At 33.4% G+C, this 142,020-nt stretch overlaps 13 protein-coding genes, 2 long non-coding RNA genes and 3 pseudogenes across 34 annotated transcripts; 10 read left to right on the top strand and 8 right to left on the bottom strand.

The window, feature by feature from the left end:
* Nucleotides 1-16,134: 16,134 nt before the first annotated feature.
* Nucleotides 16,135-17,578, top strand: LOC107639824 (Thioesterase superfamily protein). Its single transcript, XM_016343438.3, has 3 exons — nt 16,135-16,488; nt 16,875-17,021; nt 17,293-17,578. Exons 1-3 carry the CDS (start codon nt 16,225-16,227, stop codon nt 17,434-17,436), a joined length of 555 nt encoding a protein of 184 aa, XP_016198924.1. The 5' UTR covers nt 16,135-16,224; the 3' UTR covers nt 17,437-17,578.
* Nucleotides 17,579-28,465: 10,887 nt separating this feature from the next.
* LOC107637049 (F-box/FBD/LRR-repeat protein At4g26340-like) lies at nt 28,466-29,551 on the top strand. Its single transcript, XM_088485840.1, has 2 exons — nt 28,466-29,176; nt 29,270-29,551. Exons 1-2 carry the CDS (start codon nt 28,466-28,468, stop codon nt 29,549-29,551), a joined length of 993 nt encoding a protein of 330 aa, XP_088341966.1.
* A 7,496-nt stretch (nt 29,552-37,047) lies between these two features.
* LOC107639818 (uncharacterized) lies at nt 37,048-44,769 on the bottom strand. 11 transcript variants are annotated; one of them, XM_088485381.1, is made up of 9 exons: nt 44,425-44,769; nt 41,031-43,300; nt 40,821-40,857; nt 40,626-40,664; nt 40,480-40,524; nt 39,590-40,052; nt 39,059-39,185; nt 37,995-38,102; nt 37,048-37,830 (listed from the first exon to the last, which is right to left on the bottom strand). In XM_088485381.1, exons 6-9 carry the CDS (start codon nt 39,826-39,828, stop codon nt 37,576-37,578), a joined length of 729 nt encoding a protein of 242 aa, XP_088341507.1. In that variant the 5' UTR covers nt 39,829-40,052; nt 40,480-40,524; nt 40,626-40,664; nt 40,821-40,857; nt 41,031-43,300; nt 44,425-44,769; the 3' UTR covers nt 37,048-37,575. The 11 variants fall into 11 exon arrangements, with proteins under 11 accessions (XP_088341507.1, XP_020977356.1, XP_088341510.1 ...); XM_021121697.2 differs by having other exon boundaries at nt 43,168-43,300; XM_088485384.1 differs by lacking the exon at nt 40,821-40,857 and having other exon boundaries at nt 42,855-43,300.
* Nucleotides 44,770-52,376: 7,607 nt separating this feature from the next.
* On the bottom strand, nt 52,377-53,513 carry LOC148569213 (uncharacterized). Its single transcript, XM_088484938.1, has 3 exons — nt 53,178-53,513; nt 52,868-52,970; nt 52,377-52,801 (listed from the first exon to the last, which is right to left on the bottom strand). The coding sequence occupies exons 1-3, from the start codon at nt 53,511-53,513 to the stop codon at nt 52,377-52,379; spliced, it is 864 nt and encodes a 287-aa protein (XP_088341064.1).
* A 390-nt stretch (nt 53,514-53,903) lies between these two features.
* Nucleotides 53,904-57,464, bottom strand: LOC148569212 (uncharacterized). The gene is made up of 2 exons (XM_088484937.1): nt 55,230-57,464; nt 53,904-55,064 (listed from the first exon to the last, which is right to left on the bottom strand). Exons 1-2 carry the CDS (start codon nt 57,462-57,464, stop codon nt 53,904-53,906), a joined length of 3,396 nt encoding a protein of 1,131 aa, XP_088341063.1.
* A 10,036-nt stretch (nt 57,465-67,500) lies between these two features.
* Nucleotides 67,501-69,192, top strand: LOC148569211 (uncharacterized; annotated as a pseudogene).
* Nucleotides 69,193-74,900: 5,708 nt separating this feature from the next.
* Nucleotides 74,901-80,655, top strand: LOC107637046 (wax ester synthase/diacylglycerol acyltransferase 4-like). Its single transcript, XM_088485387.1, has 7 exons — nt 74,901-75,086; nt 75,780-75,902; nt 76,004; nt 76,659-77,110; nt 78,014-78,367; nt 78,834-78,971; nt 80,475-80,655. Exons 1-7 carry the CDS (start codon nt 74,916-74,918, stop codon nt 80,616-80,618), a joined length of 1,383 nt encoding a protein of 460 aa, XP_088341513.1. The 5' UTR covers nt 74,901-74,915; the 3' UTR covers nt 80,619-80,655.
* On the bottom strand, nt 79,407-79,950 carry LOC110271227 (protein SHORT INTERNODES-like). The gene is made up of 2 exons (XM_088483567.1): nt 79,764-79,950; nt 79,407-79,708 (listed from the first exon to the last, which is right to left on the bottom strand). The coding sequence occupies exons 1-2, from the start codon at nt 79,948-79,950 to the stop codon at nt 79,407-79,409; spliced, it is 489 nt and encodes a 162-aa protein (XP_088339693.1).
* A 1,130-nt stretch (nt 80,656-81,785) lies between the features above and the next one.
* On the top strand, nt 81,786-88,873 carry LOC107639822 (uncharacterized). 3 transcript variants are annotated; one of them, XR_015881157.1, is made up of 13 exons: nt 81,786-82,110; nt 82,374-82,618; nt 83,520-83,562; nt 83,699-83,803; nt 84,821-84,901; nt 85,348-85,433; nt 85,591-85,651; nt 85,834-85,951; nt 86,287-86,357; nt 86,790-86,937; nt 87,589-87,683; nt 88,225-88,358; nt 88,465-88,873. It is a non-coding gene; the product is annotated as an uncharacterized LOC107639822 (long non-coding RNA). The 3 variants fall into 3 exon arrangements; XR_015881156.1 differs by lacking the exon at nt 87,589-87,683 and adding an exon at nt 83,131-83,426; XR_015881155.1 differs by lacking the exons at nt 81,786-82,110; nt 82,374-82,618 and adding an exon at nt 82,966-83,426.
* Nucleotides 88,874-96,091: 7,218 nt separating this feature from the next.
* On the top strand, nt 96,092-97,348 carry LOC107637045 (F-box protein At5g07610-like). The gene has a single exon (XM_016340497.2). It carries the CDS (start codon nt 96,092-96,094, stop codon nt 97,346-97,348), a length of 1,257 nt encoding a protein of 418 aa, XP_016195983.2.
* A 2,157-nt stretch (nt 97,349-99,505) lies between these two features.
* LOC148569210 (uncharacterized) lies at nt 99,506-101,775 on the top strand. Its single transcript, XM_088485399.1, has 3 exons — nt 99,506-99,911; nt 100,967-101,095; nt 101,368-101,775. Exons 1-3 carry the CDS (start codon nt 99,621-99,623, stop codon nt 101,545-101,547), a joined length of 600 nt encoding a protein of 199 aa, XP_088341525.1. The 5' UTR covers nt 99,506-99,620; the 3' UTR covers nt 101,548-101,775.
* A 314-nt stretch (nt 101,776-102,089) lies between these two features.
* LOC107639819 (uncharacterized) lies at nt 102,090-104,792 on the bottom strand. Of its 2 annotated transcripts, none has more exons than XR_015881140.1 (9): nt 104,634-104,792; nt 104,317-104,397; nt 103,858-103,947; nt 103,493-103,659; nt 103,179-103,248; nt 103,002-103,081; nt 102,780-102,861; nt 102,619-102,695; nt 102,090-102,357 (listed from the first exon to the last, which is right to left on the bottom strand). XR_015881140.1 is itself a non-coding variant. In XM_088485398.1 (9 exons), the coding sequence occupies exons 1-9, from the start codon at nt 104,709-104,711 to the stop codon at nt 102,257-102,259; spliced, it is 807 nt and encodes a 268-aa protein (XP_088341524.1). In that variant the 5' UTR covers nt 104,712-104,792; the 3' UTR covers nt 102,090-102,256. The 2 variants fall into 2 exon arrangements, 1 of the variants encoding a protein (XP_088341524.1); XM_088485398.1 differs by having other exon boundaries at nt 102,799-102,861.
* A 1,507-nt stretch (nt 104,793-106,299) lies between these two features.
* LOC107637044 (uncharacterized) lies at nt 106,300-108,925 on the bottom strand. 3 transcript variants are annotated; one of them, XM_088485906.1, is made up of 9 exons: nt 108,748-108,925; nt 108,585-108,665; nt 107,878-107,967; nt 107,625-107,791; nt 107,459-107,528; nt 107,062-107,141; nt 106,869-106,931; nt 106,690-106,766; nt 106,300-106,574 (listed from the first exon to the last, which is right to left on the bottom strand). In XM_088485906.1, the coding sequence occupies exons 1-9, from the start codon at nt 108,835-108,837 to the stop codon at nt 106,474-106,476; spliced, it is 819 nt and encodes a 272-aa protein (XP_088342032.1). In that variant the 5' UTR covers nt 108,838-108,925; the 3' UTR covers nt 106,300-106,473. The 3 variants fall into 3 exon arrangements, with proteins under 3 accessions (XP_088342032.1, XP_088342033.1, XP_088342034.1); XM_088485907.1 differs by lacking the exon at nt 107,062-107,141 and having other exon boundaries at nt 106,869-106,972; nt 108,748-108,907; XM_088485908.1 differs by lacking the exon at nt 107,878-107,967 and having other exon boundaries at nt 108,748-108,907.
* A 707-nt stretch (nt 108,926-109,632) lies between these two features.
* Nucleotides 109,633-113,657, top strand: LOC107639821 (origin of replication complex subunit 5-like; annotated as a pseudogene). The gene is made up of 6 exons (XR_015881204.1): nt 109,633-109,758; nt 110,215-111,008; nt 111,089-111,522; nt 111,664-111,947; nt 112,050-112,141; nt 113,602-113,657. The product of XR_015881204.1 is annotated as an origin of replication complex subunit 5-like (transcript).
* A 273-nt stretch (nt 113,658-113,930) lies between these two features.
* LOC107639820 (SKP1-like protein 21) lies at nt 113,931-116,459 on the top strand (annotated as a pseudogene). The gene is made up of 7 exons (XR_015881203.1): nt 113,931-113,966; nt 114,117-114,309; nt 114,419-114,610; nt 114,693-114,803; nt 114,963-115,041; nt 115,771-115,874; nt 115,984-116,459. The product of XR_015881203.1 is annotated as an SKP1-like protein 21 (transcript).
* A 2,586-nt stretch (nt 116,460-119,045) lies between these two features.
* Nucleotides 119,046-122,365, bottom strand: LOC110271226 (uncharacterized). Of its 3 annotated transcripts, none has more exons than XR_015881206.1 (3): nt 121,895-122,365; nt 121,365-121,758; nt 119,046-119,303 (listed from the first exon to the last, which is right to left on the bottom strand). It is a non-coding gene; the product is annotated as an uncharacterized LOC110271226 (long non-coding RNA). The 3 variants fall into 3 exon arrangements; XR_015881205.1 differs by having other exon boundaries at nt 121,968-122,358; XR_002361708.2 differs by having other exon boundaries at nt 121,365-121,691; nt 121,968-122,355.
* Nucleotides 119,444-121,358, bottom strand: LOC148569209 (aspartyl protease family protein 2-like). The gene has a single exon (XM_088485578.1). It carries the CDS (start codon nt 120,903-120,905, stop codon nt 119,598-119,600), a length of 1,308 nt encoding a protein of 435 aa, XP_088341704.1. The 5' UTR covers nt 120,906-121,358; the 3' UTR covers nt 119,444-119,597.
* A 5,355-nt stretch (nt 122,366-127,720) lies between the features above and the next one.
* Nucleotides 127,721-128,998, top strand: LOC107637042 (F-box/FBD/LRR-repeat protein At1g16930-like). The gene is made up of 2 exons (XM_021121692.2): nt 127,721-128,536; nt 128,633-128,998. Exons 1-2 carry the CDS (start codon nt 127,820-127,822, stop codon nt 128,657-128,659), a joined length of 744 nt encoding a protein of 247 aa, XP_020977351.1. The 5' UTR covers nt 127,721-127,819; the 3' UTR covers nt 128,660-128,998.
* The last annotated feature ends 13,022 nt before the right edge of the window (nt 128,999-142,020 follow it).

Here is a 142,020-nt window from a genome sequence, read left to right as displayed (position 1 = left end):
TTCTTTTTTTTTTCATTTAAAATCATCTTCAACACTAAATTTTGTTTTAAAATAAGGATTTAACTAACTTTTGTTTTATAAGGATATATTTTAAAAATATAATAATAATAAAATTTTAATATTTTTTATGTATTCAATGTATTAAAAAAATTTTATAATAATTTTTATAAAATATTTTTTTATGATATGTTTAATCTATATTCTTAAAATACAAGTTAGCAAAACTCTTAAAATAATTCTTTTCTAAATTTATGAAAAAAATGCCCTTCTTTTTCTCACTCACCATCGTCTTCATATCTTCAATTTCTCTTAAATTTTTCAATTCCTTATCTTTCTTCCCACTCTTCTCACCAACATACACCTTTTATCTTTTAACTCTATCTCCATCATCACAGCTCCTCCTTCATTTCTTCATGTGTGAATATCTTTTGAAAATGAGGAAATGAAGGAGTTTATTATTTATATATTTACAGAAGAATCTTATATTTTAACTACATTAAAAAAACGATCTTTCATCAAGAAATTTTACTGTCATCTTCGATAAGAAAAAGATAATACAAGAAAAACAAATAATAATGAGAATCTAAACGAGTTCTAAAATTATTTCGTACTCTCACTAGACTTGTTTTCTCCTCCCATTTGACCTCTAAACTCTTCTAATTATACTTCGACATTATGGGTAATCCCTCAAGGATCTAACCATTCTTAGATAAACAGAAGTACAAGTAAGTTTATGCAAATAATGGTTATTTCGAGTTTATTTATTTGCATTGTACTATGTACGTAGGAAGCATAATGGCCACGGTTTTCATCACTCTATTTGACTTTTCTTTTTTTCAGTTGAGGGAGGTGTTGAGTGATGACCACAACTATGGAAAACTAAAACTAATTATTTGAAAGAGATTTTAAGGAAATTTTTTTTTCTAAGTTGGAGGAGATGATGAATGAATAGAGGTAGAGGTGAAGGATGAAAGGTGTTGGTCAAAAGAGTGGAAAAGATAAAGGATTGGAGAAACGGGGAGAAATTAAAGATATGAGGACAATGGTTAATAGGAAGAAGAAGGTTATTTTTGTCTAAAATTAAAAAAAGAAAGTTGATTTTAAAATAAAATTTAACATTAAGGACAAGGTTAAACCCAAAAAGATAGGGTTATGCTGCGTATAGATCAAAATCAGCCACAAAAATCAGTTATCCAGCTATCAGTATAAAATATATGTTGGAATATAAATATACATTAAAAATAAAATTAAACTATACATATATTTTTTATACACAAATACATTGGTAACTAATTTTAGTATACAAATAGTATTTTTTAAAAAAATTTTAAAAAATTTTGATTTTTAACAAAAATTATGGAAACCAAAATCATATTCAATCTTTAATGTTATTTATATATGTTTCTAAGTCTTACTAAAATTTTTGTTTTTTATTTAAATATATTATTTTGTGTATCTAATTGTATTTTTTAATAAAAAAATAAAAATTAATAAGTGCATTTTTACATACATAAACCGCAAAAACGAGATAAAATTATTAACCATTTTTCATATTTAATTTTATACCAACAAAGATTAAAAAAAAAATAATAGTCTCTCCGACTTTTATAATCTACGCCAGCGAAAAAAGGACATGTAATGTGTATATCAAAAGTATTTCAGTAAATGCTGCTCATAATGGCCACTAGTATATATAGTCAAAATCATTATTCAAATGTGAAATAATTCAAAGCCGTATTCTATGAACAAATATTTCTTACCAATATATTCATCATAAATAATATTGATAAGAGGTTTTAATACATCATTTCAATTATATTTCTACTACTTAAATGAATAAAAACTTAAATATATATGTTATTTTTTGAAAAAATAAAAAATATGAAAAACTTCAAAAAAATTTTATTTAAAAATCAAGATAATTAAAAAATTAATAATTATATAAAAAAAACTATGTAAATACAAAAAATTCGTCATCAAATCAATTATATTATATATTTATGTATATAAATATATGTGTTATTTTACGTATTATATTATAATATATAACTTTGTATTTAAATATATATTTTATATGAATAATGACTGATTTGGTAATTTTTTTTTTCTGTATACACATATATATAACATATATAGTTGATAAAAATATATTTTATACGACTCTTCATATGAAAATATATTTTTGAAATTGAAATGTAAACTTTTTTGTATAGACCTTTTAATGTTTTATTTTTTTATGTCTTACATGCATTAACATTTTTTTAAGTTGAAAACTTTAGACATTTTAATTATATAAATTTTGATAATTATTATAAAATCAATTTTTAAAATATCAAAATAATAAATAAAAATATATAAATAATTATATCTAATAATATTAATATGAAATTGTATTTTTATTTCTATAATAATAATTATAATAATAACTGTGGTTATTACTTTTTAATATAGTATCGATGATAATTATTATGTAATTTAATAGATATAAGATGGAATAAATATTTGTTGTTTAGATGACCTCAAACTTGGATTCTGTCTTGAATATACTGGCGTAGCGCTTACGGAAATACTTTTGAATATGGGCCTGCTACACATATAAGTAAAAAGGCCGTACAAGTTTTACAAGTTATCAGCCCAAACTTCATTAACACGCGCATTAACTCATTTTGAATGGAGCGTAACTACACGCGTCCCACTCAAACGGTTCCTCTTCGTCGTCTTCTTCTTCTTCTTCTTCTCTTCTTCGTCTTCTTCTTCTTCCTCTTCCTCTTCCTCTTCGTCTTCTTCTTCTTCGTTTTTTTTTCGATTTTCATGGTTTCTGAAATTCTTCTTCTTCTTGCTACACGTTCTTCTTCCTCTTACTCTTCTTCTTCTCCTTTTCTTTCGTTTCTGCACGTTCTTCTTCTTCGTTTTCCTCCTCTTCTTCTTCTTCTTCATTTACGTCTTTTCTCTCTGTTTTCTCTTTTTTTTTTTTTTTCATGGTAAAATCATTTTTGAAGAAGAAGAAGCAGCAGAAGATGAGGAGGAGAAAGAGAAAGAGTTCTGAATTATGTATAAAATGTACTTCAACGAATTTTGGGTGTATTTTCTTAAATCCTTTGGGTGTATTCCTATAATCGTTTGGGTGAATTCTTGTAACCGTTTGGGTGTATTTTCTGTAATCCTTTGGGTGTATTCTGTAATCATTTGGGTGTATTTGAGTGATATCTGACTGATATCTATGGGTGTATCTGACTCATATCTATGGGTGTATCTTACTGATATCTATGGGTGTATTTTTCATTTCAGAAAAAATGACAAGCATTACAGAAATACACCCAAACGATTACATAAAATACACCCAAGAGATTACAGAAATACACCCAAACGATTACATAAAATACACCCAAGAGATTACAGAAATACACCCAAACGGTTACAGGAATTCACCCAAATGATTAAAGAAATACACCCAAAAGATTACAGAAAATACACCCAAAGGATTTAAGAAATACACCCAAAATCATGCATAATTCAGAACTCTTTCTCTTTCTCCTCCTCATCTTCTGCTACTTCTTCTTCTTCAAAAACGATTTCAAAGCTTGATGTCAAAAAACAATAGAAATCGAGAATAACGAAAAAAGAAGAAGAAGAAGAAGAAGAAGAAGAAGAAGAAGGTGCAGCAAGAAGAAGAACGTGCAGCAAGAAGAAGAACGTGCAGAAGAAGAAGAAAAAGAAAAGAAGGTGCAATGAAGAAGAAGAAGAAGAAGAAAAGAAGAAGAAGAAGAGGAAGAGGAAGAGGAAGAAGAAGAGGAAGAGGAAGAAGAACGTGCAGCAAGAAGAAGAAGAAGGTGCAATGAAAACGTGCCGTAACAGTATGTGGAGGAACTAACGTCAACGACGAAGAACAAACCAGTGAGAAAGGAGGAGAAAAGAACGATCGAAAAAGAAAGAGAAGAAGAAGGGATGTAGCGCGTGTAAGGAATGTAGCACTTGCAGCAAATTTTAGGGATTAGAGTTTAATAGACTTGTAATACTTACAAGTCCTAATCGCTTGTACGCAGAGTTTTTTTCTCTCTCTCTATATATATATATTAAAAATATTATTTATGCATTAAAATCAGTTACTAAAATCAGCTATTAATGTATTTGTATATATCCAAATCAATATTTCAAGTAACTTTAGCACAGTAATCATATGATAGAATTCCGTATCTAAAAAAAAAAATCATAGAATAAAATCATGAAAAATTATTGTTATATATGATTTTATTCATCCTCAAATTTCATGAAAGCCTATAAAAATCTTCTATTTTCAATATGCTCATAAAAAATTATTAATTTAAATAATTTTTTTGTGTGTATAGTACGAGTTACTAATTTGTTTTTTTTTTAATTTTGATTTTATAGTTAAAATTTTTCTGAGACGCTAATATTAAATTTTTTTTCACAACTTTTATTATAGAATTATTAATTTTCATTAAATTATTTTGTTTACAAATTTTATTTTATATACTCTTATATTCTTTAAAAAAGTAAAATTATATATCTTTATTCTTATGATCTAATTTAATATAAAAAGTCTATATTAAATACTTAATCTAATAAAAATAATTCTCCCCATACAAGCGTTTTTTTATACAAGTTTTTACAAGTTATTTATATTAACGCGCTTCGAACCGTTATTGCACGTTTTCACTGCACCTTCTTCTTCTTCTTACTACACGTTCTTCTTCCTCTTCCTCTTCTTCTTCTTCTTTTCTTTCGTTTCTTACCTTCTCTTTCTCCTTCTTCATTTACGTGCTTTTCTCTCTGTTTTCTTTCTTCGTTATTCTCGATTTCTATTGTTTTTTGACATCAAGTTCTGAAATCGTTTTCGAATAAGAAGAAGTAGCAGAAGATGAGGAGGAGAAAGAGAAAGAATTCTGGATTATACATAAGGTGTACTTCAACGAATTTTAGGAGTATTTCTTAAATCCTGAGTGTATTTCTGTAATCCTTTGGGTGTATTTCTATTAATCGTTTGAGTGAATTCCTGTAACTATTTGGGTGTATTTCTGTAATTGTTTGAAGTTCCATTATCTTTAAATTTGGCAAGAAACTCATTTTCATAGAGAAAGAAGAAGAAGAGCCATTAATAATGCATGGTATGTAGCACGTTTTGGAAAGAGAAAATAGTTGAATAACGTGTATTTATTTACTCTTGAATGTAGAAATATAATGCATGTATATTGTTGGACTTATATGTGTAACAGATGTTATCTAATAATATCTTAATATTAAATATTTTTTATTAAATTTATCATACCCACACGCGCATCGCACCGGCTCTTCATTAGTTAAGTAATATATTGGTGTTTTAAAATAACACTACAATGGTGTGTTTATTCTCATCATAGAGATCGTCATTAAACATGGGTGTTTATCTATTTGGAGATAAGTTACACCTATTTTTTTTTTCTTCTTTTTAAAACCTGAAATATATAAATATTCTCATGCGATATTCTAGAAAATAAGTTAAAATAATTTGATACAAACGCCCTCTTATCAGTAATGCATCCAAAAAATTTATGTAAAGAAAAAAAAATAATATATATTACTATCAAAAGATATATTAATTTAAATTCAAACAAATAAAAATATATATTAATTATTCGAATAAAAAATAACCAAAAATTACATATAATAAAATAAAATAAAAAATATTTTTTGAAATATTTTATTATTATTTTTATAAATAAAAAATATATATTCTAAATTAGTAAATTGATCATTTAATTTTAGAAATTTATATGCAATATAATTACATATAATAAAATAAAACGAAAGATAAACAAATAAATAATAAGGATTACTAAATTGAGAATAAAATAAAATATATAAATTTATAAAGAGAATAAAAATTAGATTAATACCTAAACTATAATTGCTTGAATTATAATTTATAATTGAAAATATCAAAAAGATAAAAAATAAAATTAAAAGATACATAGAGTCATAAAGAATTAAAAAATAGAAAACTTAAAATTTATCTTTTGATGAAAAAAGATGACCACTAGAAAAAAAATTAAAAAAAAAGGTTGAAACTAAGAGAAGGATTTAAGAGAATAAAGGAGTGATGACGGCTGAGATTTAAAAACGAGAAAAAACTAAATTTAATTAGGTTAACTAATAGTCAAAATAATAGAAAGATAAAGTGAATTTGAGATTTTAAATAATTGGACTAAATTTATTTATAATAAGATCATTTAAAATTTAAAATAAAAACATATTATATATGTATATATTTAAAAAAAAAAAAATGGGGACAAATGCCCCCTATCTCACTACCTCGATCCGTCCCTGCCTCTTATTGAGATGTGTATTTTTTTCCCTTCTTTCTTTTTGTATTGGTAACTTTCTAGTTTCTACAAGTGCGTTTAGTTTGTTGCAGGATATGTATATTGAAGCAAATTTTGGAAAGATGTGATGTCAAAATTATTTCGATTCACTTATTTTATAATTATTTTTTTATTTAATTGATTATGCAAAAATAATTTATGTTTGGCTGCTATATAGTTCAAAAGTAGTCACATTAAGATCATTTATTTTTTTGAAAAGTATATATAATTTATTTTGTATAGTAAAATTACAAAAAAAAATATAAAATAATTATTTATATTATTTAATATATTAATTAGATTCATTTGGTAAAGAAAAAATATAGGTAGACAATGAAAATATTAAATAATATAAACAATGGATACATCGGATGTTCAATTCACTAGGTGCGCGGATTGGTTATTCTAATATTAGAATTTAGGTGAATAATTTGGGAGTGTAGTGTATTTTACTTAAATTGGGCTAATTTTAGGACCGGTTATTCATGTTGTTCAAGAAAGTCACTTTTTTTAACAACATGAACAATGAGTTCTAAAATTGGTCCAATTCAAATAAAATACATTACACTCCAAATTACTCACCTAAATCTAATATTAGAATAACCATCCACATATCTAATGAATTGAACATCCAATATATCTATTGTTCACATTGTTTAATATTTTCATTGTTTATCTATATTTTTTCAATTAATTTTTACTCACAATTGTCAACTTTAAATCAAAATTCACGTAAAAGAGAATTAGAAAAGACAATGCCAGAATGTACTCTCGTTTGGTAGAATGTACTCTCGTTTGGTGCGTGAGTGGGTGGAAGAATGACCGAGGACGCGAATCTCCTAAATCTCTACTACTCTCTTCTCATTCCATTACTACACTGAATTTGTTATTTGTTATGATGAGGGCGTCACTATATATATTGGCTATGATATCTATTTTCTCTTCGTTCCTTCGGTTTCTCTTCTTCTTTGGAAATGGCTGAAATTTTACTAGGACGAGGACCAGCATATCTACTGGAGGTGTTGGAGCTGCAGTTGGCAGTGAAGTCGGAGGAGCAAGTGGAGGCGGTGGATCAAGCGGCTGCGGAGCCGAAGACAGTGGAGGTGGCGGTGGAAGAGCTGGAGGGTATAAATGTGCTAAAAAATCCAAATGTAAAAGTTCCATAAGAAAGGAGGCCAGCTCTATGAAAAAAATTGTCATTGCTCTTATTATCTAGATTATTTTTTATCAATAGACAATAGTAAATGTAAGTTTATTTATTGTAATTGTTAGTGGGAGTACATAAAGAGTACATACTATATAAAGTGTAATAACTCACCAAAAATTTTTAAGAGATTTTTCATTTTCTTTAATAATGAGAAAAATTTATTTTTTTTCTCTCTCTTAATCCTTTCTTCATGGTGTGGTGAGGTGGAGAGCAACAAAGTTGTGATGTTGATAGTTTGATTAACCAAAAAGATTAAGAGAGAGAAAAATAAGTTCTTCTTATTATTGAAGAGAAAAATATCTATTGAGTTACTACACTTTATATACTATGTACTCTTTATGTACTTTCATTAAAAAAATTACAACAAATAAATCTACATTTACTATTAATAAAAAATAATATAAATAATAACTCTAGTTCAATATGTGAAAATAAAAAATATCCAATTGGGAGAACCATTTTCTATCGGTGTCTTTATAGAAACTATACATGCCTCTGCCTTACTGCAGAAAATTGAAAGGTAAATGCTTTGTAATCACAATAACACTGCCAAACAAAGGATAGTCATACTATAATATTAGCCAGCTGGTTCTTCATCAACATGCTGCAATCCATTGATAGCTATCCTACACAATACACACATCGTCATCCCATTAATTCCTTATTTTAACATGCACTAAAACAAAGAAACAAATAAATAAAAAAAATTACCATTAACGTAAAAGATGAAGTGTTTTTTTAGGCTGTTTGTTATCCTTCTTATTATTGCGATAGAATATACGAAGATAAGGATATTTCCGATTTTCACATATTGAAGCAGAGTTGTTATCTATCAATAGTAGATATAGGCTTATTTGTTATAATTTTTTTAGTGGGAGTACATAAAAAGTACATAATATATAAAGTGTAATAACTCATTAGATATTTTTAAGAGATTTTTCATTCTCTTCAACAGTGGAAGAACTTATTTTTCACTCTCCTAATCTCTGAAATTATTTTAATATTGGACTTTGGACATATCATAGTTCCGAATCGAATCTCTTTAGAAAGAAGATCTTTTGTCTCATGGTAGTTACCCTTACAAAACTTTCGTTATTAGGTTAGCCATACACTTCACATGTTTCTAGCATTTCACATGGCATTATCAAATGATACAAGTCTTGAATAAGAATCTACAACGCACTAGAACGACCTTGTTGACGATCCTTTACTCCGACAGCATCTAGGGTTCCTCGAACAATGTGATATCTCACACCACAGTTTGAACAGTTTAGGACATGAAATTTTCTTTAAAAATGACTTCAAGCATTTCGCAAAGCATCTCTCTTGACACACACTTCTCTCTCTTTGTAGAGTTGTTGAAATGTTACACAAATAACCAAACCTCTCTCAGCAATTTATAGCTAAATTTTTTGTTTCTGCTATTAATTATCTTAAGTAATGCTCTTATATTTTTTAACTAAATCATAAGAATTTAAGTGTATACTAAGAGCAATTGTTAATAATTTAAATTTGGAATTATTTTATGGAGAAAATGAATTTAATTATATGCATTTTCTTTGGTATATGAACTTTTATATGCATTTAATTTCATTGAATATTTCAATATTTTGTTTTTCTATAAGACTCATCAGAATTAAGAACTCACCTAAAATTGCTAGGAATATACCTTTTATTCTTATTTTGTTTGGGTAATATTGAATTATTGATGATGATACATTAGATGTTTTTTATATTAGGAATTACCATAAAGGGCTTGGGTACGACAAGATAAAGGAATGCTGGTGACTTGTTCTGAGTAGGAGTCTAGAGATTGGATTGAGGAGATTAAACAATGATGGGGAGTTAAAGGATATGTGTTTCTTTGTTAAGAAAAATAATGGTTTTGTGGATGTTTTCATTAAGCATGAAGTGTCAACACCTGAGATTTTAGAAGAAAAACATGTTGTGGTATATCTTGATGATCAAGTAGGAGATATTAGTAAGGAATCCAGGGTCATTCCAAACCCTTCTACCCACCTTACTCTTAATATGTTCCCTCCAGCTGCTAATCATAAGCCCTATGCTGATCCGAAACCAATTATGGAGCCCAACTTTAAGTCCAAGAGCATACCTTCTGTTCCTAAGAAACAAGAACCTATCAAAGCAAAACCTAAGCCTAAGCCTAAGACACTCCCGAAACCTACTCCTAAATCAATACAATTCAAAACCAATATGTCCAAAAAGTATTATCTGAGGTCTACTACCATGAGGCACTGCACAAGATCTGTTGCAAAGGGTAAGTTAGTAAAGGTTCCTAAAATTGTGCTATCTTCTAATGAAGACTCTTCTGATAGTTATGAGAGTGCTAAAGATGAAGTGTACAAGCCAGTAGGGGATGACAGCTCTTCTGATTCGGTTTATTTGATTAATATTTTTTCCTCAAGAAGGAAGGCTGTGAAATTGAAGAATGGTCCTACAGGTGCAATTGATAAGGATAAAGAGAAGATAACAGTTGATGATGATGCATTTATGGAAGATTTTTTATATCAATAAGTTAATCTTGGATTTGTAGGGGATGTAAGGGTTGAAGACTATGATGCTTATGATTCGGGGACTAATCTGATGGTACAAATTCATGGAATTCATTAGAGATCAAAACTTCAGTAAACTCTGAAGATGAGCAGAATGAAGACAACGATTCTGATGAAATTTTTCTAGTGTTTAGGAAGGTGAAAGGTTTGGTGAATTGCACTTAGAAGTGGAAATGAAGTTCAAAACCAAATGGGACTTCAAAGAGCCTGTGAGGGAGTACACCAACAAAGAGGAAAGGCGTATGAGGTTCACGAAAAATGATAGAAAAAAGGGTAAGAAAAATGTGTAAGGTGAAAGAATGCAGATGGGTGATTTATGCGTCCAGGGACTATGATGACAGCTGTTGGTAGGTGAAAATTTTTATGGATGATCATACTTATCCTAGAGAGGATAAGAATAGGGATGCAAACAGAAATTGAATTGTAAGTAAGTTGGTGAAGAAAGTGTGGAAGTATCCTAACTTTAGGCATGCATTGTGATGCTACAACATTCTTCAAGACAAAGTACGATCTATCCCTCAATAGGAATTCAATCTCAAGGGGATTGAGTGATGCTAGAAATGTGGTATATGTGGATGAGAAGGCACAATATGCTATGGTTAGAGACTATGACCTTACTTTACTCAAGACCAATTCAGAATCAATTGTTCAAATTGGCACAATTCCACAGCCATATGAGGACCCAATCTTCGAGAGGATGTACAAGTGCTTATCTGGTTGCAAGAACGGTTTTAAAGCTGGATATCATCTACTCATTGTGTCTCGATGGTGCTTTCTTGAAGACTGTATTTGGAGGCCAAATACTGTCAGTCATCGGACAAGATGCTAATCACCACATTTACGTGATTGCATGGGCAATTGTGAACGTTGAGAACAAAGATAATTGGAAGTGGTTCCTGAAATTGTTGCATCAGGATCTTAGAGGCTAGACCCACGAGTGGTGCTTTATTTTTTATATGCAAAAGGTATGTTTGAATATTTGGTTGCTGATTTTATTTTTTGTTGTTATTGGTATATGAGTTTGGTGACTTTTATTTGGTTTAACTCTGAACTGATTCTGCGACATTGGTATATGTAAATGTTAGGGCTTTTTATGGTGAAAATTTGTGAAAGACATGGACTATTATGGTGCATGGGATTGAACGTTAGGGGTTATTATGTGTTATTTCGGTCTTGACGTATCTGTTGCATTTTATTCTCGCCATGCGGGAGGTGATGTCTGATGTGCATCACTGTTTTTCTGTGTGGAATTTGTGGCTTAATTTCAACAAACATTGGAATGACTTGGAGCTAAGGAGATTATTGTGGGATTGTGCACGAGACACTACGTACCAAGAGTTCAATGAGTTAATGGATAAGATTAAAAGGCTTAGTGAGGATGCCTGGGCATATATGGACAAATGGCTGGGGAATGCATGGACAAGGTCAAAGTTCAGCCATAGGTCAAAGTTGGACTCTATTTGCAAGAACGCATGTGAAGTATTTAACTCAAAGATAAAGGAAGCATGGGGCAAGCCAATCATTATACTGTTCGAGGAAGTCAGAATGTTTGTAATGCGCATAATGACTAAGAATAAGGTGAAGCTAAAAAATCATGTGAAAATGCTACCACCAGTTATCAAAAGTAAGGTTGATAAGGTTAGGAAGGAGGCTAAAAGCTAGTATCCAATTTGGGCTGGTGATATATAATAGTTATGAGAAGTTCGAGGTGCATGATCATCTTACAAACCATGTTGTTGATTTGGAAAAAAGAGTCTGCACTTGTCAGTTCTGGATGCTAATATGTTATAATTTATTTAAAATGCACTTGATTTATTTATTAATCGATGCTGATTTTGAGTGTGTTTGTATTATTTTCTTTTATTTATTGCTTTTTTTTATTTATTATTTTTAGAATCATTTGTTTAATAATAAAAAAAATACTTGTACAGTATGCTCAGCAACATTAAATTATATATTTGTCTATGTTGATTATTATTATTTAGTTATTAAATTGTTGCATTAAATTCAGGCATTCTCTGTGTACACGCAAGTGCTGTCCTTGCAAGATGATGCGGATTTTACAATCCACAAAACACCGACAAATGCACCGGGTCGAATCAAGTAATACCTCAGGTGAGTGAGGGTCGATCCCACGAGGATTAACGGACTAAGTAAGCAAAATCAACTGATTAATCTAGTCAGACTAGCAAATTAGGGTTTTGAAAGCTTTTGAACATAACCGAAATTAACAAAGCAAAACAAAAGCAAACAGTGAGTGTGAAAAAAGATGTATAATTGGGAAAGTTAAGGTTTCAGAGATGTTAGTCATCCGAGTCAACGCTTTTCACTTGCTACTCTAATCATGCAACGATTCTTTTATGGCAAATCATTAGTAATTAAATCCCAATTCCTTGGTGATTCAATTTCTCTTTAACCTAATCAAATGCTAATCCCTTAGTCACTTAATTAAGAAAAGAGTTAAGTACGTCTTTGATTCATAAAATCACACAATTCATAAGAACTTAACCTAGTTGATTTTATGTCACTTATCAATCCAGTTTCAAAACTTAAGAATTATGAGAATCGGTTTTCAAACTTAAGCCAATTAATCACTTTTCCAAGAGATTAGGAAAATTCAAGTCAAAGAAGAATTGTTTCCCAACATATTCAAACCCTTTGAGATGAAGTATGAAAACCGTTTCTTAAAGAGGAATCAATTGCATCAATTAGAAGTAGAAAAGTTATTGCATTAATCCATAGAACTAACAGAGCTCCTAACCTTAACCGAGGAGAATTAGAAACTCATGCTCGTCCTTGAAATCTTTAAGAAAATAAAACTCAAAAGTGCCGAAGAAGAGAGACTTGAACAAAGTGTCCCCCTTTCCCTTAAATACTAACCTTAATTTAGATTTAAATTCAAATTAAAACAGAATCAAAATCAAAACAGAATCAAATCTATCTAATTAATGATTGTCTCTAGCAGAACTTCCAATCTTTATCTATTTTCAATCTTCAATTAATGCTGAGATTAGTGGACTTCGATTCAAGCCTTGAATTGATGAAGAATTGGATAATTGGATGGCTTGAATTGAGGCCCTGGGAAGTGTATGAAATCCCACATGTCTTGCGCACCAAGGGAAGCATTCTTTTGGCCTGGAACGTATTCTGTTGGGCTCACATACAACGTGAAATAGGCTACGTTGTACGTGAGCCAATTTTCTTCAATTTGGCCTTCTTTTCTTCTTCACGTTGTACGTGGGATATTTCACGTTATATGCGAAAATCAACTTGTGCATACGCACACATGTGTTCGTACGCACACTTGTCAAAATTTTCCTTGTTGTGCGTACGTACACCTATGTGCGTACGTACATCTGCTGCGTAGTACGTGAAATTGCCCACGTACTACGTGAAATGGTAAATGATAGTCTTTTATGCATATGCACAGATCCCTTTTTTTCTTTCACGTAGTACGCCGTATTGTTCACGTACAATTCCATGGCTTCTTCTATTTCTAAGAGCTTTCTGTTTCTAGGAGCTTTCTGTTTATTGCTCTCCATCCTCCTTTTTGTTCTGTTTCTTTCTGTCTTTCTTCTAAAATTTTCTGTAGGTAATGAAATAAAACTAATCAAAGTAATGTTCATTCTAACCTCAAATTCATTGATTATTTAACAGAAATTCTTAATAAATCAATTGAAATCAAGAAGGAAAAATACTAAAGATGCACACGCATCACAAGATCACTTATAAGATCACTTAAAGCCACCATATAAACCCTATTATGGCCAACCTTTATGGGAACATTCTGAATATAACAGGCCATTGGCATCCATGGTGAAAAGGAAGTTAGGGAAGCATCAAACAAAAAGAAGGAAGGATGCGGATGAAAGCAGTGGTTCTAACAAGAAGTCTAAGGCAAGCACTACAATAAAAAGATAATTAAAACCATTTACTTGCAAATACTGTCTGCAAAAAAATCATATGAAGGGAGGATGTGAAAAGAAGAGAGCTGCAAATGTAGTTGTTATTGCTGCAGCAAAAGCAGCACATGATGCCAAAGATGCTATGGGTGCTGAAGCAAACTCTACTAATGCCACTAATAATCATCCTGCTACTAATTCCAAAGATGCTAACCCTTAGAATGATGGTGCTAATCCTACTCCTATTGTCGAAGATCCTCAAGCCCATGTAGCTACTGGCATAGTTGAAATCAAAGTCCAACCTGCTGAGATTGATCTCTCTCAGCCAACATACTTTGAACCTGAAGACACTGAAAAGTGGAACCACATATTCTCCAACTATCTTGATTACTTTATTTAACATTCATGTGTATCATTATTTATTTATTTACTTTTTGCTTACAATGCTGCAATTACCTGAATCAGATTAGATGCTTTTAACAAGATCTATAAAACTAGCAACTAGAACAAGACCATCTCTTCCAGCAAATTTTGCAAACTTGGATCCAATGCAGAGAGCCAGTTCACCTACAACTTTAAAATTGGCAAACTTCATGAAGTTTGTACCAATTCCAGGATTCAAGCTACCAAGAAAAAATGATGATGTTTCTTATAAATATATAAGGGATGATGTTAGCTAGTTATTAGTAAATTTGAGTTTGTTTTTATTTTGGAAAACTATTATGACAATGGTCATAGACAAGGGTGATGCTCCACTTTTGATGTTTGCTTTGTCAATTTGGTAATGTGAAAAACATTCAAGACCTTAAATATATGCATACTATGGTATTTTGATAAATTATATATGACAGTGTTTTAATTATTGACTATATAGTTGTTCTGTCTTCAATTTTTGTTTTCTAAGCATTCAAATCAAATGCTAGAATACAACAAGCCAAATTCATGTCATGCTCAAACCTTGAACAACAACATTACCACAAAAATAAGAACTAACAATAATACTAAACCCATATCTTATATTAAAACTTTTTGAGTTCTCACAACTGCTTTCAGTTTTTCTAGCCTCCAAGTCAAGTTCATTTTCAGTTCACCGTCCTGATTATCAGCTTTCAAGCCACATCTTCTTGCCTAGAATCTGCCCAAACAAATAACCCGTACCATCTCTTTTCACTAGTCTGCAATAATCCAAAAATAATTACCAATTTGGAACACAATAATAGCAACCATACATATATGAATTTAACCCACTTATATTATAATTAGGACATCCAAGAAAGGGCTTGTTAAGATGCTTTTCAGTCCCTGATCACCTAAGGACAAGGCAACATCCACACCATTTCGAAATTTTTCCAGACTTGGTCTGCACTGATGTTCTTGTCCAGTTCCCAATTAAAGAGGAGCAGCTCAAATTTCCTACTGTATGACTAGCATCACCTATCATTTGGCACAAATTTTGTTGCGATCAGTAATACACTTGGAAGAAGAAGAAGAAGGGGATCAGGATGGAAAAAAGAAGTAGAAGAAGCAGAAGTGGAAGAAAAAGAAGAAGATTGGTTTCAGATTGGGTTTAGGGTTTATAAATGGGGATAGGGAAGTCACCACATATCCAAGTCATATAGTCGTTAATAACGCCACTGGGTCAGTGACTTGCCAGATCAGCATTTCAATTTGCTTATTCATGTCGAAAACAGGCTTGAAAACGTTTACGGAGCTCGGAGTTCAATCTCAAAGACTAAAATAGTGCAATTGAAAACCCAAGGTAAAATTGGTGAACGGATCCAATCTGAAAACCACTTTAAAAATTTAGGGTCAATTTAGATTGACTTTTGAAAAAAGTATTTATTTATTTTTTATCTTTTAAAATTTCTTTTACTTATAAACAAGAATTATTTTACATTTGAATAGAATTTTAAAAAAAAAATTAAATATTAAAAAACATCTTTTACTTCTATTTTTTTGGCAAGATATTGTTAAATTTTTAAAAAATAATAATTTATTTTTTTTAATGAAAATATTTTTTTTAAAATACATTCAAGTAAATTTTAAATTGAATAAAAATATTTTTTTTTCGTTTAAAAAAGACTGATCTAAACCAACTAACACACACTTATCGAGATTGGAAGCAAGAACTTCCATATTTGTCGGTGACTTAAAGCCAACAAATAAGAAGCTGAGATCCACCGATGGCAGCAGCTAAACCTTCTTCCGCCGCGGAAACCGGACCACCGTCTCCCACCTCCTACACTACCTCCCGTTCCAACAAAACTGACCCTCAACTATTTTCTCGCACCCTGGATTACCTCGCCGACATGGGCATGGCAAAGCCCATTCCTAAGAGCTGCGACACCAATGGCTTCATCTCCCACTTCTATGGCAGCTTCATCGAGGTCCATACTGTTCAGAGAGGGAGCATCCATTGCACCTTTTCCGTCAAACCCTCCATCTCTGTACCCTCTTTTCCCCTTTCTTCTTAATTTCTTTCTTTTTGTTCTCTTTGGTACCTTAGATTATTTTTGAAAAAGAAAAAAAAAAAAGGAAAACAGAACTTGTATCCGGGCACACTTTTAAAGAGAGCAGAGTATTCTTGAGAGAGGATTATTCTTATGCTTTTAAATTGCTTTGTTGATTGAATCAATAACGTGAAGTACTTGTGAATTTTAAGATGGATTTTGGGAACCTAATAAGCTTGATTTGAAACATATGCAGTGGTTGCAGTCAATTGATGAATGGTTGCAATTTCTGCTGAAATGGGAGTATATGACAATATATATTGCAGAATTTTAGATGGGCATTTTCATATTGTTACTTTTCTCCCTTTTAAATGGAATTGCAGAATGTTTATGGAACGTTGCATGGAGGATCCGTTGGATCTTTGACTGAAATGATAGCTACTGCTTGTGCTAGAACTGTTGTTGCTGAGGACAAGGAACTTTTCCTTGGGGAAATGAGTGTTTCTTACCTCTCTGGAGTTCCAACAAATGTGATTTCTCTGCTATGAAATTTGATTCTTTCTGCATCAATATAATTTTCAACTGCATCTGCATAGTTTGTTCTCATGCAATTAGAGGACCTTTATGGATCAGTGCCATTAGGCCTTATTGATTGTGTTAAAGATGACTGATGACTCTAAACTTATACCTTAGTTCATATTAATAAGGATCAATTATCAATTTTTACCAACCACCATGTCCATGGCCCTTTTCACTTGATTTCTTCTATAAAATGGATTTGTATTGATACTGTTGGTGCAGGAAGAAGTGCTAGTTGAAGCGTCAGTAGTGAAGAGTGGAAGAAATTTGACTGTGGTTTCACTAGAATTTAAACTGAAGAAATCTGGGAGTTTGGTGTATCTTGCACATGCTACCTTCTATAACATCCCAATTGCGAGGTTATGACTTATGAACATTTGTGGAGACTCATTTCAATTGTAGATCCAAAGTATATATTGATAATTGTCATAGTTATATCAATTTTTTGGTTGACAATCATAATAGTGCATATTGTCAGCTCAATTGTTCAAATATGAAACAAACTTCATAGAATTCAAGGATAGTTGTTAAGCATTGGATTCATTCTGGCTATATAAATCTCCCTGAACGATATTTTCCTATATATATGTATATTCAGTCTCAAATAATTCGCACATTTTGAATCATACCATACAGAACGACTAAATTCCCATTTTGGTCCTTGAGATTCACGCGATTATTCATTTTGGTCCCTGAAATTTTAAATTACCTATGTTGGTCCTCCAGATTAAGTCCGGGCACCAATATAGTCCCTCAATTCTTTCCGACGATGACTAGGCAAACGAAGTGCTGAGATTGCACCCTCCCTGCCACGCTATATGATGAGTAAACGACATCGTTTACCTTTGGCGTCCAAACAAGTTAGAAATGAAGAATAGTAGACGTAGAGAAGAAGACGAATACTTTATTTTAGGTTTCCATCGTTTCTTCTCCCTTCATATACAAAACGACGACATTTCTGACTTGTTTGGGTGCCAAGGATAAACGACGTCGTTTATCCATCATCCAATGTGGTAGGAAGGGTGTCATTTGAGCACTCTGTTTGCCTAGTCATCACCGTAAAAAGTCGAGGGACCACATTGGTGCCTAAACTTGAATCTGAAGGACCAGTATAGGTAATTTTGAATTTCAGGGACTAAAATAGATAATCGCATGAATCTCAACGACCAAAATGGGGATTTAGTCCATACAGAACTATATTCATGAAAATCATAAATAGCAAAGCTATATATGCAGTAATACAGTATTTAAAAAGTCACTGAGAAGTTGCAAAATTCGTTGTAAAATCACGAGTATCTACCTAAATTGGTCTCTAAGGAATTTCACGTTGGACATTTTTGTCCCTAAGAAAAGTTTATTATATTGATGTTCCTAAACTTTATAAAAGTAAGACATATAGGTCTCTACTTTCATCAAATCCGTTGTTTTTATTTGGACAAATAAGTCTTTAAAAGTGTGACAAAAGGACATATATGTCTTATTTTTATAAAGTTCAAGGAGCTCAACGTAATAAAATTTTCTTGGGAACAAAAATATCTGATGTAAAAGTCCTTAGGAACCTATTTAGGTATATTAAAGGGAAATGAAAATACTGATGAATTGAAGAACAAAAAAGTAGCTCTTTAGAAACAGAAAATGTGAACTGAATTGATGCAGTAATTGAACAAAATTGTGCTTATCTTGGAAGCTTATCAGAACTGAAAGTAAAAACCAAGAGAGAGCTTCTACCAACTAGTGGAGCTCCTTTTATACACCCAACTACCTAACTGAATCTGTTATTAATTCAACAGAATCTGTTTTGACCTCTTCAACCTTTTCATGACCTCTTCACATTGATTTGCAATAAAATTAAAAATGAATTGGCTGGAAAAGGAGATAACGACCACAACCTTATTAAAGAGGAGGAGAAAAGGCAGTCATTGACAACGACTGAGTTCAATGTAGTGTGACGAGTGGGTATTCTCCAATTATGTTGGAATATGTTCAATGCAATAGGTGTTTGTTGTTCACTGCAATGATAATCTGGTTTAGTTGAAAAAAGTTCATAAGGGGATTTATTTGACAGATTCAATGATGGAAGCCTATTAATGACAGCTTCATCCCAATATGTAAGAGGCATGAAAGCTGTAGAAAGCATAGCTAAGCTTGTTTTATTATATGTCTATGCTTACTCTCATCCAAGCCATTTTGCTCAGGAGTATATGGGCATGAGAATCTGTGATGTATACCTTCTTGACGCAAAAATTCTGTGAAACAGTTTGAGGTATATTCAGTCCCACCATCTGTCTGAAATTCTTTAATTTTACAGTTTATTAGATTTTCAATATATGCTTTATACTGAAGAAAAGCATGAAACACCTGGGATTTATTCACTAATAAGTATGTACAGGTATACTTACTATAAGCATCTATAAATGTAACATAATACATGTAGCCCAAGTGTGAAATTAGTGGTGCAGGGCCCCACACATCAGAGAAAACTGGTTGTAAAGGGTAATTAAACTCAGTAACTGAACTAACAAATGATAGTTTATGCATCTGTGCCTTTGCACAGTTTTCACAAACTCTAGCGGTAAAGTCCACATCTATTTTATTAATATCAATGAAGCAAATACTACATTGTTTTAGTACTAATTGTACAATTTTGAAGGCTGAGTGCCCCAGCCTCTTATGGCACAAATCTAATGAAGAACAATGCAATGAATACAAAGAAGGAGATGTTTGACCAGATGTTGATTGAGGAACACAAATATTCACAAATTTGTATAGTCCTCTATTTCTAAATTCCTGCAACAAAATCTTACGAGTAAATTCACATTTTACAACACAATAAGTGGCATGAAATTGAAAATAGACCTTATTATCTTTTGCAAATTTTCTAACACTAATTAAATTCTTTGTTATTTCAGGTGTGTGTGTATTAGTTTTGTAGTGAAAACCATCTTTTAGAGTCAATAGAGTATAGAATAGAATTACCAACATGTGTAATAGGGATACTTATTTCATTTCCAATTTGGACTTGATCAGAACCAGTGTATTGTGATCCAGAGAGCAAATTTGAAGGATTAGGTGTTATGTGATGTGATGCACCTGAATCTGGATACCATGAGGGGCCTGTAATAGATGAAGGTACAGCTACATATGTTGATGGATTGTGGAAGGATGATGTTGGCGGTGGTAGAGGGGTTGATGTAGGATTGCCTTGTGAACCTGAAGCAGATGATGAATTTGTACCAAAAGGTATCAAATCTTGATTGTTGAGGCTGTGAATGTGGGGGTATTTCTTGGTTGAATCTGTGAAAATAGTGCCATGCAATGTGACCAATTTTTCTACACACTTGGCATTGCGGTTATGGAGATTGGTAGAAAGACCTACCACTTCTTTGAAATCTACTACCATTTCTTCTTCCTCTACGCCTTCCATTGCCTCTATTAAAATTTGGAATTGTTGGATATGAAGACTGAGCAAGATTTGCCTGAACCATTGCAGTTTCTATTTTTCTGAACTTCTCCAGCTGATCCTCATGAGTTAACAGAAGAGTTTCAACCTCACATAGTGTGAATGAATCTGGTTTCGAGTTGATTGTTAGTAGAAGCATTTGATAGTCTTCATTGAGTCCTTCTAGGATGACTTGTATCTGTTTTTCAGTTTTGAGAGGTTTCCCAAGGGCTGCTAGGGAGTCTGCAATGGTCTTGATCTTGGAAATATAATCTGTTGCTGGAAGACCATGTTTCTTGATTCCTTTAATTAAGCTGATTCTTCAATTGTTTAATTCTGAATTTTGTTGATTCTTGAAAATAAGCTTGTATCTTTTTCCAGATTTGATAGCTGTAGATGCACCCCACCATTTTTGGCTTAAAGACAGAATCCATCGATGCTAGCAACCATGATATGAGATTCTGATAATCCTGAATCCGTTGTGTGTATTGATCAGATTCAATACCTGCTCTTTGATTTTCTTGATTTTCGAACTGTTGTGGAATCTTCTCTTTTTGCAGATGATCTTGTAAGTGTTGACCTCTTATGGCTGCAAGAGCTTGTTGCTCCCATGTTTTATGATTGTTCTCTCCAAGTTTGTCTTGAATTGGATTGAATGTTCTTTGAGAAAGAAATTGTGTTGATATCAAATTGTTGATGCTGCTGTTATTCGAATTTGGTGCCATGTTTGCTGAGGATGGAGTCTTATCCATAACAAATTTAACGACGAAGAAACATACAAGAGTATATCAAAATGATCGGAGCCTTGGTTAAAGGTTGAAATAGTGCTGGAGGTGAGACCAAAGAGAAGAACACCTACTCACCTATGACACCAACCGAGATTTTTTTTTATCATTATCGTCATATATGGCCTGACGAGCGAAAATTGAATTTGCTCTTCCGAATACTAGTAAGTGCACCAGAACGTTCAAATAATACCATAGTAAATAAATATTGTTCTTACGAAAATTAATGAATTGAGACGAATAACATTTAATTAAATCTCTAATTAGATCCAATCAAACCTTGGAAATAAAAATTTGAGTCGTAGAGTAAAATTAGAGATGTTTATTTTTCAAAATGATTAATCCTTATATTTATCTAATTTTTTTATAACTATTATAATTATCTATTTTGATGCATGTAAAGGTCTTTTCACGACAAATAATGCATAATTAAATTTTAATTTTTTGACAATTTAATTTATCTTTAATTAATCAATCGCCAATTTTTTGGTCAATTGATTAAAAAAATAAGTTTAACACAATTTTGATTTAGTTTTAAATAAAATTCAAAAGTAATTTTAGGTTGAACTATATGTCACGTATTTAAGTTAGTCCTAAATAATTGAGAATTATAAGAAAAACAATAGCGCACACTTTTTAAAATACTTTTCCTAATCAAATAAAAAAGTTATGAAAAAGAGTTTTTAATTAATTCAGATATTAAATTTTTTAAAATAATAACAGAATTTAAATTATAATATTTTTTAATATCTCCAATCTTTTTAGAATGAATAACAAAAACTCAGTCTTAAAAATAGATCAATGCATAACTCCAAAATAAAATAAAATATTTAGATTAATAAACCATAAAAAAATAAATAGAGCTCCTAACCCTTAACAAAAAAAATTAGTCACTCATGATAACAAGAAAACTAAAGCAAAAGAAGATGAAGGTATGAGATCTTAGATTGGAATCCGAAGATCCTCCGCTCGATCTACTTTGTAAATTTTGTTCACTTATTTATATCCTAAGTTCTATCTAGAATTCAAATTTAAAAATTAAATCTAATCTTATCTTTAGAAGGGTAAGATAACTAAAATAATAATTCAAATCTATTCTAAAATTAATTCTTTTCTTTTAAAAAAAAATAATAACTTTATTCGAATTCTAATCTAATCTAATCCAAACAACTAAATCTTATCTTTCTAATAGAATTGATTGCTAACTAATTATTTAAATTTTGAATTAATCTTAAATCTTTATAAAATTGTATATGACTATATTCTAATTATATATTGAATCGATTTAATTTTAGAATTAATTCAAATTTGTTGTGATAAGATAGCCTAGGTGGATGCCCATTTTCCCACAAGGCTTAAGTTTTCAAGAGAGAAATTTGAAGATCAATCTTTAATAGAGGTTGAATTTGTACAGCTATAAATAAGGTTTCATAGCCTTACGTACAACACACACAAAAGCAATAAACAATTCTCTCTCTCTTTATGTTGCAATACTTCTTTCCTTTTCTTTATATTTTATATTTGTTACCTCTTCCTTATTTATTTATTTAGTTATTTTATAACACGTTATCAGCACGAAGCTCTAACGAAATTTTAGGAAGACTCCAGGTAACAAATTTTCATTATGTCGAAACTCTTTCATCTTGAATATAATGCTTTTGATATATTTGGAAACAATTATTTACCATGGATACTAGATGTTAAAATCCATATTGATTCAATGGATCTTGAAGATACCATTAAGGCTGAAAATAATACATCCTAGAAGGATAAAGCCAAAGCTATGATTTTCCTTCGTCATCATCTTGAAGTATGATTGAAAAATGAATATCCCACATTAAAAGATCCTGTAGATCTGTGGAAAGACCTTGAAGAAAGGTACAATCATGTGATACTTCCTCAAGCCCGATATGTTAGAGAAAACTTTCTCAACCTTCCATACCTCGAATGTGCTCCTGCAGCAACAGTATTGAGAAAAAAAATTAAAAAGTATTTTGAATTAATTTTTTACTTTCTTGTTGCTGAATGCAACAATGAGTTACTTTTGAGAAATCATGAAGCGCGTTCAGTTGGCGCCGTCCCATTTCCTGAAGTAAATGCGGCAAATTATAACCCCAGAAGAGGTAAATGGCAAGATTTTGATAACAAGAAAAATTATGGAAGGAAAATGAATTATGTTCACAAGAAAGGATCTTACCAGAAGTGGGATAAAGAAAGAAATAATGGACAAAGTATATCAATTGAGGATAAATGCTTCCGTTGTGGTGGAAAGGGCCATTGGTCACGTACCTGTCGTACCCCAAGGCACCTAGTTGATCTTTATCAAGTATCCTTGAAAAGGGATGACAAAGAAAATGAAGCAAATTTTGTTTCAAATGATGAAAATTCCACCACTCATTATGATGTATCTAATTTCTTTAAGGATTCTGAAGGAGATATTGGCTATTTGATCAATGATGGAATAATTTAATATGTGTTTGTTAAGCATTCATGTGAATAATTTTTACTGTGCATGTACTTTTGCTCATTTTATTATTATTATTATTATTATTATTATTGAAGAAAAATGGCAAGGACATATTCTGAAGATATTTGCCTTGCGGATAGTGCAAGTTCGCACACTATTCTTAAAAGTACTATATATTTTACCCATCTTGTGCCAAAAGAAGAATATGTTAATACTATTATTGGCTCAGGCAATGTGATAAAAGGCTCCGGAAGAGCTATAATTTTGTTTCCTGAAGGAACAAAATTTATAATAAATAATGCACTATTATCTACCAAGTCCCTGAGGAACTTGTTGAGTTTCAAAGATATTCGCCGAAATGGATATCATATTAAGACAGTGAATGAGGGAAATCATGAGTATTTATGTATTACAACTCATGATTCAAATAAGAAGGTTATATTAGAAAAGTTACCCTCACTTTCATCTGGGTTGTATTATACTAAGATTAGTGCAATTGAATCACATGCCACTGTAAACCAGAAGTTTACTAGCCCAAATGAATTCATAACTTGGCACGACCGTTTGGGTCATTCGGAAACAACCATGATTAGAAGAATTATTGAAAACTTTCATGGACATTCACTAAAGAACCAGGAAATTCTTAAAACTAGTGAATTTTGTTGTGCTGCATGTTCTCGAGGGAAGTTAATTTTAAGGCCATCACCAGTAAAGATTGGATTTGAGTCCCCTGAATTCCTAGAAAGGATTCAAGGTGATATATGTGGACCTATTCATCCACCATGTGGATCTTTTAGATATTTTATGGTCATGATAGACGCATCTTCGAGATGGTCACATGTGTGCTTATTATCTTCTCGTAACCTAGCGTTTGCGAGATTATTGGCTCAAATTATTCAATTAAAAGCACAATTTTCAGAACATCCAATCAAAGCAATTCGTCTTGATAATGCTGGTGAATTTACTTCCCAAGCATTTGATGCTTATTGTATGGCTAATGGAATAAGTGTTGAACATCCAGTAGCTTATGTTCATACACAAAATGGGTTAGCAGAATCACTTATTAAACGCCTCCAATTGATTGCTAGACCCTTACTTATGAGAACAAATCTCCCAACTTCGGTTTGGGGGCATGCTATTTTACATGTCGCAGCACTTATTCGTTTGAGGCCAACGAGTTACCATAAGTTCTCTCCTATGCAATTAGCTTTTGGCTAGCAGCCAAATGTTTCCCATTTAAGAATATTTGGGTGTGCGATATATGTTCCCATTGCACCACCTAATCGCACTAAAATGGGACCTCAAAGAAAGTTGAGGATATATGTTGGATATGATTCTCCCTCTATAGTGAGGTATCTTGAAATACAAACTGGAGATGTGTTTAAAGCCCGGTTTGCGGATTGTCATTTTGATGAATCAAAATTTCCAACATTAGGGGGAGAGAATAAGCTTCCTGAAAAGGAACTTAATTGGAATGCATCATCGTTGATTCATTTAGATCCTCGATCAGGGCAATGTGAACTAGAAGTTCAAAAGATTATACATTTGCAAAGAATAGCAAATGAATTTCCTGATGCATTTTCCGATACAAAGAGGATAACCAAATCTTATATACCAGCGGAAAATGCCTCAATTCGAATTGATGTCCCAGTAGGACAAGTAGCCACTGAAGCAAATTCACGCCAGAAGCGTGGTAGGGCAGAAAATGCCCCAATTCGAATTGATGTCCCAGTAGGACAAATAGCCAATGAAGCAAATACACGCTAGAAGCGTGGCAGGCCTGTCGGTTCCAAAGATAAAAATCCTCGAAAGAGAAAAGAGGTAAATATTCCTGTTGAAAAAGACATAGTAAAGACACCTGCAGTTGTCCAAAATTCTGATATAACGCCAGAAGACATTCAGGTACCTAAAAATTGTGAAAATAATGAGATCTCGATAAATTATGTCTTTACAGGAGAGAAATGGGACCGAAATAAGACAATTGTCAATGAAATATTTGCATATAATGTGGCATTGAATATCATGCATGAAAGTAAGGATCTTGAGCCAAGATCAGTCGAAGAATGTCGACAAAGGAATGATTGGCCAAAATGGAAAGAAGCCATGAAGGCTGAATTAGACTCACTTGCAAAACGTGAAGTCTTCGGACCTGTAGTCTGTACACCAGAAGATGTAAAACCTGTTAGATACCGGTGGATATTTGTGAGAAAACGAAATGAGAAAAATGAAGTTGTGCGCTATAAAGCCCGACTTGTGGCACAAGATTTTTCACAAAGGCCCGGTATAGATTATGAAGAAACATATTCCCCTGTAGTGGATGCGATAACATTGCGTTATTTGGTCAGTTTATGTGCATATCATAAACTGCATATGCATTTAATGGATGTGGTAACAGCCTATTTATACGGCTCATTAGATCGGGATATCTATATGAAAGTCCCTGAAGGACTAAAGATATCTAAACCATCCAATGAATATTCGCAAGGGTTATACTCAGTTAAATTGCAAAGATCTTTGTATGGTCTAAAGCAATCTGGACGAATGTGGTATAATCGTCTTACTGAGTATCTGGCCAAAAACGGATTCAAAAATGATGATATTTGTCCATGTGTTTTCATAAAGAAATTCGCATCTGGATTCATTATAATTGCTGTGTATGTTGATGATTTAAATATCATTGGGACTCCTGAAGAGATTCCAACAATTATAAAAACTCTAAAAGAAGAGTTTGAGATGAAAGATCTTGGAAGGACTAAATTTTGTCTCGGCCTGCAGATCGAGCATATAAAAAATAGGATCTTTATTCATCAAGCGACATACACAGAGAAGATCTTGAAAAGATTTTATATGGATAAGTCACATCCATTAAGTACCCCAATGATCGTAAGATCTTTGGATGTGGAGAAGGATCAATTCCGTCCTAAAGAAGAGAATGAAGATATCCTTGGTCCTGAAGTACCATATCTTAGTGCCATTGGAGCGCTAATGTATCTTGCTAATAATACACGACCCGATATATCATTTGCTGTGAACTTACTAGTAAGGTATAGTTCCTCTCCAACCAGAAGACATTGGAGTGGAATCAAACAAATCTTTCGATATCTTCATGGAACGGTTGATATGGGATTGTTCTATCCTTATGGATCCAAGTCACAACTAATTGGCTATGCAAATGCTGGATACTTGTCTGATCCACCTAAAGGGAGATCTCAAACAGGATACCTATTCACATATGGTGGTACAGCTATATCATGGAGGTCCACGAAACAGACGATAGCAGCAACCTCCTCTAATCATGCTGAAATACTAGCGATACATGAAGCAAGTCGCGAGTGTTTTTGGCTAAGGAGTTTGATCCAATATATCATGTCATCATGTGGACTGATTGATCATAAAATAGCTCCAACTGTCCTGTTTGAAGATAATACAGCATGCATTGCTCAACTTAAAAGCGGATACATCAAAGGTGATAGAACAAAGCATATTTCTCCCAAATTCTTCTTCACTCATGATCTTCAAAATCAAGGGACAATTGATGTCAACAGATCCGTTCAAGTGACAATCTGGCAGATTTATTCACAAAGTCACTCCCAAAATCCTCCTTTGAAAGATTGGTACATGAGATTGGGATGCGCCGATTTCGAGACATTAAATAATGTCGGCAAGAGGGGGAGACTGTACTCTTTTTTCCTTGGTCAGGTTTTTTTCCCATGGGGTTTTTCTTGACAAGGTTTTTAATGAGGCAGTCTCTATCACTAAAGGATATTGTACTCTTTTTCCTTCACTAAGGTTTTTTTCTCACTGAGTTTTTCTTTAGTAAGGTTTTAACGAGGCAATAATCCTAAATGGTCATCCAAGGGGGAGTGTTGTGATAAGATAGCCTAAGTGGATGCCTATTTTCCCACAAGGCTTAAGTTTTCAAGAGAGAAATTTGAAGACCAATCTTTAATAGAGGTTGAATTTGTACAGCTATAAATAAGGCTTCATAGCCTTACGTACAACACACACAAAAGCAATAAACAATTCTCTCTCTCTTTATATTGCAATACTTCTTTCCTTCTCTTTATATTTTATATTTGTTACCTCTTCCTTATTTATTTATTTAGTTATTTTATAACAAAATTCACCATATTCATCTAAGTGGACAGGTAAGTTAGTGATTCGTCCAAATTGATTTTGGACGCTATTTTAAAAAAAAAAAATTTAATGATTAAAATTTTTTTTATAAAAATAAAAATAATTTTATATTTAAATATTTCATATAAAAAAATTTATTTATCAATTATATTTAGATAAAATAAGATAAAAATATTTTTTTATTCATTTATTATGTGAAAAATATTTTTTTAAAAAAAAATATTTTAAAAAAATGTAAATGGTAATTTTTAAAAAATATATTTTTATTTTTTTAATTTTTTTATTTTTATTATTAAAAAATTATTAAACACTCTAAAAAATTAAAAAAATATTTAAAAAATCTTTTTTTATTGATTTAGATCTATCTAATCTAATTTAATTCTGTTTTATTTCAATTTAAAAAAAAAAAATAAAATCCGGTCCCATCCAACCGACCATCAACACCATAATGGCCTAGTCGGAATCACAAAGGACAATATCACTCCCCTATTTGTATGTTTGAGAGTTGAGAAGCAATAGGGTTCGCTAAAGCACAATCTATTTATTGGGTTCTCACTGAATTCAACAATGGCACTAGCCATGTCGGGAGTTGATAGAATTAGTGCATTATCGAATGATATTCTTATTCACATCCTTTTTTTTCTAGAATCTAAAATGGCTGCAACAACAAGCATTCTCTCGAGCAGGTGGAGGGATCTGTGGCACTCAGTTCCTACAGTGAACCTCGATGACGCACTCTTCCGATATGACAAAGAAATGTTTGTTCGCTTCGCGTACGCAGTTATGCTATCGCGAGATGTAACGCAACCCATTCTCAATTTTCGCCTCAAATTTGAGTATCCCTCATGTGATCAATGTGATGTAGAATTGTGGCTCAACACCGCCATACAGCGTCAAGTTGAGAGGATTGAGCTTCATGCTCGGATAATGACGTTGCCGATTGGAATTCTCACATGTGCAAGCCTTGTTGTTCTCAAGTTGGAATTCTTAATAGTGAACCGTATTTTAACAGTACACTTACCGGCTCTTAAAACTTTGTACTTGATGCGGGTTGTATTTGCAGAAGATGAATATCTTGATATGATTCTCTCAGGATGCTCAAATATTGAGGACTTGCAAATCAATTATTATTCTTATTTTGGGCTAGAATCCAGTCCTCTTGCCATCACTTTTCGCAATCTAATTCAGATGAAGCTTTCCGTGTATGATTGTAAATGGGGGTTGCTAGTTGGACTGCTCAAATCCTGTCCCTTGCTTCAAATTCTTGTCATCAGAAAGGTTGGTGGGGAGTAAACGATTTTTGTTCTCCCTTCTGTTTTGTTTGCATTGAAAATTATTTTTTATTGTTTGCTATGCTTGAATTACTTGCAGGAGAAGAAATCGGTAAGTGGATTGGATCCACTAAATCAGTGTTACACACAAACCGTTCCTGGATGCCTTTCATCGCACCTAAGAGTCTGCACTATAAAGAATTTTCATGGTGCTGATGTTGATATTCAATTTGCAATATATATTCTGCAGAATGCAAGTTTGTTAAAGAAGATGACCATATGTTGCTTGAGTTCCTCAAGAAAAGGAGATAGGTTTGAAATTTTAAAAAAGATATCTAAGGTTGCTAGGATCTCAACAACTTGTGAACTGATGTTTGAATGATATTAGGGACATGATTAGATGGTCTCAGAACCTTTGAATCATTAACAAAACATCTTTTTAAATTTTTTAATAATAGTTAAATAGTTTTTATTTAATTTTAGTTACAAATTAATTCTTTATATATTATTTAATTATAAAATTTATTTTTTATTTTATAAATTATTATTTTAATATAACAGATTTGCCTATGTTTACAGATGTAACAGATCAAAAATAAAATTCTAATTAATTAGGATTACTAAAATATTTATTACAATTTGATAAAAATAATAATTTATAAAATATAAAATAAATTTTATAATTAAATAATATATAAAAAATTAATTTATAATTAAAATTAAATAAAAATTATTTAATAATTATTAAAAAATTTAAAAAATATATTTTATTATAAAATTATTTAATAGTCTAAGCATTCAATCTTTTGCCATGATATTATAGTCTCTTCAGCTTGTTAGTGTTTTATTTAGTTTTTACTTGCTGTCTGTGTTCCTGTTTGTTTTGGAAGACATATATAATTAGGGTGGAATAAATGTCATGCTTGTTTCTAAATTTTATTCTAGTTGATGAATGGCTAAATATTTATATAATTATATAATATATAGTTATTTGGGTGGGAGTTTGTAAATTGTGAATGGTGAAGCGCGAAAATTTGTACGTGAGAAATTAAATTAAGGTTATCAATTATCAATAATCAAATCGAAGAATTTAAATTGAAATTATAATTATTAAAAAATTATAGAAGTTTTAATATGATATAAGAGTAAAAAAATTATAAAAATGGTATAATTTAACAAATTAAAATTGATCAAATTACAAAAAAAATATAGTCAAAGTTTGTAGTTAGAATTTATCATAATTATGTTGGTATAATAATCGAGTAGTAAAATAAGTTGTCAATTTATTATGTTAAAATTTTATAGAAATATTAGTTAGAATTGATTAAGAATAACTATATAACTAAAGAAATTAGCATATCCAAATTTGTAAATAGATATCATATGTAGTGATATTATTAAAGTAAAATATCTATCTATACCAATATATAATGGGGATATGAAAGTTTGGTATCCAATTCCTTCTTCCCATTTTATCCTCTTTCTTTTTTTTTCAAGAAAAAGATTTACCCACTTCAAAAACTGTCATTACGTAATTAATTTTTTTATTTTTTTTTTTAAAAATTAACTTTACCCATGACAGAATTTAAAACTGATTCATTTTATTTCAAATAATAACATAATTTGTTGATATTTTATAATAAAATTAATTAAATTACAATACACGGTTTAAATATTTCTGATGTCTATCGTTTATCTTAAAAAAAATTACATATAACTGTGTACTCCTTAATTAAATTTATACCAATTAATTAAATTACAATACACGGTTTATTTATTTTTCTATGTCTATTGTTTATATTTTAAAAAAATTATATATAATGAATTATACCAATATATAATGGGATAGGAAAGTTTGGTATCCAATTTCTTCTTCCTATTTTATCCTTTTTTTTTATGTTTGTTAAACACTGATTCAATATAACAAGAGAATTAAATTACTCTTTCACTTTCAATTTTGGTCTAGCAAACGTTTTTTTTCTCTGCATCTTGCTATCACAAAATCAGCAATCACGTCAACGTCGACCACTTGGACAGAATCTACTAGGCGAAGAAGACAGAACATGACCGAAGAACAAAGACAGCAACACCTAACTATGCAACTTATTGGGAGATGATTCGACAAGAAAACAAGTTGCCATGTCAACTGAAACACAAGTGGAGGTACCACAAACACAGGAGTAACCGATTGACTGCAATTAGAACAAGCAAATGGAAATCTATAACAATATATAATGTGGATACGGAGTTATTTAGATAAAAGAACTTCCACTGTTAACAGCAACACATGTTCTTCTATCTCATTTTTATTCTGTATTTCACTAATAGTTGTAGGAACCGTAACCTCTTCTTCAATTCTTTATTCGAATAATTTATCCTTTTTATTAATTTTATCTGTTTTTTATTTTTTTATTTCTCTTTACATTTCTGAATGTGCTTCTCTGTATGTAACAATTATTTGGATGAGTTTTTGTGATTTTCTGAACTAGATAATGACTATGCTAAATGTTGATTTTCGACGCCATGTATGAAAGGAGGAAAAAAATAATTAGGGATGATAAATAATTTTTTATCGATCTTATCGTTTTATTTTAGGTATATTCTTTATGTGGGTACTTTATACCAATAGTTTGATCTCATTATTCAATTTTTAGTGCTTCTCCTCTCACCGTTAGGTGCACTTTTGTGTATTATCACTATTGCCATCATTCTCCTTCCTTCAACATCGTGATGGTATCGCCTTCATCTTTTCCTCGCTTCCATTAACTACAATTGCAAATTTTATACCGTTTTACTGCAGTTATTAATTTCACGCATAAATTTCACCTTTATTTTTCTTTCTCTTCAGTTTACTTACCAAACTGTATTAATTCTTATATATTTTTAATCTATCTTTTGCATCCAAAGTTTTCTCTCATCAATTTAATTTTAAAAAAATTATTATTTTTTTATTTGATATTTGTTTTTTAATTTTTTTACATGTATATACCTATCAATAATGAATCGAAGAACTCTCATAAATTATTTTGTTAATTCTTTTTTATTTTTTAAACTGTTTTGTACAAGATAAAATTATTTTTAAAATTTTTTAAATTATTGATTATGTAGAATATTTTTTTAAATTTTGAGTGCATCAATATTTACCTTTTAGTTAAATCTCAATTTTTTTAAACTGCTTTGTATTTAATGATATTTTTTTAATTTTCTAAATTATTGATTATGTAAAGTATTGTAATTAAAATTTGAGTATATAAATATTTATTATTAAATTAAATTAAATAAATTATACAACAAAAAAATTAGTAATTTTGTATTCCACAATATTATTTGTTTGGCATATAGCCCTGATGATTTGATGAGTTTAATTTTGATGGTGATTAGATGCACGTGTAAAACTATTTTACACTAATAGGACATTAAAATTAAATTCTTATTTGATTGACATAAAAAAGATGCAAAAAAAAATTTGTAACTACCAATAATTTGTTAAAATATTAATATGTTTATTTCCTAAACTATTAACGATGTAGAGTTCTGACATTTAAGTACATGCAAATTTGTTTATAATTAAATTAAAATAAATAATTTATATTTCAAAAAAATTAATTAATTAAATATTATTTGTTTGGCATGTAGTATTGATTATTTGATTGGCATATAAAAGATGCAAAAAAAAAATATGTATCTATCAATAGTAAAGTGAAAAAAACTCTTATGAATATTTTGTTAATTATTTTTTAAATTTTTAATCAATTCTATGTTGGTTAATATTATTTTTTTATTAAATATTAGATTGACATATAACATTAAAGATATGGTAGGATAATAACATCTATGAATTAGTTTTTTTAAATAACCTGATAACACAATAAATATCTAAATTTTTTGTTATATATTTTTTAACAGTTTCAACCTTCACAATATTATACAGGCTAATTTAGATAGCCAAAATAAAGTAAAATAAGTAACAACAAGAAGATATAGAATTTCACTTTTTGTTATATCGTACAAAAATAATATAATAATATAATAAATTGTAATAAAAATAAAGTAAAATAAGTAACAACAAGAAGATATAGAATTTTATTTTTTATTCTGTAGTACAAAGATAATATAATAATCTGATAAATTGTAATATTCTGGTACAAAAGAACATAAAATTTAATCAAAAATACTATTTGTACACCAAAATCAACCACCAATGTATTTGTGTATAATAAATACATGTGTAGTTTAATTTATTTTCAATGTGTATTTATATTCTAGCATATATTTTATACTGATGACAAACTTTGGTGGCTGATTTTAGTGTACACGTAGTATAACTCAAACTTAATATTATTCTTTTCAGTAGCTTTTTATCTTTTTATTTTAATTTTATTAAAAAATACTAATAAAATTTACTTTTAACTTTTAACTTTTAAGATAAATGTAAGGATGTGACATTTCATGTATTAGATAATGTAAAAAATTTATTATAGAAGAAGTTAACAATATAAGAGAGAGAGAGAGAGAATTTTTTAACCTATTAAATATGAGTTATATCAAGTGAAGTGATGATTAAGAAACATATTAGAACTCTGAATTCAAAAAATTTTTTTTGACTCTTTTTATACCGTGTTTCACTTTAACTAACTATTTTTTATGGATAGTATTTAAGCGACAAACAAAATAGTAAGAAGGTTCGTATTAGATTATGAAAATTAATATCATCCTTATAGTAGGATCGCATTATTTCAAAACATGCAAAATAAAATAATAAAATATAGTTTAATTAATTTACACAATAAAACAAACGTACAACTTATATAATAGTAGTCAAATGTAAGAAGTAATGACAGTCTTTTATTCTAAGGGCCTATATTAAATTGCAACTTAATTTTATAATTATTAGTTAAAGACTTACAATAATGTACTATTTTTATTATATTAGTTATGATATATTTTAATATTATTTTTAAGGATTACTGACATCAAATTTTGATAATTTGAGCAAAAATTTTGAATGTTTTATGTCGTACATTTTTTTAATAGAATAATAAGACAACTTAAAATCCACTTCAAGCAAAAACTATTATTTTTATACATTTAGATATTCAGAAGACACAAAAACCAATTCTTTTAACAACACTTCAACGACTCATAAAAGTTAATATAATAAATGATTATAGATCAAAGTGATAGACAAGATTGAAAGTTGTGATAATAGTACTTGGTGATAATTAATTACGATTGGGTGAAGAGAAGGTGTGAGGAGAAGAAGAAAATGAGAAAGGAGAATAAGGCAATAATAATGTGCGATAGAAATAATAGTAAGAGAAAATAATAGTGTGTGATACAATAAGAAGATATAATAAAAGTATACATTAATAATTTAAAAAAGTCTTAAAATTAAAGATAATTTAATAAATTGAATATAAAATTTAAAAAATAAAATATTTTTTATCTATTAAAATTATGAATATAAAATTAAAAAATAAAATATTTTTTTATTTATTAAAATTATGAATAAAAATAAAAAATACTTTAAATATAAATTTTAATATTTGCTCCAAATTAAATACTGTTAAAAAAAAATAAATAAACTGTATAATATTTATAAATAATTACTTTATAAATATTTATCTTGATTTTATTATACATAATAACAGCATAATAAATTTTTTAATATCTTATTTAATTTAAATTTATAATTTTTGAACGTCCTAAAAGTTAAATAACTTATAAAATTTCTATATTTATTTTTAAATATATATTTTTTTATTTTTAAGTTATTTTATCAAATCTATAATTAATTGAATTAATTGAATTTGTCCCTACTATATTAAGGAATCAATTTAATTGAATAATCTTGAAGTGTTTATATAGTTATTTTTATAGTCAATAAATCTGACAGTTTTTCAAGACTCAAAAAGTTATTAATAAGGATATGTATGATGAATTACGAAAATTTTTTTCAGGTACACAAATTTTATATTCTCCTATTTTGTTTATTAATTATTCTTATAGTTTAATATGTAAAAATAAAAAAAATAAACATTCTCATTTCTTTTTTTTTTTATTAATTATAAGAAAATGAAGACCTCTTCAGATTCATATTTTGACCTACCACTTAAAAAATATGAAGACAAATATAAATATCTATGACATTTAAGTAAAAGTTATCTTTTGTAAATAACTAATATGTATTTTGATTTATATATAATTTTTTTGAATCAGGATAATATTATTATCATTATTTTTTGAAATATATATATATATATACTTTTTTATTATGTGTTTTTATAATTTAATATTTTAAATTTTTTTATAATAGTTTTAATTTTAACAAAATATGATATAAATAAAATCATGACAATATTAAAATAATAAAAAATATTTATTTAATAAATTTAAAAAATAAATAATATATTAACAAAAAATAAAATTAATTTAAAAAAAAAACAATAGAAAAGCGGCTGAATAGGCACGATAGTGCCTGTTGAGCCGCTAGTATGAGTAATGTAGAATTAGTTGAGAATTTTTATTTCTTCTCTACTAAGAGAATTTTTATTTCTACTATATATATATATATATAGGTGAATTCTACTCAACTCCCTCTTAAATAACATGTAAATTATCTTTTATAGACGTGGCACATTTTAATTGAATGTTTACTTTTAACTTGAGTTAATTTAACCTAATAAGAGTTAATATCTTAACTAAAATAGAACCATTTTATAATTAAATAATTTTTAAAATGGGGATGTGACTCTAGTTCGAGAGGATTGGGTTCTGCAACGTCGTTTGCAAAATATTCTCATTGTGTACCCCCTTAATAAACGACCTTGCAGAACTACATGTCTCAATGCCATGCTACCTTCTTCTTTGGAAAGAGGCATGGAAAGCATCCCTCTGCTTTAGAGCATCTTGGATAAGGACATCTCACTCCCGTTCTTGCACCAGCATTGCGTCGACGCAGTGTAGGGAGTGGCGAAAATGGTATAGAAAACTAATGAATTTATAGTTGGGAGTTAAGATGGCTGAGAATTTTAATTCCAAAATTGAATTAACTAACGTACGTATGAATAAGTGATTTTGGGCTTCCTTTTAGGTGGAGGATTGGAGGTGAGCGATGAGGAATAAGGAATGAGGGAGAAGCCATAGCCATTAGAAAGAGTTACGGTACTTTTTCTGGTAGATTGATTTGGAAAAAAAAAAAACTAGAATTCAATTTTTAATATTTTATCAAATTATACATTCACCCCTTTTAAATAATTTTTTAATTACAAAATAGCCTAACTATAGTTAAGATAGTATTCAATCATAAAGTAACACATTACAGAGGATAATTTACATGTTACTTTAGGAAAGGTATAGTAGAATTTACCATATATATATATGAACGATCTCGAGAATATTAGTTTCAAGAGTTGTTGCTGTATATTAGTTCACTACAAGAAACATCGTTAAAATCGACGGTCAAATCGACGGCAAAATGGACGGTGAAGGTGGTCGCTATTAAACTTGTCGATTTTTAAAATTCTAATAAAATCGACAATTCTAGCATCGATAATATGAGGTTAAGTTTTTCCCATATTAAGTAAAAGCGACGCGTCTGTCGTCGATAATATTAAATAAAATCGACAAACCAACTGTCGATTTTGGTTTTATTAAAATAGACAAGGAAACCGTCGATTTTTAACTTATTAAAATGGACAAGCGAGCCATCGATAAAATTATAAAAAGATTGACAAGTTCTATGTCTATTTTTTATTTTCTTTTGTCTATTTTGAATTTAAAAATCGACATTACTGCCGTCAATTTTAATAGCTACAGTTTTTTTTTCATTATTTGAAAAATAATAGTCAATTAAATATTACATAATGAAACAAAAACTTTTAAATACAAAAATAAAATTTACAATAAATATTAAATAGTGAGTTTACATACTTATCAAAACAATAATAAATAATCCTCTAACTTAAAGATTTAAAACAAGATAAATAACTAAACTCTACTAATAATACAAAATATTCAAAACAAAGTAAATAATCCTACTCGTACTCATCTAAATAGTCCTTATCTGAGTCATCGAGATCGTCAGAATTATCCTCCATATGAGCGCCCTGTGACTGTCCTGGGGGCTGCAAGATAGGTGGGAGTTTTCTTCTTGGGACTGCGCTTTTCTGGGAGCTTGGAAAAGTAAAAAGAGGAGGTGGAGGGACACGTGATCCAGAACTACTAGGACCCATGGCCCTCACATACTTAGTCAAGCTGCTAAGTTGATGACTAAACTGATCCATCTGTGAGTTATTGGTGTTGAGATCCTCACGCAAGGATTCAACCGTCTGTTGCCACTCTCTTTTCTCCCTTTGATAGCGGTCTTCAAGCTCTCTATATTTAGCGGCATATTGTTCAACTTCCCTATTTGAGTATTATGATTTGTTCTCTAAGATCCAAAACATCAGTGCTGGTGGTCGTGGTTGGCCCATCAACTCGGGGTCGCATCATGGAAGAGTTCCTTACCTCACCCATGCCATATATCCTACCTCTTCGTTTTCCACCCACTGTCTCAATCCATATGCTTTCCTCAGAGACAGGTGGTGGATCAGTTACACTAGCCTCTATAGCAGCCTGTCGCTCTTGCTCAGCCTGAAACATGCGCTCTTGAAATGTTTTCTACAATGATTGGTAAACTACTTTAAGTATCAATAATAATGCAAAAGTTAAGAAGATGTGACAAAAATAAGTCTAAAATTACAATGAAGGAAAGTATTAAGTCATTTCTTTTTGCACATTCTAAGTTACACAAAAAGCAATTACAATGAAAATAGGTAAGTTACCTTTGCCATTCGGGAGTGTTCATCAACCCATTGAGTCCTATCCTCTTTGCGAGTATGGGTGTGCTCAAAAAACTCATCCATACGCGATGGTCTTCCAAGCGATTGATTCTACATAATATAAGTAATAATCAAAAGAAAGAAGTTGATATTATTGTCAAGGTTTAGAAAAAACTCAATTTTTGCATTATTACTAGTCGAATAAGGTTCTTGCATAATTAGGCAGATTAGAACAATCAGCAAAAGGAAACAATCAAGGGATCTGTATGCATTTGTGTTCATAATAACCAAGATAAATACTATGTATATATAACACAATGATTACCTGAGTATGTTTCCATTTCATGTCACCTAACACAATCTCCACCAAAAATAATATTCAAATCACAAATATCAATGATGTTTCAGTTTACCCTCGGCAACAGAAGCCGTAAGATGCTGCATATGACATGAAGCTTTCTCCATGAGTGTTGACTGGCTCCTAATGTGACAACAAAGTAAAGATAAACACTACAAAGGAGACCTAGTAGAACAAGAGCTGACAAGAGTGATCCCGTGCCTCTCCATGAGTGTTGACCAACTTCCCAGCTCATTCTTAATTAAGAAGGTATCATTTATTACACACAGCAGGTTCATTGCTTTTAAACTAGTCAATTTGATTCTAGATTCCTCGTTAATAGATTTTATTTTGGCATGAATATCTCCGGAACTTCACAAAACAGTGAGACCAGGTAGGCCCATTCATACATATAACATTATTTATAATCTTTAATTGTTAGTATCTCATCCATCATCAGAGTTGTAGATGTCATTATTTCTATCTCTCAAAATCTATCAAAAAATTAAATAGAACAAGAATGTGTCTCTCCAATAAAAATCCTACTTCAGCTAGTTGTTCAAGTTAGGACAAACATACTAAGGAACAATGAGAAAAACAATGCATCAAACCAGATTACATATTTTTTGTAAGAAGTATTCATAAACATCAATAAACCAGATTCTAAATCATTTCAATCTCATTTGTAAGAAGATTGTAAAATACGTAAAATAAAATAGATAAAATTTACCCTCCATTCTGTCCACCATATTTTTCGAGTATCATCATCTGCTTCATCAAAACTCAGCCAAGACTTGTTGTAATTTTCCTTAAAAACCTGAGAAATGCACTTCAAGCCAGGCTTAGGTGGGTGCCAACTACATCAATAATTCCAAGGTATATCTGTTCAGTGTGATAGGCAATTTTCATAATCATAGGAACAGTGTAATTGAAAAAGAAGAATGAAAAACAGCTTTTAAGTTTGGAAGAAGACTCTTGAATTTCTAGTAAAAAAGTGTGAGGTCCCGGCAAGTTCTCACAATAAAATCTCATAATATATAGAAAGGGACATTAGCTGATATCATCAATATCTATATATCTGACCTACCACCAACATTAATTTAAACTAAAAGAGGAGATCAGAGGGATTATTGTGTATATTCCTTGGCCAATGATTAGCAGAAGTTTATATCAGCTAGCCTAGATTCTAACTAATTATAAAGACATATTATTTCATAAAAATGAGGCATGCTATTCATAACATTTAAAGCAAATAACAAACCATTTGACACCATCATATCTAAGCTTAGGAGCACTTGTGGCGGAGTGACCAGTGGCAGTGGATGTTCCTGGACCCTGAGTATCTTGGGTACCAGTAGATGTGGTTTGTTTTTCCCCACAAGATCCTGCTCGACTGGGAGCTACGATAGCTAGATCACTCTGCACACTATGTGAGGCAGTGTTGGGATGCTCATTGGCTTGTTGAGCGCATGATCTTGGTGCACCCGGAGTAGGCATCATGTGTATCTGAGGCTCCTGACGAGGGGGGATAGTAGTAGCAATAGGTGGCGGTCTCCCACTAGTCGGAACAGTCGTGCCTGATGATGACCCAACGAGAGTGTATGGATCTGCATGTAAGTCAAGCGGGCGACCGGTAGAAAGCCTAGGCCTCCCTTTCGGCCTCGGCCACGGCCACGACCACGACCACGACCACGACCGCAATCTCTGTCTCTACCAACCATATCCTGTACACATTGAAATTAGGTTTAAATAGAGTGGAAATTATTTTTTAATTAAAAACTTATCTCTTCAATGAAATTTAACTTTTCACCAAAAGAAAAATTCCCCTATATAATATGGCAGCTTGTATTTTTATGTGTGTGTGTGAAATAGTAGTAATATGGCAGCTTGTAGTAATGGAAGAGATTTTTGGTCAATGTAATTGCATACAGCTATGTGATTATAACTGGCTAGTAAAGGGCACGTTAGTAAATAAATAAATATCAAGTTAAGCACCAAAAAAATAAATAAATATCAAGTTGCATTGGCCACATAAAAAGTTTTTCTTTTTCATTGTTATATGCCCTTCTAGTCTTCATTCTGCTATTTCACACACACATATATATAGTAGTAGCTATAATTATTCTCTTCAATGTACTTTTTATTTTTTACCTTGTATTTTTTTATTCTTCTGACATAACATGGATTGCCGGCAGCCTGTCACACGCATGCACAAACACTAGCTAATACAAAGAGCAAGGGCAAAAAAGAAGGGGAAAAAACCTCTGAAAAGCAATAAGATTGAGAAAGTAATATACCTGGGCAGATGAAGTCCCTGCTGAACCCAATGTTTTACCCTGTAGAGAAGTAAAATGCCACATGAAGGTTAATGGAGGTAACAGATGCCTAAACAAACAAAACATGAAGGTATAACAATAAAATTGAAAGAAATGTTTCTAGCTGACTTCATCAAATTGAAACAGACAGCATAATGGAATAGTGTAAATGGATACCACTGCAACTTTGATAATACTTGTGACTATGTCAACCCTGCCAAAAAAATATATATATGCACTATTATTCATTAAGAGTAACACTCACAGTTAACAATTAATTAGCCATAACTAACTAATTTGAATATGGATGCATGCCAGCTTATATGGCAGAGGCTTCTTAATCACTTAGTAACTTGCATGAATTGAAATGCATGCTTAAGCATTTACTTTTCCTCCAATGCTTGCCTAATTTGTTAGCACAGCAAATAACTATGGAATATGAGGCATGAATCATTCTTTGTTAGGGACATGAAATCTTCATCTCCATCTGATGCTTCATATATAACACCATATTTAGTATTACTACAGAAATCATTGAAACAAACATTGAGGAATATTACTATACTTGCATTGTTAGCATAAACTTTTAAAGACAGAACATTATTATTTATTTTATTTAATGGTTGAAATGAGTATGAATGAAGAGGGTCCGAGTCATAAAGTAGTGAGCTAGGGAATCTTCTTCAGATGAATTAAATAAAGTGCAATGAAGAAACTCAAATTTGGACCGGAGATCAAGGACTCAATTAATTATATATTGTTGTGTTATTAGCTTATTAGGTTATGATGATAATAAAATTATGAAATTTTTTTATTTTATTTTATTTTATTTTTAGGTAAAGTATATTTTTTGTCCCTAATGTTTGTTAAAAATTTCAAAAATATCCCTAAATTTTAATTTGTTTTAATTTTATCCTTCAAGTTTTCGATTTGCATCAATTTTATCCTTATAATTAATTTTTAGATAATTAATATTTTTCTTTCCAATTATACCCCTTGTCTATCCCCCACCATCATCATTATCATCACACTCCCCTCTGTTTTTCTCTCTCTGTGTATCCCTCGTCTATCCCCCCACCATCATCATCATCACACTCCCCTCTCTTTTTCTCTCTTTCTCTTTTCCCCATTCTCACCATCATCTCCCCCATCGTGAATAACCATTATCAACCTCCTTCTCCATCATCGTCGGCCATACCCCTCTTTTTCCTTCTTTCTCCTTTCTCCTCCGACCCTCCATCTCCACCAGCGTCAACATCAACCGCAAGTCCTTCCGCTTTGGAAAATTCGTCCAATACCTCAACGCACTCCAAGTCTTACACAAACCGCACATCTCCTCCGATCTCAACTTCTTTCTCTCCGTCGTCGACTTCGACAGTGAGGGAGTCTATTACTTCATCGAACAACTCGTGTGGCTCGCCAAATCGGGACCCATCGATCTGAAGTGGTCACGTTCGTTCAGATGAGGTTCGAGGAGATGGAGGGAGATGAATTAGGGTTAGGAGCACCGAAGCCAAACGGAGCTTCGAGGAGAATTTTGCGTTCTGTGAGGAGCAATAGGGTTAGGGAAAGTCGTGGAGTTGGTATGATTTTTCAAAATTTCATGTCAATTTTTAGTTCAAATCAATGAAAATTTTTCTTCTGAAATGGTCATTGATGGGTACAAATTTGAGCTTGAACGCTGACAAAGATAAATATTATTGTGGCTTGTGGTGGTGAAATATTACATTTATTTTTGCAGTTTTGTAATTGACACCAGCATAGCCATGAGGACAGAGCATAAATTAGAAAAGAGAAAATAATGCTTATTCCAATTGAATGAGTACTCTTCATATTCTATGGGAACTTGAAAAGAAATGCTCCTTAATGTTAAATACAATTGAATGAGTACTCTTACATGATGGTTGTAATGGAAAAAAGAGAGGTATGGATGGAGAAGGAAGTTGATAATAGTTGTTTGATGATGGTGGTGGTGGAGCTCATGGTGAAGACGGAAGAGAAAGAGATGATGATGATGAAGATGATGGGATAGGAGAGGGGTATAATTGGAAAGAAAAATATTAATTATAAAAAAATTAACTATAAGGATAAAATTGATGCAAATCGAAAACTTAAGGGATAAAATTGAAACAAATTAAAACTTAGGGATATTTTTGAAACTTTTAGCAAACATCAAGGACAAAAAATATACTTTACCCTTTATTTTTTTACCTGAAGAAGCTGCTGGCTTGTCAGTATTCTTAACAGTACTATACATCTGCAGAAGCCAAAATAAGACAAAACAAGATAGTACACATAGGGGGATAAAAAAGTAGAAGTTGTCCTGTTGCCTAATTCAAACAAGAGATTCAACTGTTCATCCCTTTCATTCATTTGCTGCACAGTTAACAATTAAATAGAAGTCTCTGCCCCCTTTTTCCGGTATTCCCAATTTAATAGGTTAAAGACTAATATCTTATGGTTTGAAGTTTTATTTAAGAACTTCTTATTGATTAATGAATACAAAGCTGATTTAATGGATTACTTCTTATGTTGCAGATATCACATAATCTCTTAAATAAAGGGATAGGATGCCAAGAGAGGACCACATTTTGTGACTATATCCCAACTTCTTCTGCACTTGGAGGGCCTGAACTTCTGTTTCATTAGTATATTCTCTACAGAAAGCAAGAACCATGTGAATAGTTTTTTTTTGGTTGAACCTCACTAAAATCACAAAGTCTAAATCCCCTATTAGCCTAATAAATATAAAATTTATCAAGTAAAACTTCTGTTAGCCGACGAAAATAGCACATAAATCAGTAAAGTGCAACACATAACATGCTTTTTGAAAATATTAAGGCATGGATAAAACTTCAATGAAGAAATAAGAGAACAGACATATATAAATAAATGAGCTATACATCCCGTGTAAGAAATTTCTTTTTCCATGCATATTCTTTTATTTAAAATATTATAATTTTATATACTTTGAATTAGTGCAATCTATGAGAACAAATGAACAATGAAGAATGGTTTTTCTTACACCAGGCAGCTTAATACTAGATACTGCATGATGTTCTGTTTGTAGAGAGAAAATGCAAATCATGGAAAGCAAAAAGGAAAAGAGGTTAAGCCTAGCTAAACCTGGACACTAGCGCCCAAAAGGTTAGCTCAATGTTTTTCTTTAAACCAAATTCGGTAACCTATATTTTACAAGGTCACGATTCCACTAGTTCGCACAAAAATGTCACTATTCCAAGTAATTATTCACACATACATCTAAAATAAAACCACCTAAAATCTGTGCCTCAAATATCAAATTGATTTCATGAACCTAAAGTCCTAAACTACACAACCTCTTCGAATCGGTTGCTAACTCTACTAAAACATACTCTGAATTCACCAATAAATTTCTCACAATGTCTTGATCATAATGATAACAAGTCCTTCTTTATCTCCATAATTCTTAACTAACCCTTAACAATCCCTAAATGTGCCTAAATCTTAATGAGCTACCACAAGTGTTAGGCCTTATGGTGTATCATACTTAATAAACTCCCCTTGAACTTTTTCCATCTTATATCACTCAATTGGAACCAACACCAAACAAGATAGAAACAACAACTACTAAACTATCTAATTCTTTTTTCAGTTATACGGAACAATATATACATAAACATAGAATTCAGATGACAATAGAACATAGAACCATGGTCACGAACTTCATATAAATAACTCCAAACAATAAAATTCAAGATAAAACATGAAAGATGCAAAATCAGGCAATTAAAAATGAAACCTCGAAGCATGCCGAAATCGTTTCCGGGAGGAGGATCAGTCCGGGGAGCTGGAGGTGGGCCGGGGGAAGCGGCGCGGCAGCTGAAACGGCGTCGCCGGAGGAGGAAGGTGGTGGAGAGTGGGTGAACAGAAGGAGTGAGTGAAGGAGAGAAGAGAAGGAGGTTCACGGAAGAAGAAGAAGAAGGGGGTAACCGTGACGGAGGAACGACGACAATGGAGAATGACGGCGGCGCAACCGTGAATTTGGGTAGAACAAGGGGAAATTGTGTTTCTGTTGATTGGGAAATTTGGGGATTAAATGGGGAATTGGGTTCTGAACTTTGGATGTCGGAAGGGGACGCGAATAGTTGTGATTTTAGTGATAAAAATAGACAGGTAAATTTGTCGATTTTAATTTAAAAAAAATGATATTTTAGACGTTTATTTTATACTTTGAATCTATTTATATTTATCAATGGTAAGTGTTATTGATATTTTAAATAACAAAATCGATGCCATATTCGTTAATTTTAAAATAAAAGTATTTTTTATTACTCGTTCGTCGACAGTGTAAAGGATAATTTATTATAAAAATATCGATAGTCTGGTTGTCGATTTTAATATTTTATCTTTAGTTATATTTTTTTGACAATATCAACAGCAAGCTGTCAAAAAATATTGACGATAAAAATAATCGTTAATTTTTTACGTCAAAAAAAAAGGACCGTCAATTTTTTACGTCAAAAAAATTTGTTTTTTTTTTTTTTTTAATACAAATTAATTCTTACTTTAACAATATTTCCTTTTAAAGACATAAGACAATGTTTTGTTACCAAATGATAGATAATTCATTCATTAATGAAAGAAAATTACAACTTTTCATATTTGGGACAAAAGAAAGAAAAGTGGGGAGCTCCCAACACTCAAGAGATTAAGAAATCAGGACATAAACATTAAGGAAAAGGAAAGCGAAAGTAGTCGCTTAGCAATTAGCAACCAGGACACTCTTGCTTGGATGATATGTATAGTCTCTTCAGCTTCTTAGTGTCTTATTTAGTTTCTACTTTCTATATGTGTTACTGTTTGTTTTGGAAGACATATATAATATAGTTTAATTTGGAATAAATTGTGTTCATAAGTTTAAGTGATTCTAGTTCTTGCCAGCATCAATGTCATACTTGTTTCTAGTTTCTATTCAATTTAACGAATGACTAAATATAGTAATTTTCAGTGAGAGCTTAGCTTGTAATTTGTAGTTGAAGTGTGACATTTCATATATTCATAGCCACATATAAACACAGAATTGATAGATAGATTAATTAAGTAATTCTTTACCTAAATAATAAGAACCTTTTTGTCTTTTGCATGGATGGAAAAAAAATAACTGTTTGAACTTAATTAAGCAAACTAAACCAAGCCTGAAAAAGAGAAAAAGAAAAGAAAAGAAATCTGTTTGTGCAAGTCTTTCTAAAAAGTAAGAACCTTTGTTCTGCACTAAAAGGCATGCATGCAAAGGAACACAGCTATAAGGGCAAATAAGCGGTGAATTTTTGAAAGTTCTCTGTCATTCTAAAAGAGTAATATTAGTTGTCAATAAATATTATTATTTTTAGTTAGTAATAATTTATATTTATATTTATAAGACGTTTTGTTAGAAATTAATTTGGTTATGGAAAAAATAATGGTGATAACTTTGAATATGGATGCATGGTGAATTTTCCATTAATGTGGACCTGAGTTATTCAGAGACCTGCAAAACGCAGATAACGTTTTGCAATGGCAAAAAAAACAAAAATCTGCATACCTGAAAAAAGCAGGATGCGATTGAACTGGGCAGAAATCAGGGTCCGAAACGTGGCCTGCATGCTGAAAGGCGCAGTGTTAACCAGCATAGGGCTAAACAAAATACAGGTTGCGTTTGTCAGACATGCACAGTTAAACGTGGGTTGCATTTTGCAGCGTTCCTAGTTGTATGCGTGCCACGTGTTGGAGAAGATTGTTGCGGGGTGTTTAAAATACAAAACACAGAGAGAAAAATTACTGAAGAATAAGTGTTATGTGAGGGAGTTACTGAAGAGTGAAGAGTGAAGAGTGTTGTTGTGTAAATAAAGATCATATTATTGAGTACTTGGATCATCTTCAATGGACAAGTTAATTTTTTTTTAAAATTTTATGAGAATAATGTTTAATAAGAATAATGTTTATGAGTACTTGGATCATATAATACAGTTTAATAAAAAGAATGTTTAACGTTATGTTTTTGAAAGAAAAAATAAAAAATATTTAATTATTTGTGGTTACCGTTATTATTATTATTATTATTATTATTATTATTATTATTATTATTATTATTATTATTATTATTATTATTATTATTATTATTATTATTATTATTATTATTATTATTATTATTATTATAAAATACTGTATAGTATTTATAATTAATTTTTAATAATAAAAAATGAATAAATATTTTTTTAATATTTTATAATTAATTTTTAAGATAATAATAGTAATAATATTGGTTAGTTACCGTTTTATTATTATAATTATTATTATAATTATTAGTCATTATAGAGTACTGTATAATGTTTAATTTACTATTATTTTCGAAAAATGAATAATAAATAATTATTTATTTATTATTTTTTATAATTTATTATTATTACTATTATTATTATTATTATTATTATTATTATAGAAATGTATAATATTTATTATTATGTTGTGATAATAAATGGTAAATAAATATTGTTTAGTTGCTGTTTTGATATTATTATTATTATTATTATTATTATTATTATTATTATTATTATAAAATACTGTATAGTATTTATAATTAATTTTTAAGATAATAATAGTAATAATATTGGTTAGTTACCGTTTATTATTATAATTATTATTATAATTGTTAGTCATTATATAGTACTGTATAATATTTAATTTACTATTATTTTCGAAAAATGAATAATAAATAATTATTTATTTATTATTTTTAATAATTTATTATTATTTTTTAAGATAATAATGGCAATAATGTCGTTTAGTTACCGTTGTTATTATTATTATTATTATTATTATTATTATTATTATTATTATTATTATTATTATTAGGTTTATTATTATGATTATTAGTTATTATAGAAATGTATAATATTTATTATTATGTTGTGATAATAAATGGTAAATAAATATTGTTTAGTTGCTGTTTTGATATTATTATTATTATTATTATTATTATTATTATTATTATTATTATTAACTGATATTATTTAGAATTTAATAATTATCATTTTTTTTTTGTAGGCTAATAGGAATTTGTTGCCTAGAAAACTCAATCCGTCCGATACTTTTAACGAGGTAGCTGCAGCGGCACTGGAGTTTACTGGGTTTCAACACGTTTCGCGAGTAGGCGAAATGAGAGGTCATTCTGCACTACTGAGTGCCTTAGTAGAACGCTGGCAGCCGGAGACTCACACATTCCATCTTCCGGTCGGTGAAGTCACGGTGACGCTGGAAGATGTGGCCTACATTCTTGGTCTCCCGATTAATGGGGAGGCCGTTACGGGTAGATCAGACAGCAGTCACCAGTTTTTTGTGGAGAACTGCATTGCGTGTTTTGGTCGGGAGCCCCGGTCCGCGAGATCACGTGTTGGGGAAGGTTAATATTGCATGGGTCTGGCGGTGCAGAGACAGCGAGCCGTGTGATAAATACATAACATCTTCTTCCCAACCTAAATCCCCGAGCTCATCAACATTAACCTCCTCCCCGACTGCGCCCAACTCTAACTGCTGTTCGAACTCAACGTACAGCTCTATCATCGGCATATGAAATCGGATTTGTTGATAAATACATAACATCTGCTGCATACTGGCATCGTCAGTGATGGGCATCATTTGAAACTATATCAGCCCACCAAATACTTGTACAAGATTCCTGTATAAAATGTTGCTCACCTTTTTCGAAATGTGGCTTTGAATGTGAAGGTTGTGGTAGGCTTAGAGAAGGGGGTTGAATCTATGCCTTCCTTTTAAGTTGCTGTTATTATACTTTTAAAACCAATTTGCAGTTTTGATTCTGTTTGACTTCAGCAGCGGAAATTTATGAGACAAATTATTTTTGTCTTATGAATATCAGAAAACAGAACACAACAGAGAAGAGAAAAGCTGACACCAGCATGTATCCTGGTTCGGTTGCCTTGTGCTATGCAACCTACATCCAGTCTCCTCCACAACTATGGAAGAATTTCACTATAGTTAACAGTATTACATACACCAATAACACAGGATTGACCCAATCCTTTCACACTCAAGTTCTAACCTAACTTGACATTGGCTATGCTAATACCTAACTATACCTCTTAGTGCTAACCCAACTAAGAAAGGGATACCTTACAGGTACAAGATACAAGACACAATCATACCTAAAGAAATCAGAAAACAACTCTAGGCTTTTCTCTCAAGTGTATCTCTCAGCCTTTTTCCACTCATGGCTTTTTCTCAAGCTTCCTCACAATGCCTTTTCTCTCAAGAAATTACAGAAAGATAAACTTAGAAAAGTACATTACAATCAGTAAAACATGAAGGAGATTGACTTCATCAGCAGCCTCTTTGCTATGTGCAAACCAGATTCACAAACCTCAGCTTGAGTTCTTCAGTATTGGCCGAATGCTTCTTTGAAAGAAAGCATTATCCAAGTAGATGAACTCCTCTTCAGAACACTGTTCTCACACTCTGGTTTTCTCTCCTTACCACTGAATGAACAGCAAGCTTCTTTTTATCTCCTTGCATGTTCCTTAGTTCTTCTTCCAAGGTCAACACCTTGAGCCTTGAGCTTCACCAACCCACAAGCTCACTTTTCCTTCTCAAACATCAAAGTAGGACCTTTTCTTCTGACTTCTCCAACTTGACCGAAAGCCATGAAGGAGTAACCGAAATTGTCTTCCAATGGTCAACCAAATCTGAACCATAGAGATGCAACTTGGTCCCCAAGAATCTCTTGTGACCGTGGATTTGTAGCAGTGAAGAACAGAGATCAACTTTTCCCTTGAATGTAGGGGTGTTCGCGGTGCGGTTTGGTTCGGTTTTAAGGAAAAAAGTCATCCGATCCGAACGCTTAATTTATGTGCGGTGCGGTTTGGATTGGATGAATTTTTTTTGAAAATCCAATCCGATCCGATCCGATTACAAGCGGTTTGGATCGGTTTGGATTTGCGGTTTTTTAAATAAAAAATTAAATACATATATCAAGTCTCAACATCAAATTTTAAATAATCAACAATGACATAACAAGTCTTAACAATATCTTAAAAAGCCAACGATAACATAACAATAGAAATAAAATTATAGGTTAGTTAAAATAAATAAATAAATAATATTTTGAACATAAAATATTTATTAAATAATAATAATACATAAATAATAAAAAAATGTATAACAAATTGAACATGTTATAAGTATAATTGTAAATATAATATTAAAATATAATATTATAACACATTGTGCGGTTTGGATTGGATTGGATCGGTTATGAAAAGTAGATCCGAAATCCGATCCAATCCAGCGGTTTGTAAAAAATAGAATCCAATCAAATCCGAATTAGTGCGATTTTAATCGGTTTTCGGTTTGGATCGGATTGGATGAGCGGTTTAATTTGGATCGGTTTGGATTTGAACACCCCTACTTGAATGCCATTTTCGGATAGAGCAGAGAGTTGGGAAGAAAGGATGAAGATCTGATTAATGCAAGATGAGATGGATTACCTTTCTTAAGCTTGATTTAGCTTGGAATTTCTGTTTTAGCTTCTGTGCTTCAAGCTTCAACTCTCTCTCTCTTGCTTCTTTGGTTACTAGCTTAGGGAGGAACCTTTTTCTCTCTTTCTCTTTCTTACTTTTCTGATGCCATGATTTGACTTGATTAGAGAGGAGAGGAACGTTGCTTATTTTGGAGGAGTGAAGAATTCAATCTTACAAGAGAAGCTTTGTGGGATGGATACGGGCTTGGATCCGGTTTTTATTAAGCAACCCGTTTGGCCTATTGGATCCTTTGGCTTTGTTTCTTTTGGGCTGTGCTTGTTTATTTACCCATCAGCCTTGCTATATTATTTTCATACCATTTGGGCTGCTTAACTTGAATTATGGCCTGCAACATAACATAAATAATTAGCAATGTATACTTATTAATTAAACAACTCTAATTATTTATTTTGCCAAAAATAATGTTTGTCATCACTAATTAATTTAGTTAATTTCTTAACTCAACAGAATGTTATTACAAAGTCCATTTTGCAACTCTGTAAAACTCATGGTACATGGAATAGCAAATGACAACGGACATTCACAAACAAAAGTTACTCCCTCATGTGTGTTTGGTATAACCTCACCGTTATAATATACTTGCAAATTTGCAATATTTTCCATAACTGCAACCTCACCTAATCCGATTTTTTTTGACACACCTGACTGCCAAAAAAACTCAGAACTACGACATATGTGTGAGAAAGAAGAATATAATGAGTAAAAATGGATTAAGACAAGCTGAATAAGAGTGTTGTTTCGTATTTATAGGTTGGACCCTTGTTTAAAATATTTTTTTTAAAACAAAACACAACCTGTGTTTTTAGTTTCTCCAAAAAAAAAAAAAACTGACAGCCCATAAAACACAACCTGCATTTATGAAAAAGCTACCACCAAAAAATAAAACGCAAGATGCGTTTGGGTTAAAGGAAAATAAAAAAAAATTAAAACATTTTGAAAAAACAAAACGCATTCTCCGTTTGTCTTTTTCTCTCAAGAATAAATAAATAAATAAATAGAAACAAAGCTAAACGTAACCCACGTTTTGATTAACTTCCATAGCAGTGAAAATATTGGTGATACATCTATTTCATTGGACAACACCAATATCAAACCCATAATGAAAAAAATGAGCCACATTTTGTAAACAAAAAAAAAAATATAATTTGTATCTATATTTATCAAAATTTTATACACATGAATTAATATAGTCTGTTTTTATATTTTTAAAAATTTATACATATAAATTAATAAAATTTATTTATTAAAAATAATTTAATATTTGCACGGATTGAATAATAACAAAAAAATACTAAAAGTTGCTTATCCTAAAAAAATTTTGATTTTAAAACTGTCATAATATATAGGTTGTAAAATTTGACTTGGTCTGGGTGCATTTGATATTAATTCCTTGTTTTTTAACTCTGTCATATGTATATAAGGGTAGCAGATAAAAAAGGGCTTTTAGGTTGCTGATCTGGAGAAGTCGTATGCCATGAAGATTGCTGATTTGGAGAGGGCGGTTAAGGGGAAAGAAGATGCTGTTATAAGTGTCGTGGCCAAGGCAAATGAGTATGAGGAGGAGGTTACTCGCTTAAGAGATCAGGTTCGTCTTCTGCAAGCCGAAGTTAAGGAGGGTGATGTCGCTAAAGGTCGTCTTACTTCCCGTGTCCATGAGCTGGAGGAGAATGGTATGGAGATGTTTTCTTATGGATTTGAACGAGCTGTAAGTCAGATCGCTGTATTGGCCCCAGAGTTTAACAGTGATCATCTTGATATGACTAAGATAGTTGTTGGTGGGAAATTGGTTGTAGATGGTACTGTGGAGGAGCATGATGAGAACGCTCCTCCCTCTTAGTATATTTTGGATATGTATGATTGACTATTTTCTTTTGTTTGACCGAGGTTTGGTCTTCTTGTTTTGTTGATATTTTGAACTGTTTTGCTTTGGCCGAGGTTAGGCCAAGTTAATGTTGTCACTTTGTTGTGATTTTGTATATGTAGTTCCCCTTTGTATTTTGTTCGTTAGACTTAGATTCGTTTGAGAGAAACAATTCGGTAATTTGGATATATTGTGCGTCCGGCCTCGTTAAAACCCTTCCTTAGGCAAAACCCTCTTTGTTTTGGGAAAAAAGCTCTAAGGGGAAAAAAGAGTGCCTTCATCCGCTAATTGTACAATTTATGACCTATACATTTTCAATGAGGAAACATTCCAGTTCCCTGACACTGGGCTGCCCTGTAGTGTCTGGAGTTGATAAGCCCCCATTCCAAGTACTTTTGCTATTCGAAAAGGTCCCTCCCAGTTCGCGGCGAGCTTGCCGTGCGAAGGAGGTCGTCTCGCATCTTCAGTTCGCCTGAGGACAAGATCGTCTTCTGAGAAAGCTCTCGGGATGACTTTGCTATTGTGTCTTCTTGCGGCTAATTGTTTCATGGCCCTTTGTTTGATTGCTGCGATATCCTTATCCTCTTCGACGAGGTCAAGCTCGGCGCTTCTTATGAGAGTATTATTCTGTTCGTCATATAGCTCGGACCTAATTGTGGGTGTTCCGACCTCTACTGGAATTAGCGCCTCGGACCCATATACCAGCTTGAAAGGTGTTTCGCCTGTGGTTGTTTGTATTGTTGTGTTGTAGCTCCATAATATCTCTGGGATTAGCTCGGCCTATTCACCCTTTGCATTGTTAAGTTTTCTTTTTATTGCCTGCAATATAACTCGGTTAGCAGCTTCGGCCTGCCCATTGGTCTGTGGGTGCTCGACCGAGCTGAAATAGTGCTGTATATTAAAATTGTTCAAAAATGAGCCGAGCTTATTATCGGTAAATTGCCTACCGTTATTTGATATTATTTCCTTTGGTATTCCAAATCGGCATATTATGTTTTTCCATATAAAAGATCTTACCTTTTCGGCTGTTATCTTTGCTAAGGGTTGTACTTCTATCCATTTTGAGAAGTAGTCAATTGACACTAAAAGAAATTTTACCTGACCTGGTGCTACTAGAAATGGGCCGAGGATATCAAGTCCCCATCTTTGAAAAGGCCAGCTTACCTCCATGCTGTGCAATAGTTCGGCTGGCTTTGTAGAAATGGCTTCATGCTTTTGGCATTTGTCGCATGCCTTGACTTTCGCTATGCAGTCTCTTTTCATGGTCGGCCAAAAGTATCCTATTCGGACGATTTTCGCGGCTAGGGCTCTTCCTCCGATGTGGTTTCCACATACGCCCTCATGTACTTCGTCCATTACCTCTCTCGCCTCCTCGGCGTTCAGGCATTTTAGCAATGGTTGTGAGATGCCGCGCTTGTACAGTTCCCCTGCCATACTTGTATATAGACTTGCTCTTCGTCTGAAGTGTTGTGGATTAAGCTCGTTTTTAGGCACGGTACCTGTATTGATGTACTCAAGAAAAGGTGTTCTCCAGTCATGGAGATGGTCAATGTTTGTTATAGATATAAGTTCAATGCTGGGTTTTTTAAGTGTCAGCTGTGTTAGTGCTGATGTTTGTGTGTCTGCCCTAGTGGCGGCAAGTTTAGATAATACGTCGGCTCTAATGTTCTTTTCTCTATGCACATGTAAAATGGTGAATGAACTAAACTTCGAAATAAGATCCTTTGCTATCAGCCAGTATCGCTCTAGCAAGGGATCTTTTACCTGGTATTCCCCTCGGATTTGTTGGACTACCAAGAGGGAATCACAATATGCTGTCAGGCTTTATATCTGGAGGTTGAGGGCGAGCTTGAGTCCGGCAATGAGGGCTTCGTATTCGGCCTGGTTGTTGCTTGCTGAGAAGTGGAATTGTAGCGACTGCTCGGCCACTACATTTTCTCCTTCTTTCAGAATTACTCCGGCTCCGCTTCCTCCTCGGCTCGATGCTCCGTCTACATGTAACTCCCAGTACTTGTTGTGTTCAGCCGAGGTTAGCTCTGATATGAAGTTGGCTAAGATTTGTGCTTTTAGTGCCGATCTTGGTTGAAACTGGATATCGAATTCTGAGAGCTCTATAGACCATTTGGTCAGTCGTCCAGCTAATTCCGGCTTTGTTAGTATTTGTCGTAATGGTTGGTTTGTTCGTACTATTATTGTGTGGCTTTGAAAGTAATGTCTAAGTCTTCTCGCCGTCGTTACAAGTGCTAAAGCTAGCTGTTCTATCTTTGGATACCTTTGTTCTGTTGGCTGCATGACTCTGCTGACGAAGTATACTGGTTGTTGTGCTTTTCCTGATTCGGTCACTAAGGCCGAGCTTATAGAGTGCTTGGAAACAGATAGGTATAAGTATAAGGGCTTGCCGATTTCAGGTCTTTGCAGTACTGGAGGTGATGATAAAATGACTTTGAGCTCAGCGAATGCCTTTTCGCATACTTCCATCCATAGAAACTTCTTGTTCTTTGTTATTGTCTGGAAGAAATGATATGATCGGCTTGATGCTGATGGTAGGAACCGAGATAGTGCTGCTACCTTTCCTGCCAGCTGTTGTACTTCTTTTACTGTTTTGGGGCTCGCCATGTTGAGTATTGCCTCACATTTTTTCGGGTTTGCCTCTATTCCTCGCGATGTTAGCATGAATCCGAGGAATTTGCCTCCTCGTACCCCAAAAGCACATTTTTCTGGGTTGAGCCTCATTCTGTATGCTCGGACTTGCTCAAATATCTCTTGAAGATCATCGCAATGTGATTTCTCATGAGTGGTCTTGGCGACCATATCACCCACATAGATTTCCATGTTCCGACCTATCTGATGATGGAACACCTTGTCCATTAGCCGTTGGTATGTTGCACCTGCATTCTTTAGGCCAAATGGCATTACTCTATAACAAAAATTTCCGTGTTCGGTTATAAATGCGGTTTTGCTTTGGTCTTCTGGATGCATGAGTATCTGGTTGTACCCAGAGTATGCATCCATGAAGCTCAAGCTTTTGAAACCTGACGCACTGTCTACGAGTTTATCGATGCATGGTAGAGGATAAGCATCCTTAGGGCATGCTTTATTTAAATCTGTGAAGTCGACGCACATGCGCCATTTACCTGAGTTTTTCCTTACCATTACCACATTCGAGAGCCATGTAGTGAATCTGATTTCTTTAATGAAGTTGGCTTTAAGAAGCTTTTCGGTTTCTTCTAGTGCTGCCTTTGATTTTTCTGCTCCGAGATTCCTCTTTTTCTGAGCTATAGGTCGGCTTGCTTTGTTTGTCTCGAGCTTATGGCAGATGATGTTCGGGTCTATTCCTGGCATGTCCGCCGGCGTCCAGGCAAATAGGTCGGCGTTGTCTTGTAATACTTTTACGAGCTCTGACCTTTCCTTTCCTTGCAGTGCCTGTCCGATGTATGTAAACTGTTCAGGCTTCTCTGTCAGTGGGATTTTCTGGAGCTCGTCTGCTGGTTGAGGTCTTTCTTGGGTGTCCTCCCGAGGATCGAGCTCTGCCAAGGACAGTACCTCAGTTGTGTTATGGATTGCTTTGACTTCTTGTTGGAATTCTAGCCTTGGTGCCGACCTTTTTAAGCTTGCGTTGTAGCATTGCCGAGCTTGTTGTCGGTCTGAATGCAGTGTCGCTATCTTTCCGTCACGTGCCTGGAATTTTACACATAGATGAAAGGTTGAAACTACTGCCCTGAACATGTTTAGAGCAGGTCTTCCGAGGATGATATTATAAGGACTAGGGCAGTCAACTATAAGGTATTGTATGTCGACGGTTCGTGACAATGGGTGGTTTCCCATCATTGTCTTCAACCATATGTAGCCCTTAATTGGTACTCTTTCTCCAGAGAATCCGACCAATTCTTCGGATGAAGGTTGTATAAGTTTTTCAGATATTTTCATTTTTAGAAAGGTAGTGTAAAACAGAACATCAGCACTACTACCTGGGTCCAGAAGGACTTTTCTTACCAATAACTCGCCTGTTTGGATGGAAATTACCACTGGGTCGTCTGCGTGTGGCGCGGCCGAGCATATGTCCTTCTGGTTGAAAATGATTTCTAGGTCTGAAGCGTCCTTGTTGCTATGTGGTGTTGTCCCTTCTATTGCGAGCATTGCGCGGTAGCTACGCTTTCTTGCCGAAGTTGTTTCTCCACCCCCGGTGAATCCTCCCGATATGGTGTTTATGATCCCCTTGGGTGGCGTGTTAGTTGACCATTTGTTGGTTTCTTTGCCTCCCGAGGTCTGTTGGCGCTCCTCTCTATCACCCTCTTTATACTTCCTTCCTTCGATGTATTTGTCTAGGAGACCTTGCCGAGCCAACCTTTCTAGTAGGTCTTTGGGTATTACGCATTCATCGGTTGTGTGGCCGTATTTTTGGTGAAAGGCACAGTGCTTGCTCTTGTCGACGAATCTCTGGTCTTGATAGCTCCCAGCTCTTGCTAGCGGTTTTATAATTTTGGCGTTAAGTATTTCTTTGATTATCCTTTCCCTCCTTGTGTTAAACTTGGTATAATTGTCAAATTTCGGGGTTAGCCTGAAGGGCCTTTTGAGGTCCTTGACATTTGCCGATTTTGTGGCCTTTTCGTCATCTCTCTTAGGTTGTCTCTTCTCCATTTTTTCGGTTTCATGGAGCTCTTCGATCTCCATCTGTCCTGCCGCCCTTTCTCGGAATTCTTCCAACGTCTTCGGCTTTGTTACCGCAATTGTTTCCCTGAACTTTCCAGGTCGGAGTCCTGCTTTAATGGCGTGCAGATGGACGGCGGGGTCTAGGTCGGGTATTTCCATTGTTGCTTCTGCGAATCTGGTTAGGTAGTCCTTCAGGCTTTCTTGGGGACCTTGGCAGACGGTGCCGAGGTAGTCTGATCCATGCACGTATATCCGTGCTACTGCGAAGTAGTCTATGAAGGATTTCGCTAACTCCTCGAAAGAAGAGATTGATCCTGCGGGTAGTTTTGAAAACCAAAGTAGGGCTGCGCCGTCGAGATAGGTAGGGAAAGCTCTGCAAAGAACAGGTTCGTTATTAGGGCCATTAAAGAACATCATAGATTGAAATTTCTTAATATGAGCCCGGGGGTCACCAATCCCCTTGTATGGCTCAAGTGAGGAAGGCAGTGTAAAGTGTTTTGGCATCTGGTAATTAGTAATCTCCTCGGAGAAAGGGTTGTCCAAGGTCAGCTTCTCTTTTGGTGGGTTGACACTCAGTAGATCTGCGTTGCCTTTTCCTTTGGGACCATTCTCCTCACACTTGTTAACGCTGTTTTGAGTGGATAGTTCAGTGAGCCTCCTGACTTCAGCTTGTAATTCAGCCATTTGTGCCAAGAGCTCGGCCTGAGTGAGCTGAGGGACTCCGTTATCGGCCATGCTAGAAGGTTGAGAAACCCTGTGTAAAAAAGAAAGGAAAATGGAGTATGGTAGAAAGCAGTGGGGTTAGATTAATTTTCGGGCCCCACGGTGGGCGCCAAATGTTCCGTTCGAGCCAACCGAGGTATGTGTCCCTGACGAGGAAACCTAGCTCCTGGCAGAGTTATACGTCGTCTGAGAGGTAGCTTCCAAGAATAGCCTCGGTACGGTGGAACACGGCGGCGGGAGCACCTGCAAAAAGCACTCCGACGCTCAAGTAAGTATATGAATTATAAGAGATGAGAATAATAAGTTAGAATAGATTCGGTAACCTGTCTTTCTGGGTTATTTGGGATTGGATTTATAGGGAGTGAGGTGGTGTCCGTTGCTTTAGTTGTTCCGATATTAGTGGTTTGAGGGAGTGAGTTCCGTTATTGTTGATAACGGTCAGTGGATAGCCTTTGACTTGCACGTGTGTTTTTAGTCAAGTAGCTCGTTTCTGTTTTGATTATCTATTTCCGTGATCTATGATCGAAAAGATATAAATTATTCATTATATAAATTATTCATTATACTTTATTTGATCTAACCTAATGACTAATTTTTAATCTCATCAGAGTTTAATTATTTTTCAATGGGTAGGAGATTGGTCATGTAACATGTTATACATATACATCACCATTAAATATCAGAATTGGGAGATGAAGTTTAGGGTGTCTTTAATTTAGAATAAAATATTTTTTATTTGATTTTATTTTTATTTGAAATGAATTGAATTGGGCTGTGCCTCACTTGCTCTTATTTTACGTTGTACAATCTATTAATTAATGGACTACCTTTTCTTAATTTGGGGCCTTTGAAGCTTTATTTTTTTTGTCCGTACCATACTTCCATAGTTAAGGGTATTAAATACAAGGAATTAATGGGCTGGATTTTGTTATTCTATACTTTTTATATCTTTTTTCATTAGACCAAAAACAAAATACTATTATACTAGATATAGAGACATTTTTAATTGGCACCTCTAATAAAAAATAAAAAATGAGACAATTATATTCAAACTACTTTAGAAATTCCATAGGAGGGATGAATCTACCAATATATTGATTATTCTATACAAAGAACTCAAATTCTAGATACTTTTGGTTAGGAGTAAAAAAGTATTGATAAATATAACCCATTATATACCAATTCAATTTATTGTGTTTGTAATTTCAGATTTGATTTTCTTTTTCTGGCAAATCTAGACTAAACCAGTCCTGTTAAGATTGAGTTGATTAATGATTTTTTGTTTAGGAAAAAAAAGCTTTTATCATTATTGACAGGGAGAATTCAATCATTCTTAATTCAATCATTCAAGTGTGAAATTATCATTATACTCATGCCCTACCTCTACATTACATAGGGTTCATATTCATTTGAATATACTTTTCCTTCAGTGTTTTCATCTCTATCTATCTTCTTCTTCTCAAATATTCTCAACTTGCATGGATCCAAGTGAACACAATGCAAAGAAGTGGTTTTCGATAATTAGCTGTAGTGTAGTATTGATCATAGATAGTCTCATGCATTGATAAAATACAATCAATCATGCCAAAATGGGATTAATTTTACAGGGAATTGTATGAAGAATTTAGAAAAGACTTCTGTAAGTTCTTGGAAGCTTTGATTCTCAAAGACTTCACTAAAACACACAAGCTTGATGAAAAGACTCAGTGCTTAGAAGTATTCTTGATATCTCCCCATCATTTTCACTGCAACAAACCATTGAAAGGTGATCTTTCTTAACATTTTATTTGATGATGCACATAAATACTTTAAATACTTTAATAAAAAATGTATTAGCTAGTGTTCTGCATACTGCATTTGAAGTTGGGTTGCAAATTAAATATACAAAGTACCAACAAGGTAAGTGTAAAATGCCCCCAATTATATAGCAATTTGTTTGACTTTGTAATCCTAGAAAACAAGAGGGATGTATGTGAAGAGGAATTGTTATGATTTTGGTTGGCAATAATGGTGTGCATGAGCACTACAAAATTAAAACTTGGTGGTTATTATGCTTGTAATAGTGTACTTAGACTTGCTACCTATCTTGCTATTATATGCTAAGTGTTTGCAAACTTATTAAGAGTTATATATATGCACCTTAGCAAAAGCATCTATGAAGTTTTCCTTACATGAATATACATTTTTTCATTTAGGTGATTTAATTTCAAGCTGAGCTTGCTAGGGAGATGGGATATGCTACTCCAGGATTTGGGTTAATGTTCCCTGAAAATGTTCATGAACCAGCCTTAATTAGTTGACTGCAATTTTCGGATAATTTTGTTGAGTTGATGGTTGGTTGCTCTCCTATATATAATATTGTTTTCTAAACTTATTTAAACTTCTGAAATCTTTCAAAGTTTGAATTCTTAATCTCACTGCAGCCTGCTGGTTTAATTTGGAGCTAGTGGATATAATGGTTGTGTATCAAGTAGGAGATTATTTTATTGCTTTGTCGAAGTGATTACTACAATTGCGAGATTATTTTATTGCTAGTATAAATGTGACTATGACTATGATGACCTCAAATAGACTCTTTTTGTACTGAAACACTGTAACTAGATTTTACTAGTAAAGTATTATTTTTATCCATAACATTTCAATCGTTTTATTTATATTCCTAATATTTTAAAATCATGTTGAGTTAAGAAATTAACTAAATTAATTAGTGATGACAAACATTTATTTTTGGGCAAAATAAATAATTAGTGGTGATTAATTATATTTACTTATTAATTAATTATTTATTGTTGCATGCCAAAATCTGTATTACAGCCCAATTTGAATGGAAAATAAAACAAAGCTAATGGGCTGAATGGTAAGTGAGAATAAAGAAAAGCCCAAGTCATTCATCTCAAACAAAATTCATCAAAGAAGCATAGCAAGGCACCAATGGGCTGAAGTAGAAAAGAACCCGATCCAAGCCCGAAATTGTTTTCAATTTCCCACCATCTTGCTCCAACCAAAGCAACGTTCCTCTCCTCTCTAATCAAGTCACATCAAGACTTCAGAAAAGTAAGAAAGAGAAAGAGAGAAAAAGCTTCCTCCATAAGCTAGTAACCAAAGAAGCAAGAGAGAGAGATTTCAAGCTTGGAGTACAGAAGCTATAGCAGAAAATATAATCCAAATCAAGCTTAAGAAAGGTAATCCATCTCATCTTGCATGCATCAGATCTTCATCCCTTCTTCCCAACTCTCTGCTCTGTCCGAAAATGGTATTCAAGGGAAAGTTGATCTCTGTTCTTCACTGCTACAAATCCACGGTCACAAGAGATTCTTGGGGACCAAGTTGCATCTCTATGGTTCAGATTTGGTTGACCATTGGAAGAAAAGTTCGGTTACTCCTATATGGCTTTCTACCAAGTTGGAGAAGTCAGAAGCAAAGTTTCCATTGTGAGGCTTAATGGGAAAAAGTGAGACAGTGGGTTGGTGAAGCTCAAGGCTCAAGGTGTTGACCTTGGAAGAAGAACTCAGCCACATGCAAGGAGATAAAAGAAGCTTGCTGTTCATTCAGAAAGCAAGGAGAAAAAAATCAGAGTGTGAGAATAGTGTTCTGCAAAGAAGTTCCTCTACTTGGATAATGCTTTCTTTCAAAGAAGCATTCGGCCAATACTGAAGAACTGTATCTGAGGTTTGCGAATCTAGTTTTGCACATAGCAAAGAGGCTGCTGATGAAGTCAATCTCCTTCATGTTTTACAGATTGTAATGTACTTTTCTATGTTTATCTTTCTGTAATTTCTTGTGAGAAAAGGCATATTGAGAGAGCTCAAGTAAAAGCCATGAGTTGAAAAAGGCTGAGTGAAACACTTGAGAGAAAAGCCTAGAGTTATTTTCAGATTTCTTTAGGTGTGTTTATGTCTTGTATCCTGTACCTGTGAGGTATCCCTTTCTTAGTTGGGTTAGCACTAAGAGGTATAGTTAGGTATTAGCATAGCCAATGTCAAGTTAGGTTAGAACTTGAGTGTGAAAGGATTGGGTCAATCCTGTGTTATTGGTGTATGTAATACTGTTAACTATAGTGAAATTCTTCCATAGTTGTGGAGGAGACTGGATGTAGGTTGCATAGCACAAGGCAACCGAACCAGGATATATGCTGGTGTTAGCTTTTCTCTTCTCTGCTGTGTTCTGTTTTCTGATATTCATGAGACAAAAATAAATTCTCATAAATTTCCGCTGCTAAGTTAAAACAGAATTAGAATTACAAATCTGTTTTAAAAGGGTAATAACAGCAACAAAAAAGAAGGCATAGATTCAACCCCCCTTCTCTAAGCCTACCACAACCTTCAATTGGTATCAGGAGCTAAGGTCTCAAGAATCAAGCTTAACCGCTTGGAGCAAAGATCCAATGGCAAACAATCTGGGCACAACCACAGTTGCCTACACCCTCACTGAAGGCCAGTCAAACAACCGGCCACCTTTCTTTAACGGAAAGAACTATTCCTACTGGAAAGAAAGGATAAGGATCTTCATCCAATCCATTGACTACAACTTATGGAAGATAGTTGTGAGTGGTCCCAAGATCCCAACAAAAACAAGTGCTGATGGAGTGGTGACTCCGAAAGAAGAAGCTGAATGGAATGAAGATGACAAGAAGAAGATAGAGCTGAACGCTAAAGCAATCAACCTTATTCACTGTGCTATCAGCTTTGAAGAGTACCGGAAGGTGTCTAGATACAAGACAGCCAAAGAAATCTGGGAAAAACTCCAGGTTACACATGAAGGCACCAAACAAGTAAAAGAAACGATGATTGATATGCTGCGAAAAGAGTACGAGATGTTTAGCATGAAGGAAGGAGAAAGCATTGATGAAGCGTTTGAGAGATTCTCAATCATAATCAACAACCTTAATGCTATGGGTACAAACTATACAGAACAAACCTTGGTGAGAAAACTCCTTAGAAGCCTAACAAAAGAATGGGAAAACACTGCCACTGTCCTAACCGAGAGTAACAACATAAGTCCCATAACCTATGATGAGCTGAGAGGAAAACTCCTTGCCTATGAAGCCACACACACAAACACAGACTCAAAGAAAAAGGGAATAGCCCTCAAGTCACAAATAAAACCGAAAGAGAGTGAGTCTAGTGATGGTATTTCAGATGACGAACTTTTGTTTTTTGCTAGGAGATTTAGAAGGATGATGAAGAACAAGGGCAAATACAAGGGTTCAAGTTCAAAAGAGCACAAGATAGACTTGAGCAAAGTGACGTGCCTTCATTGCAAGGAGGCTGGACACTTCAAGTCAAACTGTCCAAAGCTCAAAAAGGAAGACAAAGGCAAGAAAGAAAGGAAGAGAGTACTCATGGCAGCTTGGGAGGATCTTGAGAATGACTCAAATGAAGAAGAAGAATCTGAAGGAGATGACAAAGACTGTTTCATGGCTGGAAACAACAATCTTGATGAGGTAAATTATTATGATTTGACCATTGAGGACTTGCATGTTATTATTGATGATCTCACTTTAAACACCTCAAAACTGCTTGACAAATACAATGAATGCAGATCTGAAAGAGATGTGTTAAGAGCTGAAAATGATTTTTTAAAAGAAAAAGTGAAGGAAACTGAATGTGCTTTGGACATCATTGAAGAAAACAGATTTCTAAAATCTGAACTTGAAAAATTAAAAGGAAAGCACATTGTGGATCCTTCACATGAGTTAATTGCTGAAAATAAAAGATTAAATGATATGATTAAAAGGCTGAATGGTGACTTAGCAAAATTTGCTCAAGGTTCTAGTAACTTGGACAAATTACTTGCAAGTCAAAGACCATTGTTTGAAAAATCTGGTTTAGGCTACATAGCTAAGGAAGATGCATTTTCTAATATTTCCTCTATAAAGTTTGTGGCTTATTCATCAAATACCAAAACCATACCAAACAAATCTGGTATTGAAAATGCTCCAACACTTGAAGAAAAAGTTGATGAAGTATACACAAGTGAAACTGAGCCTTCACCGAGAACTGAACCGAGTTCAAACTGGCCAGGTTTAGGTTATATTTCGAAAAATGAGGCTGTTTTCAAGAAACCACCTTTTTACAATAAAACCTCATTTTTGAAAGGTAAAAATGTTCAAAAAAATTCTGGTAAAAATGCTTTTGCAAGGAGGAATAACTTTAGTAAAAATCAGTTTGTCAAAAGAAATGCATCTCCTCCAAAAACCAGAAAATTTCAAAACTTTAATCATTTCAAGCAATATAACTCACATCAGTTTCAGCAACACACACCAGAAAATCATTGTGTTAATTGCAAGAAATTTGGTCACTCATATGCACAATGCTTCATTGAAAAGAGAGTTGTAGGAAACAAAGTCTACAATGTTGTTTGTGATTTCAATGCACTTGGGCAACCAAGATGGATTAACTTCAAAGGATCCAAATTAATTTGGATACCTAAGGCTACTTAAAACTCATCATGCAGATTTGCCTAGCATCCAAGAACAAAAAGGACATGTGGTACATGGATAGTGGATGTTCAAGGCACATGACTGGAAGGTCAACCTACTTCATCAAACTAAACAAGTATGATGGAGGTTTTGTGACCTTTGGTGATGATGGTAAAGGTAAAATTATTGCTGTTAGAAAAGTAGGTAATGAGCAATCTACTTTCATTGATGATGTTCTTTTGGTATGTGGTTTAAAGCACAATCTTTTGAGTATAAGTCAGCTGTGTGATTTAGGATATTTAGTTGTTTTCAAAAGGCTTGAATGTTGTGTTGTTAATGAAAAGACAAATGAAGTGATGTTTGTTGCCAAGCGTTTCAATAATATGTATGGACTTACTCTTGATGAACTAAAGGATCAAAATGTAGCTTGTCTTCACTCTAAAGAATCTGAAAAGTGGTTATGGCACAAGAGATTGGGCCATGCAAGTATGTTTCAAATAAACAAACTTGTAAAGAAAGAATTAGTGAGAGGTCTTCCTTTGATAAAGTTTGACAAAGACATCACTTGTGATGCTTGCCAAATGGGAAAACAAACAAAAAGTTCTTTTAAACCAAAGGAAGACATCTCTACTAAAAGACCACTTGAGTTGCTACACATTGATTTATTTGGTCCAACAAGAACTCAAAGCCTAGGTGGTAAACATTATGGTTTCGTAATTGTGGATGACTACACTAGGTTTGGTTGGGTTTTATTTCTTGCACACAAAAATGAAGCCTTTTCGGCCTTTGAACCTTTTTGCAAGAAAATTCAAAATGAAAAGGATTTGAAAATCTCTTCTATAAGAAGCGATCATGGAACTGAATTTGAAAATAATTTGTTTGAATCCTTTTGTGAGAAATTTGGAATATCTCACAACTTCTCTTGTCCAAGAACACCACAACAAAATGGTGTTGTGGAAAGAAGAAACAGAAGCATACAAGAAATGACAAGAGCTATGCTTTGTGAGAGTAATGTTCCAAAATTCCTTTCGGCTGAAGCGGTAAACACAGCTTGCCACATTTTAAACAGAACAATCATAAGGAAATTTTTGAAGAAAACCCCTTATGAACTTTGGAAAGGCTACCCACCAAACTTAGACTACTTACACATCTTTGGATGCAAATGTTTTGTCTTAAATAACAAAGAAAACTTGGGTAAATTTGATCCAAAGGCTTATGAGTGTTTGTTTGTAGGATATTCCACAACTAGTAAAGCATATAGGGTTTATCATCAAGATGCTAGGATTATTGAGGAGTCCATACATGTTACATTTTGTGATACTAACTTGGTACAAAGCATTTTGGAAGATTGTGATGTAGGAAATCAAGCTCAAAAGGAAGTTGAAACTGCTCAAAATCAAGGAAAAGAAAATTCTGGACAAGTTGAACCAGAAACTGCTAATGCTGAAAATTCAAGAGACAATTCCATTTTGTCTCATAAATCTGAAGAAAATTCTGCAGCCAGCAGCGCCCAGAATCCCTTGGTGAATGAATCTGCCTCCAAGTCCACCAGACCTCGTGAATGGAGATTCTTGAAGAATTATCCTGAGGAATTTGTCATTGGGGACGTCTCTCATGGAGTGCAAACAAGGTCTTCCACTAGAAAGGCAAATGAAGGATCAAACATTGCCCTTCTTTCACAAATAGAGCCTCAAAACGTCAAGGAATCACTTAGTGACCCTTCTTGGGTTAAAGTTATGGAGGATGAGCTTCTTGAGTTTGAAAAGAACCAAGTATGGACTTTGGTTCCAAGGCCAAGTGGAAAGAAAGTGACCGGCACCAAGTGGATTTTTCGGAACAAGTTAGGAGAAGATGGTAGCATTGCAAGAAACAAGGCAAGGCTAGTGGCTCAAGGATATGACCAAGAAGAAGGAATAGACTTTGATGAATCCTTCGCCCCTGTTGCCCGAATAGAAGCCATAAGACTTCTCTTAGCTTATGCTGCATTTTGTGGTTTTAAATTATACCAAATGGATGTGAAATGTGCATTTTTGAATGGAGTGATAGATAGAGAAGTGTATGTGGAGCAGCCTCCTGGTTTTGAAAATAAAGAGCATTTTGATCATGTTTTCAAACTATCTAAAGCTCTCTATGGTTTAAGACAAGCTCCTAGAGCTTGGTATGAGAGACTTAGCTCTTTTCTTTTGAAAAATGGTTTTCAAAGAGGCACCACTGACACAACTCTGTTCATCAAGAACTCTAATGATTCTTTTATTCTAGTCCAAATATATGTTGATGACATTATTTTTGGATCAGCAAATGAATCCATTTGTTCTGAATTTGAAAAACTCATGACAAGTGAATTTGACATGAGTATGATGGGTGAACTTAATTTCTTCCTTGGGCTGCAAATTAAACAAACTGAAAAAGGTATTTTCATTCATCAAGAGAAGTATGCCAAGGAATTAGTTAAGAAATTTGGTATGGAAAATGCCAAACCCATGGGTACTCCCATGCATCCTAATTCTAAATTAGATAAGGGAGAAACTGAGAAAGATGTTGATGAGACTAGGTATAGAGGAATGATTGGCTCTCTTATGTACTTAACTTCCTCTAGACCCGATATTGTGCAAAGTGTTGGATTGTGTTCTAGGTTCCAATCCAAACCAAAAGAGTCACATCTTTCTGCAGTTAAAAGGATCATTAGATATGTTCATGACACATCCAATTTTGGTCTTTGGTATCCTAAGATTGATGATTTTTCTGCAGTTGGTTATTGTGATGCAGATTTTGCTGGTGATAGAGTTGATAGAAGGAGCACTTCTGGTTTATGTTGCTTCCTTGGGAAGTCCTTAAATGTATGGTCAAGTAAGAAGCAACCAACAGTGGCCCTTTCCACTGCAGAGGCTGAGTATATAGCTGCTTCTTCTTGTTGTTCTCAGCTTTTATGGTTAAAAACGCAGCTTGCTGATTACAAATTAAATGCTGAAAATATTCCCCTGATGTGTGATAATATGAGTGCCATTAATATTTCTAAAAATCCAGTTTTGTACTCTAGGACTAAACATATTGAAGTGAAATTTCACTCAATAAGAGAACATGTCCAAAAGGGGGATATTAGTATTCAATTTGTTAAATCAGAGGAGCAATTAGCAGATATTTTTACAAAATCATTAGCTCAGGATAGATTCTGCATGCTTAGGACTTGTCTAGGAATTTTGAGTTATGATTCTTTGTTTGAAAAATGCTGATGTATTTGCTGGAGCTTTTTGTCTCATAAACAGGCATGAGACAATTTTGGGCAGGTGATGAACGTTTCCATCAAGTCAGCGTGTTCTGGGCTTGTTTCAAATGAACCTCAATCTGGGCCAACCTCAATATTCAGATCATGAGTGGTCCAAATGTGTTTCATTAATTTCATATCACTTCAAGGCCCTAACATGAATGTTACAATCTTGTTTGTTATTTTTGATGACTTGTGTGTTTCATAAAAGATTTTCAATAAATGTTTTGTGGCCCAAAAGGTTTTCAAGTGGATTTAATTTTGGCCCAAAAGGTGTTTCAATTTAATTCTGATTGTCTTTCAAAATTTAAAATTAATTTCCTGATTTAATTTAAAATCCAATAAAATCCCTATTTTATGAGGTCATGTCTTTTCAAGTCTTTTCAAATGGTGATGCAGTTGCATGGTTTTGGAAATCCACTTTTTGGGTACGGTTACCAACACTCCCTCTCTTCCCTCCATAACTTCTCCACACACTCTTCGGTTTCTTCCCACTCACTTTACTGCTTCTCTTCCCTCAAAAGACTGAAACTAACCAAATGAGGAAGAAAACCATTCCTAAAAGGCCTCCTCGTGAAAAGATTTACAAGCTACCCACAAAGTCTTCCACTCGATCTCAAGACCGGACCTTTTCCCCTTCTCCTTCTCCTCCTACCTCTCCTCCTCGCTGTGACCCTATGGCTCAGACCAAGAACACTCCAAGGTTCCCTACCTTTGCCAAGCCGACGCCACCACCGAAAGTCACACCATCCAAGCCAGGGTCATCGAAACCGAGTTCATCCAAAGGGAAGCGACCTGCAGCACCAGAACCTCCACCTGAGTCCACACAACCAAAGTCTAGGTCTGTTCCATCTCGTTCTCAAAGAGGTAAAACTCGAGTTCCTCTCACATCTGTTAGAGAACCAGACATTGATCCTTTTGCTCACAAATCACATTATATGACATCTCACTCAGACTTTAACCCCCATCGTTTCAAATCTGCCATGAACCACGATTTCTATGAGGGAGTTATTAAGTATTGTACTCTATGTCCCTCTTTTCTCGCAGATTTACCTTCTTTGAAAAGAAAATGTTTTCCATTTGTTGATAACTTGATTTTTCTGGACTGGAATCACCTTTTTGACATCAAAAAACCTGTTTATCCCTTGTTGGTCAAAGAATTTTATGCAAACATGACTTACCATGAAGGAAGTGTGCATTCGTATGTAAAGGGCCGAGACATATTTTTAAATAATGAAACTATCAGTGATGCATTGAAGTATACTGATGTTGGGCCTTGTGCTTACACTTCAGTTAAGTGGGATGAAGGTGTTGGAATTTCTTATCATGATGCATTGGCTCACATCTATGAACATGTTTCTCTAATTGATGGTATTACACCCACTCACAAAGCCCTAGGATATGAGCGTGCTCAATTGCACCGAATGGTCAATCATGTTATTCTGCCTCAAAGCAGCTCATATCAAAGGGTTTCCTACACTAATACTCTTGTTTTATATGCCCTTCTCACCAAAACTGAAATTTCTTTTGCATACTTGATGGTTAGATATATGTTTGACTCTGTTAGGAGTGAAAAGGACAAAGCACTTCCTTATGGCATGTTTCTAACTTGCATATTTGAGCATTTTGGTGTTGACTTGACCAATGAGAAATATGAAAATAGACATTCATATCTAAAAGGGGGTGGTTCAGTGAAACAGAACAAAGGACCCACTAGATCTGAAAGAGTCGTCCTAGATGATGAAGATGAGGACTTTGTCCCTGAGGATTCTCCTGCTCCTTCCACCGAGGGTACTTCCATTTCCACTGGGAAGAAATCCACTCTGCTGAATGTGGTCAAGGATGTTGCTCAAGAGTTTGTCTCCCAATCGAATCACTTGATTGAATTGAGCAAAGAGCAAAGGAAGCTGGCTAGCAAGCATGAGAACTTCATGAAGAAATCTAGGGATAGAGTGGCTGTGCTCATGACCTTCATTGATAACCTTCACAATGATGAAGACATTGCCACTGATGTTGAAGAGGATGCTGCTTCAGAGGGGAATAGTTCTGATGCCTAGGATTTGTCTCATAAAAACTGCTGCTGCTACTCATTTTTTGTCTCATAAACTCTGTTTTATTTTGCTACTGTTTGCTCTACTTTTGTTGTCTTGGATGACTGTAATAACTTTGAACACTAATGCACTTATGGTAGTTTAGTTAGTATTTTGGACTGTGCACTAACCTTTCTTGCAGGGTTTATAGTGGTGTTTTTGTTATTCTTGCTTATTATCCACCCTTGATGACAAAAGGGGGAGTAATAGGAGCAATAGCTATTCTGACTAAAGCTACCTTTGTTTACGGTTTTTTTTTTTTTTTGTGGACTTTGTTTGACTGAAGCAGATTTTAAAAGCTTGATTTGCAAATATTGTGAATGAGGTTGGAAACTTGCTTTATATGTTGCTATCTTGACCCTGACCCTGTTGAGTTAAAGCTCTATTTTGGCCATTAAAACTATTACTGTTTGCTATACTTTTGGTTGGTACATAGCATCTGTTTGGTTCCATATAAGCATATGTAAACAAGAAAGAAGAGAAGAGCATAAATCCAGGGAGAGCTACTGTTGAAAAGGAAAGGGGGAGCAACACATTAGCAAGCAACATCATTCAAAGGGAGTTTCTAAAACCTTACTCAGACTCATTTCCTTCTTGACTATTGCTTAAATCATGTTTGTCATCAAGGGGGAGATTGTTGAGTTAAGAAATTAACTAAATTAATTAGTGATGACAAACATTATTTTTGGGCAAAATAAATAATTAGTGGTGATTAATTATATTTACTTATTAACTAATTGTTTATTGTTGCATGCCAAAATCTGTATTACAGCCCAATTTGAATGGAAAATAAAACAAGGCTAATGGGCTGAATGGTAAGTGAGAATAAAGAAAAGCCCAAGTCATTCATCTCAAACAAAATTCATCAAATAAGCATAGCAAGGCACCAACGGGCTGAAGTAGAAAAGAACCCGATCCAAGCCCGAAATTGTTTTCAATTTCCCACCATCTTGCTCCAACCAAAGCAACGTTCCTCTCCTCTCTAATCAAGTCACATCAAGACTTCAGAAAATTAAGAAAGAGAAAGAGAGAAAAAGCTTCCTCCATAAGCTAGTAACCAAAGAAGCAAGAGAGAGAGATTTCAAGCTTGGAGTACAGAAGCTATAGCAGAAAATATAATCCAAATCAAGCTTAAGAAAGGTAATCCATCTCATCTTACATGCATCAGATCTTCATCCCTTCTTCCCAACTCTCTGCTCTGTCTGAAAATGGCATTCAAGGGAAAGTTGATCTCTGTTCTTCACTGCTACAAATTCACGGTCACAAGAGATTCTTGGGGACCAAGTTGTATCTCTATGGTTCAGATTTGGTTGACCATTGGAAGAAAATTTCGGTTACTCCTATATGGTTTTCTACCAAGTTGGAGAAGTCAGAAGCAAAGTTTCCATTGTGAGGCTTAATGGGAAAAAGTGAGACAGTGGGTTGGTGAAGCTCAAGGCTCAAGGTATTGACCTTGGAAGAAGAACTCAGCCACATGCAAGGAGATAAAAGAAGCTTGTTGTTCATTCAGAAAGCAAGGAGAAAAAAACCAGAGTGTGAGAATAGTGTTCTGCAAAGAAGTTCCTCTACTTGGATAATGCTTTCTTTCAAAGAAGCATTCGGCCAATACTGAAGAACTGTATCTGAGGTTTGTGAATCTGGTTTTGCACATAGCAAAGAGGCTACTGATGAAGTCAATCTCCTTCATGTTTTACAGATTGTAATGTACTTTTCTATGTTTATCTTTCTGTAATTTCTTGTGAGAAAAGGCATACTGGGAGAGCTCAAGTAAAAGCCATGAGTTGAAAAAGGCTGAGTAAAACACTTGAGAGAAAAGCCTAGAGTTATTTTCAGATTTCTTTAGGTGTGTTTATGTCTTGTATCCTGTACCTGTGAGGTATCCCTTTCTTAGTTGGGTTAGCACTAAGAGGTATAGTTAGGTATTAGCATAGCCAATATCAAGTTAGGTTAGAACTTGAGTGTGAAAGGATTGGGTCAATCCTGTGTTATTAGTGTATGTAATACTGTTAACTATAGTGAAATTCTTCCATAGTTGTGGAGGAGACTGGATGTAGGTTGCATAGCACAAGGCAGCCGAACCAGGATATATGCTGGTGTTAGCTTTTCTCTTCTCTGCTGTGTTCTGTTTTCTGATATTCATGAGACAAAAATAAATTCTCATAAATTTCCGCTGCTAAGTTAAAACAGAATCAGAATTACAAATCTGTTTTAAAAGGGTAATAACAGCAACAAAAAGGAAGGCATAGATTCAACCCCCCTTCTCTAAGCCTACCACAACCTTCAAATCATATCAATATTATTCTCACACCAATTTTGTAGGGGTGAATGCAGATCGGATCAGATATGGACAAAATCTCAATCCGATCCGCACTAAAATTATCGGATCTAATATCCACAATTTTTAAGCTTTAGATCCGATCGGATCAGATCTCAGATATATTCGCAAAATATATAAATATTTTAAAAAACTTATTTTTATTTTAAAAATATCAATAAATACTATTTTTTTACTCTTTTAAACATGTTTACTCTTAAAATATTATTAAACATACTTTTCTTAAATAATAAAAATAAAATAATACAACATATATGATAATTATTAGTTGAAATAAAACATAAAAAGAATATTTACTTATTTATTTATTTATTTTTGCGGATCCGCGGATATGCGGATACCCACATGAAATCCGCAATCCGATCTGATGACGTTGCATATCCGATCCGATGACCTTGCGGATCGGATCGATATCCGCAATTTTTGGATTGGATTCGGATAAATTCGGTGGATATGCGGATCGGATCCAATCCATGAACACCCTTACGATTTTGTTAAAATTCTTTAATGGAAAATACATGTAGACAAAAATATTCTTTTTTGGGGGACGTTGGGATAGGTCAAAAAAACCTAACCCGACATCCCCAACTAATCCGACCCACCTATCTTTCCTAATCGATGCTACCTGCTGCGCTAAAACACCACCAATACTTCCTCCTTGTTGCTGGAAATGTCCTTCCTTTTCGCAATGAGCTCCGGCGATGCCATTGACTACGATGATCGAAGATAATTCGTTCCGTGTCACTTCAAGAATGCCGAAAAGATCTTTGTCACCACCAAAGAGCTTCGACGTGAATCCTTTGCGTAGCCGTCTTTGTTAATGCCAAAGACAAAGGCGCCATGACATGGATCAAAAGAGGTCGTTACAAGAACATTTGACCATTGTCCAAATACACAACCCTAAGGGACGCTTTTGCCGCATAGCTCCCCAAACCTAAGTCCAACAGCAATTCTCGCCGGCCAAATTGAAGAGTCCCTTGCCCCCCATGACCTCCTTCTTCCAATCCTTTGAAGAGAAAGCTCATCGCCAATGCTTTTGTTGAAAACTTAGTCCCCACTAGATTCTCTAAACCGTTTGTTTTTCTTGTTCCTGATCTTCTTATTATTCTCCTTGATGATGAATTTTTGCATCCTCTGTCACATGGCGGTGTTCGAAAAACTGTTCTCCCAGAAAGGGAGCGGCGACGCCAGTTCCATCGAGTTCTGCAGATAAAAGCACTTTTAGAGAATGCGATTGGAGAATTAGAAGAAGATGAGAGTTTGTGATTTGGGGTTCGTGATATGTGCTGCTTCATCAGTGGGGGTGTATATTTTGTATGGTAATGACATGATGGTAGAATGCGAAAGAGAGGAGAAAGGGGTTTTTTTCTGCTAAGTGTTCAGAACTTCGCAGATAGAATAAAGAGTTGAGAGAGGTTTTTTTATTGTTAAAAGTATTTTTAAAAAGATTTTTAATAGAGTTAATGATAGAATTAACAGTAGGATAACATTGATGCGATTTTAAAACGTTAGGGATACAAATAAGATTATTAAAACGTTAGAGACAAATTTAAGACATACCCCAAACGTTGAGGACAAAAATGATACTTTACTCTACAATCAATTATTGATTATTAATTATGTTATCTTCTTTAACTAGTTAATTTCACAGCATATATATTAATAATATTAAGTCTATTTTCTAATGCAAATATGTTAAATTTGATAAATCATCGGCATGAGAAAAAAAAGGGTGCAAACTACATAATTTTCACATTTTTTTTTAATCAGAAATGGTAGACGCCATTAGAATTTATTATTTTTTATCACTATTTTTAGTCATCATCTCAATTCTTTTAGTTTATTAATGATTCTCTAATATTCTTCCTTTTTAATTTCATGATGGATTGTGACGGTATTAAACTCCTAATTTAAAAAAAATGCACTAAATTGCGACAATTCTAAACCGCTACAAATCAGTTTATTATTTAGTGACAGTTATGCTAATAATTGCTGGTAACCACGGCAAATCCTAATATCCGCAACTTAAAGGTAGCGATCCTTAAGCAGGTGGTAATCATTTTGCTAAAACCGCCACAAAATCCTAAAAAAATCATCATTAATTCCTGCTTCCCATGTAGTGATAGGTAAAAGTGTAAAACCCATATACATGCACATGATTGAAGGCGGAAGCCCATCCCTACGCAATAAAGATTCTGCCACATACTTTGACTATCACAATCCCTAAGTCTCAAGGCAAAATTCCATTCCTATCAGATAATCCATGCACCTCACGAGCTTAGTGTTGTTTTTTAATTTTCTGATATATAAAACATGCATCTAAAATATCAGACATGTATTTATGATTTATTTTTTAATTCATTTTGAATTGCTCTACCCATGATACATATATAATCAGGTTCTGCACCTAATAAATGGGTACAAATCTACTAGCCTACTGCCCAACTACTATAAATTAATCTTGCAAAGGGTTGGAACTTGGAACACATCCATTGGTGCCATTTTTGACAAAATTGTCACATTAATCTAGCTTATGAAAGATTTCAATATAGTTTTGTCCTATAAAATTAAAACAAAATATAATTTAGGAATATTTTTTTAAATTTTTTACAAAATTTTAAAAATAAAAAATATATTTTATCCTAAAAAAATATATAAATTTCGTATATGTAGTCACTATAAGATTAACGTTAGAAATAACGGAGTCCCATTGTTGAATTCTTAAAAGTAAATAATAATCTGGTCACTATTTTGGGACGAGCAATAATAATATAATAAAACCACGTATTCAATTTTGCATGCAAGTATATGAATTATGGAGCATAACCTGCTTCCTCTGAGGTATCTGTGAATATCCACATGCTCATAAATGATCACTAAATAAATTTCAGATTCAACTACAATATTTTAATAGCAATTTTAAATATTCATAAGAAAAAATTTCTAAAACAAATATAATTTGTTATTTTTAGTTAATATTTTAATTATTAATTTAATTTTATTAATTTAATAACATATTTTTAATTTATATTTTTAAATATTATTAATTAATTACTGAATAAAAATAATAAATAATTCTACTAGTCCTGCAGTATTTTTTCTGTTCCTAATATAATACGCCGACGCACCAACTAGTCTGTTACTGTTGCATGCAATTATTCAATTCACAGGGATATATAGGTGTGGAGGATAATAAAGAGATAGCTAGCTAGAGAGCATAAATAAAATATAATAGTCCTTTTTTTATATTGATTAAAAGAAAATCTCATTATATATATACTACTAGTATATATAGAGACTACTCGATCTTCTGAAGAAAGTCATGAGAAGAAGCAAGTAGTAAGAATATTATTATATGGAGGATTTGAAAGAGCCGGTGAGTCCAACGGGACAATTTTTGGAGAGCGATTTTCTGAATTTATACATTATTGGTGTCTTAGAATTTCAAGTTCCAATTCATAATTTGCCAATTGTGTCTCTTGTTAGAGATGCTTTTCATTCCATTCCTCGCTTCACCTCCATAATGGTCAGCTCTCTCTCACACTCAAATATATATACATACATACAACTCTAAGTTTTGTACAATTATTGATGAACATAATTTCAAGTTGATATATATTTTTATGACAAATGTTATATAGGGGCTATTTTTTATTAATATTTTATTTTTGTATTATTAATATTTAATATTTAATATTTAATATAAAAATATTTTTGTTAGTAAAAAATAATAAATTTTATTGATCATATAATATTGTTCATATCTTATGCTTGTCATCTCACAATATTTTTTATGGATTTATAATTATCTTTCAAAATTATTTTTTAAAAAATGTTAGTTTAATTACTATTAATTTTTATAATTTCACTAATTTTTTATTAGATTATTATAATTTAAAAATTTATAATTAAATCTTTATACTAAATAAAAATTTATGATTAGATCTTTAATTTACTGATTGTTTATTTCTTAGAAAAAAATAATAATTTTAGAATATTCTATCATTCATTGTACAAACAAAATTTTAGAATATTTCTTAGATAAATTTTGTTTATATATATATATATATATATATATATATATGAGACCATACCATTATAATAATAATGTAGGTAGAAATTAAAAAATTCTAATATTATTATTGGTATCCAAATTTACATAATTTGCAAGGCTTATTAAACATTTAGTTCTTAATTAACCTTGTTTGAGTACACATAGGTTGTTGACCAAAAAGGAGTGAAGAGATGGAAAAGAGTTGAGGTAAAATTTGAGGAACATATAATTGAGCCAAAGTTTAGTGATGCCATGTCAATGGAGAAGCAATATGGTGAGTACTTATCAGTAGGGGTGCACAAACCCGGTCCGGCCCGAAGGCCCGGCCTGGTCCCGAACACTTTTGGGGCTAATTTGGTGTGATTTCATCGGGTTTAGGGCCGGGTAAGGGTCTCAAAAATAGACCCGGTCATTATTTCGGGTCGGATCCGGGCCATAGCTCGGGTCACCCGAAGTCGGCCCGGTGACCCGGTCATCATACACAATTAATATTTTGTGTTATTAGTGATGGATCATGACTATTCTTATGTGGAATTTAAGTATTATAAATCTTAATATTTTGTGTTATTAGTCATTATAAAACTATAAGTTAATGTTTTATGTTTAGAATGCATAAGACTTTAGACTAATGCATAATATTGTGTTATTTGTATTGATTTAAATATTTGGTATTATTAGACAATATTAGTATTGATTGTGGTTATACTTTAGTATTGATTGTGGTTATGCTTTAATTTTGAAGAATGGTTGGTTCTTGTTATATTTTTCTAAGTGAATTTTACCATGTTAAATAATGGTTGGAGTCTTAGAAATTTGGATTTTTTTACATGCTAGCTTACAAGAAGGTATCAACGTAATGTAATGTTAACGGCCCGGTTTTCACCCGGTTTTCACCCGGTATAATTGTGGCCCGAAAGTGTATTGGTTTCATCGGGTCTAGGGCCAGGTTCGGATCTAATAAATAGACCCGGTGTATATTTCGGGTCGGGTCTGGGTCACATCAAACCCGGCTTCACCCGACCCATGTGCACCCCTACTTCTCAGGCATAGCAATGGAGAAGCTTCCAAAAAACAAGCCATTATGGGAAGCTCATATAATCAAATACCCAACAAAAAATGCTGCCGGAACCCTAATCTTCAAATTCCACCATGCAATTGGAGATGGTTACACTATCATGGGCCTCCTTCTTTCTTCCCTTCAAAGACATGATGATCCTTCACTCCCATTATCATTTCCATCAAAGTCATCATCATCCTCCAATAAAGATTATAATAGTAACAAATTGTTCTTACTTAAGATATTGCCTAAGCTTTTCTCTATCACTTTCAATTCCATTGTTGATTTTGGATGGAGTGTGATGAAAAGCACTTTTTTGGAAGATGATGAGACACCAATAAGGTCTAATGTTGAAGGAGTGGAGTTTCTACCAATTACCATATCACATATCTCATTTTCTATTCATCATATCAAAGAGATTAAATCTAAACTTGGAGTGGTAAGGATGGTTAATTATGTTAATTCCTTTTCCTAATTATTTATTTTGTTTTTCTTAAATATTCAGATTTTCTTTTTTCTTTCTATGAGATCTATATAGGGTTTCTTATTAGCTTCCCTTCTAACATATATAGTAATCTAATGTTTGGGTAGATAGATGGGAATGCAACATATTAGGTAGTTATTAATTAATGCATGCATGGATGATTTATTTTAGAAAATGAATATATAAGAAACAAATATTTTATTGGACAATTTTTCTAGTGTTAATTTTTTTTTTTTACTTTTATTGTTTTAGAAGATTTAGAATTTAAAATTTAAATTATTTTTTGGGTTTGTTTGGACGTTATTTTTGAAAAAATATTTTTTTTAAATGATATTTTTTTTAAATATTTTTTATAAAAGTAAAAGTGATTTTATGTTTGGATATCTCATATAAAAATATCTTTTTATTTATCAATTATATTTGACTAAAACAAAATAAAAATACTTTTTTATTCATTTATTATATAAAAATATCTTTTTTAAAAAAAAGATATAAATTATAGTTTTATAAAAAAATATTTTTTTATTTTTTTATTTTATTTTTATTATTAGAAATTTGTCAAATATACTAAAAAATAAAAGAATATTTTAAAATTTAGGATTTAGAGATGAGAACTGACGAGAAGGAAGATTATAAATATAAGAATGAAAATATAATTTCAAAAAAAGTTGGCTAGAATTGAAATGTTAGTCTATAGAAAGTTATTTTCTAGTAGAATATTATATATATTTATCAACAGAAATACTAGCTAATTTAACATAGTTAAAGGCGGCGGTTTGAAAAATATTTTTATATTTATAACGATTATAAAGAATTTAATTGGTTTTTTTGTTTGACATAATATTATTATTATTGCAGACTATAAATGATGTGATCACTGGAATAATCTTCTACGGGATTCGATTATACATGCAAGATATGGATTATAAATCAAGAAAATTGAAATCAACAGCAATGGCAATAGTGAACACAAGGAATGTTAAAGATTATCACACAGTGCAAGATATGCTAAAGACTAATGCAAAGGGTGTTTGGGGAAACCATATTTCTTATATGCATGTTTCAGTGCCAAAATTACAAGACTACCCAATTTCAAACCCACTCCAATTTGTTAAGAAAGCACACAATTCCATCAAGAGGAAGAAGAATTCTTTTGCTACTATTCTAACTGAAAAGCTTCTTCGGATGGAACATAAATTAAAAGGCTCAGAGGTAAGCTTAACTTTTTTTTTTAAATATATTAAATTTGATGATCCTAAAATCTTATATATTATTATTGAAGTTTATAACTAAGTTATGAAAAAATATAAAGAACTAATTTTTAGCCAATTAATTTTTTTAATTGTAAATTTTTTTTATTTTTTGAAAAAAAATTAGAATTTATAATTTAGAATTTAAAATTTAAGTTAAATATAATAATTAAAAAAATTATTAATATTAACTTAAAAGAAATAATTCTGTAACATTACTTTTAACTTTTAAGTTATTATCTATCACACATTTAGATTGAATCACATGCAATAAAATAAATGTTCTTATTTTTTCTAATGGATTTTATATTTATATATATATACTAGCTAGTTCAATAATAGATTTATGCAATTACGTACCTAACCAAATTAATGACCATGTTGCTCCATCATTTTAATTAATGTGTCGTGATAATATAATGTTACAGGAAGTCTCTAAAAATATACATAGGACACTAAGAAATTCAAGCTTATTGATTTCCAACATGGTTGGACCAATGGAGCAAATGGCTTTGGCTAATCATCCCATAAAGGATTTCTTCTTTACACTCTGTGGTTTGCCTCAGGTAACTTGTATATACTAACTTTCTTCCTCTCTATCAAATAACAATGAAATCTTAATTATATGGAAATTGACAAAATAGAAATTTATATAGTGATGATCTCACCTTAGGTTAAATAATAATATCTAAATATGTCATATAATATTGTTTGATTTAAAAAGAGATATGTCCGTTCACATATTGATTAAGAAAAATTTCAAATATTTTTAAAATATGGATGTTTTAATAGTTTTACTATTGGAAAAACTACCATTTGTACCCATAAATTTTGTGAACGCTGACAAAAGTACTCATCAAATAAGAAAACTAATGTTGTATCCATAAAAGATGGATTCCGTGTGACAATAGTACTCAAATCGTGATTTTTCGTTGACTTTTTAATAAAATTCCCAAATTACTCCTTCTATCTTCTTCCCCAAATTCCAAATTTCACAACCCTCATCCTTCGTCTTTCTCCTCCGCTGCTGCCAGCCACCAGACATGATCTCTTTGGCGCTTGGGAACATTAGTAGTAAGAAGCTGTTGTTGTTGGATAGAGGCGAGTTGTTGCTGCCTCTCGCGGCGCTTGAAAGCGGGAACCCAAGTGCTCTTGACATGGGTTTGGCAATCGAAGCCACGGCTCTTGCAGCATGTCCTGCACCACATGTGAGGGCAATCCTTCTTCGCCTGGTTTTCGCAGTCCTGGCAGCTAATCCCACCTGCTCCACTTGCTGCTCCGCTCCCCACGGCCGACGCCGTCACTAGGAAGGCCGATCTCGAGGGTGACTGATCGTCGGACACGGTGGTTGGACCCACTCCTAGAGCAGCCGGCCGCGGAGCTGTAAAGATCTTGGTGGAAGAGAGGCCTTGCTTGAGGTATGAGGTCGTGTTCCGGTTGGTGATGATGATGATGATGGTTCCACAGCTCCAAGCCACCTCGGTACGAGGAAACGTCTTCATTTTTGTACCAGTAAAAGGTGTCGGAGGGAGGAAACGTCTTCATGCCTGGTGGCTGGCAGCAGTAGAGGAGGAAGACGAAGGATGATGATTGTGAAATTTGGAATTTAGGGAAGAAGATAGAAGGAGTAATTTGGAAATTTTGTTAAAAAGTCAACGAAAAATTACGGTTTGGGTACTATTGTCACACAGAACCCATCTTTCATGGGTACAACGGTAGTTTTCTTATTTGATAGGTACTTTTGTCAGCATTTACAAAATTCATGGATACAAAATAGTAGTTTTTCCTTTACTATTTTAGTCATTCATCTCAGTTATAAAAAATAATATAATATTAATTAAAATTAATGATTAAAATTATTAGAATAATATCGGTATTCTAGGCGCATTTAAAATTTTTTCTATAATTTATTACTTTGGCTAATTATATAACTTATGAAATAATATAATAATGCATCATTGTAATAAAGGAAAACCTTATCCAACCCATTTTACAAATAAATTGTATCAAGATAACAAATAAAATAATCTTATATATGCATGCCCTGAAAAATGTTATTATTTTTGCAGAGTCTTGTAGTGACAATTTTGAGCTATATGGGGATGTTAAGAGTGACACTTGCAACAGAAGAAGGGTTCATAGATGAGCGAAAACTTGTTTGGAACCTCAACAAAGCCTTTGAGGAAATATTTCATGAAGCAGAAAATGTGTAGTATTCCTATAAGAAGCACCATGCCTTAATTAGAGAGACTCAATAATCAATTAATCACACACACATGTGTCTGTGTGTGTGATGCTATATATATGATTATTCACAAAGAGATTTTCTATGTGTCAAAGTACTTTAAGGAAAGAATAAAAAAGATACCTAGGTTTGGACCACAAGGTTATTTTATTAGTGTTTTTTCTTAATATATAAATATTTGATATATAAAAGGAAATTTCACTTCTTTCATCTGTTGCATTCCATCATATATATATATATATATATTCTAGATGAATAATTGATTTTCAGTTCGTTTCATTTTTTCAGCTTGTTGTAACTAGCATTTATCATTAGTTTTCTTTTTTGAGCTTGCAAATCTTAGTGCATCAGCAGTACCAAAATAGAATCTATAGGTATAAAACACAATCACCAATAAACAAGAGTTCAAAAGTCAAAAGAACAATCACGCAAACTTTTTTTCTAAAATCCGAAAATCAAATCTCAGTTGTTTTTGTTTGGTGTATCGAATAGTACGAATATACATGCATCATACCTTAAGATCTTAACATAATTCTGGACAGTACTGACAGATAACTTCTATTAAATCTATACTGTTAGATCATCTTGGTGAATTGAATTCTAAGTTTAACTCGGCACATTTAAGACATTCCCTTAATTGAACTACCTGTTTGCTCCCATCCAACCAGAGAAATCATTCTGCAACCAATCATCTCTGACCTTTCTAAAAAGATCTATCAGTTCATCTCTATTCTCATCCCATTCTTCCATCACAATAGACTTCAATTTGATCTATGTCTTCAATATACCCTCAACTATGAGCCCTTCTATAACCTTTCAAGAAGAACTATGACATAAATCAAGTGATACTACACTTGTCAATTCATAATAAAAATGTTAAATTACACTAATATTTCTTCATTTAAGTTATAAAATGTTTGGTGTAAGCATGATATTATTTAATCGCAGAACAAGTTAGTGTAATTTAAGATGGCAAAAATCAAGATGATCTTAGCCTCCAAATCAAACAATTTAAAAAAAATTAATTTTAAACAAAAAAAATTCAAACTAAATTATATCAATTTTATAGTTTGATTTTTTAATCCAAATTATTTAACCAATATAAATATCCGGATCCGAATTAGGATTTAAAATTGGAAAAACCCTAATTTGAAGTCACAGAACCTCTTCGACTCTTTCCTCTTGGTTTTCTCATCTTCTGACTCTTCTCATCATCTAAACTCAGCTGCCGGCGCTTATTGTCTCCCCGCAGCTGGCACCGGAGCAGGCAGCTGGCACTGCAGTTGCGTATCTTCCGCCGCCACCACAAGCGCGTCGAGTCTCTGGTCGTAGCTTCGCCTCTTTGGATCGTAGTCGCACCGCCGCTCTGTTCCGCCGTCTTTTGTTCTGCCGTCCGCCTTTCCTTGTCGTGACCAGCTCTGTTCTTCTCTGTTCTCTGGGTACCCTCGCCTTTCCTCAAGGTTCTTCTCTGTTCTGCCGTTTTCTGTTCTTTGCATTTCCTTTATGGGTTCTACCGTTCAAAGGGTGTAGAGAATGAGTTTGCATCTGTAATAATAGTTTATGAATCAAGAATCCTAATGTATGGTTCAATAATGCTTAATTGGTTTTGGTTGTCTTGAATTTGAGTTGGATGTTGCATGAATTAGAATTTGCTCCCTTTCCATTTATATGCGTATTATATTTTTCGTTGTTGAGACATGTTAAGTTGTGTAATTTATTACAGCAATGACACAAGGACGAGGCTTACATTTGTCACATTGGGGAAGTTGAAGGGGAGGTTTTCATTGGCCAAGAAGCCAAAACCAAGAAACAAGCATACATGAGTGCAGCAAATGTTGTTTTTTCAATCTTAAAAGGGAACATAGTTCTTTTAAGATTGGAAAATCAACATTTGCTGCACCCAAATCTAAGGGAAGCAAAGGTTTTTTTTCCCAAAGTTAGGAGTGGACTCGAACCCGCGACCTCTAGGTGAGTATAGAGTATGTGGAGCCATTTGAGCTATAGCTCGCTGGCCTGCATCTGAGTTTTTGCTTGGTTAGGGTTTGGTTTATCATTTTTGGGGCAACAATGAATTTTGATACCGAATGAAAAAGAACAAGCACAATCTAATTTGATTTTTATTTTGTTGTTTTGCTGAAATTATTAGATTGATTTGATTTTAATTTTGATTGAAAGATATAATCTAATAATTTTTAAAAAATAAATAAAAATAAATGTTAATAAAAATAAATATATGAGCAATGCTAGGGGGCTAGCAATTTTTGTGATTAGTAGCCATCATATAGCCATCAATGATGATTTAATGGTGTGAGATTGGTGTGAGATTTCATCCAATGGCTCACCTTTCTCTGCTGGCTACATGCTGGCCAACATTCAATAAAATTGCTGGTTCCCTAGACTTTTCTTAAATATAATTCACCTGGCAAAACCGGAGAAGATGAAGATGAGACAGAGCTGTAACTCTTGGTGGGGAGGAGTAGGTGGCGCAGGTAGGGAGAAGACTTCCTCCGGCATCACAAAACCGGAGAGGGTTAAAGGAGAGAAAGACAGTAAGAGACAAAGACGCTAGATCAAGAGAGAGAGGAAGAGGAATGAGGCTACAACGGTGATGGTGGCCATCGCCGCTGTTGGTTCCGCAGTCCTCCGTATAATGGCTTCGTAGTCCTTCCTTCGCGGGCGGCAGCGGGTTCTGCGAATGCGATGACCCAGTTACTTACGACGGTGTACTTCAGTGATCTGGACGTGCTCCTATGGAGTTTTGATTCTGATGAACATAGTAATGCTTAAATATTTTGTCCTATATATTTAACAGAAAATGCCTGTTTTCAGCCAAAATTTGAACTAGACTAATATTTTATTTTTGTTTCAGGCAGCGCTTCCATAGCAATGCTAAGGAAATTGGCTTCATTAAGGTATCTTTGTCCCTAAACTTGATCTTCAGTCAATTTATTTATAACAAGTGGGCTTGGGACTATTGATTGCAAGGAATTTCTGATGACCACTGACTTCTCTACACCTTTTCTCTCAATCTCTCCTCTCTTACACCAGGGTCTCCTCCCACGTTTCCATCAAAACAGAGATGAAGAAAACATGACGGTGAAGAGCGGAAGCACGAGAGAAGAAGGAGAAACATCCTTATTTCAGTAATTGATTGTAGGTTTATTTTTTTCTCTCCTTTCAAATGATCATAGATAAAATCAGCTAAGAAGTGAATTTTTTTAAGGTAGCGTGTTTGGATTGTGTCAAAAAAAATTTCAAGTTACTATCATCGTGTTATCAGTACAAGAATTTATTTTTTCGTTGTTTTCCATTTGTTTTAGTAATCTGATTTATGTGGTGTGTTTTCTAAAATTCTTCGTCATCATGGATGGAACCCATATCCTTCACAATTACTGTCTTATATATAATTTGCTTTGGTTTGATGATTTGTAGATAATGATGACATTCTTTATGCTTACAGTTATGGAATGTCAACTAAAAATGCAAGGAACATTATTGGTATCAGATTATTGACATATAAAATGCCACACTTGCATAAATTTCCACTCCTTAATTTTAGAGGTTTTCAATCATATAAGGAAGCAAAGTTTCTTTTTGACATTTTTTTGGGAATAGCATTACTTATTTGGCATCCCTTTGATCCTGCACATGGTCTGACCAATGGTGTTCTTCTAACTGATATTGAAAGGGATTGAGATGCATTCTTACATGGTTTAACCCTATATATCAAGGCTTTACTCTTCCATATTTGATGGGATATTTTATCCCAATCTAGTTTTTATACTTTTATACATGTCAAAAGTTTTCTCTTCTTTTTTAAACAAAAAGTGCTCTCTTCATTCATGTGATGGTAATGTGTCTTTGTGAGAAAATTCTAGCTCACATATGCTTTTTCTTTCTTTGGATGCATGTAGTATTTTTACTTCTACGTTGAAACGTACTATATATTTAAGTTAAGATGTTATAAGTTTGTTGGTGCAAGCATTATAGGCATAATTTTAAAACAGTATTCTAGGCTTAGAGAAATTTCCAAAGCAATGATGTACTCAATCATGTGCAGGTCCTTGACAATTATGGTAATGAAATGTGATATATATGTTTTTTTTTTTTCTATAATATTCAGTTTCAAAAGTTTGCTAGAAGATGCTACACTTAACTCTCTTTTTGCAGGGACTTCATGCTTTCATGCCTGAGCCAGCTCAAGAGGAGATCTTCTCCCTTTGGGAACAAGTTGTTGTTGCCTGTATGAAGGTATGAAATATGTATCTTAATTTTTTTAACTTCATGAAATTAAATGAATTTATTTGGATGCAGTTTGTTGAAATTTAAAATTAATATAGCTAATCAGTTCTCAATTTTTTGAATTTGTTCTTCATCTGGTTAGAATTATTTTAGAATTCTAAAATATTGGTCGATCTACCATAATTTTTTTTCTTTCAAACGAATGAAGTGGCTTTAGAATTAAAGAAATAACTAATGAGAATTTTAAATAATTTAAGGTGGCTTCTTTAGGAATTTAAATGAGGTGTTACTTTATTTAGTTTCAATATGTGTGTATGTTTGAATTCCTTAAGAGGCTTTGCAGAATAAAAGGACATCTATTTAGTATTTTAGGGGCTTTAAATTACTTTATTGTAAGCTTTAAACTACATATGTGAATTAAGTGATGATTTTGAAGTTTAATTCTGCAAACTAAGATCAAGGAGAAGCTAGTGGAAGGTGAAAACAAGATCAAGTGCAAAATGAGGACTTTAATTGTAAGTTCTGGAGAAAACTTATGCTGGTAAGTGAAAGCTTTTTAGCCATTTTTTAAAAATTTTATAGTACCTATTTTGTTTTTTGGTTTTTCCCACGGTTTAGGTGGATTGTGAAGTGGATTTTCTGTTGAAAATTAAAATGTGAAAGTAAATGTTATGGTGCTGTGCTTTTTTTTGGTTCAGGGGAGGCTTACCCTTTAGAAGCAGTGCAAGGGAGTTATTTTGATCATACTTTCGAGTATTGGTAAGCGGTAACTAAGAGCTATATTTCTCTCTTCTACTTCTGTATCAAAAAAATTAAAGAGAAAAAATAAACAGAGAAGGCTCTATTTTGAACATTCTTTCTAGATTTACTACCTTACCTATTATTCATTTGTTCAGTTTCAAGTCTTTCATGTTTGATAAATATGTGATTCAATTATTTAGGGCTTTTTCTTATTGGAAAAAGGAGAAGTTAATGGATCCATGAAGAAAGTGGGTGAACATTTTTTTTGAATCAGCCAAAATTAAACCCTAAGAATGGAAGAAATTCTGCAACAACAGGGTATTACTTTGGCTTACTATTTCCTATGCTTCCATATATACTATGTGATGATATAAATTATGTATAGAACAATTCTATCATTTCTATGTCTTACATTATCAAGTATGAGGAAATTGAAAATTCTGCATTACTCGAGTGACTATTACTGAAAACCCTTGAGGATTCTGTGATCTTGTTCTTTATTTAAAAAGCAATTAGCATGTATGTTTAGTCACTTAATTTTTTCCAGCAATTCAGCTGTAGGTAACTTGAGAAATCAACATAGAGTCATAGACTTCTACAACTTATCTTTAGTTTCTTATGTTCCAACTTATGATTAAGGTATCATTGTTTAGACAATACTTAGCAACAGATGATTAGAAGGCACTAATCCTATCTAAAGAAGACCATAATGTCATCTGTAAAGGTAATAATTTTAATGTAATTATGATATGAGTTGTGAATGTTGTTGTTCCATTTTATCAGTGAAATTTTTTGTAAATTGTTATAGTTACTTCCATTGCATTCCATTCCATTTTCTCATCAAATACTTCATCCTTACATTTATTGATATGCTATTCATTTCGAATTGGATGATGATGCCAATGGGTCATGTAACAATTCATCTTAGTTCTCTTTTCCTTTAATGTATTTTATTTATTTATTTATTTTGCATTATGTGTTTATCATTGAGTAGAGGAAGATGGTCAGTATTTATTACGTGCTTTCTGTATAAAGCATATGGTTTTCTCTTTGTTTTTAATTTTCTTTCTTAGCACGTATATATGTTTTTTTATTTTTTATTTTTTATTTCTAACAAGTTCTTTATGTTTGCTGTCATAATATTTTAATCTGGCAGTCATTCTTAAAATTCCATTCATTCTTATGATTGGGAGTACCACAATGAGCAGCACTGAAGCATTAAAAGCAGGATTATGTGAAAAGGCATTAATAGTAACTCATTATTATCTTGATTTGCGATGGCCAGCATTAGCACTTTAATTAAGGTGAGGAGATAGATTTGCTGTTAGATAAATGTCTCATACAATGATCTTTGCCTTCCTGAAAGCATTTTATGGTGGCATTAACACTCTTTAAATTGACATTTGTCATTTGAATTTGATGTTTTTCCTTTCCTTTAACAATTCATAAATAATAGATGAGACTATTGGACATCAAGACCAATCTTTGGTCTAACTTTTAATTTCTGACATTAAACGTTTCGTAAATTAATTAATACTTGACCATCTGTAATTCATTGTTCAATCTTATTTGGTAACAAAGGATACAAAGAGTGGCGTGTTCTATTGTTCTAATAATTCCACCACTTTTTTCATGTCATTACATCCATAATTATATTGGCGGCCGTAGAAGATTTGCTTTATTTTTTTCTTAGTAGATAGTCGACATTGTTTATTTCCAGGAACCAATTCTAATTGCTCAAAGTTATTATTTGTTTTAATTTCTTTTTTTTTTGGTGTTAATTGTCTGTTGTGTGATTGTAAGAGATGTGATTTAGTGTTTCAGTGTTACCATTTTTGTGTATATGCAAAATGGCATGAAAATCTATGTTCATTAGTGATGTTTTAACTGGACTGAGTGAGAAAAAAAAAAAGGAAAAGAAAAATAATTAAGCTCTTTCATTTTCTTTTTTGCAGCTTCGATGCTTCTATAGGCAGCCATCACTATGTGGAAACTTAGTGTATAGTGTGCATAATTTAATTATAAGATTTTCTTCCTAAAATTTATGCAGGTAATTTTGGTTTTTTCTATGCTATATATATTTTGGGAAGATGTTCTTTTTTACTTATTTTTTTTAAAAGAAAATAATCTTTTTTGCCCCCTCTTGACTTGTGCTTTATGCATTGTCTCAATTCAAGATTGAATTCCAAATCTAAATGCATATAGTATTAGATTACATTAATTTTGTGATAGTGTGATATTATTGGTATTTTGATTTCTTTTGTCCTTTATTAGTAAAATCAAAATTAGTCTTCTAATATAATTCCTTCTTATGGAGACAATATGTCATCACTTTATGGTTGGGGACAATATTTTTTTTTTTTTGTTTTTTTGTTTTGTTTTGAGTTTATTTTTCTTTTTCCACGATTACTTTTAGATGGGGTGTCATTGGTGCAGTATGAGTACTGCAAATGCACTTGAGTGTGATACTGTGTTTCATTTATATGTTTATATTTATTTCTTAGTAAAGTACCTTGCTTTAGTTAGGGTTTTTCGTGCCATTGTGGAATCATTCCTAAGCTTCACTCTGTCGTATTTTTTTGAAGCTGCAGTTACATTTGGTTTAGACAATTCTTAGGCCTGTTATAGAACTTCAACGAAACTACTTGGATTATTATGCTGAAAATAGAGAAGAGAAAATGCTTATTCCACAGGCTGTTATTTCTTTCCTCAGGAATATCCGCAGGTCAGTTTTCTCTTATATTAAGGAAATATCCTCTTATATTTATGTTGTGTTTATGTTAAACAAACTTTCAGCAAAAAAACGCCACCATGAATCTGTGAATTTTCAGGATCATGTGTTCTCTCTATAGGGAATGGAGTATGTGCTGCATGGAGTCATTGCTTTGGGGATAATGGCTGCTGGTGGTGTGCTCTCCGGAGGGAATCCAGCATCACATGTTTTACAGATTAAGAAGCAAGGTGATTCTGCTGATGCCAAATTAGTTGTCACACTTTAAATTATGACAAGATGATTGTTTTAAGTATAATTATGTAATTCCTTTTTTTGTTAAACAAAATTTTGGCAATTGTCTAAAGCATGATTTTTTTTTTTAAGATTCAATTTCTGTAGAAACTTTTTTCTTTTGGTTTAAAAATATTTTAAGAGTTTAGCTAAAAAAGTGTATTAAAGGTAGTTGTTAAATTTACAAGTACTAAAACTTAATTTTATTTTAATAAATGTATTACAAACTTTAACGCTTTATTTGTCCATAAAGATTATTTTTTGTCACCACCTTAACATTTAATATAAACAAATTAATTGTGGGATCAAAATCAATCTTGAGTTGTTTTTGTATCAAAATCTGAATAAATATGATAAATGACATGAGATCCAAAAAATTTATTAAATATTTTTTGTATTTTGGTTCACTTCAATAAGCGACCATAGAATTTGAAACTTCTTGAGTTTGAAATTTGATTTTAGCAAGCTTAAACTCTAACCTATTATGACTGGAGTTGCTCCAGAAGCACTAGAAGTCTTTTTTTTTAGGTGGTTATTAATGTGTTATTGTCCAAGAGGTAAATATATGATTTTTGGTTCTACAATTTTGCTAATTTATTAAGATGGTTATTAATCTAAAAGTTTTTCCAATAATTTCTGTTGTACTAATGTAAAAATTCTTCTTATTTTTTTAAATTAATTTTTTTGTGCACATTTTCTTAGTGTTATTTATCTGTGACGTGTGTGTGTTTGATATGCAAAGTATTATGGATGACATCAACTACTTTCCCATAGATGCTTATTCTGAACTGTGAAGTCCTTGCTAAATTTTTAAGAATGCAGCCTCATTTGGAATTTCACCGATGTTACTCTTAGGTTCTTCAAATCTTACAAAGCTAGATAAATAAAGCAAAAAAAAAAAAAAAAAACTATGTTAGATAACACATATTATGAAACTAAAGATTTTTTTTAAAAAAATATACCCACCTATTTTTAAATTGGATGACATTTACATCTTCAAGATTGAAGAACATCTTTGTGCCATACATAAAATTTTATAAAATAATCTTTTCTAAAAAATTTAATTTAATACAAAATGAGTAAAAATTCACATAAAAAATAAGTAAAAGCTCACATAAAAATATATTGTTAATAAATTATGGATAAATATTACCGTTATATAACTTCACTCTAACAAATTGTAAGACGACAACAGCTCTATTCTTATTGTCGGATTCTAAAAAAGCATTTAATTCATGTGCATAGTTGCTAAAAAGTGCACACTCCATTATTTTTCTATATCAAAAAGAATGTTTAATGTTAAATATATATTTTTTATAACAAAATAAATAAAAAATAATTATAACTCAAAAAGTAATTACCAATAAAATAACATCAAATAATTAATTATTTTAAATTTGTAAGAAACAAACCACGAAAAGAATGCTTTTTATTAATTTTTTTTTAAATTTGAATACTTTTTTTTTTTCAAAATTAATCCGAAGCGATTTTTTCAAAAAATTTAAATACGTAGACGTTTAAAAACGATGCCTTTGAATCCAAAAAATTATAACGAAGCTTAATGTTAGTTAAAGATACATTTGTTACTTATTAATAATATTAATAAAAATATTTATAATAAAATAAATTAAAATAATAATTTAAAAAGATGAGATTATAAAAAATTTTATATTTATAAAAATAAATATATAATTATCCATCATCAATCTTTAATTCAATAATAGTGTACTTGGTAGATTTGTCATCCTTTTCAAGAGTTCTCTTACTCCCAATTCCAGCAAGATATCCAACAACATCTGAAATGATTTAAAATAAAAAAAATATTGTCAATAAATTTGTTAAAAAAAAAACACAACCGAAATTATCAATAAAACAAATAAATTTATAAATAAATTATACTTTTCTAAAATAACAAACTTACTAACTAAATACATACGTGCAATCATACCCAAGAGCATCGAGAGTGTCAAAACTCACAAACTTAAATCCATATTGTGGGATACTTGACGATTCTGGAAGTCTGTGCACATCAGTACGCCTGGTAATTTCCGTATGGCAATGGAGAATTTTCGTAACTTGGTAGTGTCCATAGCCGTATCACTCTATACGTACACATAAATTGTCGATTGTAGGACTGATGTCTGTAATTTTGTGAATTCCAGCCATTGGAATAAGTAGAGAGATTTTGGATATATGTAAAAAAAGAGATTGATGTACTTTAAATCGTGGTACTTTACATCTCTCATGACTTATACTTTTATAGTTGATTCATAACTTAAAATTAAAAAATAATAATCTAAGAACAACAATCTAAAATTTAAGAAATAACAACTTAAATAAAATAATTTAAAATTTAAAAAATAACAACCTAAGTAAAACAATCCAAACTTAAAATTTGAAAATAACAACCTAAGCAAATAATAATTTATAATTAATAAATATAATTCTAAAAATTTCTAGTGACGACACCTAAGCAAATGAACTCCCAGACTCAACGTATGAGCGCCACGTCAGCATATGAGCTCCCCATTTGTATACTATAAAGATGAGCTCCCCATTTGTATACTATAAAGATTAATTTCCTAAACTATCTAAACTATTAATTGTGTAGAGTATTGAATTTGATATTTAATTATATAGAGTACTTGATTTGATATTTATTAATTTTTTAAATTATATGAAAAAAATTAATTAACTTAGTATTATTCCTTTGTCATATAATTTTATATTACTCAATGTATAAACTGTAGTAGCCAACAGAATTTTATATAAATTAATCTTTTTATAAATAAACTATATAAATACAATAAAATAATTGTGCACACATAACAACATTGGGGTCATTGAATCGGAGTAATAATACAGTATATATAATTCATGTTTTTGTTTTCGCTGCTGCTACGTTACCAACAACATTTCTGTCAACTTCTGCCAACTCTTATTTATAACTGTGTTTAATGGAAGTGTCTTCAGGGATGTGTCTAATAAAAATATCTTTTTTATGGCTGTGTTTAATAAAAGTGTCTTTATAGATATATTTTCTGGATGTGTCTCTTTATATATATATATTTAAAATATAATAATTAATTATTGTTGGCAATAAGTTAGCAGATAATATGTTGGTACTCTATATTTTTCCTTTTGTTTTTCACTCATTAGATTTGATACTTATCTAGTTATTATTATTATAGCAGTTGATGAAGAGCATGTGATGACAATAATATAATGCAATCCTTCAAACATAGCTATATATTATTTTTGAAATTTTATAATAATTAAATAAATTTTCATGGAAAAAAATTTTATCAGAAATTCAGTTTTGCATATAAAATTATAAATGTTAGCAGTTATTAGGTTTGAATCAACTTATTCAGCTGCATCATGCATGTCATCAATGTTGTGGACCTTCCCTTCTAGCTTTTCTACAAAGATTTGATTCCGTTGTCATTTGCGTCACGCAAATTATCTAAACATGACAATACTAACAAGTTTCGGATCTGACTAAAATCAGCCTATGTTACACTTGCGGTACATAGCCGGTCCCAAGCCCGGATAAAGGAGGAGGGTTGTGTTAGGTCTTCGGCAACCAACATAAAAATATAGCCGAACCCCCATGACATGAATCAAAGACATTATTGCGCTAAAGCTAGGTCGTTGCCCGGAAGCAACGCGCCGTATGGCTCGAGTACGGTGTCGAAGCAAGAGCCGCTGCATCGGTGCCCGGATGTAGTGTTAAATGAGCAAGGGTTCTCGCGTTTTCGTGAACGGACGAGGGTAAATAAGCTAGTTCACAAAGGAAAAGGTAAAGGTCGAAGCGACAGAAGGTTGAGATTTGGGACATGGAACATAGGCACTCTAACAGGAAAGTCCATGGAGGTGGTGGACACCATGACAAGGAGGAAGATTAACATTATGTGCCTACAAGAAACGAAATGGGTTGGTGCAAAGGCTAGGGAGTTGGATACTTCTGGTTTCAAACTTTGGTATACAGGAAAGGTGAAGAATAGGAATGGGGTTGGAATAATTGTGGATAAGCAGTGGAAGAAAGACGTAGTGGATGTCAAGAGGGTGGGAGATCGGATCATCTCTATCAAACTTGTGGTGGAGGGAGGTGCTTTCCATGTGATTAGCGCCTATGCACCACAAGTGGGTTCGGACGAACAACACAAGGTAAGGTTTTGGGAGGATCTAGAGAGTTTGGTTCAAGGCATACCTTTGGGAGATAAGATTTTCTTAGGAGGAGATTTAAATGGCCATGTTGGGAGAGAAGTGACTGGATATGGGAGTACTCACGGAGGCCATGGTTTCGGGATGATCAATGCCGAGGGTAAAACTATTTTGGACTTTTCCTCAACTTTTGATCTTCTCATCGCAAATACATGTTTTAAAAAGAGAGACGAACATCTTATAACCTATAAGAGTGGCATGACAAGCTCTCAAATCGACTTCTTCTTGTTGAGGAGAGTCGACCGGAAATTTTGCATTAATTGTAAAATTATCCCGGGAGAGAGTTTGACAACACAACATAGGGTGCTCGTCATGGATTTTCGCGTTGAGCAAAAGTTGAGGAAAAGACATCATACGAAGAACCCAAGGACGAGGTGGTGGCGGATGAAAGGGGAGGAACAAAGAAGCTTCCTAAGACGGGTAGGAGAAGAGGCAAAGTGGGATGGGAATGGAAGCGCGGAAGAGATGTGGAGGGAGATGGCAGAAGTTATTAGAAGAACAGCAAAAGAAAGTTTTGGTGAATCTAAAGGAATAGGACCAAGAGACAAGGAGTCCTGGTGGTGGAATGCGAGTATACAAGAAAAGATAAAGAAAAAAAGGGAATGCTTTAAAGAGTGGTCTTTATGCCGCAATGCAGATAACTGGGAAAAATATAAGGCGGCTAAGAAAGAGACAAAAGTGGCTGTAAGTGAAGCAAGAACAAGAGCATATGAGGGTCTCTACCAGTCTTTGGGCACGAAAGAAGGAGAAAAATGTATATATAGAATCGCAAAGAGTCGGGAAAGAAGAACGAGAGATTTGGATCAGGTTAAGTGCATAAAGGATAAGGATGGAGAGGTATTGGCTCAAGAGGAGAAGATTAATGAAAGGTGGAAGAGCTACTTCTACGAGTTATTTAATGAGGGACAGAAGACTCTTCCGAGCCTTGGTCGATTATGCACAAGGGAAGAAGATCAAAACTTTAACTACTATCGAAGGATTCGAGACTTCGAGGTAAAAGAGGCTCTAAAGCAGATGAAAAATGGCAGGGCAGTAGGACCTGATAATATCCCGATTGAGGTTTGGAAGGGTCTTGGAGGAAAAGGCATCAACTGGTTAACCAAGCTTTTTAATGAGATTTTAAGGTCAAAGAAGATGCCTGATGAGTGGAGAAAGAGCACCTTGGTACCTATCTACAAGAATAAGGGGGATATACAAAGTTGCGGAAACTATAGAGGGATTAAGCTTATGAGTCATACTATGAAGTTATGGGAAAGGGTGATAGAACGGAGGTTGAGAAAAGAGACACAAGTAACAGAGAACCAATTTGGATTTATGCCAGGCAGATCTACCACTGAAGCGATATATCTATTAAGAAGGATGATGGAGAGGTATCGTAGTAATAAAAGGGATCTACACATGGTGTTTATTGATTTGGAAAAAGCGTATGATAGGGTACCAAGGGAGGTCTTATGGAAGGTTTTAGAAAAGAGGAGAGTAAGGATCGCATATATTCGGGCAATTAAAGACATGTATGATGGGGCCACAACTAGTGTGAAGACTCAAGGTGGTGTGACAGAGGAATTCCCTATTGGTATAGGATTACACCAGGGATCATCCTTAAGTCCATACCTTTTCACATTAGTCTTGGAAGTACTCACAGAGCACATCCAAGAGCCTGTGCCATGGTGCATGCTTTTTGCCGATGATATCGTCCTTATGGGAGAGTCAAGGGAAGACCTAAATAAGAAGTTGGAGTTATGGAGAGAAGCTCTAGAAGCGTATGGTCTGCGCATAAGCCGTAGCAAGACGGAATATATGGAATGTAAGTTCAGTCTGAGAAGGGAAAACTCCAATATAGAGGTGAAGATTGGAGAAAACATCCTGCGAAAAGTTAAAAGTTTTAAGTATCTTGGGTGCATCATACAGGATAATGGAGAGATTGAACAGGATGTAAATCATAGGATCCAAGCAGGTTGGTCAAAATGGCGGAGCGCATCTGGTTTTATATGCGACAAAAAAGTGCCTTTAAAACTTAAAGGTAAATTCTATCGCACCGCTATAAGACCGGCTATGCTGTATGGTACGGAGTGTTGGGCGGCTAAAGGGGAGCACGAACATAAGTTGAGTGTGGCAGAGATGAAGATGTTGAGATGGATGAGTGGTCATACGCGATTGGATAAAATAAGGAATGAAGATATAAGGGAGAAAGTTGGAGTAGCACCCATTGTGGAAAAGATGGTTGAATCGCGTCTCAGGTGGTTTGGACATGTGGGAAGAAGACCGATAGAACATCCAGTCAGGAGGGTGGATGAGATGGAAGATGGACAAAGGGCGAAAGGCAGAGGAAGACCTAAGAAGACCATCCATGAGGTGGTCAAACGAGATCTACATGTAAACGGTCTTTCTGTAGACATGATACATGACAGAGCACAATGGCGTCGTTTGATTCATGTAGCCGACCCCACTTAGTGGGACAAGGCTTTGTTGTTGTTGTTGTTGTACCATTTAATTTAAAATATTAAATTAAATTGATAAATGATCTAATAATTTATATTTAATTTATTTAAATTTATTAAAAATTACATTAAAAGATTCAAATCTTTTGATAAGAAATAACAACTTAAATAAAATAATTTAAAATTTAAAAAATAAAAATCTAAATAAAATAATTCAAACAAATAAAATAATTTAAAATTTAAAAAATAACAACCTAAGTAAAACAATCCAAACTTAAAATTTGAAAATAACAACCTAAACAAATAATAATTTATAATTAATAAATATAATTCTAAAAATTTCTAGTGACGACACCTAAGCAAATGAACTCCCAAACTCAACGTATGAGCGCCACGTCAGCATATGAGCTCCCCATTTGTATACTATAAAGATAAAGATAAAGATAAAGATAAAGATAAAGATAAAGATTTATTTAAATTTATTAAAAATTACATCAAAAGATTCAAATCTTTTGATATTTTAAAATTCTCCCCATATAAAATTTGAGAACTAAATTATAAATTAGTTATTGTGCATTTTCAAAAAGCAAAGACAGACCCGATAAAAAGATCTTTTTGTATGAGATATCCAAACATAAAATTATTTTTACTTTTTTATAAGATCTTTAAAAAAAAGATAACTCAAACAAAGATCTACTTACCCAAACGAGGTCTATATAAGTCATAAGATATAAAGCGGAGAAACCGTAGCCTACAACACCACGCAACTTCTCTGTTGGTTTGGTAACAATGGAGAGTCCATGGGACACTGTGATACGAGACATGGATCTCTTAACGGAGATCCTTCTCCGATTGCCAGTGAAACAAGCGATTCAATGCAAATGCGTGTGCAAGAAATGGTTGTCAATCATCTCCAACCCCAAATTCCGTTATTCACACACTTGTCGTTTATATTCCAAGTACAATAACAAACCTCCACCCACTGCTCTGTTGGTTCAGAATTTCGGAGACACGAAGGCCAAAAGAGCTTCTATTGTTCCCTTCCACACCAATAATAACAACGCCAACAAAATCTTCTTCCACCTTGATCTTGATCGACGCAAATACATGTCTTCTACTATTATACACTCTTGTAATGGTCTATTACTATGTAATGTTACACCCACACCCAATTCTGGTTTAACAACTTTTGAGTCTTTTATGATACGACTAGAATCCCACTTTCGCATATGCAACCCAGCCATCAGCAATGACCACTGCGTTTATCTAGATTACCCCCTTGGCGATGTAGATTCCCCATGTAATGAAGATATCTACATATTTGACCCTTTAGACTTGAAGGCTTATCTTGTTTTCGAACCTCTAAAACAACCTCTTTCTTACAAAGTTATTTTATTTGGTGAAATGGAAGCTCCGTTTGGACATTATTATAGTCGTCTCAATCAACTCAAACCCCGAATTGGGATTCGTTTGTATTCCTCAGAGACGTCTTGTTGGAGTAGTGTTGTTTGCAATCTTCCTAATGATTTACGTGTCCCAGAGGGAGTTTATTGCAATGGTGCTGTTCATTGGTTTCGTTTAGATGATGACAATTCCGTTTATTTCGATGTCAATCGGCTTTGCTTTGATAAATTGCCTGCAGTCCCTGCATGTGTTGACTCAAATTCAGAGCTCTTGGGTGTTAAGTATTTAGGAGAATGTAAAGGAAGGCTGCACTTGATTCTATCTGATAGTTTGGAGTTTGATATTTGGGAATTAGAGGAAGATTACTCTTCATGGGTTGCCAGATACCGTGTCAATCTTAATCGCATGCATGATGGGGAATCGGCCTTGTGCTGGAATCTTTCAAGTAATCCATTTTGTGTGTTAAGTTTTGTTCTTCGCCAAGAAGAAGAGGAGGAGGATTCCATGCTTGTGTTGTTCCAAGATGGTAAAATAATGTCTTATAGCCTAAAAAATTATGGTTTGAGGGTTCTTTGTAAATTAGATAGAGTGCCTAGATCTGTTCATCACTACTTTGAGACTCTGTTATCTATTGGAAATTAATAGAGTTCGATGTAGAGCGAGTGCATTATTAGTTCATCCAACAATGGAGCAGTGATAGATGTAAAACTTCTTCCGTATGTTCTTCAAATAATAAAAAAATAATTTTAAGGTGGTTTTTGTTCTATTCTTTAAATGTAGAAGTAATCGGTGTTTCTGTGTGTTTCTCTATGCCCTTCAATTTATGAGCAATATATAACAACTTCTCACCAATTCGCAACACTTATTACGCAATGAGCTCCACTACCACCTTCCTTCTTCTTCTACTACTTCTGGTGCTGCAAAATTACGAATTTGCCCATGGAGGAAAGCGCAAGGTGCACATCAGCGATGACCTTGATGACGTGTACGATGACGAAGAGGACGAGTCTTGGAAGGAATGGGACAAGAAGAAGGAGCCATCTTTCCCGCCCGCCGATCTGTCGAAAATGGAACCGTCTCAGATCAAGGAGGAGATGATGAAGCGCCACACCGGTCTAGTCATCGGCTTCGTCAAGCTCCGCTTCGGACTTCGCCGTACTCCGGTCAGCCACATTTCTGTTTCTGGTTAAGGCTATTCTTATCTTGGTGTAAAACAGGGCTCCAATTTTAGCTATGATTTTATCGGGAAATTGGCTGTTTCTGCATGTTTATTGGTTTTTGATGAATTTCAGCTAGAATTTTGGTTACATTATATAATTTAAAACTTCTTGAATTTGAAATTTAACGTTAGCACGCTTAAATTCCTATAGGTCAATGTGGGATTATAAAGGTGAGTAAGTTTGAAGTAATTTTTAGTTATAAAGACGAGCGTCTTATTAGTAGATCTTAATAAAGAGTTTTTGTGAATTATTTTGATCAAAGATGAGAAGTATGTCATAGAAGAGAACACTTATATACCAAATCAAAAGGTTCATACATAGAGAGCAAGCACAAACATAAAAAACTTATTTAATAACTTATATAAAGAGATTCAACACTTTTTTTACACTTACTTTTGTTTGAGGATAATTAAACTTTACATATAAGTTTTAATTAAACAAAGATATTAAAGGTTAAATTTATGATTGTTTCTTAGAAAAATAATTGTGATATATATAAATTTTAATTAAACGAAGATAACATTTTTTTGTTTAACATAAGCTAGGTGCAAGTTTGTGGTGTATTATATAAAGTTAATTGAGCTTAAATATAGTATCCAATTATTAGGATTTCAACATTTCGTAAATAATATAAATCTCTACATTAATTTAATGTATTTTTTCGTTAAGAGGGGTTATCATTGTATACTTAATTAGAAATTTAAATAGATAATAAATTTAATTAAATAAATATATAACACTAATTAAATAAGGTACCAAAAATATATTATTATACTTTTTATACAATTTACGTATATTGAATGAACAATTATAAATAGGATTTTAGAACTAAATGTTTGTTGCAAACTATTTTATTTAAAGTATAAAATAATTATGGAATTATATTTTGTCAATTTTAAAAATATTTTAAATTGAATTATTACTTTGTAAGGAAGCTTAAAAAAATGTGTTAGGATTGGATTTTATTTTTAGTATTTTATGATTTTCTATTTTTAGAAGTTTGTAAAGAAAAAAAAAAGTAAAATTAAGAAATTTTATTTTTTATTTTTTATTTTTATTTTTTATTTTTTTTCTTCTCTTAATGAAATTTTGAAATAAAAAATATTTATAATAAAAACAAAAAATAAAAAATAAAATGAAATAAGTTTCCAAAGATGATAAAAGCATAAATTTCGTTGAACTTTGATATAACGCTTTAGGTTTGTTTAGATGTCATTTTCAAAAAAGATATTTGTTTTAAAAAAATAGTACTATGTCTCTTTTTTTTTATCAATTTAATGTAAAAAAATATTTTTTTTATCTTATCAATTTGATGTAGAAAGAAAATAATTTTTTTATTTGATATATATTTTTATTTTTTGATATGTTTTTATCTACTAACAATTGAATGAAAAAAATCCCATAAATATTTTGTTAACTTATTTTTTTTTTAAATTACTTTGTAATATTTATTTTTATTTTTTAAAATATTAATTATGTAGAATATTATATTTGATATCTGAATACATAAATATTTACTTTGAAACTAAATTAAATTATTAGCTTTTCTACAAAGAATTGATTCCGTTGTCATTTGCGTCACGCAAATTATCTAAACATGACAACACTAACAAGTTTCTGTGTTTTTCTCTATGTCGTTCAATTTATGAGCAATATATAACAACTCCTCACAAATTCGCAACACTTATTACGCAATGAGCTCCATTACCACCCTCCTTCTTCTTCTACTACTTCTGGTGCTGCAAAATTACGAATTTGCCCATGGAGGAAAGCGCAAGGTGCACATCAGCGATGACCTTGATGACGTGTACGATGACGAAGAGGACGAGTCTTGGAAGGAATGGGGCAAGAAGAAGGAGCCATCTTTCCCGCCCGCCGATCTGTCGAAAATGGAACCGTCTCAGATCAAGGAGGAGATGATGAAGCGCCACACCGGTCCCGTCATCGGCTTCGTCAAGCTCCGCTTCGGACTTCCCCGTACTCCGGTCAGCCACATTTCCGTCTCTGGTTAAGGCTATTCTTATCTTGGTGCAAAATAGGGCTCCAATTTTTAGCTATGATTTTTATCAGGAAATTGGCTGTTTCTGCATGTTTATTGGTTTTTGATGAATTTCAGCTAGAATTTTGGTTACATTACTGATTTTGTCCGGTCAAGTTCGTTTTCTTGAGTGAAATGTAAGCTGGAATTGGAGTTTAGTGAAAGTGACCTTCTAGAGTTTTAGTGCTGAGTTTTACGTTATTGTTAGGGTTTCTTTTTAATAAAATGAAATAAAATATGTTTTATTTTATTTTTTGAGTTGTGGTTGTGATTATTTCAAGCTGTGGTTTTTTGTGATGGATTTTGGTGGAGGATGATTGGCTCTTGCACATGTATTGTTTTTGCTCATACTTCATTTAAGGGGAGAAAGAAGTTAAAAAAATTAAGATATAGTTTGAGTTGAATTTGTGATTTAATGTGATCAATTGATTCTGGTGAATTTCAATGAGCACATTCGCTCATGGCCATTTATTAATTTTTGCATTTGAGCTCTAGTTGAGTTTAAGTTTTGGTTACTCTGTTGGATTAGGGTCCTTTAAGTTTAAAGTGAACAAACTTAGTAAAGTGATAAAGTGAGGAGTAACTGCTATTGGATTGATAACTTCTATTGCAATGGGTCTTATCATTGGGATTTGCTTCCCTTGCCATGTAGCCTTCAAGTGACTGCTGTAAAAGTGATGGGTAATTGAATTGTCGGCCGTCGAGCATGTTAAGGTTGCTTCAGCATTATGTTTGTCTTATCCATTCTGGAAACTGTGTTCTGGGATGGGGAATATGGATATCTCTGGTGCTTTTTTTTCTTTGGATAGTTTATGGTGCTTTCTTTTGGTGGAGCCTTATTTTCAACTTCTTCTTAGTAGTTTATTTGATTTATCAAGATGGTGTTTGATTATCAAATTGGTCCTTATTGGCAATTTTCTTTGTGATAGAAGAAAGAGTTTTTTGTTTGAACATTTTTCGTTAATGTTAACGCCCTTAACTGATTGCCATGCTTGATTTTAGGACATGGTAGCGGAAATCGCCATGAAATGGTCACAAGTTATGAGAACTGGAGGCATTGGTATAAGGTTCATGGGTGTTGATACAAGTACAATCATGTTCAACATGGAAAGCATCAAAGGCATGGATGAGGTACGCCTTTGCATTTTACCTTCTTTTCCCTCTACTTTGAAATTTTAAAGAATGAAGAATGGAAGCGGCTTGGCTTATCAATTTTGACAACAACCCTATCTATCTGCTATTATGTTCATCTCCTGCCTTCCCATTTTATGATTTACTATAAATCATGTTGAATTATGATCCTTGTACCTTGCTTTTATTCTCCTTTCATTCAAAAAGCAGTTTTAGATTCAGCCTTGAGATAATTGTTATTTGTTAGTGATGATTTTCTGCTGATATTACAGTTGAAGGACTTTATCTTTGACCAATCAGAGGCATATGAGATCAAAATCGGGAATGATGTTTTTCGAAGACCTGGAGATCCACCTTTAGAAGAGGTTCTTCAGAACCTTCAGAAAGAAAAAACCAAAGCGGATAATGCTGGTCAAGAGGAAAATGATGGGGATTTGAGAACAGAGTTGTAATTCATTTCTAGGGATATGATTGTCTTCCAAGGTTTAGTAACAGTTTTGTGAATTTTGTAGTTTGACATAAAAAAACACTTTCTTCCTCCTCATTTTAAGATGATGAACTGCTTCTAAAGGATAATGTAGTAATCGCCTTTTCAGCATTTGTGTAAACCAAGAGAAACTCAAACTACTGCATTGATGAGACGAAAGAAACAAAGATATTCAAATTCCCCTTGGTGAGAAGTGAGTCCCCTAATAACCTATCAAACCATATATGACTATTCTACTTTATCTTATCCTATTCCTTCCTTTCGTTTCAAAATAACTATATTTTCACCTTTTAGTACATTGAAAAATATATTTAGACACAGTTGTATAATTGTGTTTAGCAATGTTGATTTTTATCAAAGTTCAAGTGACATTTATGTTAAAATGGAGAATATACTACTATTTCTAATCACGAAAGATTTGAATGTTGATAATGCTAACTATATAAGATATGAACGAACTAATACATGACTAGAATTGTAAGTATTCAAATCTTTTATGGTTGGAAATGTAAAAAATTATAGTTTATTCTAAATTGGAGAGAAACATTACAATTATAAATATGATGATGCAAAAGCTTAGAGACAGAAGGAATTTACCATTGTTTTGCATTAATGGAATGTAATTAAATGAAATGATATAATACAATGATAGACAATCTAATGAAGTGGAACTACTATTTCAGCTTCTTACTGAAGTCAGACAGCTCAAGAAGTGTAATCCTGGGGCTAGCTGCTGCTTCATCTCTCTCTTTCTGAGTGTTGAACCCCCAATTAACTAATCCAAATCAACCAAATTTAGCAAATATGTTATTCTAAAACAAACAACAATACAGAAGATAGAAACTCCAAAATGTATAAGATTGAAGTTATAGGACAACTCTATGGTCACATGCACTAACATGATTCGATAGTGTAAATCTTCTTATAATTTTAGCTTATACATCAATAATTTCTGTTATATTCATACCATTGGATGATCTTAGTGTGAAAATAAACTTGGTGCACTAAAAGAGACACGGAGAAAGAAAATTGCTACCTAGATACAAATTCCAATTGTCCAACTCTGGTTCTTTAATGACATTTTTTAAGGTTGCAAGCCTATCTTCCACAAAGCTGCAATTTTAAAAAAAGAAAAATATTAACCTTAGTAATTTCTCTTAAACCATGTTAACATGCAAATACAATGTTCTTAATAACCTGAAAGGCAAAATCTTACTGTAGGGTCAGTCCTTGGTGCTCTGGCATCTTTTGAAGCTTCTTTAGCATTTCTACCTTAGGACTTCATAGAAAAAATATTAATAAAAAGATTTTAAAAAACACTAACAAAACAAAGAAAGTACATGTTGGTTGTTAACAAAATATGGGTGTCAAAATAGTGTCCGCTACAACATGATTTTGATATTCATACAAGATACTAACCCAGTTCCTAAACCATATATTCTTTCTGGTGGTAAAGTGATTCCAGCAAGCTCTTTCAGTAAAGCATCAGCAAAACGGCCCTATAGCCAAAGAAGGAAAAAATGCAAAGTAAGAAGAGAACATAGCAATGTGAAATTTCATATAAGACTAGAATTATGTATTCTTAAGGATTATTACCTGTTTTGTGGTGACAATGTAAACTTTTGAGCTTGCAAATCTTAGTGCATCAGCAGTACCAGGATAGAATCTATAGGTATAAAAAATAAAACACAATCACCAATAAGCAAGAGTCCAAAAGTCAAAAACACAATCGCGCGCACATTTTTCTAAAATCCGAATATCTAATCTCAGTTGTTTTTGTCTGGTGTATCGAATGGTACGGATATACATGCATCAAACCTTAAGATCTTAACATAGTTTTCGACAGATAACTTCTATTAAATTTATACTGTTAGATAACTTGTATTAAGACATTCCCTTAATTGAACTACCTGTTTGCTCCCATCCAACCAGAGAAATCATTCTGCAACCAATCATCTCTGACCTTTCCAAAAAGATCTATCAGTTCATCTCTATTCTCATCCCATTCTTCCATCACAATAGGCTTCAATTTGATCCATGTCTCCAATATACCCTCAACTGTGAGCCCTTCTGCAACCTTTCAAGAAGAACTATGACATAAATCAAGTGATACTACACTTGTCAATTCATAATAAAAAGGTTAAATTACACTGACATTTCTTCATTTAAGTTATAAAACGCCTGGTGTAAGCATGATATTACTTAATCTCAGAACAGGTTAGTGTAATTTAAGATGACAAAAATCAAGGTGATTTTAGGCTTAATATATACAGACCGAAGATTTTCGAATTGATGGAACTCTGGTCTCAAGCAATAATCTCACAAGTAAGAGAGTCTCATATCCAGTTTCCACCACTGGCCTCACCTGACATGAAAATACTACAAGTTCATAAGAAAAGTAGTATAACTCAAATGTTTTATGAACACTGCAGAAATTGTGTTGAGATTTTAGCTTTGCAATCATTTCTTAAGTAGCAAACCAGTCATTGTTAAAACAAATAACTAACATTTGAACATCTATTCATTAATTTAACCAAGTGCTTCCTTCGTTTAATTTTATCTGTCACTGTCATTTTTTGGTCTACATACATTGATCCAATAATATGCCAAGAAGTTATAGTGACAGATAAAGAAAGACGAACGAGCACTTCGTAAACATAAATTAAGCATTGATAAGTGAGCATTGTTTGTTGAGAAGTGTAATTAATTAACAACTTAGAAGTTAATTATTTACTGTAATCATCTGTTGAACAATCCAATCTTCAACGGTTGGATCCACACCATCAAACAATGCTGGCCATCTCAACTTGGCTGCCTACAAATTTATCGAAGTGATCACAGCTTAAGTTTAATACATTATACATTATGACATTAGAATCTTATTGATATTTTCCACTAACTGGATAACATTAACAGAAAATTTGAAACATTAGTAAAAGAAGATAGAAATCCTAGAACTAGAAGAACATATATACAATGAAAATGTTGGAAATACTGTGTGTATTTCTCTTCCATTATTATAAGAGAGAGGGAGGAAGAGAGAGCATGAACCTTGACGGCAGAGATAGCAGTCTCTCCACAAGTATCACACAGAACTCCATCAAAGTCTAATGCATAAAGATGACCCATTTTTCCTAAGTTCCTTTCAATCTTGCAATGTCTATCTATATGTATTTTATACTAAGATAATAATATAAATTTGCATGGTACACAATACCCGCCATCCAAAACAGGATTGAAAATCTTTGGGGCCTAGCTTCCATTAAAATTATGACACGTGAATGTCTACCATTTTTTTTTGTTTATTTTTCATTTTTGTCTATTTAATAATAATGCCAATAGTTTCTTTCTTTTGTCATTTAATCTAAGTTTTTGTAAATGACACTTTTAATACACTTAACATGGTTGTAATTTTTATGAATTATGTCTGTTCTTTAAAAACTTATCTAAGTAAAAAAATTTGCCTTGATGCCCTTGAAAAGGTGCTATGCTTAGGTGGCTTAACAAATTCCAAACTAAACACACTTTAACAGTGTAAGATTACATTTTTTGGTTTGCATGTTAGATCTTTAAAGGAAAGGCCTATGGTAATATCTAAGTTTGAGTAAAAAGAGCTACCGTTACCTTATTAATTAAGCTCATCTACAGCATAAATGAATTTATTATAGACATGATATATAACTGAATATAATAATATTGTTTGATCTATATAGTCGACTTTATCTTGATGGAATTTGTTGTTTAAGTTTTCGTGCATTACAATATAATTTTATCTATGCATTAATATTTTTACCATTTCGCATAACTTTTATGGAGACCAAACCTGCCTTCTAAGATGGAAGATGTGTAGTAAATCCTCGAAATATTTCGGCTAATTTTTTTTTATATTGGAGGAGTGTGTGAGTTGTGTTTGGTTATGGTGTATACAGGTATTAAACACAGGTCTGAGACAGGGAGAAATCGGACCGTCCGAGTTCTTTGTTAAAAAATTTGTTGACCCCAAATCGAAGCGTCCGATTAGTTTTTGTTTTTTTTTTTTTTTTATTTAAAATGATATCGGACCCTCCGTTTACATTTTTTGTTTTTTTTTTTTTGTTTTTGAAAACTCAAAACGGACCATCAGTTTACCACTTTTGTTTTTTTTTTTATTTTTCCTTTAAATGAAAACGGACCCTCCGTTTCTAGTTTTTTTTTTTTTGTTTTTTTTAAAAAATCAAAACGGACCGTCCAAATTCCTTACTCTAAATCTCTCGATCCGATTTCAGCCTCCTAACACCACATACAAAAAAAGCGCCCCTATTCTCCATAATGCTGTATCACCCCATACCTCCCTCCATATTAAAAATAAAAATCCAAATATTTCAGTACCTTTTCTCAGCGTAGTATTACCACAAATAATATTTGCTTTCGAAATAGTCATTCACATATGACTATGAGTGGCGTCGTATTTTTTGGAATCTTCCACATTGATCTTGCAGCTTCATTTGAGGCACATATTTCCTCTATTTATTTCCACATTGTGATAACTTAATATATTTAGCCACCCAAGTAAAAGCAAACTCAGTTATATATGTGTAAACTCAACACATTGCCTTCATCCAAGAGTGTAGATCTATCTTTTCTTATTGAACATAACACTTACATAATGAAAACCAGTTTTGAGTTTCAATAATCAACTGTCAATTTATTGTGTGTGTATATATACTATATTACTATGTACTGAAAAAACATTTCTCTATATAACATTAGAGGATACAGTTACAGCAGCCATTTTAAATAGAAAGATTGTGGTCACAACAAACTGACTTTCTTTATAAATGAGATGGTAACAAAATGTTCAGTTCAATGCTGACGCCTGAAAAAGTGAAAATTCAATGAAGGCAACAAACAATCATTTCAACTTCTTACTGAAGTCCGACAGCTCAAGAACTTGAATTCTGGGGATAGCCGCAGCTTCTTCTCTCTCTTTCTGAGTGTTGTAACCCCAGTTCCCTGATCCCAAAAAACAATTACACTTATCAGGCACACTCACGATGTCATGTAATATTTTCCCTTGAGAGAATCCATTCCAATTATAAACTGGTTAAGAAATACAAAAGGAAGCTACCTAAATACAGATTCCATTGATCTAACTCAGGTTCTTTGATGACATTTTTTAAGGTAGCAAGCCGATCCTCAACAAAGCTGGTTAAAAGAGTTAATTTCATGTAAGCAATAATAGAGTTCCAGTAGAAATAACAATAACCAGAATGATGTATAATTAGTTCTAGTAGCACAATATCTTACTGAAGTGTGAGTCCTTGGTGCTCTGGTCTCTTTTGAAGCTGCTTCAGCACTTTCACCTTAGGCCTACCGGTAAAACCAAAGATGGTGCAAGGAAAGTGAATTTCCTTTCAAAAAATAAAGCAAGAGAAAAGAAAAGAAAAAAATGTTAAAGCATCACTGGACATTATTTTAGACGAATATATACTACACTAACCCAGTTCCTAGACCATATATTCTTTCAGGTGGAATTGTCACCCCAGCAAGCTCTCGGAGTAAAGCATCGGCAAAACGGCTCTAAAATTACAAAAGAAATGATAAAGATACAAAATGAACAGGGGACATGATGTAAAATTGCAAAAGGTGCATAAGTCGTATTAGGACAACATTATCTTCCTTTCTCTCTTACTCTTTCATTCCAAAATAATTATCACCTTGAAAATTCGGTACATTAAAAATTGTATATATTACTTGCAATTTATATCAAGATACATTGACTTTTGAAAGTAAAAATATTATGGAATGGAGTATTTTTCATTAATACTGAGACAAAAGTATCTGTTGACGGGATTATCATCCCCTAGCTAGGGTCAAAAAGAAGGTTGGATGCTGACCTGTTTCGTGGTGACTATGTACACTCTCGAGCTTGCAAATTTTAATGCATCAGAAACACCAGGATAGAATCTATAGACAAACATCACGAATTAGTAGTAGTAGATCTCCTTCATGTGATATAAATATGCTAAACTAATCACAGCTCAGAAGGTTTAATTTGGTTACCTATTTGCACCGATCCAAGTAGCGAAATCCTGCTCCAACCATTCATCTCTAACCTTTCCAAAAAGATCTATCAAAGTTTCTCTATTCTCACTCCACTCTTCCATGATAACAGGCTTCAACTTGGACCAATTTTCCAATATACCCTCAACCGTGAGCCCCTCTGCAACCTTGCAAAAAAAGTAGGCATCAGTCAAAAGCAGATGCAAATTCCACGGATAAATGCTAAAGATCAGAGATAAGACATTGTACTCACTGAAGACTTCCTGATGGAAGGTATTCTGGTCTCTAACAACAATCTCACAAGTAAAACATTTTCATGTCCAGTTTCTACGACCGGTCGGACCTATAACACAGACAACTATGGAAGTTCATCTTCAGAATGAAAATTGGTCTATTTATTCACCATATTCAAAGCAATGTTTTTGAAAGCTCAATATTTTTGAGTAAAATATTCACAACATCATATGCAAGTAACTAAATCCTTACAAAAAAAAAAATGATTAAAACCGGAAAATGTTTATATTTTGAGGGAATAAAACTTGATTAACAATAAAAAAAGGCAACAAAGTTAGCGAGAAACAGTGTGTTGTTTAATTAGCTTAGTTTTGGAACAATTTTATAATCAAAGTCCTACTGAAATCTTAGAGGAAAAATCAATTACTTCCTCAAAGAAGTGAGATTGACACATGCATTGCACCTCATAATGGTACTCTTCTAAAACAAGGAAATTTATTTGAAAGCAAAATAATTTTGTCTCTGATTCCCTTTCTATAATTTGAGGCCTCTGTTGTTATTTACAAATCGTATAAGTTGATAAGCAGTTAACAGTTACTCAGAACCAAAACACATAACATCTAAATTATAAAGCAATTTAGCAAAAAACAAAGGCATAAACATAATAATTAACTAATTGATTAAAAAAATGCATAAGAAGTAAGTAGTGAATATGAGATTAATTACTGAATGCATCTGGTCAACAATCCAATCCTGAGTGGCCGAATCCACGCCATGAAACAAAGAAGGCCATCTCACTTTCGCAGCCTGAAAGGTATCCTAGTTAATGAAAAAGTGAAAACTTGAAATGAAAAAACAAGTAAGAGAGAAAGGAGAGAGGGTACAGTACCTTGAGAGCAGAGAGAGAGCTCTCACCGCAGCTATCACAGAGGATTCCATCGAAGTCCAAAGCATAAAGCTCCCCCATTTCACTCTGCATCGTTGTTATGCTCCTTCCTCACTCTTCACAACTCACAATTCAACGCTCCGTTCCTTACGTCCCTGATGTAGCCACGTGTTTGCTAATCATTTTTATTTATTTTTTTGTTGTATATTATTATATAATAAATTTATTTATGTGTTCATTTAAAGCTTGTAATAACTTTTTTATATTTAATGCATATTTCAAAACTTATCTTTGTATCAACCTTAACTATCAAATGGAATTGATTAGAAGTGCGATGATTTTATGCGATAAAAATGTATGATAAATTTATTATATAATTATATATAAAAGAGGATAATTTACTTTCTAATTTCCATTAAGCAATTGCTTATATAATTTAATTTGTATCACTCAAATTTTTCATCGAATTCAACATAAATAATTAATTTTAGGTATCTATAGTTTAATTAAATTCTCGATTAGGAACTTTAACTTATAAAGTTTGTAAATAGATTCAATTAGATATTGAGTAACTATTGTTATTGTTATTTTTTTTCCTAGAAAAAGGAATATTCAATCGGATGTTGCACTGGTACAATTTATTTTTTAAAAGAAAAAACAATATCTACAATTTTTTGGTCATGGACTAGAAGACCCAAATCAACTGGACCATATTGAATTCTGACGCAGGCCCAAATAGACAATCATAAGCCCAAAAAAATGGAGAGAAAAGTGGCTCTTCCCGGGACAACGTTGTTTGATTTTGGCGCCATTTCCATTCCTTTCCCCGCAGTGTGTTGTATTGTAATATTGTATTTGCCATTTGATTTTGCTCTCTTCACTCTTCATTCTTCACTGTCACATTGCACCAAACAACTGCGTGGAAAAAGCGACACGTCCAAGCGCCTTCACTGAGTCGTGCTTGCCACGCGCACCCAATTGGATCTGCTCGCATCTCTGTTCTCTGTTTTCTCGGTAAAGACCTTCACTCCACAGTCCTTTTCTCTTCTTTTAGGTTTAATTCAGGGTTTTTCCTCACTTTCTTAATCTAATTGGATTTGGTTTGTTATCAATTTCAGTATGTTCATATTTGTCTTTAGAATATTCTATGACATCTTTTTACTTTCAAACCAACGAAAATTAATCAATTTTGCGTTGTAGTTTGTGAATTTTGAAAGCCATTTATTGAACTGAAGCTTTGATATCACTCAAGTTCAATTTTACTGTATGATAATGATGATGCTTTCATAAATCTGATTAATATATCCATTAGAGTTAGTGTTAAGTTCTTTCAGGTTGTGTGTATGTGAACTCCAGCACAATGGATTATTGTTTATTGACTACCAATCCTAAGAGTGCGTGGAATCCGTTACAATTAGTTTTTTCAAAATTTTGATTCCAAATTGATGATTCCATTGTTGATTTTATCAGAGGAAACATGAATTCAGAGGAAGCTGCACAAATTCCCAGAAGAACTACAAGGTCCTTAGCTTCATCTTCTGCGTCGACTTCTAATAATGCATCTTCTGCAAAAGTAAATAGCCTTGAACCTCTAACAATCAATGACCTTTTAGTTGGAGGAGACCCTATTAGCCTAGATGAATTGTTTTCTAATTTCCCCGGTAGAAGTAGCCAGATTCTCGAGATTGTAAGTCTTTTGGGGCCATTGAACACTCCAATGCTTCCTTTGTTTGTGTATGGTGGTGTTTCCACTGGAAAAACCAGTATCATTTTTCGATTATTCCGGCATCTCAACAGGCCTCTTGTTTATTCTAGCTGCACGACGTGTTATAATCAGGTTATCTTGTTTGAATCTATACTAAATCAGTTGCATCTCCATAGAAAAAGTTCTGCCAATGGCTATTCAAATGCAAAGCGCTGTGAGAGACCATCGGATTTTATTAATTTTTTTACGGAAGCATTGACCGATGCCATAAACAATCTGAAGGAGAAGTCGGAGAAGTTGATATCAGGCAAGACAATGGCACAACGGGGGATTGGAAACATGATCTACTTGGTATTTGACAATTTTCAGCTTGTTAGAGAGTGGGATAAGAGCTCTACTTTATTACCCTTTCTGTTTAATTTCTATGATCTGCTGAAGATTCCTGAGGTGGGTCTAATATTTATCAGCAATACTTCTCCAGATACCTTTTACTCTTCTAACATGGGTTATGTGGTGCCTATCCCTGTATACTTTCTTCCCTGTATTCTTCATTCTTGGAGTAAGACATCTTATTACTATTACTTTCCTTTCTCAGATTTACATAATCTCATAGTGAATTTTTGTTTATTTTTCATGCAGTGTGGCTTTAAGGTCTTTCTTTAGGGTTACTAGGCAGGTTGATGAATTGTCCACTGCCTTCAAACCACTATATGAAAAATATTGTGAACCTTTACGCGATAAAAGAGTCTTTCCTAATGGAGACAAAGACAAAGACATGAAGAGAAAGTTATTTAGTCATATCAATCCTCACATCACGTCCTCTCTAAATGAGATATTTAAGGTTTCATCTCATCGTTCAGCTGAAGTTGAGAACTCCAAAGAGGCAAATCTGAAGGTGAATCAAAAGAAACTGGAGCGACGTGAAGAAATTGCCAAGCTAGACTTTCACATGTCTACGAGTGCAAAGTATCTTCTTATTTCAGCATTTCTTGCTTCCCGAAATCCAGCTACTCTTGATGCTTCACTTTTTGATTCCAAAGGAGGTTCTGATAATCGAAAGCGAAAGAGGAAGTAAGCATGTTGATTTGTTGGTTGATGTGTAATTTACAAAAATTAGTTCTCTAGCCATAGTATGATTCTGCTTTTGTTCTCTCTCTTTTTTCAAGCAGTGGATGTTTAACTTTCTAGTCTATTGTTCTTTTTTGTGTGTGGACCCTCTGAGAAGCTGCCTGAAAGAAAGGAAAGTTTAGAAGAGGAGTTACTAATGAAAGGACCTGGAAGTTTCCCACTGGAGAGGTTGTTAGCCATCTTTCAGTGTATTGTATCGGTCGCAGAAGATTCGTCGGTTGAGGACAAACAAAGCGGCGAACTGATGTCTGATGTTCTGTTGCAGCTATCCAGTCTCTGCAATGCTAAATTTATGTTTAAAGGAAGAAGCTGTCCAATTGAAGGCTCAGTTCGGTATCGGTCAACTGTATCAGAAGACTTGGCTTTGAAGGTAACCTCAGTTCCCACGTAACACTCCCACAGAATTCTTGGTTTATTTATATGACATTTGGAAAACAAATGAAGAATAATATTTTCATTGTTGTTTAAGCAGGTTGCAAGGAGCCTCAAGTTCCCTTTATCAAGTTATTTGTATAAAAGAACCTAGCAATCTTTGACTTTGGTTCTTCTGCTTCACAAATCCTGGTTATCCATTTTTCTCTGATAGAATCTGTACAACCTATGATGCTGCTATCTGCAGTTATCCTCATGAAATTGCCGGAATTATCCCTATGAATTGTAACATTGGATGGATTGAATAATTTTCAATGCACATGGAATTTCCAAAAATGCATATATATCGCAGATCTAACCTTTAGTGCAGTATGGATTCTGAAATAATGTTTCTCTTGCAGATATGGAATTGTAGCATGGCACAAATTGTGTTTAAGACCCAATTTTCTTAAGAAATTTCTTGTACTTCAAATGAATGCCCCATCTATTTCAATTTTCCAGAATGGGAATTTTTTCTCCCAACAATTTCAGTCGTAAATTCGTAATCATAACCATAATTAATTAATATTATTTAGGGATAAAACAAAATAGATGGATCTAATTAGCCTATGGAAAAAAAATTTGTTTTGCCGAAGAAGGAAATGCAAATATCAAAATATTTTGTTTCTCTCTCCTCCACCATTCTTTCTCTCTCTTTCGTTCTCTGTCTTTTTTTTCTTCATCGCCGACAACCGCCAATTCCCTCCATTTCAAAGCCCTCTCTACTTTCTGCAAATCTCTCTCTCTCTCTCTCTACTTATTTGCCCCCAATACAGCGCATTGATTGAATTGATTGGAGCAAATTGTTTACAATTTTAAGTACCATTGGTGTTTAGCATTTCAATACCATTGCTGTTTCTTCAATCTAAGCTCGTGGTAAAGAATCCTGCTGCTTTTTTCCCCTTTTGGTTCCGTTTATTGTGCTGGCATATAACAACCCCTTTCTTCAACTTCTTATTCATGTTGCTATTGTGTTTGTTGTGTTGGAAATGATGATGTTAAACAAATTTGATGCTAATCAAAATCATGTAGCTGATATAAATAATGAAAATTTAGCTCCTTTTAAACTCTGCCATTACTGTTTTGTGAAGTTGGCCGATGGTGAAGCTCTTTAGTATCATGGGAATTCAGAATTCTTGTGTGTAATTAGCTAACAAGTAGCTTTTAAATTGTTCTATTCTGTTTTTATTTTCTTTTTATATATGGAATCAGGAAATTTGTAAAAACCACTCTGTCTTTTTTTGTCTTTTCTATTTTTTATGTGTGTTAACTTAATGTGATATTTGGATAATACCAAGTTCAAATGGAAGCATGCCTAATAAGATGTGAGCAGCAGTAATGTAACTATAAACGTTTTTGCCATTTTGAAAAAAAAAAAAGTAAGTTACATGTGTTGATAGTTTTCTCTTGTTTGAAGTATTTTCTTTTTGAAGTTTTATTGTTTGGAAATGTTAATTAAAAAATTTCGGGTGGAAATAGGCATCAATCAATTGTTGTACTTAGTTTTGTAATAGTAGGATAGGGCATGTCTTAGTTGATGCTTTATGTATTTGCATACTCTTCATTTATGTATTGTTATTCATTACACATTTTGACTTATCCTATTTATGCAGGGTCTCTCTGAATTTAGGAGGTGCTGCTGAATTATTCACCATTCTACACTTTGGCAAGGTTTATGTCTGTTATCCTTGCTTGTTGAAAATATTGTGATATAGGGAATTGTGTATCACTGCCAATGCTTTCATGGACCATATGCATTTGATGCTGCTGCTAGAGAAGCTTAATCCTGATCCCAAACCTCGTTTGATTAGTGGATGTATTATCTGGTTGTCTGGAATTGAAATTTGAATTTGAATTTCCACCTCTGCATATATTGGTCAAACCGTGATTCCGTGAATAAACTTCAAATATCAGTAGTTTCCGCTTTTGACACTAGTTTAAAATGTCAGGAATTGACATGGCAGTTAGTAAACCCGAGGTGCGTATCTGCTTGTATGATATAAGTAATTTCTAGTTTAAGATCCTCTTCTGGTTCTGTGATTATGATTTTATTATTTTTTTTCTCTTACAATTTTTTATCCTGAGATATTGAGAGATTTAAAATCCAGTGTTTAACTTCTTGCTTCAGATTATGCAGCCGTATATCTGGCTTCAGACACCAGATGGTGCAATACAACAAGTGGAACAGGAAATTGCAATGTTTTGCCCTTTTTTTGTCAAGAAGTAATAAAAAAGGCACGGGATCTTCAAAGAACTGTGCAATATGTCTTCCTCAACGGGATTATTGCCGATTTCATCAATTACCAGGTCGCTCAAACAAGGTTCTTTATGTTTCTTCACTTTTTAATGTTGTTATAAACTTATAATCAAATATAAGATGCACTTTAAATGGAAAGGTTTTATTTGACGGATGGCTTAGTTTTTGTATAGGAGCGGAAATCTTATGATGAGAAATTCATGCGGATGGACACGAAGCAGTTATGTGAGTTGACATCTGCTGCAGACAGCCTTCAGTTGAAAACATTGGTTGATCTTATAAGCCGTACACTTGCTCGAATAATTGAAGGAAAATCCCCTGAGGAAATACACGGCATATTTAATTTGCCAGATGATCTTACAGAGGTATCTGGTGCTTGCAATAACCATGTTTCAATTCTTTTTTCGATGTCAGTTTTGCTGTTTTTAGACATTCTATTTGATCCAGGAAAAGAAATTGGAGCCCTATAAAAACACAACTGCTGATCCGAGGATCAGGCTTTTGAACCGCTTGTATGCTAAGAAAAGGAAAGAGCTGAAGGAGCATGAGAGGCTAAAGGTGTAAATATTGTTTCTTATTTTTTTCATCACATTACAGTGCAAGCACACTGTCCAATTTGTAAAGTATTATTTAATTACTTGTACCTTTTTTAATGTCCTGATTCTTGAATTGTAAAATGTTGATGTTTAACAAGATTTGGTCGGGCACATGTTTCAGAATGTTGAAGTTGAAGAAGAGAATGTGGATGATCGTTCAGTCGATGACCTTTTGTCTTTTATTAATGGAAATGATGCAGGTAACTGAGCATTTTTCGATCCCCTTTACATGAGTTTTACTTAATGCGTTTTGTTGTGGTTAGACCGATGAAATGGTACAACTTTGTCCTAGTTGAGCAATTTCCATTTGATGTAATTTGTTGACCACATGAAACTACCTCTTCTACGCCTGTAAGATGAGCTTACAAGTTGATTCATGTCCATCTTGACAACATTGAAACTCGAAATTAGTAGTACTCAGTTCTTTCGTTAATGTTTGTCTGCATCAAGTATAGACAGTGTAGGTGGTCCAATGATCTTGTTGAAATGAAGAGAAGAAATATACCAAAAGGTAGGACTGTGAGGACAAAGAGATCCTTTTTTGGTTGTTAAAGTAAAGCCTTTAATATGTCAGCCACTCACCATATTTAGAGGGAAAGTCCTCTATAAGGGCCACGTGCTTTACTTTAAAGAGAATTGAAATGTCTAATCTTATTCCACAAAACTGGCTTGTCTAAAAATTTATCAATGAAGGTTTGAAATTACGCTCCAACTAACTAAAACAATATCTGTTTCTCATCTAAATTTCCTAGTTATACAATCATTTCATTCAGTGGGATTTATATTTAAGCTTTTGTGTTTGACAATGTCCGGAAACTCTCGAGTCTTGAGTAGTGGTCTTCTGTAGGCTGTAGCATTTTATTTTATTTTCCTGTTTCATCTGCTTGGGGATGCAGATGCCTAACTGTTAGTGAGAAATCTTGTTACAGATCCAAAGGAGATGAAAAATTCTAAGAATAAAAAGAAAAACGGAAGAAGAAAAGAGCAACAGACGAGCTCTTCTTTAAAGGAAGCTTCTGAACTGAACAATAAGGTAGTCATAATATCTAATATCAAATTTGTCTTCAAGTTAAATTTGAAAAAACAAGTTCAGTTATTTACTATATATGTTCCAAGTGTTTATTGCTTTTTACTTCTAATAGGAGATAAATGGTCATAATATCAGACCCCAAACTGATGGAGCTAATGGAGTTTCCGAGGCCTCACAGTCTAATACAGAAGACAGCACTTTTGTTCCTAGAGAGTTTGATGATGGAGATATAGATGAGGAGATCGATCCTGCATTACAGGAAAAACTTGACAGGTGGGGCTAGACTATATTCTAAGTGCAGTGTTTACACTTCATGCTAAAATTTGAAGTTGTATTTTTCTTTTTGTGGATGACAATCATTATCTTTAGCATAGTTGCAGTGGCAGATCACTAGCACTATTATCTTTATTCTATCATATGGAGAGGACATAGCATCAGAATGATTGATGAACTCTTTCTTTCTTTCTTTCAACAAATTGTATTTCTTGAATCATGTATTGCTGGTTGCATGTGAAATGACGTGCTCACATTCGTGTATATATGAGAGAGAGGGCAATGTGACAATATCCAAATTGATTTCATTGTGTTTGGGATTGGCAAGTGACAAATGTTTATTTTATATTGTTCCTATGTTGGAGAATTTTTAGTAATCTTTGTATCCCTAGCAATCTAGCAATAGGTTTTTCTTGATCTTGTATGTTTAAAATGTTTCAATAAATAATGCAACTTGTTTTAATCTGTGTGTGCATTCCTGCTATTGAAGAACATAATGGAACAAAAAAGAAATATGAAAGGGTGGGAAAGTGACAAGAAAAACAATAAGAAATCTCTAAGTTTGAGAGTGAAAATGATGATTGATTACTTATGATTGTGAACTTGTGTTATGATTATGTCAATAATTAACTTCAGAAACAAGATGTAACTCCATAACTAACTACCTAACAAGTCTAAGTTAAGATGAGTTGTTGCACTCTTCTCTTCAATCTCATCTTATATGGAATGAGTTTTAAATCATTACTTATGTGAAGAAAAAAAATTACTCCAACAACTACAGAGTCTGAGAGTCACATTAGGAGTACAAAAATGAATATATGATCACAACTCAATTTTTAACAATTTGTAACACAGAAATGGATCAGAGTAAGAAACTTCTTTCAAAACTCAAGCAATCAATGCACAAAGATACAACATTATTACATACAAGCCCATCCTACTATTTATTTTCTATTGGCACAAGAGGCAGCCTCCAGCATCAAATTGTGCCTGGGGCCAAGGACCAATAATGAATAAAATTCAACAGTTAATTAGAAAAACAAATAAATAACTGACATGCAGCACTTTCCTAAGGCTTGTCAGCACCTCTCAAAATTGTTCAAGCCACAGGCCATTTGGGTGGGAGCTTGTAAGGATCCATTCTCCACTGATTCCTTCTTGTTTGTGTGACAGTATCATGAGGTCAAGTCCTCTGCATAGATAGATTTTTAATGAGTGTAGTGAATCAAAAGACATAAGTGGATGAAATGACATTAAATACTATTATTTTTATAGCATGTTATATCAGAAAACAGAAAGCAATAATCATGGGAAAGTGGTGTATTAACTACACACTGAATAAACTAGAGAGTTATTCAGGAGAACAATAAACGAGTCAGTTACCAAATTCATCATGCCAATTCAAAAGGGTAAGGAAAGAAGTCTCTCTGGCAATAATGCCCCACATCATGGTTCTAAAAGATGATACACATGGAAAGATATATAGCACATGCAACAAGCTTAACATATATTAAATAGAAAGCATTAAATAGTCTTGTTAGGTAGTTATTTATGGAGTTACATCTTGTTTCTGAAGTTAATTATTGACATAATCCTAAAACACAAGTTCACAATCATAAGTTATGTAGGCATAGAATGATAGAAAGAATTTAGTTTGGTTCACGGAAAAATAATGAAAATAAGGGAATACAACTAAATATCAGCGGAAAAAAAATACAATGTTTATATACGCTATAAGATCACTATGTATCAAATCAGTGTTAAAGCTAACACCCCTATGTTTATCAGCTTGTTAAGTCCTTCATGTGAAGAAGTGCTGCCACTTAGTTCTCCAGCATTCACATATTGACTTCTTCCAGTGCCAGTATTTGCAGACACATTAACTGACCAACCATCTATGTAAAACAAATTTTAAGGCTGAATAAGCATTACAATAATAAATAACATAGCCCCAAGCAACGAAAAATACAGCTAACTTTATCATGGCATCCTATAATTCTCATTCTTTCCAGAAATTAATTAAAAGAAAAGTTTCAATTAGTTAGCAATAAAGGTTTCATTTGAACTACAACCGCTAACAGATACATTATGCTTAGGCCTTAAGCTATGGCTACAAGACATTGTGGGCTTTAAGAACAAGAAAATTTCTTGGTTGGAATGGAAAACGAACAACTTAGGAGCTTCACGGAAAAATAATGAAAATAAGGGAATACAACTAAATGTCAGCGGAAAAAAATAACAAAAGGCAATAAACTCTGGAATTTAGTTTCTATATAAAGAAAAATAAGGTTCAAGTTCACATAACATCAGCTATCAAGCAAGTATTACTGGATCTGAATGAAACAGATCACTGAAGACAGCAAAAAAAAGGGCACAAATGTCACTTTAAGCTTCTGTGATTTCAGAATTGACATTAAGGATATGAATAAAAACACATCGGACCCAAACACAAATCATAAAGAAACAAATATGAAAACTCACGAATACACACAAGCAACTTGAAAAGGAGGAGGAGGAGGATTTTGTTGGTGGGGGCACGCACACACAACATTCACATACAAAGGAACTGGATTTCCTTATATTATACTTCACTATCACATCTAATTAGATTACAGGGGAAAGCCATCAAAGCATCATTGAGTTCTGTTCACCATTTTCATCGACAAATCAGCGGACCCGTTCCATAAGTGAGATTTCAAGATATAGATTTAACATATGCAAATTATGGTCTAACAGAGATAAAATAGTTTGGAGCAAAAGGCTACCTTTGTAACCCAGAACAGTTGCACACCTACAGCACCATTGACAAGATCCCTCTTCATCCTAGCGTTCTGCACCAACTGCTTAACACCAATGTAGACTCCTCCTATGGCAACAAAGGTCAATGCATAGTTGCCCATCATCTTGAAAGTTCTTATGAGGCCTGGAAGAGCAACGTTTCTCTCAACACAAGGAACATGATTCCAGGTGGCAACAACAGTACCCAGATGGTGCCAGAAATTAAACCAGTTGTTGCACCCTTAATAGTTTTCATCAATGCAGAGTTGTAGGCAGCATACTCCTTATGAGAATCATGTTTTATTCTCTGACCTCTGAAATCAATAAATGCAGAGGTGAATGCCAATGCTGACCCAGCCTGAATTGCGGTTTTGATGCTCCCTTACAGGAAGAAGTGTTCAAATGAGTGTAATCAATTCAGTATTGGTGAAAAAAAATTCATTGCTCAATTACCTCATCCAACATCACAATTCACAAGCAGTAAATACATTTCACAACTAAAGCAAAATCAAATTACCAGAAATGAAAATCCAGATAGCTACGCACAACAAAATCTACGGTATAAATAATGCAATGCAATAATGCTGTCACATATATATATATATAAGATTGGATTTATTTATCAATTAGTGGTAAAGCTGGAGCATATACATAAAGTCAGCTTATTTGATTTAGTTAACTGTTTTGAGCACAATTCTCTGGACCAAACTGCAGCTTATTTTTCTTGATATCAAAAATGAACTTAAAGTCAGCTTGTTGGTAGGCACCCAAGAGATTCATTTGCTGGTCTGGGAAAATGTTGAAACAGAACCATTCTGTGTTCCGTTTTAGTTTCTGTACAAAAACATTTTGAGGAGGTAAATCGAGATGAGCACCTCCTTTGAAGTAGTAATTGACACTTGGTATGTTGGCAGTAAATCCTTGTGGCTTCCTCATCCTCTTATAACAAATTTGGTCTTCAAAGGTTACGACATCCTTTTTAAAGTCCCCAGTTGCGGTAATTAGAATGCTATCTAATTTACTCACAAGTTTTTCATGGGCACCGTTCAGCATAAGTGAATTAGTGGAGCCAGAGTCAACAACTAACTGCTGATTTCCAAGCCTCCTCCGATCAATCCGAAGCCTCTTGCCGTTTACTCCAAGATCTTCCAGTTGCAGAATAAATAAACTTTTAGTTGCCTTAGTCATAAGAAGATCCACCGTCTGGAACCTTGTTAACGGCTTCACTTCTGAGGCAAACCTCAGGTAGGTTGGAGGAGGGTTTTTCACATGGCGTGGAACCATGCAGTATGAAAATTTCTTTCCTTTATATTGGCTTAGAAAAGAAAGGGGACCAGGGCTCATGCCAAAAATCCCTGCTATCTGATAAGCATCACCATCATTACGGTCATCGTCATAGTTCTTATAACCGCACCCGAAGACAATCTCTCTCACCTTCTCCGTACCACTTGGTGACGAAGTAGAGAGGAATCTGAAGGTCTCACTGGAAAGCACGCCTGTGCTGTTGATGGATCCAGTTTTGTACTTCACCGTGTATATGCAGCGGCCTTTTTCGTCGGAGCGACCGTATTTGCAGAGGGGGTAACTTGAAGGCAGAGGTTGGTAGGTTCTTGACTTGCTATCCGGAAACGGTTCTTCTTTCTGAGGATAGCACCTATGGTTTTCATCTTGAATCTTGCATTCCTCACACTGAATCCATATTAAGTCGGATCCAGTGTCGAATACTAACAGATAAGATTTGTAAGCCACATCATCCTCGATGTCGATGGTACCAATACCAATCTTTACTACCACGCCTTGTTTATATGGGGAAACTAAGGGATTTACAAGGTTAGAATGATAAAATGGAGATTTTGGAGAATGGGGTGGGATGAGCTCGAGGGACAAGCCATCACTTAGTGACGGTGGTGGTGGAGGAAGGGGTGATGACGTTGATGATAAAACCATGAGGAAGAAGAAGAAAGCTAAAATCATCATTTTCATTAACAGTGGCGATGTTAGAAGGTGAGTTAGTGTGTTGGAAAGACGAAGGTGAGTTAGTGTGTTGGAAAGATGTTAGAGCAAGCATGAATTTTATAGGAAACCTGAACGCACACACAAAGCTCGTGGCCGACCCACCAATGACCAAACCCAGAAGGTGAGTTAGTGTGTTGGAAAGATGAAGGTGAGTTAGTGTGTTGGAAAGATGTTAGAGCAAGCATGAATTTTATGAAACCTGAACGCACACACAAAGCTCGTGGCCGACCCACCAATGACCAAACCCAAAAGCGTAAATTAGCGAAATTTCTAGTTCAACGGTTACCACGCGGTGTTTTCTTCAAATTAAAAATAAAAAATTTATTTTCATAAAATTTATTTCCATAAGTGAGATTTCAAGATATAGATTTAACATATGCAAATTATGGCCTAACAGAGATAAAATAGTTTGGAGCAAAAGGCTACCTTTGTAACCCAGAACAGTTGCACACCTACATCACCGTTGACAAGATCCCTCTTCATCCTAGCGTTCTGCACCAACTGCTTAACACCAATGTAGACTCCTCCTATGGCAACAAAGGTCAATGCATAGTTGCCCATCATCTTGAAAGTTCTTATGAGGCATGGAAGAGCAACGTTTCTCTCAACACGAGGAACATGATTCCAGGTGGCAACAACAGTACCCAGATGGTGCCAGAAATTAAACCAGTTGTTGCACCCTTAATAGTTTTCATCAATGCAGAGTTGTAGGCAGCATACTCCTTATGAGAATCATGTTTTATTCTCTGACCTCTGAAATCAATAAATGCAGAGGTGAATGCCAATGCTGACCCAGCCTGAATTGCGGTTTTGATGCTCCCTTACAGGAAGAAGTGTTCAAATGAATGTAATCAATTCAGTATTCGTGAAAAAAAATTCATTGCTCAATTACCTCATCCAACATCACAATTCACAAGCAGCAAATACATTTCACAACTAAAGCAAAATCAAATTACCAGAAATGAAAATCCAGACAGCTACGCACAACAAAATCTAGGGTAAGGGCTTAAGAAGAGAACGAAACCGAACCTCCTTGAACGTGTGAAACTGGGCATCTTGCCGAGGAACCTGGATGATTTTGGCAAAGAAATGCAAGTAAACGACGAGAGCGGTGCCGTGAGCTGCAGCAGATCATAAGGAAGTAAGGAACCAGTCAAAACGACCGGCGCAAGCGAAGAGGCGGGAGAAAGGAACAGCAGCTGGCGACGGCTCAACCTCCTCTGGCTCCTCGATCTCCTCCTCCACCTCAACCTGTTGCGACGCCGAAGTCTCGGCACCGGGACCAATATACAGAGACGGCGACTCCGGCGGTTCAACTGTAAAAGTAGTTAGAATTTAGTTGAGTTAACGTTTGGGTGCAAGTCATCAAGCTCTCATATATATATTCCTAATAGAGAATTAGAACAACGTACATATGCCTATTAATTCCCTAATTTCCTTTTTTTTTTATCTCTAATAATAATTATTTCATCTCATGTACGGTTTTATTATGTGATCAGAACAAACATAATCCATTGGGATAACATTCTCTTCACCCACTTATCTATATACCACACATGTTCAAATAAAAATGTACTGTTCACCAACCAATAGAAGTTGTGCCAAGTCACCATTAGTTTACTATCAAATTAAATATATTAATTATTAATCATATTCATAGCTTCTTAGAAAAGGCCTATTGTCAGTAAATTTTAGAAGGTTAAATTTAACAGTATTTATATAGCTTTTAGGAGTATTTGAGAATACTCTAAATGGTTTCGAAACATTCTAGAATGTCCTAGAAGGTCCCGAAATACCTTAGAAAGTTCTAGAAGACTCTTAAATATCATAGAGTATTCTAGAAGAGTGTAGATGTATATAGAAGTACAAAGAATGATATGGAATAATTTAAAAACATTTAGAAAGTTGTGGTAGAATAGATATTTGTAAAGAATGTTTTGGATGATTAATCTGGACCGTTGATTAGATTAAATCCTAACCATCCATTGAGGAGGTGGATGGCTATAAATAGGGGGGTGAGAATTAGAGTTTGTGTGTGTGTGAACCATTTGTAACCACACTTGAGTAATAAAGTATTTTTTCCACCAAAGCTTCCTTTCTCTTGTGTTCTCTTGTGTTCTTAGCTTTCTTGCTAAGTATTGAGGGTTAGGTTGACTTGGTCTTAGTTCAAGAGGTTGAGTAAGTTCGAGTGCCGGCACGGTAGCATTAGAGTGTGTCCAAGGCCGTGACAATTTGGTCGAAGAAGCAATAAAGGTACGCACTGCAGCTCTCTACCATTCTGATAATGCTACTTTTTGGTGGAGGAGAAAGTGCGTAGATATGGAAAATGGTACTTGCAACATAGCCACATGAGAAGATTTCAAAAAGGAGTTGAAAAGACAATTCTTCCTTGAGAATGTGGTTTACAAAGCAAGGAACAAGTTGAGAGAGTTGAAGCACAAGAGTACAATTAGCGACTACGTAAAGGAGTTCACTACTCTCACGCTTCAAATCCCCAACTTAGCATCAGAGGATGCATTGTTCTTCTTCATTGATGGACTATAATCTTGGGCAAAGCAAGAACTACAAAGAAGGAATGTTAAGGATGTCGATGAGGCCATCGTGGTGGCCGAATCACTCACTGAGTATCATAGGAGTCAGGAGAGACTCTAAACTCAAGTCTTCCTCCAAGTCTAGTTCTACTAAAGATGGGGGAGACAAGGGGAAGAATTTCTCAACCAAGAAGGAAGGAAAATACTCAATTGTTGGTTACAAATGATTCACACATAACTCACACTAACTCTCACCTCCTAGTGATAGCCATCTACCTCCTCAATGGATGGTTAGAATTAATCTAATCAACGGTATAGATTAATCATCTAGAACCTTCTTTACAAATATCTATCCTACCACTATTTTCTAAATACTTCTAGATTATTCCATACTACTCTTCATACTTCTATATCCATCCACGCTCTTCTAGAATATTCTATGACCTTCTAGAGTCTTCTAGAACCTTCTAGAGTATTTCGCAACCTTCTAGGACATTATATAACGTTCCAGAACCATTTAGAGCATTCTCAAATACTCTAGAAAACTCTACAAATACTATTAAATTTAACTTTCTAAAATTTACCGTGACAACTCATTATTGTTAAAAATAAAATAATAAAATAATGAATAATTTAAAAAATTGCACAAAAAAAAATTGAGAATATCAAAACTAAAGTGTTCAAGATCCTATCTGCCTCAAAATCCTATTCGAACCTCCAACATATTTTGTCAAATTGAAATTTGTTCATTTTATCCGATATTAATTTTTTATTTGAGTTCAAATTGTGTTTCGGGTTGACTTGACCCAACTCAAAAAACATGATGTATGATTAAAATATATCATTTAAATCAAATTAATATTAAAATATTATATTTTTATATTTTAATTAATATTTTTTATATTATATAATATTTTTTATTTTAAAATAATTTATTTTAATATATATTTTATATAATATTTATTAACTTTTGTCTTTAAATATAAAATTTTATTAATCTATTATATAAAATTTACAAAATTATATACTAATTATAGATAAGTAAAATTTTAATTTAATTTGATTTATTTTAAATTAATTTAAAATTAATTTAAAATTTTTAAAATGAATTTAGTAAAATATTAAAATTAAATATGAATCTATCTGAAACCAAGTCTAGCTATGTAATCCTTAGTCCAAATTTAAAGGGAAAAATTATAATAGTTAAAATCTTGATTTAATTCTTAAAATCTTTATATATGATGATTTTTTTTTTGTTGTTCAAACATCAAATATTATAATTTTAAATAAATCAACTGATTTTATAAAACTTTAATTATGTCTAATAATTTGTAATTTAAATTTTATTATAATTTTATATTTTAAGTATTTAATTTATAAATTTATTTTATAAAATATCAATTTTTATAGAAAAAAAATTAAAATTTTATGTAAGATTAAAAAAATTAAATATATAATATATAAAATTTAAATTGTAAAATTATAATACTATAACTCAAATGACATAGTTTCTTTATTTTTACCTAAAAGTTTCGGATTTATGTTTTACTCCTAATTTTTGAAAAAAAAAAATTAAAGAATTAGATATGAAATTCTATCAATAATTCAATATTTCTGCTCTGCTTAAGGTAGAGTTTGCTAAAATCCATTCCAATCCGTTTCTTTGAGTTTTGAGTTCTCACTGAACCCAACAATGGCACTAGCCATATCAGGGGTTGATAGAATTAGTGAATTACCGGATGTGATTCTTTCTCACATGCTTTCTTTTTTGGAATCTAAAATGGTTGCGGCAACAAGCATTCTCTCGAGCAGGTGGAAAGATCTGTGGCACTCAGTTCCCATAGTGGATCTCGATGACGCACTCTTCCAGGATAAGGAAGAACTGTTTGTTCGCTTCGCATACATAGTTATGTTATCGCGAGATGTAATGCAACCTATTCTCAATTTCTGTCTCAAATTTGAGTATTTTTAATACCTAAACCATAATTTTAACGAATAAAACAATAATTTAAATAAAATTTTTCATTAACTAACATTTATTAATCTTCTACGATAACTATATAATCTTTTGATATTATCTAATACAACATTACTTAAGTTAAATATAATATAACTAATAATAGATAGTAATTTAAACTAACTATATCATCTAATTATTAAACTAAATAATTATTTTTATAACAATTATTTTTACATAAAAATTCATTTTAACTAAATAAATATGTTAAAATTATAAAATAATACAAAAATAAATTAAATTTAAAAGAAATAGAAGAAAAAAATTATCTAAAATGAACGAATTACAAAGATTAAAAAAATCGAAAAGAGCCAAAAATAGAAAGTAAAAGAAAAAAGAATATGAATGAATAGTAAAAAGTAAAAAATAAGAGTGATCATATACTTATATATTTGGACAAACTTTTTTGATGTTTGCCGAAAGATACGACGAACTTCATAGATTATATAAAATTCGTCGAGAGAGACGATAAACTTTGTGAAAGTGACGAGATTTGTCGAGAGACACGACAAATTTGGTCTAGACAAAAAAAAAATTAAAAAATAAAGTCAATATAATTTTTGTTTGGAAATAAGTTTTTTTTCTAATTTTATTATGGGAAAAAATCCTAAGTATTGACTCAATTATTTGTTGGTACCTTAATTTGGCTCAATGTGGTAGTGACTTGTCGTTTCTCCTTTCATTTTTTTTAGGTCCGGGTGGTTCCTTTTCCTCCTTTCCACATTAATTAAAGGGTATTATTCTAGGCCTCATAATTCACTGGTTGTGGATTTTACCTTCCCAATGAGAATTCGAGGTTGACGTGCCGTCAACTATCTTGGATCGAGACTTTACCTTTTGGGCCTTGGTAGTTGGTACTCGGGTGATCGAGACTTATTCATATCAAAATTAACAGGCGAAGAAACAAGTAAGGAGTATATCAAAATAATTGGAGCCTTGGTTAAAGGTTGAAATATTGCTGGAGATGAGACCAAAGAGAAGAATACGAGCTTACCCAATGACACCAACTATTTTGGATAAACTATAAAAAATATACTCAAATTAATAAAAATATTACAATTTTAAATTATTTAAAAATATGATAAAAATATAAAAAATATTATTTTTTATAAATAACAAATAATTTTTATATTTGGCAAAATATTTATATATTTGATCTAAAATTTTATAGATAATTATTTAAAAAATATATACAAAAAACTGAATAAAACTTTGATGTCTAGATTTTTTTATTTTTTAAAAATATTATTAGTTGTTAATAAAAATAACAAAAAATATATATTTAGTGAAAAATCACTAAATTTTAAAAATAAAAATATCTTAATTTTTTAATTATGGTTACAAAAAATGATATCAAAATTCAATTTTTAAAATTTTTTTTATAAATACATATTTAATGTTAAGTATTTTTATCACATTTTTAAATAATTTAAAAATATTTTTTTAATAAAAAAATTCAAAAACATTTTTTTTGCATTAAAATAATTTGAGTATATTTTCTGTAATTTATCCTTTTTTAGTTTTTAATCAAAATTACTTCTCTCCAGTCTCCACCCCGCGTTATACTGTAATAAAAATCTTTCCTAAACCCATTACTATACCTCATTATGGTCTTATATGGCGGTCAAATAGTATATACAAGTCCAATTCTATTTAGCTGCTCTCGCATAAGCCATCACCATTGAATTGTAAACCTAGTAAAAGTCACCTTTATAAAATTGCATATTTTAATTATATATTGAATTACTTTAATTTATATTTTTAAGTATTTTTCTGTCTGAAAAATTAAATCAAATTCACAAATCTGTTTAAGTAAATAAATAAATTAAAATGATTTGAATTTATTTAATTTAATTTTGTTTTAAGTAAGATGATAAATAAATCTTAAAAAATTTACTTTTTTGAATAGATTAATTTTTAAAAAAATATTAATAAAATTTTCTAAAATAATATATATAAATACATAACTTCTAAATTAATTTTTATAATTAAAATAAAAAATTTTATTTTAAACTAATTTATCCACCTTTATTATTAAAAATTTTATTAACATTTTTTTTAAAAAAAATTAACCTATCAAAAATATAAATATTTAAAATTTATTTATCACTTTACTTGTTTGTTTATTTCAATTAAATTTTTATAACGAACCAACAAAAAATAAAATTGAGTCCAAATTTAATTAAATCCAGTCCCATCCAACCGACCATTAACACCCTAGTGGCCTGGTGAGAATTCCAAGGGACAATATCACTCCCCTCTTTATATGCCTAAGAAACAAGTCAGGTTTGCAAAACCACAATCTCTTTCTTGATCTTTTTCTGAACCCAACAATGGCACCAGCCATATCAAGAGTTGATAGAATTAGTGCATTACCGGATCAGATTCTTGTTCACATCCTTTCTTTTTTGGAATCTAAAATGGTTGCAGCAACAAGCATTCTCTCGAGCAGGTGGAGAGATCTGTGGCACTCAGTTCCCACAGTGGACCTCGATGACGCACTCTTCCCGGATGAGGAAGAACTTTTTGTTCGCTTCGCGTACGCAGTTATACTCTCGCGAGATGTGATGCAACCCATTCTCAATTTCCGCCTCAAATCTGAGTATTCTTTAAGTGCTCAATGTGATGTAGAATTGTGGCTCAACACCGCCATACAACGTAAAGTTGAGAGGATTGAGCTGTCACCGTCCATTTATTCTAAGATAAAGTTGCCGTTTGGAATTCTGACATGTGCAACCCTTGTTGTTCTCAAGTTGGCAAACTTAACAGTGGACAGTATTTCAACAGTACACTTACCGGCTCTTCAAACTTTGTATATGGATGGGGTTAAATTTGCAAAACGTGAATATGTTGATATGATTCTCTCAGGATGCCCAAATATTGAGGACTTGCAAATCGAATCTCTCAAATTGTATCTAAAGTTCAGACCTCTTGCCGTCACTTTCGGCAATCTAATTCACATGCAGTTCTCTGTGTATGATTGTATATGGTGGTTGCTACTTAGACTGCTCAACTCTTGTCCCTTGCTTCAAATTCTTGAACTGAGAAAGGTTGGTGGAGAGTAGTGAAGGATTTTTGTTTTCCCTTCTATTTTTTTCTTGTATTGGAAATTATTTTGTTGTTTGTGATGCTTTGATTGCTTGCAGGAGAAAAAGATATCGACAAGTTTGTAGGATCGACTAAGTCGGTATTATCCGAAAACCGTTCCCGGATGCCTTTCATCGCACTTAAGAGCCTGCACTATAGACAATTTTTATGGTGCTGATATGGATATTCAATTTGCAATATATATTCTGCAGAATGCATGTGTGTTAAAGAAAATGATTATATGTTGCTCGAGTTCCTCAACAAAAAGAGATAGATTTGAAATTTTGAAAAAGATATCCAAGGTTACTAGGATCTCTACAACTTGTGAATTCTTGTTTGAATGATATTATAGTCTCTTCAGCTTGTTAGTGTTTTATTTAGTTTTTACTTGCTACCTGCGTTGCTGTTTGTTTTGGAAGACATATATAATTAGGGTGAAATAAATGTAATGCTTGTTTCTAGCTAGTTTTTATTCTAGTTGATGAATGGCTAAATATTGATATAATGATATAATATATAGTTATTACTTATTTGGGTGGGAGTTTGTAAATTGTGAATGGTGAAGCGTGAAAATTTGTACGTGAGAAATTAAACTAACTAAATTGAAGAATTCAAATTGAATTATAATTATTAAAAAATTACATAAGTTTTAATACGATATAAGAGCAAAAAAATGATAAAAATGGTATAATTTAACAAATCAAAATTGATCAAATTAAAAAAAATGGTCAAAGTTTGTAGTTAGAATTTATCATCATTATGTTAGTATAATTATCAAGTAGTAATATAAAATAAGTTGTCAACTTATTATTTTGTTAAAATTTTATAGAGATATTAATTAGAATTGATTAAGAACAACTATATAACTAAAGAAATTAGCACATTCAAGTTTGTAAATAGATATCATATTCATATGCAGTGATATTATTAAAGTAAAATATATGCCTAATGTAGAATTAGTTGAGAATTTTTATTTCTTCTCTATTACGAGAACTAATAGAGAGTATATATATATATATATATATATATATATATATATATATATATATATATATATATATATATTATTAGTGTAGTGTTGTTTTTCTTAGTATATAATTATTATTATTATTATTGTTGAGGAAAGATTACGTTAAAGTTAAGTTGTATTTTGGTTGAGATATTTATTTAAGTGAACGATCTTGAGAATATTAGTTTCAAAAGTTGTTGCTGTATATTAGTTCTAAGACAAATTAGTTTTTACTGAACAATATTTCCTTTTAAAGACATAAGAATAAGACGATGTTTTGTTACCAAATGGTAGATAATTCATTCATTAATGAAAGAAAACTACAGCTATTCATATTTGGGACAAAAGAGAGAAAAGTGGGTAGCTCCCAACACTCAAGAGATTAAGAAATCAGGACATAAACATTAAGAAAAAAGGAAAGCGAAAGCAGGACACTCTTGCTTGGATGATATGCATATAGTCTCTTCAGCTTCTTAGTGTCTTATTTAGTTTCTACTTTTTACATGTGTTTTTTTGTTTTTAAACAAAAAAATCTCAACACACTAAAATGAAGCAACAAACAAACTGACACAAAAACAAACTCAAACACAATGGTTATCAATTTTTTGTTATTTCTGGTATTACTATCAACAATCAATAGGATCAATATCAATCCACTTTTTGTAGTTTAAAAATATCCTTCTTTATATTACCTCAATACCTGCTTCTTTATTGTTGAAAATTCTATCATTGCATTCCGCCAACCAGATGTTCTAAATCAAGTCACCTCTTTTGCTCCTCTTTTCTATTAGGCATGTCAGTCCAACTCTCAAACAAGCCTTTAATAGTTCTTGAGACAACCCAAATTCTATAAAAACACTTTAACCACGCACACCACATCTGTAATGTAAATTCACATAATAGAAACAATTAATGAACAAATTTCATCTCCTTTTTATACAGGACATATATATTATCACTTTGGTGAATAACGCCTAATTTATTTAATCTCTTTTTAATATTCATCCTTGAACAAACAATCTAAAAAGCTCAATTCTCAGAAATACCAATCCTTTTCAGAACAAACTTGTAAAACTATAACTCAATTTTTTTTGAAAAAGTCTTCAATTGCAATACCTACACAACCGTTTGTTTTGAAAGACATAAATAATATAATTTGAAAAAAGTTGTGCTAATAATAATATTTAAGTGATTCTAGTTCTTGCCAGCATCAATGTCATGCTTGTTTCTAGTTTCTATTTAATTTGAGGAATGACTAAATATAGTCATCTTCAGTGAGAACTTGTAATTTATAGTTGGTGAAGTGTGACATTTCATATATTCATAGTCACATATAGAAACAGAATTGATAGATGGATTAATTAAGTAATTCTTTGCCTAAATTAAATAAGAATCTTTTGGTCTTTGGCATGGGTGAAAAAAATAACTATATGAACTTAATTAAGCAGACTAAACCAAGTCTGAAAAAAAAAAAAAAGAAAAGAAATCTGTTTTGTGCAAGTCTTTCTAAAAAAGTAAGAACCTTTGTTCTGTACTAAAAGGCATGCAAATTAAAGGAACACAACTACCAGGGCAAACAAGGGGTGAATTTCTGAAAGTTTTCTATGATTCTAAAAGAGTCATATAATACTATGTAATCACTAAATATTATTATTTTTAGTTAGTAATAATTTGTATTTATATTTATAAGATAAACAAAAAAAATATAATTTGTATTTATATTTATTAAAATTTTATATATATAAATTAATACAGTTTATTTGTATCTACATTTTTAAAAATTTACATATATAAATTAATAAAATTTATTTTGTTAAAAATAATTTAGTAGTTTTACTGATTAAATAACAATAAAAAATTCTAAAAATTGCTTACCTACAAAATTTATGATTCTAAAACTGTCATAATATGTATGGGTTGTAAAATTTGACTTGATGCATTTGATATTAATTCCTTGTTTCTTAACTCTGTCCTATGTATATAAGGGTAACAGATCAAAAGGGGCTTTTTATTCCATGAGTTTTGATACTTTAATTAAATCAAATTAAATTATTTTTTTACAATAAATTTTATAACTATATGACATAAATATAAAAAGTAGAGTTTATTATCTCTTCTCTTATCACCTTTTAGACAAATTAAGCATAAATTTATTAGACAGAAATAAATTTTTTTAAGTTTTTTAATAATTAAAAAAATTAAGTGTAATTTTTAATTTTTTTAATATTTTTTATATTATTTTTAATTTTACTTATAAAATTGATAAAAGATTATATTTTACTTTTTTAATTATTAAAAAAATTGAGAAGACCAATTTTCTACCATAAAATTTACCTCTTCTTTTTTTTTTCTAGCACCACTGTCTCATCATCACCTTAAATACAGGAATTTGTACTTTATCCTTATGTGTTTTGATTTGACATTTTAAAATGTTCAAGTTGATGGTAAATTACCATGTCATAATTAGAAATTACCAATTTTTTTACTATAATCATTTGATCATCTCTTTTCATAGAAATGGATAAATCGAAATTACTAAAAATTTGCAAGATATAATTAGGAGATGACCTCTTTTTTTGTTCTTGACAAAGAAAATATACTCCAACCATTTTAAGTGTCATTCTAGTAAATTTAGATACATTCCAAAAGCTACCCATCCAAGCTAAGAAAATTAGGTTTGATGCGCAATATCTATAGCAGATCGACGGTGCATGAACAATTAGTGTGGAATAAATATCATGCTTCTACTTTATTTAGTTTCTACTTTCTACCTTTGTTGGCTTGTTGCTGTTTGTTTTGGAAGACATATATAATTAGTGTGGAATAAATGTCATGCTTGTTTCTAATTTTTATTCTAGTTGATGAATGGCTAAATATTTATATAATTATATGATATGTAGTTATTTGGGTAGGAGCTTGTAAATTGTGGATGGTGAAGCGTGAAATTTTGTACGTGAGAAATTAAGCTAAATTTATCAATTATTAATAATTAAATTGAAGATTTAAATTGAATTATAGTTACTAGATTATTAGAAAATTATAGAAGTTTTAATATGATATAAGAGCAAAAAGGTTATAAAAATTGTATAATTTGACAAATGAAATTAGTTCAATTACAAGAAATTAGTAAAAGTTTGTAGTTAGAGTTTATCATAATTATGTTGATATAGGTATCGAGTAGTAAAACAAGTTATCAACTTGTTATGTTAGAATTTTATAGAGATATTAGTTAAAATATCAAATAACTACATAATTAAAAATTAGTATATTCAAGTTTATAAATAGGTATCATATGTAGTAGTATCATTAAAATAAAATTTATGAGTAATATAGAATTATATTACGTTGAGGGTCTTAAGTTCTTCTGCTGCCTCGTGTACTTCAAACAAAATGTCGTCCTGACCCAGCTTCTCCATGTTCTGAACTTTGTTTCCGAGTTCTCGAAGCACTTTTTCTGCTTCAGCGCCTACCTTCTTCAGCTCACTTTGGAAAACTTGCCTCTTCTCAGGTGGAGCCTGATAACCGAAAAGGAATCTTAATGACTATTAGAATCTTTAGCATATCGTATTTATTATTTTGTGTTTAGCATCTATAAATCACTGGTTGTTTGCTATATTATTATTATTTGTACCGTACCTTATAATTTGGAACTGCCACCCTATATCTCGGTCACGTCAGCCACGTCAAACAAATAACCATCAGATAATCATGATGTGATAAACAACCCCAAGAATCTCGGTAAAAGCCGAGATTCACTCTAACAAACCATCAAATGAAATCAATCTACAACTCTATAAAACGGCAGTTATCAACTCAGCCGGGGCAACACACTTCAAAAAACCACACTCATACACGTTTCCTACGCTTATGCTCTACTTTATAACTACTCTCCACTAACTTGATCGTCGGAGTCCTTTTTGTAGGTTCTCCACCCGGTTCGTGCTCAAGCTTGGCGTTTCTCCGCTGCAGAACAAAGTCTCTTTCATCAACCGACGGAAGCCGACGTATAGCACGGAGCCGCGCATCCTTGCACGAACATTTGGCGCCCACCGTGGGGCCAACCCCACCTCGTTCTTTAAGTTTCTGAAACTAACGACGTAACACCCTTTTTCCTACTTTTTCCTCAGGAACTAAGCCATGACGGACCACTCAGTAACGCCTTCTACTAATCCGACCAATGCTGACCTCCTGGCTACAAACGCCGCCCTGCTTGCGGAAAACCAGCGGATGGCCGAGCAATTGGCGGAGATGCAGAAAAATGACGAACAGAAGGCCAATAAGAGAATACACACAGATCAGCAGGAAGAACGTCAGTCAGAATCCAACATAAAGATAGGGGAATCTATCCCCAAAACGACACGACGACGAACGAATCCTTTTTCAGAGGAAATAATGAGTTTTCAAATGCCCAAAAGTTTTACACTCCCAATGACCTTAACACCGTACAAGGGGATCGGAGATCTTAAAATCCATGTCACTAAATTTGAATCAATGATGTTTCTTAATAGCGACTCCGATCCCATCTTGTGCCGGTCTTTTCCTACTTTCTTAGATGGGGCAGCCCTATTATGGTTTTCTAACCTTCCTGCAGGTTCAATAACAAGCTTCGATGAATTCGCCAAATTATTTATTAACCATTTTGCAGCTTCTAAAATTTATGTGCGGGACTCAGACTACCTCAGCACGATCAAACAAGGACAATACGAAAGTTTGAAGGAATACATGATGCGGTTCACAGAGGCGGCAATGCAGATCCCCGACCTTAACCCTGAAGTGCAACTGCATGCCATCAAAAGCGACCTTCGCCCCGGGAAATTCCAGGAAGCAATCGCAGTGGCAAAACCAAAGACACTAGAGGAATTCCGAGAAAAAGCCCAGGGCCAGATCGAAATCGAAGAACTCAGAGAAGCACGGAGGAATGATAAGCCAATGAAAAAGGAGGAAGAGAGGTCTCATCGGCCCACAGGCAAAGACCCTAGAAAACCATTCAAACTAGCACCGAAGTTCGACACGTACACAAAATTCAACACAAAGAGGGACGATATAATCAAAGAGATCCTGCACAACAAATTGATCAAACTGCCAGTTCGAGCAGGATCATATCAAGATCAGAAGTACGTGGATAAAAGCAAACACTGTGCTTTTCATCAAAAGTTCGGCCATACCACAGACGAGTGCATCGTGGCAAAAGACCTACTGGAGAGGTTAGCCAGGCAAGGGCTCTTAGACAAGTACATCTCGTCAAAACAGCGAAACACAGAAAGAGAGTCAGAAAGGGATAGCAGACATAAACAGGTTGAAACACCCCCATCCAAGGGGATTATTAACTACATCTCAGGAGGCTTCGCTGGAGGTGGGACCACCACCTCGGCAAGGAAAAGAAGTTACCGAGCAATGATGACAATGGAAGGAACTCGCCTAGAACGACAAGCATCAAGTCCGACCTCACGCATCGACTTTAGCACGGCCGACCTAAAGACAACATATCCGAACCTTGATGACCCAGTTGTCATCTCGATTCACATGGGGGAACTAACAATAAAAAAGGTCTTGCTTGACCCAGGGAGCAGTGCCGACGTCTTATTCTACTCCACCTTCAAAAAGATGCATTTCAGCGACAACGCACTGCAACCGTCACCCGGAGAATTGGTAGGGTTCTCTGGGGAAAAGGTATCGGTATCCGGGTACATTTGGCTAAGAACAACACTCGGAGAACCCCCACATAGCAAAACACTAGATATCCAATTCCTAGTGGTTGATTGCCCTAGCCCTTATAACATCATTCTAGGACGCCCATCATTAAATGCTTTTGGTGCCATTGTTTCAACTGTTCACCTTTGTGTGAAATTTCCCTTGCAGGATAACATGGTGGGGACGGTTTACGCCGACCACAAGGAGGCAAGGCAATGCTACAACGCGAGCCTCAAAACAGTAAAAAGGGAGGAGATACCTCGGATTCACACCGTCTATAACTCGGAACACATACCAACGCTGGCTGAGCTAGATCCCAGGAGCGACAACAGCCGTCCAACGCCAACAGACGACCTTGAACAGGTACAAATAGGTCATGATAAGAAATTTACTAACATAGGATCGGCATTTATTGCAGGGCACAAAGCCGACCTTACCACAATATTACAAAACAACGCCGACTTATTCGCATGGACGCCAGCAGACATGCCTGGCATCGATCCTAACTTCATTTGCCACAAGCTAGCTGTCAATCCTAATGTCCGACCTATACGACAAAAGAAAAGAAACTTGGGAAACGAAAGGAGAAAAGCGGCGGCAGCAGAGACCAAAAAACTCCTGGAAGCAAGGTTTATCCGAAAACTTCGATTCTCAGCATGGCTAGCAAACGTTGTAATGGTACGTAAAAGCTCGGGAAAGTGGCGCATGTGCGTGGACTTCACCGATTTAAACAAAGCATGCCCCAAAGACGGTTACCCCCTCCCCAACATAGACAGATTGGTAGACAACACCTCGGGATTCCCGGTGCTCAGTTTCATGGATGCCTATTCAGGCTATAACCAAATCCTCATGCACCCGGAAGACAAAGAAAAAACAGCATTTATCACAGATCAAGGAAATTTTTGCTACAAAGTCATGCCCTTTGGGCTAAAGAATGCGGGAGCAACATATCAGCGGCTTATGGACAAAGTCTTTAAAGATCAGATCGGTAGAAACATTGAAATATATGTGGATGACATGGTGGTAAAATCAACTTCGGAAGAGCAGCACAAACACGACCTGGACGAGGTATTTGCACAACTCAGAAAGCACAATATGAGACTAAATCCAGAAAAATGCGCGTTCAGAGTCAAGGGGGGCAAATTCCTCGGTTTCTTGCTGACAAACAGAGGTATAAAGGCGAATCCCGACAAATGTTCGGCCGTAATTAACATGCAATCCCCTATAAACAAAAAGGAAGTTCAACAACTCACAGGTCGGCTGGCAGCTCTTTCTCGGTTCTTGCCAGCAGCAGCGGAAAAGTCATACCACTTCTTTAACACCTTAAAAAAATCAGACGAATTTGTTTGGACGATAGAATGCGAAGAGGCTTTCACCAAATTCAAAAACACCTTGGGATCACCGCCCATATTGAGAAAACCCGAACAAGGTAAACCCTTGCACCTATTTCTTTCAATTTCCACTAACACAATCAGTTCGGTACTTGTAACAGATGACAGCAAAGAACAACACCCAGTATATTTCATAAGTAAAGTCCTACAGGGCGCCGAAACAAGATACCCGACGATAGAAAAATTAGCATATGGACTAATCGTCACAGCTCGAAGACTTCGGCATTACTTTCAGGGGTACCGAATTATAGTCCGGACCAATCAACCACTCCGGCAGATCCTAGCCAAGCCCGACCTAGCAGGAAGGTTAACCAAATGGTCGGTAGAACTCTCAGAATTTGACATCACATATCAGTCCAGAGGATCCCCCAAGGCACAAGCTTTAGCCGACTTCATCTCAGAGTTCACAAATGAAGTGGAAGAAACAAAACCATGGGAATTGTATGTCGACGGAGCATCCAATGACAACGGATGCGGAGCAGGAATTCTGCTAAAAGACAACCAGGGTGTATATGCCGAACAGTCAATCAAATTCCAATTTCAAGCAACAAATAATCAAGCCGAATATGAGGCGCTATTAGCGGGATTGAGACTCGCGAAAGAAGTACACGTGCCGAGCTTGCAGGTATATTGCGATTCCCTACTCATAGTTCAGCAGGTAACCGGTAATTTTCAAACCAAAGATACACTCCTAGAAAAGTACCTACATATTGCTAAGGACATGATAAAGGGTTTTCAAAAATTTGAAATAACACATATACCACGGGAACAAAACTCTAGAGCAGACATATTATCTAAATTAGCGACACACAGAGAAGATCAGCAATCAGGAAGTTTAGTACATCTCACACTAACAAAACCTAGCCTAGATTTGCAGTATGTCTTAAATTTGTCACAGGGAGAAGACTGGCGAACACCAATAATACACTACCTGAAGACGGGAATCGTACCAGAGGGTGATCCGAGGTCTTTTAAAAGAAAAGCAACCCAGTTCACCCTAATCGGAGATAATCTATACAAACGTGGTTTTTCCCGACCACTGCTTAAATGTCTTGCAGGGGAGGACACCAGATTAGCAATAGACGAAGTCCACGAGGGCATTTGCGGACATCATATCGGAAGCAGAAGCTTGGCAACAAAGATCTTACGTGCGGGATATTATTGGCCGACCTTAAGGTCGGATTGCACAGACAAGGTCAAAAAGTGCGAATCATGTCAAAAATGCTCGCCACTGATACACAACCCAGCCGAGGCGTTACATACGTCGGATGCAACCTGACCATTCCACAAGTGGGGTATGGATATCCTCGGACCATTTCCTATAGCGCCAGGCCAGGTAAAGTTCCTTTTGGTAGCCGTCGACTACTTTACAAAGTGGATAGAAGCGCAACCACTTGCGAAAATAACCTCGGATAAGGTACAAAAGTTCATTTGAAAATTTATCGTTTGTAGATATGGTTTGCCACGAGAAATTATCTCTGATAATGGTAGGCAATTTACTGACAAAAAGGTTGCATCATTTTTAAATAACATGAATATTAGACACTATTTCTCCTCTGTTGAGCACCCACAGACCAACGGGCTCGCAGAGGCGGCTAACAAAGTAATTTTGCAGGCCCTAAAGAAAAAACTAACCGAGGTTAAAGGTCGCTGGGCCGAGCTAATACCAGAGATACTATGGAGTTATAACACAACTCCACAATCAAAAACTAAAGAAAGTCCTTTCCGCTTAGTGTACGGATCAGAATGCGTGATCCCTTTGGAAATCAGCCAAGGGTCAACGAGGATCGAGCACTTCGACGACAGTTCTAACGAACAAACTCGGCTTGCCGAGCTTGACATCATTGATGAAGAACGCAATCTTACGCAGTTAAGGCAAAAATCAATGCAACTAGCTATGAAGCGTCAGTACGACAAGAAGGTAAGACCAAGGGCCTTCCATGAAGGAAAATTGGCAGTAACATGGGAAGGACCTTTTCGGATCGCTAAGGTGGTCGGAAAAGGGGCTTATCGTTTAGAAACATTGAACGGGACGACATTGCCCAACACATGGAACATATCGTCACTCAAGTACTATTATAGTTGAAACAATATTGTAACGTACAGAGTGGTAAGGTACTCTTTTTCCTAGCCACGAGGTTTTTCCCTAAGGAGGGTTTACTCGGGTAGGTTTTAACGAGGCCGACCATCCTGCACACCTCGAATATGAGGAACAATTCTATCTAAATGAAATCATACATCTTCCCATACACAGACATGCAAAATAACAATGAAACGCTGAAATCATAAGATATTTGCAAAAAACAAACTCCGACACTATACATCGGAGAAATAGTCGATAAAGTTGGAATAAAAACCAACAAGTCTTTCAAAAAACATACAAGTCCAAAACTACTTAAGGCAAATAATAAAATTTTCAAACAGGAGGAGGCACATTCTCATCATGATCTTCACCAGCCTCGTCCTGAACCAACTCCCCATTAACGACTATCTTCGTCACATCAAGCTGACGAACATCGAATCCAGGATCAAACAATGACACTTGAGAAACAGCCCGATCGAAGTCCGAGGTGAACATCTCAATGCCTTGGTCTTCCAGTTCATGAATTCGAGCAGTCATCTCACCTTTCGCCTTATCGTTATCCCTAATCTCAGCTTGAAAAAGTCGAATCTGATCCTGAAGGCGAGCAACTTCTAGTTCTTTCTCTTTCAGCTTAGCAGCCACATCAGAGGCCGACTTTTCCTTCTCCTTCATTTTCGCTGCCATATCAGTGACGGCCTTCTCCTTTTCTTTAACCAAACATTCCAAAGTAGCAAATTTATCAACCTCAGCCTGCCTTTCAGCTCCAAGCAATTCAGTAGTACGCCCAACGCACAGCAAACGAGAAGCGACAACCTGACCAAACTCACGTTAAAACAAATAAGGAAAACCAGCAGAAAAGACAAAGAACAGGATGGACACAAAAGTTTACCTGAACGTATTTGCCTAAGGCCTCCAGACCCACACGGCGAGTAAGTGTAATATCTCCAGGATACTGGGAAGCTCTATCAGAAAGCTCGGCCAGTGGAAATTGGTCGCTCCACAGAGAATGGCTGTTAGCCCCAGGAATAAACCCATGGAGCTTGCGCTGACGATCGAAAACAGTAGTAGAAACCTTGGCCACCTCCCTATCTTCCTCGGACAGCACTTCCAACGAATCATCAGCCACTGCTCTTTTTCTTTTTGAAGAAGAAACAGGTTGTGCGGTCGAAAAAGCAGCACCCCCTTCATCAATATTCTGAGCGGCAGAAGTAGTCACACCTTTTTCCCTTTTTCTATCAAGAAAAGATTGAAGCCTGGAAGAAGTCAGATGCGGTACTCGCCCACCTACAAACAAAACCAAGGAAAGGACATCAGTATCAAAATAGAAAATTAATACCAAAGACAAACACGCACATTACCTATATAAGTACGCAACCCTTCCCTATCATTATCCTTTTCAAAATTTAACATCTCAGAGATTGAAAGGCACTCGCCGGAAGCAAAGTTTTTCACCAAAAAGTCGATAACCAAATCTTCTGCGTCACTCCTATACGCCTCAAGTATTTGCATAGGCTCAGAACACCAATATAAGGGATATCTTTCTATCAGCTCGTCATCTAGATAGAAAGGGTATTCTGTTTCTATAGATCGGACTTTCACAAACAGAGACTTGAAATTTTTAAAAGACGACTTGTACAGAAGGAATATAGAACGGCCAGGAAAACTGCTTAAACAAACCCATAAACCCTTCCGAACCCCTTTCGACTGGAATAGAGAAAAGAAAACGCCAAGGGAAGGAGGATACTCTAGGAAGGACATCAAACACTGGTAAGCTTTCAGAAATGCCCAAGAGTTAGGATGTAATTGGGAAGGAGAACAATTCAACTGGGTCAATACGTCGCACTCAAAGGAAGAAAAAGGAAACCTAACATGCAGTTCAGAAAAACACGGAGTATACATATAAAAATACCCCCAATCACCCCTACGCTCACAAACCCTATCATCACTAGAACAAGGGAGAAGCTCGACAGCAACATTAGAGCCATCCTTCACCAACTTCATCGCACGAAACTCTTGGAGAGAATCAAAATCACAATACGAAGAAGCGCGGGTCTTAACGTCATCATTGACCCAATGATAAAGGTCATCCTTTTTCACCTCTACAACTTTCTGCTTCTCCTTCAACTTTTCTTTATCCATTACAGACCACAGTTACGAAAAGATGGAGAAAGAATAAAAGATAAAGGAAACGAAAAATCTAACCTTTTGAAGACATTTTTCTTTTCAAAATCAGAAGGAAAAAGAGCGACTTTTCGAAGAATCACCAAAGACCAATGACATAAACAAGCTTATTACAACCCACTAACAAAGTGGAGACGCAAAACCAAAAACCGCAGAGAAATCGAGGGTCAAAAACGGTTCAGTTACAGTAATCAAGTGGCATAATGACAACACGTTTCCCTACGAACACGGGACAACACGTCACTCAAACCAATTACTCCAAAAAACATTTTTTCAAAAAAGTAATTTATTTTATGCGCGCAACGTTGAGCTTGGGGGCTGGCATGACAAAAACCGAGATATAGGTCGTCCAAAAAGCTCAACTTGCTCGAAACCAAATACCCAAGCAAGTCAAGCTTGGGGGCTATGTACCGTACCTCATAACTCGGAACCGCCACCCTATATCTCGGCCACGTCAGCCACGTCAAACAAATAACCATCAGATAATCATGATGTGATAAACAACCCCAAGAATCTCAGTAAAAGCCGAGATTCACTCTAACAAACCATCAAATGAAATCAATCTACAACTCTATAAAACGGCAGTTATCAACTCAGCTGGGGCAACACACTTCAAAAAACCACACTCATACACGTTTCCTACGCTTATGCTCTACTTTATAACTACTCTCCACTAACTTGATCGTCGGAGTCCTTTTTGCAGGTTCTCCACCCGGTTCGTGCTCAAGCTTGGCGTTTCTCCGCTACGGAACAAAGTCTCTTTCATCAACCGACGGAAGCCGACGTATAGCACGGAGCCGCGCATCCTTGCACGAACATTATTATTATTATTATTATTATTATTATTAATTTTTTCATTTTTCTAGTTTTTGTAAATCTGTCAAAAGTTTACTTTTTCAACATCTATATTTACTCAATAACTTGTTTTGCGGTTTTTTTTATTTAAATTATTATACTTTTATTATAAAAAATAACTAAAATATTTCTATTACAATAAATCCTATTTCTACGATGGCATAGAGAAAAAGAATAGTTAGAATTTAGAATTTTTAAAATATATATATATATATATAATAGAAATATTTTAATTAT

The sequence above is a fragment of the Arachis ipaensis genome, chromosome B4, assembly GCF_059453495.1.
Source record: "Arachis ipaensis isolate K30076 ecotype BB chromosome B4, ASM5945349v1, whole genome shotgun sequence".
Lineage (NCBI taxonomy): Eukaryota > Viridiplantae > Streptophyta > Magnoliopsida > Fabales > Fabaceae > Arachis > Arachis ipaensis.
This window is presented reverse-complemented; position numbering and strand designations above follow the sequence as displayed.

Bases quoted from the DNA above. Each gene is read 5' to 3' on its own strand.
- LOC107639824 (XM_016343438.3), top strand. From the start codon at position 16,225: ATGGCAGCAGCTAAACCTTCTTCCGCCGCGGAAACCGGACCACCGTCT. The intron at 16,489-16,874 runs GTACCCTCTTTT...ATGGAATTGCAG, and splicing joins CCGTCAAACCCTCCATCTCT to AATGTTTATGGAACGTTGCA. The intron at 17,022-17,292 runs GTGATTTCTCTG...CTGTTGGTGCAG, and splicing joins TCTCTGGAGTTCCAACAAAT to GAAGAAGTGCTAGTTGAAGC.
- LOC107637049 (XM_088485840.1), top strand. From the start codon at position 28,466: ATGGCACTAGCCATGTCGGGAGTTGATAGAATTAGTGCATTATCGAAT. The intron at 29,177-29,269 runs GTTGGTGGGGAG...AATTACTTGCAG, and splicing joins AAATTCTTGTCATCAGAAAG to GAGAAGAAATCGGTAAGTGG.
- LOC107639818 (XM_088485380.1), bottom strand. From the start codon at position 39,828: ATGATGCCTACTCCGGGTGCACCAAGATCATGCGCTCAACAAGCCAAT. The intron at 39,186-39,589 runs GTTTGTTATTTG...TTATTGATGTAG, and splicing joins AGATATGATGGTGTCAAATG to TTGGCACCCACCTAAGCCTG. The intron at 38,103-39,058 runs GTAAATTTTATC...TATATTATGTAG, and splicing joins TATGGTGGACAGAATGGAGG to AATCAATCGCTTGGAAGACC.
- LOC148569213 (XM_088484938.1), bottom strand. From the start codon at position 53,513: ATGGCAGGGGAACTGTACAAGCGCGGCATCTCACAACCATTGCTAAAA. The intron at 52,971-53,177 runs GTAAAATTTCTT...TTTAATATACAG, and splicing joins TTCTAGTAGCACCAGGTCAG to CACTATTTCAGCTCGGTCGA. The intron at 52,802-52,867 runs GTGAATAGGCCG...AAACAACCACAG, and splicing joins AAAACTTAACAATGCAAAGG to GCGAAACACCTTTCAAGCTG.
- LOC148569212 (XM_088484937.1), bottom strand. From the start codon at position 57,464: ATGGCCGATAACGGAGTCCCTCAGCTCACTCAGGCCGAGCTCTTGGCA. The intron at 55,065-55,229 runs GTAAGGAAAAAC...GGGTACAACCAG, and splicing joins GGCTCTCGAATGTGGTAATG to ATACTCATGCATCCAGAAGA.
- LOC107637046 (XM_088485387.1), top strand. From the start codon at position 74,916: ATGGAGGATTTGAAAGAGCCGGTGAGTCCAACGGGACAATTTTTGGAG. The intron at 77,111-78,013 runs GTAAGGATGGTT...TTATTATTGCAG, and splicing joins TTAAATCTAAACTTGGAGTG to ACTATAAATGATGTGATCAC. The intron at 78,368-78,833 runs GTAAGCTTAACT...ATAATGTTACAG, and splicing joins ATAAATTAAAAGGCTCAGAG to GAAGTCTCTAAAAATATACA.
- LOC110271227 (XM_088483567.1), bottom strand. From the start codon at position 79,950: ATGAAGACGTTTCCTCCCTCCGACACCTTTTACTGGTACAAAAATGAA. The intron at 79,709-79,763 runs GTGGGTCCAACC...CGGCCTTCCTAG, and splicing joins CGCGGCCGGCTGCTCTAGGA to TGACGGCGTCGGCCGTGGGG.
- LOC107637045 (XM_016340497.2), top strand. From the start codon at position 96,092: ATGGAGAGTCCATGGGACACTGTGATACGAGACATGGATCTCTTAACG.
- LOC148569210 (XM_088485399.1), top strand. From the start codon at position 99,621: ATGAGCTCCATTACCACCCTCCTTCTTCTTCTACTACTTCTGGTGCTG. The intron at 99,912-100,966 runs GTCAGCCACATT...GCTTGATTTTAG, and splicing joins TCGGACTTCCCCGTACTCCG to GACATGGTAGCGGAAATCGC. The intron at 101,096-101,367 runs GTACGCCTTTGC...CTGATATTACAG, and splicing joins GCATCAAAGGCATGGATGAG to TTGAAGGACTTTATCTTTGA.
- LOC107639819 (XM_088485398.1), bottom strand. From the start codon at position 104,711: ATGGGTCATCTTTATGCATTAGACTTTGATGGAGTTCTGTGTGATACT. The intron at 104,398-104,633 runs GTTCATGCTCTC...ATAAATTTGTAG, and splicing joins CTGCTATCTCTGCCGTCAAG to GCAGCCAAGTTGAGATGGCC. The intron at 102,862-103,001 runs GTTAGTATCTTG...TTTTCTATGAAG, and splicing joins ATATATGGTTTAGGAACTGG to TCCTAAGGTAGAAATGCTAA.
- LOC107637044 (XM_088485906.1), bottom strand. From the start codon at position 108,837: ATGCAGAGTGAAATGGGGGAGCTTTATGCTTTGGACTTCGATGGAATC. The intron at 106,767-106,868 runs GTAAGATATTGT...TCTTTTAACCAG, and splicing joins CACCAAGGACTCACACTTCA to CTTTGTTGAGGATCGGCTTG. The intron at 106,575-106,689 runs GTAGCTTCCTTT...TTTTGGGATCAG, and splicing joins TCAATGGAATCTGTATTTAG to GGAACTGGGGTTACAACACT.
- LOC148569209 (XM_088485578.1), bottom strand. From the start codon at position 120,905: ATGAAAATGATGATTTTAGCTTTCTTCTTCTTCCTCATGGTTTTATCA.
- LOC107637042 (XM_021121692.2), top strand. From the start codon at position 127,820: ATGGCACCAGCCATATCAAGAGTTGATAGAATTAGTGCATTACCGGAT. The intron at 128,537-128,632 runs GTTGGTGGAGAG...GATTGCTTGCAG, and splicing joins AAATTCTTGAACTGAGAAAG to GAGAAAAAGATATCGACAAG.